Source organism: Amphiura filiformis, chromosome 4 (genome assembly GCF_039555335.1).
Source record: "Amphiura filiformis chromosome 4, Afil_fr2py, whole genome shotgun sequence".
NCBI classification, from domain to species: Eukaryota; Metazoa; Echinodermata; class Ophiuroidea; order Amphilepidida; family Amphiuridae; genus Amphiura; species Amphiura filiformis.
The window spans coordinates 69,365,072-69,508,377 of NC_092631.1; the positions used below are offsets into that span (position 1 = coordinate 69,365,072).

At 36.7% G+C, this 143,306-nt stretch overlaps 2 protein-coding genes across 3 annotated transcripts; one reads left to right on the plus strand and one right to left on the minus strand.

Annotated features, from left to right (window-relative positions):
- The first annotated feature begins 34,770 nt into the window (after positions 1-34,770).
- Positions 34,771-55,546, plus strand: LOC140151300 (protein disulfide-isomerase A4-like). Its single transcript, XM_072173583.1, is given in 11 exon segments — positions 34,771-35,039; positions 40,395-40,518; positions 40,802-41,007; positions 43,050-43,188; positions 45,182-45,390; positions 45,996-46,166; positions 47,759-47,895; positions 48,797-48,953; positions 49,454-49,696; positions 50,929-51,192; positions 51,195-55,546. Coding segments are annotated over 11 exon segments (1,980 nt in total). The 5' UTR covers positions 34,771-34,852; the 3' UTR covers positions 51,338-55,546.
- Positions 55,547-66,170: 10,624 nt separating this feature from the next.
- LOC140151301 (ras-related protein M-Ras-like) lies at positions 66,171-111,321 on the minus strand. 2 transcript variants are annotated; one of them, XM_072173585.1, is made up of 7 exons: positions 111,169-111,321; positions 93,606-93,752; positions 88,038-89,230; positions 75,998-76,151; positions 74,495-74,594; positions 69,952-70,034; positions 66,171-68,365 (listed from the first exon to the last, which is right to left on the minus strand). In XM_072173585.1, the coding sequence occupies exons 3-7, from the start codon at positions 88,234-88,236 to the stop codon at positions 68,269-68,271; spliced, it is 633 nt and encodes a 210-aa protein (XP_072029686.1). In that variant the 5' UTR covers positions 88,237-89,230; positions 93,606-93,752; positions 111,169-111,321; the 3' UTR covers positions 66,171-68,268. The 2 variants fall into 2 exon arrangements, with proteins under 2 accessions (XP_072029686.1, XP_072029687.1); XM_072173586.1 differs by having other exon boundaries at positions 66,171-68,171; positions 111,169-111,320.
- Between the last annotated feature and the right edge of the window lie 31,985 nt (positions 111,322-143,306).

Below are 143,306 nucleotides of genomic sequence, written 5' to 3' on the forward strand. Positions count from 1 at the left end.
ATTAGTGCTATGATAACAAGGCCACATTTTCCCGTGTTTACATCCGACTGCTAACCGCGTTCTGACCTCGTTTGTTCATGCGCCCATAATCGTAAATATCACTCAAATTTTCACATTTTCTTTTCAAATTTGTAGAGATCACATTCACAAGTTCTTGTAAAACACTATTTTCAACACTACAATTGTTAACATTGTACCGATTTTCTAGAATATTTAGGCAAAGTTTGGGACTACAGGCGTGATAAACTTTTACCGGAAACCGCTTCACAGGCGGATTTAGTGGTATACGAACCCTAAAGCGATATTTTATAGAATCATGTTACTGGTGTGCTATCTTCTGAAGATCAAATTAAAATTTCAAATGTTGCTACATTTGGTTTTGGTTTATAATTTTAATTGCATGTGGTTTTTTGTTCTACCTACTGAATACTAGTATAGGCCTATAACTGAAATAAATGCAAGCCTATGTTTTCATTGTCCCCTGCGCGAGATATATATTTTCGAATCGAATTAGGCCTACTGGTGCTATATCTACTGAGAATCAAATTAACATTTCAAATGTTGCGACATTTTGTTTTGGTTTAATTTGGGACTATATAGGCGTTAATTTGGGACTATATGAGATTCTATATGCTAGGCCTATCTTCAGTAGATATAGCGAAAAAATCCTAAAACGCGCACGGTTTCTCTGCGCGAATAAAAATAAATCGGCATTCGGCCTATATGCCGCGCTATTAAATAAGAGGGGGAGAGGTAAAAACAGAGAAACAGGCAGATGCGGAAAGTGATGAGTCTGTAATATCGCTTTAAACTTTCTGATCGGGAATTTAAAAAATCGGCATTTGGCCTATATGCCGCGCTATTAAAAAAAAAAAAGGCGGGGGGGGGGTGAAGAGGTAAAAATAGAGAAACAGGCAGATGATAATCTCTGCTTTATAAGTGCCGTTTTAAATTGTGGTCAGCTTCGTCATTTTTACATTTCTTTATAGCTCTGCAGTTGGCCTAATGCTGATTTTTCTCTGAGCGCGCAACCCTGTCTGTTCAATGCAGTTTTACCGTTTCGCGCCGTACTGAATCATCATCTACAACGCGTGCTAGGCAATGTTTTTTTTAATATTATTATTATTTTTATTTTTTTTTCCTTGCTTTATTCTGAAGATAGTAATTTTGGTCAGCTTCGTCATTTTAACATTTCTTTATAGCTTTGCATTCGGCCTAGTGCCGATTTTTATACTAAAAGAAAATGTGGCGAGACATGCCGTAATTTGCTCGATTCTGGTGTCGGTGTCTATAGAGCTCCTCCATTGATTTACATGATTAAAATAGAAATAGGCCTATCTCAAAAACCGAATACCGTATGACGCTGAAACAAACTTTGAAAGAAAGCTTTTACATTTCTCTATCTGTTTTATGTCATTTTGGTGTTTGTCGGATTCGTGTGATTTTGCTATCAACTGCAGATAGATCAAATTTAAATGCCCGTTGGTTGTCGTTTTTGTCTGCTGAACGAGATAAAGGGTAGGCTACTGTACCACAAAAAGCTTTCCATAGACTTTACGTGTTGAATAGGGGCCGCGTTTTGGCCATAAGTCGAGTTACGTCCAACTTTGAAATATATATTTGATATCATCTTAACTAGAACAAAATTCTGCATAACATTTCTGAAAATGACTACACATTTTAGGTCCGACTAATTTTGAGAAAATTAGTGCTATGATAAAAGGCCACATTTTCCCGTGTTTACATCCGACTGCTAACCGCGTTCTGACCTCGTTTGTTCATGCGCCCATAATCGTAAATATCACTCAAATTTTCACATTTTCTTTTCAAATTTGTAGAGATCACATTCACAAGTTCTTGTAAAACACTATTTTCAACACTACAATTGTTAATATTGTTCAATGTACCGATTTTCTAGAATATTTAGGCAAAGTTTGGGACTACAAGCGTGATAAACTTTTACCGGAAACCGCTTCACAGGCGGATTTAGTGGTATACGAACCCTAAAGCGATATTTTATAGAATCATGTTACTGGTGTGCTATCTTCTGAAGATCAAATTAAAATTTCAAATGTTGCTACATTTGGTTTTGGTTTATAATTTTAATTGCATGTGGTGTTTTGTTCTACCTACTGAATACTAGTATAGGCCTATAACTGAAATAAATGCAAGCCTATGTTTTCATTGTCCCCTGCGAGAGATATATATTTTCGAATCGAATTAGGCCTACTGGTGCTATATCTACTAAGAATCAAATTAAAATTTCAAATGTTGCGACATTTTGTTTTGGTTTAATTTGGGACTATATAGGCGTTAATTTGGGACTATATGAGATTCTATATGCTAGGCCTATCTTCAGTAGATATAGCGAAAAAAATCCTAAAACGCGCACGGTTTCTCTGCGCGAATAAAAATAAATCGGCATTCGGCCTATATGCCGCGCTATTAAATAAAAGGGGGAGAGGTAAAAACAGAGAAACAGGTAGATGCGGAAAGCGATGAGTCTGTAATATCGCTTTAAACTTTCTGATCGGGACTGATGTATTGGAAAGAAAAAACTCGCCGCTACATGATGAAGTAAAAATTTAGAGAAAATAATGTAAAACATTACTTCTAGAGTAGAAAGATGCAATGACTAGGGATGAGATTCTATATGCTATCTTCAGTAGATATAGCGTAAAAATCCTAAAACGCGCCCGATTACTCTGCCCGAATTAAAAAAAATCGGCATTTGGCCTATATGCCGCGCTATTTAAAAAAAAGGCGGGGGGGGGGTGAAGAGGTAAAAATAGAGAAACAGGCAGATGATAATCTCTGCTTTATAAGTGCCGTTTTAAATTGTGGTCAGCTTCGTCATTTTTACATTTCTTTATAGCTCTGCAGTTGGCCTAATGCTGATTTTTCTCTGAGCGCGCAACCTTGTCTGTTCAATGCAGTTTTACCGTTTCGCGCCGTACTGAATCATCATCTACAACGCGTCAGTGCTAGGCAATGTTTGTTTTTTTTTAATATTATTATTATTATTTTTTTTTTTGCTTGCTATCTTCTGAAGATAGCAATTTTGGTCAGCTTCGTTATTTTAACATTTCTTTATAGCTTTGCATTCGGCCTAGTGCCGATTTTTATACTAAAAGAAAATGTGGCGAGACATGCCGTAATTTGCTCGATTCTGGTGCCGGTGTCTATAGAGCTCCTCCATTGATTTACATGATTAAAATAGAAATAGGCCTATCTCAAAAACCGAATACCGTATGACGCTGAAACAAACTTTGAAATAAAGCTTTTACATTTCTCTATCTGTTTTATGTCATTTTGGTGTTTGTCGGATTCGTGTGATTTTGCTATCAACTGCAGATAGATCAAATTTAAATGCCCGTTGGTTGTCGTTTTTGTCTGCTGAACGAGATAAAGGGTAGGCTACTGTACCACACAAAAAAAGCTTTCCATAGACTTTACGTGTTGAATAGGGGCCGCGTTTTGGCCATAAGTCGAGTTACGTCCAACTTTGAAATATATATTTGATATCATCTTAACTAGAACAAAATTCTGCATAACATTTCTGAAAATGACTACACATTTTAGGTCCGACTAATTTTGAGAAAATTAGTGCTATGATAAAAGGCCACATTTTCCCGTGTTTACATCCGACTGCTAACCGCGTTCTGACCTCGTTTGTTCATGCGCCCATAATCGTAAATATCACTCAAATTTTCACATTTTCTTTTCAAATTTGTAGAGATCACATTCACAAGTTCTTGTAAAACACTATTTTCAACACTACTATTGTTAATATTGTACCGATTTTCTAGAATATTTAGGCAAAGTTTGGGACTACAGTCGTGATAAACTTTTACCGGAAACCGCTTCACAGGCGGATTTAGTGGTATACGAACCCTAAAGCGATATTTTATAGAATCATGTTACTGGTGTGCTATCTTCTGAAGATCAAATTAAAATTTCAAATGTTGCTACATTTGGTTTTGGTTTATAATTTTAATTGCATGTGGTTTTTTGTTCTACCTACTGAATACTAGTATAGGCCTATAACTGAAATAAATGCAAGCCTATGTTTTCATTGTCCCCTGCGCGAGATATATATTTTCGAATCGAATTAGGCCTACTGGTGCTATATCTACTGAGAATCAAATTAAAATTTCAAATGTTGCGACATTTTGTTTTGGTTTAATTTGGGACTATATAGGCGTTAATTTGGGACTATATGAGATTCTATATGCTAGGCCTATCTTCAGTAGATATAGCGAAAAAAATCCTAAAACGCGCACGGTTTCTCTGCGCGAATAAAAATAAATCGGCATTCGGCCTATATGCCGCGCTATTAAATAAGAGGGGAGAGGTAAAACAGAGAAACAGGCAGATGCGGAAAGTGAGGAGTCTCTAAGAGCGCTTTAAGCTTTCTGATCGGGAATTTAAAAAATCGGCATTTGGCCTATATGCCGCGCTATTAAAAAAAAGGCGGGGGGGGTGAAGAGGTAAAATAGAGAAACAGGCAGATGATAATCTCTGCTTTATAAGTGCCGTTTTAAATTGTGGTCAGCTTCGTCATTTTTACATTTCTTTATAGCTCTGCAGTTGGCCTAATGCTGATTTTTCTCTGAGCGCGCAACCCTGTCTGTTCAATGCAGTTTTACCGTTTCGCGCCGTACTGAATCATCATCTACAACGCGTGCTAGGCAATGTTTTTTTTTTAAAATTATTATTATTTTTATTTTTTTGCTTGCTATCTTCTGAAGATAGTAATTTTGGTCAGCTTCGTCATTTTAACATTTCTTTATAGCTTTGCATTCGGCCTAGTGCCGATTTTTATACTAAAAGAAAATGTGGCGAGACATGCCGTAATTTGCTCGATTCTGGTGTCGGTGTCTATAGAGCTCCTCCATTGATTTACATGATTAAAATAGAAATAGGCCTATCTCAAAAACCGAATACCGTATGACGCTGAAACAAACTTTGAAAGAAAGCTTTTACATTTCTCTATCTGTTTTATGTCATTTTGGTGTTTGTCGGATTCGTGTGATTTTGCTATCAACTGCAGATAGATCAAATTTAAATGCCCGTTGGTTGTCGTTTTTGTCTGCTGAACGAGATAAAGGGTAGGCTACTGTACCACAAAAAAGCTTTCCATAGACTTTACGTGTTGAATAGGGGCCGCGTTTTGGCCATAAGTCGAGTTACGTCCAACTTTGAAATATATATTTGATATCATCTTAACTAGAACAAAATTCTGCATAACATTTCTGAAAATGACTACACATTTTAGGTCCGACTAATTTTTGAGAAAATTAGTGCTATGATAAAAAGGCCACATTTTCCCGTGTTTACATCCGACTGCTAACCGCGTTCTGACCTCGTTTGTTCATGCGCCCATAATCGTAAATATCACTCAAATTTTCACATTTTCTTTTCAAATTTGTAGAGATCACATTCACAAGTTCTTGTAAAACACTATTTTCAACACTACAATTGTTAATATTGTACCGATTTTCTAGAATATTTAGGCAAAGTTTGGGACTACAGGCGTGATAAACTTTTACCGGAAACCGCTTCACAGGCGGATTTAGTGGTATACGAACCCTAAAGCGATATTTTATAGAATCATGTTACTGGTGTGCTATCTTCTGAAGATCAAATTAAAATTTCAAATGTTGCTACATTTGGTTTTGGTTTATAATTTTAATTGCATGTGGTTTTTTGTTCTACCTACTGAATACTAGTATAGGCCTATAACTGAAATAAATGCAAGCCTATGTTTTCATTGTCCCCTGCGAGAGATATATATTTTCGAATCGAATTAGGCCTACTGGTGCTATATCTACTAAGAATCAAATTAAAATTTCAAATGTTGCGACATTTTGTTTTGGTTTAATTTGGGACTATATAGGCGTTAATTTGGGACTATATGAGATTCTATATGCTAGGCCTATCTTCAGTAGATAAATCGAAAAAAATCCTAAAACGCGCACGGTTTCTCTGCGCGAATAAAAATAAATCGGCATTCGGCCTATATGCCGCGCTATTAAATAAAAGGGGAGAGGTAAAACAGAGAAACAGGTAGATGCGGAAAGCGATGAGTCTGTAATATCGCTTTAAACTTTCTGATCGGGACTGATGTATTGGAAAGAAAAAACTCGCCGCTACATGATGAAGTAAAATTTAGAGAAAATAATGTAAAACATTACTTCTAGAGTAGAAAGATGCAATGACTAGGGATGAGATTCTATATGCTATCTTCAGTAGATATAGCGTAAAAATCCTTAAACGCGCCCGATTACTCTGCCCGAATTAAAAAAAATCGGCATTTGGCCTATATGCCGCGCTATTAAAAAAAAAAAGGCGGGGGGTGAAGAGGTAAAATAGAGAAACAGGCAGATGATAATCTCTGCTTTATAAGTGCCGTTTTAAATTGTGGTCAGCTTCGTCATTTTACATTTCTTTATAGCTCTGCAGTTGGCCTAATGCTGATTTTTCTCTGAGCGCGCAACCTTGTCTGTTCAATGCAGTTTTACCGTTTCGCGCCGTACTGAATCATCATCTACAACGCGTCAGTGCTAGGCAATGTTTGTTTTTTTTTTTAATATTATTATTATTTTTTTTTTTTTTGCTTGCTATCTTCTGAAGATAGTAATTTTGGTCAGCTTCGTCATTTTAACATTTCTTTATAGCTTTGCATTCGGCCTAGTGCCGATTTTTATACTAAAAGAAAATGTGGCGAGACATGCCGTAATTTGCTCGATTCTGGTGCCGGTGTCTATAGAGCTCCTCCATTGATTTACATGATTAAAATAGAAATAGGCCTATCTCAAAAACCGAATACCGTATGACGCTGAAACAAACTTTGAAAGAAAGCTTTTACATTTCTCTATCTGTTTTATGTCATTTTGGTGTTTGTCGGATTCGTGTGATTTTGCTATCAACTGCAGATAGATCAAATTTAAATGCCCGTTGGTTGTCGTTTTTGTCTGCTGAACGAGATAAAGGGTAGGCTACTGTACCACAAAAAAGCTTTCCATAGACTTTACGTGTTGAATAGGGGCCGCGTTTTGGCCATAAGTCGAGTTACGTCCAACTTTGAAATATATATTTGATATCATCTTAACTAGAACAAAATTCTGCATAACATTTCTGAAAATGACTACACATTTTAGGTCCGACTAATTTTGAGAAAATTAGTGCTATGATAAAAGGCCACATTTTCCCGTGTTTACATCCGACTGCTAACCGCGTTCTGACCTCGTTTGTTCATGCGCCCATAATCGTAAATATCACTCAAATTTTCACATTTTCTTTTCAAATTTGTAGAGATCACATTCACAAGTTCTTGTAAAACACTATTTTCAACACTACTATTGTTAATATTGTACCGATTTTCTAGAATATTTAGGCAAAGTTTGGGACTACAGTCGTGATAAACTTTTACCGGAAACCGCTTCACAGGCGGATTTAGTGGTATACGAACCCTAAAGCGATATTTTATAGAATCATGTTACTGGTGTGCTATCTTCTGAAGATCAAATTAAAATTTCAAATGTTGCTACATTTGGTTTTGGTTTATAATTTTAATTGCATGTGGTTTTTTGTTCTACCTACTGAATACTAGTATAGGCCTATAACTGAAATAAATGCAAGCCTATGTTTTCATTGTCCCCTGCGCGAGATATATATTTTCGAATCGAATTAGGCCTACTGGTGCTATATCTACTAAGAATCAAATTAAAATTTCAAATGTTGCGACATTTTGTTTTGGTTTAATTTGGGACTATATAGGCGTTAATTTGGGACTATATGAGATTCTATATGCTAGGCCTATCTTCAGTAGATATAGCGAAAAAAATCCTAAAACGCGTACGGTTTCTCTGGGCGAAATAAAAATAAATCGGCATTCGGCCTATATGCCGCGCTATTAAATAAAAGGGGGAGAGGTAAAAACAGAGAAACAGGCAGATGCGGAAAGTGATGAGTCTGTAATATCGCTTTAAACTTTCTGATCGGGACTGATGTATTGGAAAGAAAAAACTCGCCGCTACATGATGAAGTAAAAATTTAGAGAAAATAATGTAAAACATTACTTCTAGAGTAGAAAGATGCAATGACTAGGGATGAGATTCTATATGCTATCTTCAGTAGATATAGCGTAAAAATCCTAAAACGCGCTGATTACTCTGCCCGAATTTAAAAAATCGGCATTTGGCCCATATGCCGCGCTATTAAAAAAAAAAGGCGGGGGGGGTGAAGAGGTAAAATAGAGAAACAGGCAGATGATAATCTCTGCTTTATAAGTGCCGTTTTAAATTGTGGTCAGCTTCGTCATTTTACATTTCTTTATAGCTCTGCAGTTGGCCTAATGCTGATTTTTCTCTGAGCGCGCAACCCTGTCTGTTCAATGCAGTTTTACCGTTTCGCGCCGTACTGAATCATCATCTACAACGCGTGCTAGGCAATGTTTTTTTTTATTTTTTATTTTTTTTTATATTATTATTATTATTATTATTCTTTTTTTTGCTTGCTATCTTCTGAAGATAGTAATTTTGGTCAGCTTCGTCATTTTAACATTTCTTTATAGCTTTGCATTCGGCCTAGTGCCGATTTTTACACTAAAAGAAAATGTGGCGAGACATGCCGTAATTTGCTCGATTCTGGTGCCGGTGTCTATAGAGCTCCTCCATTGATTTACATGATTAAAATAGAAATAGGCCTATCTCAAAAACCGAATACCGTATGACGCTGAAACAAACTTTGAAATAAAGCTTTTACATTTCTCTATCTGTTTTATGTCATTTTGGTGTTTGTCGGATTCGTGTGATTTTGCTATCAACTGCAGATAGATCAAATTTAAATGCCCGTTGGTTGTCGTTTTTGTCTGCTGAACAAGATAAAGGGTAGGCTACTGTACCACAAAAAAAGCTTTCCATAGACTTTACGTGTTGAATAGGGGCCGCGTTTTGGCCATAAGTCGAGTTACGTCCAACTTTGAAATATATATTTGATATCATCTTAACTAGAACAAAATTCTGCATAACATTTCTGAAAATGACTACACATTTTAGGTCCGACTAAATTTTGAGAAAATTAGTGCTATATAAAAAGGCCACATTTTCCCGTGTATACATCCGACTGCTAACCGCGTTCTGACCTCGTTTGTTCATGCGCACATAATCGTAAATATCACTCAAATTTTCACATTTTCTTTTCAAATTTGTAGAGATCACATTCACAAGTTCTTGCAAAACACTATTTTCAACACTACAATTGTTAATATTGTACCGATTTTCTAGAATATTTAGGCAAAGTTTGGGACTACAGGCGTGATAAACTTTTACCGGAAACCGCTTCACAGGCGGATTTAGTGGTATACGAACCCTAAAGCGATATTTTATAGAATCATGTTACTGGTGTGCTATCTTCTGAAGATCAAATTAAAATTTCAAATGTTGCTACATTTGGTTTTGGTTTATAATTTTAATTGCATGTGGTTTTTTGTTCTACCTACTGAATACTAGTATAGGCCTATAACTGAAATAAATGCAAGCCTATGTTTTCATTGTCCCCTGCGCGAGATATATATTTTCGAATCGAATTAGGCCTACTGGTGCTATATCTACTAAGAATCAAATTAAAATTTCAAATGTTGCGACATTTTGTTTTGGTTTAATTTGGGACTATATAGGCGTTAATTTGGGACTATATGAGATTCTATATGCTAGGCCTATCTTCAGTAGATATAGCGAAAAAAATCCTAAAACGCGTACGGTTTCTCTGGGCGAAATAAAAATAAATCGGCATTCGGCCTATATGCCGCGCTATTAAATAAAAGGGGAGAGGTAAAACAGAGAAACAGGCAGATGCGGAAAGCGATAAGGAAGTCATATTGCTCTAAACTTCGTGATCGGGACTGATGTATTGGAAAGAAAAAACTCGCCGCTACATGATGAAGTAAAAATTTAGAGAAAATAATGTAAAACATTACTTCTAGAGTAGAAAGATGCAATGACTAGGGATGAGATTCTATATGCTATCTTCAGTAGATATAGCGTAAAAATCCTAAAACGCGCCCGATTACTCTGCCCGAATTTAAAAAATCGGCATTTGGCCCATATGCCGCGCTATTAAAAAAAAAAAAAGGCGGGGGGGTGAAGAGGTAAAATAGAGAAACAGGCAGATGATAATCTCTGCTTTATAAGTGCCGTTTTAAATTGTGGTCAGCTTCGTCATTTTTACATTTCTTTATAGCTCTGCAGTTGGCCTAATGCTGATTTTTCTCTGAGCGCGCAACCCTGTCTGTTCAATGCAGTTTTACCGTTTCGCGCCGTACTGAATCATCATCTACAACGCGTGCTAGGCAATGTTTTTTTTATTTTTATTTTTTTAAATATTATTATTATTATTATTATTATTCTTTTTTTGCTTGTTATCTTCTGAAGATAGTAATTTTGGTCAGCTTCGTCATTTTAACATTTCTTTATAGCTTTGCATTCGGCCTAGTGCCGATTTTTACACTAAAAGAAAATGTGGCGAGACATGCCGTAATTTGCTCGATTCTGGTGCCGGTGTCTATAGAGCTCCTCCATTGATTTACATGATTAAAATAGAAATAGGCCTATCTCAAAAACCGAATACCGTATGACGCTGAAACAAACTTTGAAATAAAGCTTTTACATTTCTCTATCTGTTTTATGTCATTTTGGTGTTTGTCGGATTCGTGTGATTTTGCTATCAACTGCAGATAGATCAAATTTAAATGCCCGTTGGTTGTCGTTTTTGTCTGCTGAACAAGATAAAGGGTAGGCTACTGTACCACAAAAAAGCTTTCCATAGACTTTACGTGTTGAATAGGGGCCGCGTTTTGGCCATAAGTCGAGTTACGTCCAACTTTGAAATATATATTTGATATCATCTTAACTAGAACAAAATTCTGCATAACATTTCTGAAAATGACTACACATTTTAGGTCCGACTAAATTTTGAGAAAATTAGTGCTATATAAAAAGGCCACATTTTCCCGTGTTTACATCCGACTGCTAACCGCGTTCTGACCTCGTTTGTTCATGCGCACATAATCGTAAATATCACTCAAATTTTCACATTTTCTTTTCAAATTTGTAGAGATCACATTCACAAGTTCTTGCAAAACACTATTTTCAACACTACAATTGTTAATATTGTACCGATTTTCTAGAATATTTAGGCAAAGTTTGGGACTACAGGCGTGATAAACTTTTACCGGAAACCGCTTCACAGGCGGATTTAGTGGTATACGAACCCTAAAGCGATATTTTATAGAATCATGTTACTGGTGTGCTATCTTCTGAAGATCAAATTAAAATTTCAAATGTTGCTACATTTGGTTTTGGTTTATAATTTTAATTGCATGTGGTTTTTTTTTTTTTTTTTTTAATACTAGTATAGGCCTATAACTGAAATAAATGCAAGCCTATGTTTTCATTGTCCCCTGCGAGAGATATATATTTTCGAATCGAATTAGGCCTACTGGTGCTATATCTACTAAGAATCAAATTAACATTTCAAATGTTGCGACATTTTGTTTTGGTTTAATTTGGGACTATATAGGCGTTAATTTGGGACTATATGAGATTCTATATGCTAGGCTTATCTTCAGTAGATATAGCGAAAAAAATCCTAAAACGCGCACGGTTTCTCTGCGCGAATAAAAATAAATCGGCATTCGGCCTATATGCCGCGCTATTAAATAAAAGGGGGAGAGGTAAAAACAGAGAAACAGGCAGATGCGGAAAGCGATGAGTCTGTAATATCGCTTTAAACTTTCTGATCGGGACTGATGTATTGGAAAGAAAAAACTCGCCGCTACATGATGAAGTAAAAATTTAGAGAAAATAATGTAAAACATTACTTCTAGAGTAGAAAGATGCAATGACTAGGGATGAGATTCTATATGCTATCTTCAGTAGATATAGCGTAAAAATCCTAAAACGCGCCCGATTACTCTGCCCGAATTAAAAAAATCGGCATTTGGCCTATATGCCGCGCTATTAAAAAAAAAAAAAGGGGGGGGGTGAAAGAGGTAAAAATAGAGAAACAGGCAGATGATAATCTCTGCTTTATAAGTGCCGTTTTAAATTTTGGTCAGCTTCGTCATTTTTACATTTCTTTATAGCTCTGCAGTTGGCCTAATGCTGATTTTTCTCTGAGCGCGCAACCTTGTCTGTTCAATGCAGTTTTACCGTTTCGCGCCGTACTGAATCATCATCTACAACGCGTGCTAGGCAATGTTTTTTTTTTTCTTTTTTTCTTTATTTTATTTGCTTGCTATCTTCTGAAGATAGTAATTTTGGTCAGCTTCGTCATTTTAACATTTCTTTATAGCTTTGCATTCGGCCTAGTGCCGATTTTTATACTAAAAGAAAATGTGGCGAGACATGCCGTAATTTGCTCGATTCTGGTGCCGGTGTCTATAGAGCTCCTCCATTGATTTACATGATTAAAATAGAAATAGGCCTATCTCAAAAACCGAATACCGTATGACGCTGAAACAAACTTTGAAATAAAGCTTTTACATTTCTCTATCTGTTTTATGTCATTTTGGTGTTTGTCGGATTCGTGTGATTTTGCTCAACTGCAGATAGATCAAATTTACCGGGCAAATTTAAATGCCCGTTGGTTGTCGTTTTTGTCTGCTGAACGAGATAAAGGGTAGGCTACATACCACAAAAAAGCTTTCCATAGACTTTACGTGTTGAATAGGGGCCGCGTTTTGGCCATAAGTCGAGTTACGTCCAACTTTGAAATATATATTTGATATCATCTTAACTAGAACAAAATTCTGCATAACATTTCTGAAAATGACTACACATTTTAGGTCCGACTAATTTTGAGAAAATTAGTGCTATGATAAAAGGCCACATTTTCCCGTGTTTACATCCGACTGCTAACCGCGTTCTGACCTCGTTTGTTCATGCGCCCATAATCGTAAATATCACTCAAATTTTCACATTTTCTTTTCACATTTGTAGAGATCACATTCACAAGTTCTTGTAAAACACTATTTTCAACACTACTATTGTTAATATTGTACCGATTTTCTAGAATATTTAGGCAAAGTTTGGGACTACAGGCGTGATAAACTTTTACCGGAAACCGCTTCACAGGCGGATTTAGTGGTATACGAACCCTAAAGCGATATTTTATAGAATCATGTTACTGGTGTGCTATCTTCTGAAGATCAAATTAAAATTTCAAATGTTGCTACATTTGGTTTTGGTTTATAATTTTAATTGCATGTGGTTTTTTGTTCTACCTACTGAATACTAGTATAGGCCTATAACTGAAATAAATGCAAGCCTATGTTTTCATTGTCCCCTGCGCGAGATATATATTTTCGAATCGAATTAGGCCTACTGGTGCTATCTTAATACTAATTATGGCGTGTCCGTCCTCTGTCCGCGCGCTATCGCGTGCGCGTGGCTCGCTAACGCGTGCTCGCGGTGCGTATAACGCGAGCGCGCGGTGCGTATCGCGTGTGCGCGGTGCGCTATCGCGTAGTGCTGCGGAGTACCGACGGGCGCAATGCGAGCATCGGAAAGCATTACAGTGACTAACAGGTGCATCTCATCGGACCAATAGGCCTATTTTAAAGACATGATTAACATACCCGTTTGCGTTCACATTTCTCCCGATTGAATTGACGGCCTACATCCAGACACTACTAAAATTTCGGGGTATTTTTGGGTCCTCCGATGTGGTTGCAGGACAGGGTTTGGAAGAGGCGAACGATGGGTTTACAGATTAAATAGGTTCCGAAGTAAGCGTCACAGCTACAAAACAGAGTCGATAGTTGTGTCTTAATCATTGAGAGACATAATCGTATAGTAGTTTGAAAGGTCAGGACAAGTATTATAGGTAACGGGCGTTGGGTAATTAGAGATAGGCCTATCACGAGAACCGCCCAACCCGAGAACCGCGAAATCTAGTATCTACTAAGAATCAAATTAAAATTTCAAATGTTGCGACATTTTGTTTTGGTTTAATTTGGGACTATATAGGCGTTAATTTGGGACTATATGAGATTCTATATGCTAGGCCTATCTTCAGTAGATATAGCGAAAAAAATCCTAAAACGCGTACGGTTTCTCTGGGCGAATAAAAATAAATCGGCATTCGGCCTATATGCCGCGCTATTAAATAAAAGGGGGAGAGGTAAAAACAGAGAAACAGGCAGATGCGGAAAGTGATGAGTCTGTAATATCGCTTTAAACTTTCTGATCGGGACTGATGTATTGGAAAGAAAAAACTCGCCGCTACATGATGAAGTAAAAATTTAGAGAAAATAATGTAAAACATTTCTTCTAGAGTAGAAAGATGCAATGACTAGGGATGAGATTCTATATGCTATCTTCAGTAGATATAGCGTAAAAATCCTAAAACGCGCCCGATTACTCTGCCCGAATTAAAAAAAATCGGCATTTGGCCTATATGCCGCGCTATTAAAAAAAAGGCGGGGCGGGGGGGGGTGAAGAGGTAAAAATAGAGAAACAGGCAGATGATAATCTCTGCTTTATAAGTGCCGTTTTAAATTGTGGTCAGCTTCGTCATTTTTACATTTCTTTATAGCTCTGCAGTTGGCCTAATGCTGATTTTTCTCTGAGCGCGCAACCCTGTCTGTTCAATGCAGTTTTACCGTTTCGCGCCGTACTGAATCATCATCTACAACGCGTGCTAGGCAATGTTGTTTTTTTTTTTTTTTTTTTAATCTTTATTATTATTATTTTTTTTTTTTTTGCTTGCTATCTTCTGAAGATAGTAATTTTGGTCAGCTTCGTCATTTTAACATTTCTTTATAGCTTTGCATTCGGCCTAGTGCCGATTTTTACACTAAAAGAAAATGTGGCGAGACATGCCGTAATTTGCTCGATTCTGGTGCCGGTGTCTATAGAGCTCCTCCATTGATTTACATGATTAAAATAGAAATAGGCCTATCTCAAAACCGAATACCGTATGACTCTGATACAAACTTTGAAATATAGCTTTTACATTTCTCTATCTGTTTTATGTCATTTTGGTGTTTGTCGGATTCGTGTGATTTTGCTATCAACTGCAGATAGATCAAATTTAAATGCCCGTTGGTTGTCGTTTTTGTCTGCTGAACGAGATAAAGGGTAGGCTACATACCACAAAAAAAGCTTTCCATAGACTTTACGTGTTGAATAGGGGCCGCGTTTTGGCCATAAGTCGAGTTACGTCCAACTTTGAAATATATTAGTGATATCATCTTAACTAGAACAAAATTCTGCATAACATTTCTGAAAATGACTACACATTTTAGGTCCGACTAATTTTTGAGAAAATTAGTGCTATGATAAAAAGGCCACATTTTCCCGTGTTTACATCCGACTGCTAACCGCGTTCTGACCTCGTTTGTTCATGCGCCCATAATCGTAAATATCACTCAAATTTTCACATTTTCTTTTCAAATTTGTAGAGATCACATTCACAAGTTCTTGTAAAACACTATTTTCAACACTACAATTGTTAATATTGTACCGATTTTCTAGAATATTTAGGCAAAGTTTGGGACTACAGGCGTGATAAACTTTTACCGGAAACCGCTTCACAGGCGGATTTAGTGGTATACGAACCCTAAAGCGATATTTTATAGAATCATGTTACTGGTGTGCTATCTTCTGAAGATCAAATTAAAATTTCAAATGTTGCTACATTTGGTTTTGGTTTATAATTTTAATTGCATGTGGTTTTTTGTTCTACCTACTGAATACTAGTATAGGCCTATAACTGAAATAAATGCAAGCCTATGTTTTCATTGTCCCCTGCGAGAGATATATATTTTCGAATCGAATTAGGCCTACTGGTGCTATATCTACTAAGAATCAAATTAAAATTTCAAATGTTGCGACATTTTGTTATGGTTTAATTTGGGACTATATAGGCGTTAATTTGGGACTATATGAGATTCTATATGCTAGGCCTATCTTCAGTAGATATAGCGAAAAAAATCCTAAAACGCGCACGGTTTCTCTGCGCGAATAAAAATAAATCGGCATTCGGCCTATATGCCGCGCTATTAAATAAAAGGGGAGAGGTAAAAACAGAGAAACAGGCAGATGCGGAAAGTGATGAGTCTGTAATATCGCTTTAAACTTTCTGATCGGGACTGATGTATTGGAAAGAAAAACTCGCCGCTACATGATGAAGTAAAAATTTAGAGAAAATAATGTAAAACATTACTTCTAGAGTAGAAAGATGCAATGACTAGGGATGAGATTCTATATGCTATCTTCAGTAGATATAGCGTAAAAATCCTAAAACGCGCCCGATTACTCTGCCCGAATTAAAAAAAATCGGCATTTGGCCTATATGCCGCGCTATTAAAAAAAAAAAAAGGCGGGGGGTGAAGAGGTAAAATAGAGAAACAGGCAGATGATAATCTCTGCTTTATAAGTGCCGTTTTAAATTGTGGTCAGCTTCGTCATTTTTACATTTCTTTATAGCTCTGCAGTTGGCCTATTGCTGATTTTTCTCTGAGCGCGCAACCCTGTCTGTTCAATGCAGTTTTACCGTTTCGCGCCGTACTGATTCATCATCTACAGCGCGTGCTAGGCAATGTTTTTTTTTTTTTTTTTTTTTTTTAAATATTATTATTATTATTATTATTTTTTTTGCTTGCTATCTTCTGAAGATAGTAATTTTGGTCAGCTTCGTCATTTTAACATTTCTTTATAGCTTTGCATTCGGCCTAGTGCCGATTTTTATACTAAAAGAAAATGTGGCGAGACATGCCGTAATTTGCTCGATTCTGGTGCCGGTGTCTATAGAGCTCCTCCGTTGATTTACATGATTAAAATAGAAATAGGCCTATCTCAAAACCGAATACCGTATGACGCTGAAACAAACTTTGAAATAAAGCTTTTACATTTCTCTATCTGTTTTATGTCATTTTGGTGTTTGTCGGATTCGTGTGATTTTGCTATCAACTGCAGATAGATCAAATTTAAATGCCCGTTGGTTGTCGTTTTTGTCTGCTGAACGAGATAAAGGGTAGGCTACATACCACAAAAAAGCTTTCCATAGACTTTACGTGTTGAATAGGGGCCGCGTTTTGGCCATAAGTCGAGTTACGTCCAACTTTGAAATATATATTTGATATCATCTTAACTAGAACAAAATTCTGCATAACATTTCTGAAAATGACTACACATTTTAGGTCCGACTAATTTTGAGAAAATTAGTGCTATGATAAAAGGCCACATTTTGCCGTGTTTACATCCGACTGCTAACCGCGTTCTGACCTCGTTTGTTCATGCGCCCATAATCGTAAATATCACTCAAATTTTCACATTTTCTTTTCAAATTTGTAGAGATCACATTCACAAGTTCTTGTAAAACACTATTTTCAACACTACAATTGTTAATATTGTACCGATTTTCTAGAATATTTAGCCAAAGTTTGGGACTACAGGCGTGATAAACTTTTACCGGAAACCGCTTCACAGGCGGATTTAGTGGTATACGAACCCTAAAGCGATATTTTATAGAATCATGTTACTGGTGTGCTATCTTCTGAAGATCAAATTAAAATTTCAAATGTTGCTACATTTGGTTTTGGTTTATAATTTTAATTGCATGTGGTTTTTTGTTCTACCTACTGAATACTAGTATAGGCCTATAACTGAAATAAATGCAAGCCTATGTTTTCATTGTCCCCTGCGAGAGATATATATTTTCGAATCGAATTAGGCCTACTGGTGCTATATCTACTAAGAATCAAATTAAAATTTCAAATGTTGCGACATTTTGTTTTGGTTTAATTTGGGACTATATAGGCGTTAATTTGGGACTATATGAGATTCTATATGCTAGGCCTATCTTCAGTAGATATAGCGAAAAAAATCCTAAAACGCGCACGGTTTCTCTGCGTGAATAAAAATAAATCGGCATTCGGCCTATATGCCGCGCTATTAAATAAAAAGGGGAGAGGTAAAAACAGAGAAACAGGCAGATGCGGAAAGCGATGAGTCTGTAATATCGCTTTAAACTTTCTGATCGGGACTGATGTATTGGAAAGAAAAAACTCGCCGCTACATGATGAAGTAAAATTTAGAGAAAATAATGTAAAACATTACTTCTAGAGTAGAAAGATGCAATGACTAGGGATGAGATTCTATATGCTATCTTCAGTAGATATGGCGTAAAAATCCTAAAACGCGCCCGATTACTCTGCCCGAATTAAAAAAATCGGCATTTGGCCTATATGCCGCGCTATTAAAAAAAAAAAGGTGGGGGGTGAAGAGGTAAAAATAGAGAAACAGGCAGATGATAATCTCTGCTTTATAAGTGCCGTTTTAAATAGTGGTCAGCTTCGTCATTTTTACATTTCTTTATAGCTCTGCAGTTGGCCTAATGCTGATTTTTCTCTGAGCGCGCAACCTTGTCTGTTCAATGCAGTTTTACCGTTTCGCGCCGTACTGAATCATCATCTACAACGCGTGCTAGGCAATGTTTTTTTTTTTTTAATATTATTATTATTATTATTATTTTTTGCTTGCTATCTTCTGAAGATAGTAATTTTGGTCAGCTTCGTCATTTTAACATTTCTTTATAGCTTTGCATTCGGCCTAGTGCCGATTTTTATACTAAAAGAAAATGTGGCGAGACATGCCGTAATTTGCTCGATTCTGGTGCCGGTGTCTATAGAGCTCCTCCATTGATTTACATGATTAAAATAGAAATAGGCCTATCTCAAAAACCGAATACCGTATGACGCTGAAACAAACTTTGAAATAAAGCTTTTACATTTCTCTATCTGTTTTATGTCATTTTGGTGTTTGTCGGATTCGTGTGATTTTGCTCAACTGCAGATAGATCAAATTTACCGGGCAAATTTAAATGCCCGTTGGTTGTCGTTTTTGTCTGCTGAACGAGATAAAGGGTAGGCTACATACCACAAAAAAGCTTTCCATAGACTTTACGTGTTGAATAGGGGCCGCGTTTTGGCCATAAGTCGAGTTACGTCCAACTTTGAAATATATATTTGATATCATCTTAACTAGAACAAAATTCTGCATAACATTTCTGAAAATGACTACACATTTTAGGTCCGACTAATTTTTGAGAAAATTAGTGCTATGATAAAAAGGCCACATTTTCCCGTGTTTACATCCGACTGCTAACCGCGTTCTGACCTCGTTTGTTCATGCGCCCATAATCGTAAATATCACTCAAATTTTCACATTTTCTTTTCACATTTGTAGAGATCACATTCACAAGTTCTTGTAAAACACTATTTTCAACACTACTATTGTTAATATTGTACCGATTTTCTAGAATATTTAGGCAAAGTTTGGGACTACAGGCGTGATAAACTTTTACCGGAAACCGCTTCACAGGCGGATTTAGTGGTATACGAACCCTAAAGCGATATTTTATAGAATCATGTTACTGGTGTGCTATCTTCTGAAGATCAAATTAAAATTTCAAATGTTGCTACATTTGGTTTTGGTTTATAATTTTAATTGCATGTGGTTTTTGTTCTACCTACTGAATACTAGTATAGGCCTATAACTGAAATAAATGCAAGCCTATGTTTTCATTGTCCCCTGCGCGAGATATATATTTTCGAATCGAATTAGGCCTACTGGTGCTATCTTAATACTAATTATGGCGTGTCCGTCCTCTGTCCGCGCGCTATCGCGTGCGCGTGGCTCGCTAACGCGTGCTCGCGGTGCGTATAACGCGAGCGCGCGGTGCGTATCGCGTGTGCGCGGTGCGCTATCGCGTAGTGCTGCGGAGTACCGACGGGCGCAATGCGAGCATCGGAAAGCATTACAGTGACTAACAGGTGCATCTCATCGGACCAATAGGCCTATTTTAAAGACATGATTAACATACCCGTTTGCGTTCACATTTCTCCCGATTGAATTGACGGCCTACATCCAGACACTACTAAAATTTCGGGGTATTTTTGGGTCCTCCGATGTGGTTGCAGGACAGGGTTTGGAAGAGGCGAACGATGGGTTTACAGATTAAATAGGTTCCGAAGTAAGCGTCACAGCTACAAAACAGAGTCGATAGTTGTGTCTTAATCATTGAGAGACATAATCGTATAGTAGTTTGAAAGGTCAGGACAAGTATTATAGGTAACGGGCGTTGGGTAATTAGAGATAGGCCTATCACGAGAACCGCCCAACCCGAGAACCGCGAAATCTAGTATCTACTAAGAATCAAATTAAAATTTCAAATGTTGCGACATTTTGTTTTGGTTTAATTTGGGACTATATAGGCGTTAATTTGGGACTATATGAGATTCTATATGCTAGGCCTATCTTCAGTAGATATAGCGAAAAAAATCCTAAAACGCGTACGGTTTCTCTGGGCGAATAAAAATAAATCGGCATTCGGCCTATATGCCGCGCTATTAAATAAAAGGGGGAGAGGTAAAAACAGAGAAACAGGCAGATGCGGAAAGTGATGAGTCTGTAATATCGCTTTAAACTTTCTGATCGGGACTGATGTATTGGAAAGAAAAAAACTCGCCGCTACATGATGAAGTAAAATTTAGAGAAAATAATGTAAAACATTACTTCTAGAGTAGAAAGATGCAATGACTAGGGATGAGATTCTATATGCTATCTTCAGTAGATATAGCGTAAAAATCCTAAAACGCGCCCGATTACTCTGCCCGAATTAAAAAAATCGGCATTTGGCCTATATGCCGCGCTATTAAAAAAAAAGGCGGGGCGGGGGGGGTGAAGAGGTAAAAATAGAGAAACAGGCAGATGATAATCTCTGCTTTATAAGTGCCGTTTTAAATTGTGGTCAGCTTCGTCATTTTTACATTTCTTTATAGCTCTGCAGTTGGCCTAATGCTGATTTTTCTCTGAGCGCGCAACCCTGTCTGTTCAATGCAGTTTTACCGTTTCGCGCCGTACTGAATCATCATCTACAACGCGTGCTAGGCAATGTTTTTTTTTTTTTTTTTTTTTTAAATATTATTATTATTATTATTTTTTTTTTGCTTGCTATCTTCTGAAGATAGTAATTTTGGTCAGCTTCGTCATTTTAACATTTCTTTATAGCTTTGCATTCGGCCTAGTGCCGATTTTTTACACTAAAAGAAAATGTGGCGAGACATGCCGTAATTTGCTCGATTCTGGTGCCGGTGTCTATAGAGCTCCTCCATTGATTTACATGATTAAAATAGAAATAGGCCTATCTCAAAAACCGAATACCGTATGACGCTGAAACAAACTTTGAAATAAAGCTTTTACATTTCTCTATCTGTTTTATGTCATTTTGGTGTTTGTCGGATTCGTGTGATTTTGCTATCAACTGCAGATAGATCAAATTTAAATGCCCGTTGGTTGTCGTTTTTGTCTGCTGAACGAGATAAAGGGTAGGCTACATACCACAAAAAAAGCTTTCCATAGACTTTACGTGTTGAATAGGGGCCGCGTTTTGGCCATAAGTCGAGTTACGTCCAACTTTGAAATATATATTTGATATCATCTTAACTAGAACAAAATTCTGCATAACATTTCTGAAAATGACTACACATTTTAGGTCCGACTAATTTTTGAGAAAATTAGTGCTATGATAAACAGGCCACATTTTCCCGTGTTTACATCCGACTGCTAACCGCGTTCTGACCTCGTTTGTTCATGCGCCCATAATCGTAAATATCACTCAAATTTTCACATTTTCTTTTCAAATTTGTAGAGATCACATTCACAAGTTCTTGTAAAACACTATTTTCAACACTACAATTGTTAATATTGTACCGATTTTCTAGAATATTTAGGCAAAGTTTGGGACTACAGGCGTGATAAACTTTTACCGGAAACCGCTTCACAGGCGGATTTAGTGGTATACGAACCCTGAAGCGATATTTTATAGAATCATGTTACTGGTGTGCTATCTTCTGAAGATCAAATTAAAATTTCAAATGTTGCTACATTTGGTTTTGGTTTATAATTTTAATTGCATGTGGTTTTTTGTTCTACCTACTGAATACTAGTATAGGCCTATAACTGAAATAAATGCAAGCCTATGTTTTCATTGTCCCCTGCGAGAGATATATATTTTCGAATCGAATTAGGCCTACTGGTGCTATATCTACTAAGAATCAAATTAAAATTTCAAATGTTGCGACATTTTGTTTTGGTTTAATTTGGGACTATATAGGCGTTAATTTGGGACTATATGAGATTCTATATGCTAGGCCTATCTTCAGTAGATATAGCGAAAAAAATCCTAAAACGCGCACGGTTTCTCTGCGCGAATAAAAATAAATCGGCATTCGGCCTATATGCCGCGCTATTAAATAAAAGGGGGAGAGGTAAAAACAGAGAAACAGGCAGATGCGGAAAGTGATGAGTCTGTAATATCGCTTTAAACTTTCTGATCGGGACTGATGTATTGGAAAGAAAAAACTCGCCGCTACATGATGAAGTAAAAATTTAGAGAAAATAATGTAAAACATTACTTCTAGAGTAGAAAGATGCAATGACTAGGGATGAGATTCTATATGCTATCTTCAGTAGATATAGTGTAAAAATCCTAAAACGCGCCCGATTACTCTGCCCGAATTAAAAAAATCGGCATTTGGCCTATATGCCGCGCTATTAAAAAAAAAAAAAAAAGGCGGGGGGGTGAAGAGGTAAAAATAGAGAAACAGGCAGATGATAATCTCTGCTTTATAAGTGCCGTTTTAAATTGTGGTCAGCTTCGTCATTTTTACATTTCTTTATAGCTCTGCAGTTGGCCTAATGCTGATTTTTTTCTGAGCGCGCAACCCTGTCTGTTCAATGCAGTTTTACCGTTTCGCGCCGTACTGAATCATCATCTACAACGCGTGCTAGGCAATGTTTTTTTTTTTTTTTTTAATATTATTATTATTATTATTTTTTTTTGCTTGCTATCTTCTGAAGATAGTAATTTTGGCCAGCTTCGTCATTTTAACATTTCTTTATAGCTTTGCATTCGGCCTAGTGCCGATTTTTATACTAAAAGAAAATGTGGCGAGACATGCTGTAATTTGCTCGATTCTGGTGCCGGTGTCTATAGAGCTCCTCCGTTGATTTACATGATTAAAAGAGAAATAGGCCTATCTCAAAAACCGAATACCGTATGACGCTGAAACAAACTTTGAAATAAAGCTTTTACATTTCTCTATCTGTTTTATGTCATTTTGGTGTTTGTCGGATTCGTGTGATTTTGCTATCAACTGCAGATAGATCAAATTTAAATGCCCGTTGGTTGTCGTTTTTGTCTGCTGAACGAGATAAAGGGTAGGCTACATACCACAAAAAAGCTTTCCATAGACTTTACGTGTTGAATAGGGGCCGCGTTTTGGCCATAAGTCGAGTTACGTCCAACTTTGAAATATATATTTGATATCATCTTAACTAGAACAAAATTCTGCATAACATTTCTGAAAATGACTACACATTTTAGGTCCGACTAATTTTTGAGAAAATTAGTGCTATGATAAAAGGCCACATTTTCCCGTGTTTACATCCGACTGCTAACCGCGTTCTGACCTCGTTTGTTCATGCGCCCATAATCGTAAATATCACTCAAATTTTCACATTTTCTTTTCAAATTTGTAGAGATCACATTCACAAGTTCTTGTAAAACACTATTTTCAACACTACTATTGTTAATATTGTACCGATTTTCTAGAATATTTAGGCAAAGTTTGGGACTAAAGGCGTGATAAACTTTTACCGGAAACCGCTTCACAGGCGGATTTAGTGGTATACGAACCCTAAAGCGATATTTTATAGAATCATGTTACTGGTGTGCTATCTTCTGAAGATCAAATTAAAATTTCAAATGTTGCTACATTTGGTTTTGGTTTATAATTTTAATTGCATGTGGTTTTTTGTTCTACCTACTGAATACTAGTATAGGCATATAACTGAAATAAATGCAAGCCTATGTTTTCATTGTCCCCTGCGCGAGATATATATTTTCGAATCGAATTAGGCCTACTGGTGCTATATCTACTGAGAATCAAATTAAAATTTCAAATGTTGCGACATTTTGTTTTGGTTTAATTTGGGACTATAGGCGTTAATTTGGGACTATATGAGATTCTATATTCTAGGCCTATCTTCAGTAGATATAGCGAAATAAATTCTAAAACTCGCACGGTTTCTCTGCGCGAATAAAAAAAAATCGGCATTCGGCATAGGGTAAATTGGGGTAAATGGAATGGTGGGGTAAATGGAACGCTGAGAATACAATTCCAACAATCAAGAAAAAAATTGGGCAACATCATACCGACTGTTCCATTTACCCCAACGCCATACGTTCTGCTTTCGTTTCATACCCCAAGCGTGGGTTTACTCGGTATTTGAGTGGAAGAAAATCTCAAATGTTGTCACTGACCTTGAAGTGGTGCTACGGTTCAGTGAACATTACTAATTTAAGGGTATTGATTCCTAAATATTTGAATGTTGTGCTGAGAGTTGTCTTACAATATTGGCAATATGTTTGTTTTCTACAATAACATAAATGTTTTAAACAATAAAATAGCATATTTTAATGATGAAATTATGCAAATTAATATGCTAATTAGCTAATTAATTAGTTTGGTGTTCCATTTACCCCACAACAGATCCACTTGGGGTAAATGGAACACGGTTGACTGACTTCAATTATATATAACATGTTAATATTTTTATATTATTATTATTATTTTTTTTTTTTGCTTGCTATCTTCTGAAGATAGTAATTTTGGTCAGCTTCGTCATTTTAACATTTCTTTATAGCTTTGCATTCGGCCAAGTGCCGATTTTTATACTAAAAGAAAATGTGGCGAGACATGCCGTAATTTGCTCGATTCTGGTGCCGGTGTCTATAGAGCTCCTCCATTGATTTACATGATTAAAATAGAAATAGGCCTATCTCAAAAACCGAATACCGTATGACGCTGAAACAAACTTTGAAATAAAGCTTTTACATTTCTCTATCTGTTTTATGTCATTTTGGTGTTTGTCGGATTCGTGTGATTTTGCTATCAACTGCAGATAGATCAAATTTAAATGCCCGTTGGTTGTCGTTTTTGTCTGCTGAACGAGATAAAGGGTAGGCTACATACCACAAAAAAGCTTTCCATAGACTTTACGTGTTGAATAGGGGCCGCGTTTTGGCCATAAGTCGAGTTACGTCCAACTTTGAAATATATATTTGATATCATCTTAACTAGAACAAAATTCTGCATAACATTTCTGAAAATGACTACACATTTTAGGTCCGACTAATTTTTGAGAAAATTAGTGCTATGATAAAAAGGCCACATTTTCCCGTGTTTACATCCGACTGCTAACCGCGTTCTGACCTCGTTTGTTCCCCGGGGTTTGTTCATGCGCCCATAATCGTAAATATCACTCAAATTTTCACATTTTCTTTTCAAATTTGTAGAGATCACATTCACAAGTTCTTGTAAAACACTATTTTCAACACTACAATTGTTAATATTGTACCGATTTTCTAGAATATTTAGGCAAAGTTTGGGACTAAAGGCGTGATAAACTTTTACCGGAAACCGCTTCACAGGCGGATTTAGTGGTATACGAACCCTAAAGCGATATTTTATAGAATCATGTTACTGGTGTGCTATCTTCTGAAGATCAAATTAAAATTTCAAATGTTGCTACATTTGGTTTTGGTTTATAATTTTAATTGCATGTGGTTTTTTGTTCTACCTACTGAATACTAGTATAGGCATATAACTGAAATAAATGCAAGCCTATGTTTTCATTGTCCCCTGCGCGAGATATATATTTTCGAATCGAATTAGGCCTACTGGTGCTATATCTACTGAGAATCAAATTAAAATTTCAAATGTTGCGACATTTTGTTTTGGTTTAATTTGGGACTATATAGGCGTTAATTTGGGACTATATGAGATTCTATATGCTAGGCCTATCTTCAGTAGATATAGCGAAATAAATTCTAAAACGCGCACGGTTTCTCTGCGCGAATAAAAAAAAAAAATCGGCATTCGGCATAGGCCTATATGCCGCGCTATTAAATAAAAGGGGAGAGGTAAAAACAGAGAAACAGGCAGATGCGGAAAGTGATGAGTCTGTAATATCGCTTTAAACTTTCTGATCGGGACTGATGTATTGGAAAAAAAAACTCGCCGCTACATGATGAAGTAAAAATTTAGAGAAAATAATGTAAAACAATACTTCTAGAGCAGAAAGATGCAATGACTAGGGATGAGATTCTAAATGCTATCTTCAGTATAGATATAGCGAAAAAATCCTAAAACGCGCCCGATTACTCTGCCCGAATTAAAAAATCGGCATTTGCCGCGCTATTAAAAAAAAAAGCGGGAGGGGGCGGTGAAGAGGTAAAAATAGAGAAACAGGCAGATGATAATCTCTGCTTTATAAGTGCCGTTTTAAATTTTGGTCAGCTCTGCAGTCGGCCTAATTCCGATTTTTCTCTGAGCGCGCAACCCCGTTCAATGCAGTTTTGCGCCGTATTGAATCATCATCTACAACGCGTGCCAGGCAGCAATGTTGTTGTTTTGTTGTTTTGAGTTTTTTTAAATATTATTATTATTATTATTATTATTATTTTGCTTGCTATCTTCGGAAGATAGCAATTTTGGTCAGCTTCGTCATTTTAACATTTCTTTATAGCTTTGCATTCGGCCTAGTGCCGATTTTTATACTAAAAGAAAATTTGGCGAGACGTTATCTATAGGCCTAGAGCTCCTGCATTGATTTAGATGGGTAGTATTACAGTTGAAATATCTCAAAAACCGAATACCGTATGACGCTGAAACAAACTTTGAAATAAAGCTTTTACATTTCTCTATCTGTTTTATGTCATTTTGGTGTTTGTCGGATTCGTGTAATTTTGCTATCAACTGCAGATATCTCAAATTTAAATGCACTTTGGTTGTCGTTTTTGTCTGCTGAACGAGATAAAGGGTAGGCCTACATACCACAAAAAAGCTTTCCATAGATTTTACGTGCTAAATAGGGGACGCGTTTTGGCCATAACTCGAGTTACGTCCAACATTGAAATATATATTATTTTGATATCATCTTAAGGGATCTGAGAATGGTTTATAAGAGAATCGTTTTCGTTCCTTTCCATATACCCAAATGAAGTTTTATTTTGCAATTTTGCCCTATATTTAGGCCAAAATAATTGGTGTTTTTCCGACATGGGCGGGTTAACCCCGAATTTAAACAAGTTGTTTGTATGAATTTGGGTTTTTGCGTCTCATATTTATAGCATTCCTAGTATACTTGTCAATGCAAAATGTATAAAACAAGATCTTCATCAATGGCGTTGTATTTTTAAAGACAGTTCTTGTTCGTGCTAAAAAGGAAGACGCAGAGGACAATTAGGTCTATTGCTTTATTATTTCTTCTACATGCATGTATTATGATTTTAGGGGGGTGTTACATCATGTGATTAGACAATTTCAGGTCGAGAGTGTAGGCCTATGTTGCCAGGGGGTCCAAAGCGCGCGCCTTTTTTGGTTGCACTATAAATTATGATTCTGTGACTCAATTCAACTGGACTTACTGTTTTTGATGGCTACAATATCACAAAAAAAACCTTTTTGGCATGTCGAAGGGCTGACTTTTTTGCAGGCGCTCTAAATCGAAGGGGTGGGGCAAGCGATAATTTTTGGCAGTCAATAATTCACCCTGGGTATTGTGCAGTAATTATGAGCCTCCCCGGGAGGAGGTAAAGTTTCCAAACAGCATGCCAAAAATGCTTGTATCGGTCTGCCCAAATTGCTTTCCCCCTCTCTGTCTACCAAAAAATCTTAACCTTCGGCGTATCAAAAACTGTGCCCGTAAATGTATGCCAAAAGTCGCTTCTGCCACCTACCGATAGGCCCTACCTTTCGACCTGCATATCAATTTGTAAGCGCTCTTTTTTAAAAGTCATAGTTCATTAAAGTTACAACCGTATGACAAAACAGGCGGAAATAGTAACTTTTTGCACAAGATTTGCAATTTAAAGAGAATTGACCATTGCTCATTCTAGTGACTCTAGTATATGGATAATATAAGTGTGCTTTTTCATTTAATGACATAAAATTTGAAAAATATTGTAAGGAACACTTGAGGTTTTGACTTTTAAAACCTACATTTTGGTCAAAAAATGTGCTTGGATAGGTAGTTTTCAACAGATTTTCCCCGGGGATTTTCCACATTCGCCTTGCTATAATAGACAAGTCAAAATTTGAGAATTTGTGCTTACTGGAGGCATTTTGTGTTAAAAGTGGTTAAACAAGCTTTTTAAGATAATTCGAGGGTGCTGAATTTGAAAATGCTGTTTAACCAGTTCAGTTTTGGAGTCTTAGCCCTCAAAATTCAAAAAACAAAATGGCCACCATTTTCAACATATTTTTGATAATAACTTGAATTTTAAACAGCATAGGAGGTTAAAAATGGTGGCAATATTCATGTTTATGATGCAGAGGAACCCAAATTGATTGTTACTGAAGTTTCAAGTGGTATGGTTTTGCCGCCATGTTGAATTCCAAAATGGCCGCCATTTTCATCAAGTTTATGCATTTCCTGCTATAACTTGATAGTAGGCAACATAGAAGTTTAAAAATGATGGCAGTACCCATGTTTTTAATACCAAGGATTCCAAATTATCTGTTACCTACTATCTGTTGTAACTAGTCACGGTTGCCACCATCTAGAATTCCAAGATGGCCGCCATTTTCATCAAGTTTCTGCATTTCATGTTATAACTTGGATAGTAGGCAACATAGAAGTTTAAAAATGATGGCAGTACCCATCATTTTGATACCATGGATTACAAATTATCTGCTACCTACTACCTGCTGTAACTAGTTAGGGTTGCCACCATTTAGAATTCCAAGATGGCTGCCATTCATTTGGCAATTTCTGGGTGTATTTAAAAAAAAAATTGTCATCGTTTTCATATAAAGGGTACATTACGTTCTGTGGCTAAATGCACTTTTAATTTTAATTTAATATTAAATTAGTTTTCCAAGTGCATTTAAAAAGGTTAAAGATTTCCAAATTACCTATTATACTTTACACCGTACAACTCATGAAACTGTCAACATTGGCACTTAATGTTACTTACGGCTAATTGTTCCCGTTAGGATCTTGTAACTATTTGATTCTTTCTATTTGACCTTTCACTTTGTAGTTCAGTGATTCCTAACTTTAATTGATGCCTTTTAAGGCAAGAGTGCAGAAACAGAAGAGACTTGAAAGTCTCTTCTGTTTCTGCACTCTTGTTGGCTGTTAAATGCACATGTATGCACAACCATCTGTGCATGTTAGCTTAGCTTTCATGCAGCTTTATACATCCATTGGTACATTTGCATGTTGGTGGTAGATTCTCCTGTGGACAACCCTTTGAGAATAGTATCACACGTGCCTTCATCTGGCATGCACCTTGCAAATGAATTGTGCTAAGAGCTGTCAATTGCTTGAAACACCTCTGTCTTTTTGCCGTAGCCAGCAAGCTGTGACACACTGTCACAACCAGTTATGAAATAGAAGCAAAGCTTCCACTTGGCAAGGCAGCAGTTCCTGATGGATTTTGTGGATTGGGATGTATTTGGGCTTCTTACAAATCCTGCCTTCATCCACAGCTGAGTGCATAGCATCTTGTCAAAATAAGCAGCCAGCAAGACAAGTATGTCAGTGTCACGTACTGAAACCACTACAGCTTCAGCATTTGTGTTAATGCAATGAAGTACAAAGTGAGTATCCGCCTCCTCATGGCCTCTAGGGCTGTTTTGCCCATCCCTGAATCTGAAGATCTAACTTCTGTTATATGTGCAAATCCTCCAGCCACTACAAGGGTTGTGGGTGCAATGGATACAGCATTTGTCATAAGCTGTTGAGATAGGAGCAGCAAGATTTGCTTTATTCTCTCCAAGTGAGAGAAAGTTAGTCCAGTTATTCGGTAGAGAACGTTGTGGTTTTCTATTACCCGGCATACTGGTCGATAGCCCGGGTTCGTTTTGTTCTGGTTCCAGTCTTGATGGAATCATGCTGGTATCTGTCAAAGGTTACCTCAATCCTCTGAAACTCAGCCGCCACTGCTTATAAGCATACTCCCATTCATGGCAGCAAGTGAAATTTGAACAGGCATAAGTTCATGCTGCAGAATCTGGTCCAAGTTGTACGTCCTGCCTTAGAGGCTGTCACAAATCGCTGTAGAATGTTTCTATCTGCCTTAAGGGCCGTATTAGTGGTGTTGTTTATGGTGTCAAGTGCGCTGAAGATCAGGAGTGCCAAGCACTTTACATTGGATAACCGACCAATCCCTGCAGAGTCGCATATATCCCAACTTAGACGCGCTAGTTCAAGTGGCAACGATTCAGCAGTCTACAAACATCTTGAGGGCAGCGGCCACAGCTTTGACATTGACAAAGTTGTCATTTTGGACCGTGAATTATGTTGGTTCGAGCAGGGAGTCATAGAAGTGTGGGTACAAGCCGAACAACCGTCCCTCAACAGGAGCGGGGGCTTTAGAGTGAATCTGTCACATGGTTGGGATCAGGTCATCAAGCAACTTCCTCATCGATTGACCTGGGATGACCCTAAATCATCCATGGGGGGATAGGGGGATAAATTCCCCCAATATTTTGCCAGGGGGTGGTCCATACAATCATCCCCCCTCAATGTTGACGCCTGTATATGTGTGTTTCCAGCCAAATTAACATGATATTTGGCCATTTTAGCCTAAAACTGTAAAAAGTGCAAATTTTTGCGTGCATTTGTACCATCATCTTATTCTGTTGCCAAAAGGTGCTGGATTCACTATACTTATAAATTTTTCGACCCCTCCCCCATGTCGTCAAAAAGAAATCTATGCCACTAGCACTGGCCAAATCTTTGGTTGCAATATTCTACAGTACAGGAGATGGTACCCCCTTGCTGAAAACATTGAATCATCCGAAAGCTGAGACGACTTCTCCTCATCGAGGTTGTCACGCTGGATGGTGTAATCTCGTTGTACACATACTAACTTTCCAATTGGGAGTGTTCCATCATCAGCACGTGCCTAATTTACTTGATATGCAAGTTTACTTGATATGCAAGTTTTCATGTTATATAAGAGAGTACCCATCTGCATAATGCAGTGATACTTCTTGTGATACCTACAATCCCACAGCTCCTCTTCCCAGTACCATTCAACCATTCTTGGCTATAATCAGGGGATACTTGGTTGAATTTCCGCCCGGACTCCTTTACAGGCAACGAAATTTCCTGCCTGGAATTCAAGGAGGACTTTTGGTGGACATGGTGGAAGGTAGCTCATTTCTGCCATATAAGTGGTACCCCATTTGGCATAGTGGTATGATCATATACCTAAAAAAGAAAGTTAGCATCCTACTGAAGGCATACAAGTGGAGATCCCAGACACCATCACGGTGTGCTCTGATGAAAGCAAGAGAATGCTCACCATGTCCATATATTGCCAGATGATGTGGACAGATGCGATAAGGCACAGGTGATACTATTTTCAAGGGTTGTCCACAGGAGAATCTACCACCAACATCTGATGCAGTAAGGCTTCATACAAAGTATGCACATTACCAGGCTTGTATTTTGGAAACAAGCAGTCACCATTTCTCCAATTCTCCTCAAAGTAACTGACATGGGATGGACCTACATAGATGTCTGTCTGTCTGTCTGTTTGGTAACTATTTAAGAGGGCCCTGCACCCCCACGCTCCGCGTTTAGCAGGGTCCTCGTCAATCACCTGATTTAACCCTATATTTTCAGGTTGATTCAATGTTACTATTGTTATTATATTAGTTATTTATTACCATGATTTTATTATCATTATTACTATTATTGCTTCTGCTTATCATTATTGAATTACATTTGTACATTGTATTATTAATTGGTGATTGGCAAAATAAAATATGAATGAATGAATGAATAGATAGAACCTGGCTCCACAACTGATGACACTACCTCCAATTCCCAAAGAATGTCGCGAGATAGTTTCATGCATGTATAAATGGCAATTGCAGTTGCAAAAAAGCTAAGAACATTTAACAGCCAACAAGAGTGCAAAAACAGAAGAGGCTAAAACCATTAATCAGAGTTTGGAATCACTGTACTACGAAGTGAAAGGTCAAATAGAAAGAATCAAATAGTTGCAAGATCCTAACGGGAACAATTAGCCGTAAGTAAAATCAAGTGCCAATGTTACCAGTTTTATGAGTTGTACAGTGTAAAGTATAGGCCTAGCTAAAAAGCGGCCATTTTGAAATCTTTAACCTTTTAAAATGCACTTGGAAACTAATTCAATATCACTGTTTTTGTTCTAAAGAAATTAAAAGTGCATTTAGCCAGAGAAAGTAACCTACCCTTATGAAAACGATGACAATTTTGTTTTTCTGAAACACATCCCAGAAATTACCTAATGAATGGCGGCCATCTTGGAATTCTAGATGGTGGCAACCCTAACTAGTTACAACAGATAGTAGGTAACAGATAATTTGGAATCCTTAGTATTAAAAACATGGGTACTGCAGTCATTTATAAACTTCTACGTTGCCTACTATCCAAGTTATAGCAGAAAATGCAGAAACTTGATGAAAATGGCGGCCATTTTGGAATTCAACATGGCAGCAAAACCATACCAGTTAAAACTTCAGTAACAATCAATTTGGGTTCCTCTGTATCATAAACATGGATATTGCCACCATTTTTAACCTCCTATGTTGTTTAAAATTCAAGTTATTATCAAAAATATGTTGAAAATGGCGGCCATTTTGTTTTTTGAATTTTGAGGGCTAAGACTCCAAAACTGAACCGGTTAAACAGCATTTTCGTATTCAGCACCCTCAAATTATCTTAAAAAGCTTGTTTAACCACTTTTAACACGAAATGCCTCCAACCTTTTAATAAAGCACAAATTCTCAAATTTTGACCTGTCTATAACATTGAATTGTGTTATCTGTTGACCTAGCTAGTGACGAAAAGCGTTTTTAGAGGGAAGTGTTAGCTTTCGTTTGATATAAAAAAAATTCTGATTGGATGAAGGGAACACTTGAGGTTTCGACAAAAACCAATCAAGGAGGCCCATTTTTTACCTAGAAGCTTCACAGCTCCTAGGCCTACATTGCTATGCACTCAACCGTGTAGTGTGATCAAAGACTGCGTTGGAGACATTCACTGCTTGGAAGATCTTGGGACGAAAATGTGTGCTCATGTGTATCGAGGTGGAAACTGTGCGCATGATGGTTTATAAGAGAATCGTTTTTATAGAAACCTTTCCATATGCCAAAAATACTTGCCCCCTTAAAATCGTGCCATCCCACCTCCCCTAGGGCTAACTTGATGACTATTGACGGCCCTTTGAATCATATCAAAATGTTTATAGCTGTGAGAGACCCTTTACAACTGCAACAATTTACTATGTAGGCCTAGACCTATTTAGCACACTTTTTGTTCAATTCAGCTTTCAACATGAAAATTCTTGAGTATTTCCTTTTATGCCATTGGTGGTATTTACCAATAAATACCAATATTTACCACCCGTTTAGTTGTGCCACACACACAAAATTACTAACATTCATTCCTAGTAGGCCTACCGGGGTACTTGTCAATGAAAATTTATGAAACATGATCTTCATCCATGGCATTGTCTTTTTTAAAGACATTTTTGTTCAGTCGTGCTAAAAAGGAAGTTGCAGGCCTATTACTTCTATGATGATTTGGGGGGGGGGGGTCATCATGTGATTAGAATTTCAGGTCGAGAGTGTAGGCCTTAGTATCACGGTTGCCAGGGGGTGCAAAGCATTGTTTGGTTGGACTATAAATTATGATTCTGTTCAACTATACTGCATGTTTTGATGGCTACATGCAGTATCACAAACTTGAAAACCCTTTTTTGGCATGTCGAAGCTAGGGTGGGGGGGGTTGGGGCTTTTTTGCATGCGCACTAGGTCGAAGCTTTGGTAGTTAATAAATCACCCGGGGGTATGTGCAATCATGAGTCCTCCCGGGCCGCGGTCGGTAAAATTTCCAAATAGTATACCAAAAATGCTTGTCGGCCTCGGCCTGCCAAAATTGCTTTCCCCCCTCTCGCGGGTCCGATTGAACCCGAAGTTCAGCGTACCAAAAACTGTTCCCATAACTCATAAATGTATGCCAGAAGTCACTTCCCCCACCTTTCGACCTGTCAAAAATGCTTTCCCCCTTTAAAAAAATCCTTGCCCCCCCCCCCTTCCCCCAGGGCTCAACATTCTTGAAGGCCCCTTGAATTGCTGAGCCGACAAACACAATTGAATTTAATATACGTAGAATCAAGTAGGGCCTAATTGATTCTGACATCCATGACAATAGCTCACAATGTACTATATTATTTAATTCTATAAATAGGCATATACGTGTCATTGCGTGCATACTCCGTGGCTTCTGCTTATGTTGCCACCTGTCATCCGGTCATGAGAAAATACTTGTTTGAACCAAATAAAACGATGTGTATTAGACTACAAAAAATAGCAGACGACGTTTTTCAGTGAACGAGACATGGCAAACTCTGATTGGACGGAATCGGGAGCTTTAAATATTAATACGCTATTTTGTCTTCTTTTCTTGCCGTTTTGTGTCTACAAATCAATCGAAATGCAATTATTTGACTGCTTTATTATTTTATTTATACAAATAATTGTGAAATTGCCCCTAAATATCACAAAAATATCAAGCATTTAAAGAACTTTATTATTGTAGTAGCATGAATATGCGGGTGTTGCACGGCACTTGTATACAATTGCTGTCCTGTGGTAAAGCCACATTGACATTAGATATCGGGTAATTCTCTTCCGAATTTGCCTGTCAAGATGCACTCCAAAAGCTTTCTACTATTTGCATTACTACTCGGCGTCACCTTACTTCACACGAATCGAGTGGTGTGTGATGAAGAAGTGACAGAATCTGCAGATGAGGTAGAGGACGATGAAGGTAAAAGTCGGCCTAGAGGCCCTAAAACATGCATTGATGAAAGGGAGGCGTGGATGTGTCCGAAAGGTATACCAGTGTACGTGTGTGTTTTCGATGCACTGGCTGTTAGCTGCAAACAAGCACTGCTTTACACTTGCGACACACCACAGCTTTTGTGATTTTGGTTTTAGAGTAGAGAATAAGTTTTATTCCGTCTGTTATTTATATTATTGCCGTTTTTTTTTCAATTTGCAGTCATTTATGTTTTTATAAAATACTATCACTATTTATGATTTATGTATTATGATGTATACCCTGAGAATAATGATCATGATGCCAGGTCATGATATGTCTCTGTAAAGCATAAGTCTGCTCTTGGATATAGGGGCCTATGATCGGTTATGAGTCATACAACAAGAGCTTTTCTATCATACCGCTGCCACCATGTTTAATCCCACCGCTGCCACCATGTTTCAATTTATTGTTTTCTTCATCATGTTCATATGTGCTGTATCTCAATTTGTAGTATCACACAGTCTTTTCGTGCATAGTTTATCAATGCAAAATCCTGGAACTTTCCTAGGATTGATTGCAGATATCAGAACTGGGGTCGGATGGTTCCCCCTTCCCCGGGCCCCCTTCTCTCTTCGAATAGCAATGACACTTTACTTGCACAGGGATGACTTTGGGATGTCTATTTGCTAAGCAGTGGGAGTGACAAAAAATTCTGCAATTAAATTCTGCAAAGTAATTGAACCCAGGAAATGAACATTGCAGGCTTTCCGACTTCATACTCATAGGAACATTTTGGGAAAGAAAGAGCATTATCACCTACATATGTAAGGCAAGTCCAGGGCTCGAACTCTTGCCGATCGTATATCTCCCGGCCATAAAATGTTGAAGACCTTGATCAAGTCACCTCGGTTGTCTGATCTCCAGAGTATTCAATTCTTCAAGTGAAGTCATTCTCGGACTTTGTTGGACTTCTCACGACTCCCTCACAAGCTTAGAACCAATTTTGAAATCTGCGACTGAATCATTTTCTCAATAGGCCTATGGCTTTAAAAAAATTTGATGTAAAATTAAATCACTCCTGAATATATAATAAATCATTAATTAAATGACATCTAGGCAACCACAATTGTTGATTCTGTTGTCCAGGATGCAATGCGGCCTACCGGGACCTGTAGTGTTTACAACCCAATTTGTTATACATGTATGTATAAATACATAATATGGTGGCAGCAGTGGGATCACATTATTCACGACATAGGGCTAACCAACAGACTGAAGCTTTTTATTCATCTATTATGTCCAATTTGATGTTGACGTCCAGTTTCCGAAATTGGGCGACTTCGGCATACCCGACTGGGCATTTTAATTACCGGTACTGTGAGGCATAAATGGCTTTGGCTTCATATGTAGAATGGCTGCCTTGTGCTGCAGTGGCGTACTTGTAGCATCATAGTGCCCCTCCCCAATCAGGTACGGTGCTCCCCATCATGGTCAGCAGTGCCCCCACCCCATTCTTTCACTTCATTTTGTTTTTCTTTCTCCCTCCCTCCATCAAGCCCCCTCTCACTCTCCAACTCCCCTCCCCTCTCTTCCTCCCGCCCTCCCTCACTCTCTCCCCTCCAGCGCATCTGCATGGTTTACTTTGACATGGATGCAACTTTTTTAAACTGTGATAAACAACAGTGAAACATGATTCAAATGAATCCTGAATTGACTGTCACCTGCTAGGCTGACAATCTTTACCCTAAACCTTTACTCCTTAAACCCACTAGGGGCTCTTACATGGTTCCAGCTATGCTCGCCATTCAAGCTTATTCAGGATATTACGGTACCTTATTGGTTACCGGTACTTATACATCACAGAACATTTAAAATGTGTCTGACTAAATCAAATTATATGCACGTCATAAGTACACATATTATTTTACACAAGTATATTAGGCCAAGTAAAATAAAAAGCATGTTTCATGTCTGGGTTTTTGAAAAAAACGGAGGAAGAGGGGCTTTTTATTTTTTATCGCTAAATCTGTGTAACTGTAAATACCCATAATTAGAGCTGTTTTGGCGCACACAATATTGCCTGGAAAAAGGAGGAGGCCTCTTTTTATTTGTTGTTCTGAGAGATAGGCCCTCTCTAATGATCACAAAACCTTCCAAAATTGTTTCTTGATTATCAGCAAGGCTATAGAAAGCATCTCTACTTCCTAGACATATTTTTAGAAAAGTTATAACTGAATTTCAATTATAAAAAATATTTAAGAGTAAAGACTTGAAAGTTTTATTTAGTGTTTAATTATATGAGCTTATTAAAATATATTTTGCTTAAAAACCATGGAAACAGCATTTTGTTTGCTTTTAAAGTTATTAATTTTCTTTATGTTAGTTATTTGATCATGTACGGTGGGTGTGTATGTGTGTGTGGGGGGGTGTGTGTGTCCACATACAATATCTATGGTAGTAAAATTGTGGAAGTATGCATATTTTACACATATACCAACTGTGGAGCCTTTTAAAAATCGCAACCACAGAACTCCACGGTTGGATATTGCTAAAAAAATGTCTTAGGAGCCTTAGAGGGGTATAACACCCCCAGTTTGTGATACAAACATTTCCTCAGTAGTAAGTGGGATGTGTGTGGAAAAATCCTACTGCAGTGTTAGATGCAAGGCATTAGCCAGAGGGGTAGTCTTTAGGGTGTCCAAAATGGTCAAAAATACCTTAATCTACAAAATCAGGGTGTGCACTACCTATTCACTCCATTATAAAAATCAGAATTTTAGGGTGTCCAAATTGAATACAGGGCATCCAAATGACACCTGGACACCCCTCTGGCTAATGCCTTGGTTAGATGTGGGTGTGTGCTCCATGGTGGAAATAGTAGGGACTTTAGTAAAAAAAAAATAATGGTCAGTGTTTGTTTAGTTGATGTTCATGCTGAACTCTACGGTTATGGTTCGCTATCTCTAAGGTTCGCTATCTCTAAGGTTCGCTATCTCTAAGGTTCGTTATCACTAATTACGAAAAAGGTTCGCTATACCTAAGGTTCGATATCACTAATTTTGAAAAAGGTTTGGTATTTCTAAGGTTCGATATCACTAATTTGAAATAAGGTTCGCTATCTCTAATTTTAAATAAGGTCCGCTATCACTAATTTTAACAATCCCGGTATCCCTTAGGTTCGCTATCTCTAATTTTAGATAAGGTCCGCTATCTATAAGGTTCGCTATCTCTAAGGTTCGCTATCTCTAAGGTTCGCTATTACTAATTTCAAATAAGGTTCGCTATCGCTAATTTATAATTAGGTTCACTATCTCTAATTTTAAATAAGGTTCGATATCTCTAATTTCAAATAAGGTTCGCTATAGCGGTCCTTATTTAAAATTAGAGATAGCGGACCTTATTTGAAATTAGAGATAGCGGACCTTATTTAAAATTAGAGATAGTGGACCTTATTTAAGATTAGTGATAACTTGAACCTTAGGTATAGCTTGAACCTTAATCTAAATTAGTGATAACTTGAACCTTAGAGATAGCGAACCTTAATTAATTAGGGATAGCGTAACCTGAAACAAAATTAGTGATAGCGTAACCTTAGGTATAGCGGACCTTTATTGGAATTAGTGATAACGAACCTTAGAGATAGCGAACCTTCAATAAATTAGTAATAGCGGACCTTATTCAAAATTAGTGATAGCGAACCTTATTTTAAATTAGTGATAGCGAACCTTATTTATAATTAGTGATATCGAACCTTAGAACTAGCGAACCTTATTCTAAATTAGTGATATCGAACCTTAGAAGTAGCGGACCTTTTTTTAGGTATAGCGAACCCTTTTCTCTATTAGAGATAGCGGGATTCTGATCTCCGTAGACTTTACACGTTAGTGATAGCGAACCTTAGAGATAGCGAACCTTAGAGATAGCGGACCTTAGAGATAGCGGGATGTCACCAACTCTACATGGTAATGAGCAAACCACTTAGGGGCTGTGCAATAATCGTGAGCCCCCCCAAATTTCCAAATGCCTCGCCAAAAATTGCTTGCTCCCCCTCTCGACCCCTCCAAAAATCGCTTGCCCCCTCCCCCTCTCGGCCTGCCAAAAAATATTTGCCCCCCCCGCCACTTTACACATGACAAATTTTTGGGATCCCAAATTGCAAACCTTAAATGGGCTAGATACATGTTGCAAGCACAGCGAGCAGGAAAATGTGCATATTTGTGACGTGTCATGTCAAAAGGAGACACTTTTGGGCAGGTTATCAATTTTGAGGTGTTTACATATCTTAAATATAGAGATATTTTGCTCCACAACGCCGTTTTCCCCAATGAAATCGGACATTCCTAAACGAAGATATTGAGTTTGTAAGTTATATGGTATTATAAAATTGGAAATTGAGATATCGGCCTTTAAAAATATTATTGACAATGTTGAGAGTAGGAATTACCTTGAAAAATTTCTCAAAAAATACAAGATGCCAGTTATATTCCAGTCTGAAACTATCAGACAATATTTTCAACATTAATAACATCACAAATTCGCAACAAACCCAAATTGTCAAAAAATCACACCCGGGCAGAATTTTGGTTATTTCTCCATTTACGATCCTGCCCAAAAGTGTCTCCTTTTGACATGACACGTCACATTTAAGCATTTCCAACTTTCCGTGCTGTTTTCCTAAGCCTTTTTAGAGCGCTTTATTTAAAAGGCGCCCCATGAATGTGTGCCAAAAACTGCTTCCCCCCTTCTCGACTTGTCAAAAATTGCTTTCCCCCCAAATATTAACCTCCCCCAGGGCTCATAATTATTTGTGCAGCCCCTTGGGTGTGTGCTGGGTGGTCTACAACTATGTAGTAGATGTTGAAGTATTTGTATTTGTGTACTTGTTTGCAAGTGTTTGTAAGTTTGGAACCAAAACAAGTGCTTTTCCCCATAAACTCAAGCAGGTTTATAGACGGGAAACAGGACTCACACACAACTATTGTGTAGTATGTGTACATGTATATGTTGGAAAACAAACAAGCAAAATGCTACCGGTACTTATACATTGACGATCTGTGGAATCAATTGTTTTTCATAAAAATGGGGCCATGAATGGTATACTGTTTTTGTGATCATTGCTGGTTGCTTTTTCAAACCCTCATGTTTTCTAGATATCAATTGTATGAAAATGGTCATTGTATTTGATTTTCAGTTTTCTGTGAATTGCTGTAATACGTACATTTATTAAAATTGGCATTGTATTAGATTTTCAATTTTCTGTGAATTGCTGTAATTTTTGTTAGTTGAGATGAAATACATCATGGTTAAAACAAGGACCTTGGAAAATACTGGGTGGGAGATGCAGGTATTTATTGTTCTTTGCATTGAAATAACTAGAAAATGTACATTGTATGTAATATTATATTTGTTGTTGGCTTTCTTCCCCAGGAGGTGAAGAAGATGAAGAGGGGTTGGCTGAAGAAGAGAATGGTGTCCTGGTATTGACCAAGGATAATTTTGATGCTATTGTCAACGATGCAGAGATTATCTTGGTAGAATTCTATGCACCATGGTAAGTGTACACACATAAAAAAGGTTTTGAGGTATTTTCTTAAAATATCAAGAGCTATTTCATGAACTGCTGAACAAATACTGGGCTTTTTTGTACTCATTTTAATGAGTTTTTCATGCTGATTTCAATATGGTCATGAGAATGTACAATTCTGATTTTTTTGTTGTAATTTTTAAAGAAAATTTGGAACTTGGTGTATCATGCATTCAACACCCATGTGGAGAGGCTTAATATGTTTAATAATACCATTTGAATTTGTTTCCTTGTAAATATTTTTATAAAGGTGTGGTCACTGCAAGAGCCTTGCCCCTGAATACGAGAAAGCTGCCCAACGAATGAAAGAAAATGAACCACCAGTGCAATTTGCCAAAGTGGATGCTACTGTTGAAAGTGAAGTGGCACAGAGATATGATGTATCTGGCTATCCCACATTGAAGATATTCAGGAAGGGAGAAGCCCATGATTACAAAGGACCCAGGGTGGAAAATGGTGAGTTCACTTTACAAATGAAGTTGAGGGGTGGTGAGGAGAGGCCTGGGTGTACTTAGTGGATATGGGGATGTGCAGCGGCTTTGATTCTATGCATCTCAGGCTTTTTGGTATAACCATTATTTTCATTTATGGTTTAAATATTTTCTCCAAAAATCTGGAAAAAATGTGTGCAAATTCTTCATTGTTTTTTATCAAAATTCCTACTCAATCCAAAATTAAGTACACCCTGGGTTAGGAGGTCATATGTAGGAGATTTGATAAATCAAGGTGTCTTAAAGTTCATTTCATATTGACCTAAGGTGCAGACACATATTAGACTATGCCATAGTCGAGTTTTATTAAAAATATGTTATTATTAGTCATGATGAATCCATTTCGTTGAACTCAAAATTATACTGATGTTTATTAAAATTAAAGTATTCAATAGTAAAATGGTCACGGTCATAAAGAGTTAAAAATATCAGATAATTAGTGACAATAAAAGTAACTGAATGCAACATTATCTTGCATAATTATAATGGCTCACTTTAATAATGAACAATTCTGATTTTGGAATCTACCAGTTTATTGATAGTGAACCCCGAAAATCCGACTATGGACTTTGAATTTTAAGCAGAACTTTACCCGGGACTTTGCTCTCTAAAAACACACAGTCAAGCATACTTGTTTATCAGTCCATTAACCACAAGTACTAAGCATGGTATAGTACAAGACGCGCTAGATGTTTGATGAGAGATTAACTTTCGCATCAACACAAAAGCGCCGCAAATACCACAGATAGTTGTGTACGGTTTAGTTAATGGTAATGGCGCGGGCCCGGAAGATTTAAACAATAGCGAGATATGGGCGACCAATCACAAAGCAGATCCATTTAAAGATGCATTACATCATGGCCAATTTTAGTTAGGCCAGAAATTGGCCTAACTCCCCATAGAGTCCCGTGTTAAAAATCTTAACCGCAAGGCAAAGTCAGTAGTCCACTTGGGAAGCTAACAAACAGAGGGAGTGCGGTGACTGAAAAGATCAGATACAGATGTTAAAATCTATCAGTTGCACACAAATCGATATAAATCAGAGTTTTATGCTTAAATGTAATGGCCAGAGTATGCAAAATGGGCAAGTGGACTACGGAGAAGTCTAGACACATATAAACACCTCAAAAGAAATAAGTCCCCCTCTGAATATGTCGTCATAACATCGTAAGGTTTCGTTTTGTACCAACAAAACTAACTTTGAAATAATTATATGACTGTTTACTAAGTGCTGTGTGAAAATGAGAGATTTCCATGACTTCAGGGCTGAATGAGCCTAAATTGAAGACAAAAAGTGCCCTTTCCAAAAGTCACAAAGTAGGCCTATGCTTGTTATAAACTGCAAGGCGTATTGGGACAAGGAATGGAACTGACCATCTTACAACTCGCTGTGCTGAACTCTGCACCAAGGGGATTTGCATGGCTGAATGATCAAGAATCGATACACATTACAGTAAATGTTCACTTGGTGAGGATTTTAAACTGCACTCAAACACATGGGGTTTTCCATTAGTAACAAGCCATGAATCAACTTTTGTGACAAGCATAGGCCTACTTTGTGACTTTTGAAAAGGGCAGTTTTTGCCTTCAATTTAGGCTCATTCAGCCCTGAAGTCATGGAAATCTCTCATTTTCACACAGCACTTAGTAAACAGTCATATTATTATTTCAAAGTTAGTTTTGTTGGTACAAAATGAAACCTTACGATGTTGTGACGACATATTCAGAGGGGGACTTATTTCTTTTGAGGTGTTTATATATGCTGATGCACTCTGCCTTGCCATCTGATCTGTGGTGATGCCATGTCATACTCAAGTCTTTTATAATGTGGTTTCCACTGTGAAGATAAATAAAAAACAAGTGAATGAATCTGGCTATTTTTAAATATTTTTAACACATCACAGACATCTGAAATTAATAGAATGTCTCATATAAATCCTGTACATTTAATTTGTTAACTATTGTGTTTCATAAATATACTAATTGTTTCATGACAACCCTATACAGGTATTGTGAAGTATATGCAAGAACAGGCTGATCCTAACTGGAAACCACCCCCATCTGATGTGCTGGTACTGACCACTGATAACTTTGATGACATTGTTAACAAAGAGGAGTTGGTTCTAGTTGAGTTCTATGCACCATGGTGAGTAGAGGTAGAGTGGTCGTTTGTGGTGTGTGTGTGTGTGGGGGGTGCACTTGTGCCAGCATTCTTATGGGGTACTGTGTAAGTTGCAGCGATAGCTTGTGGGGTACAAGTTCTTTGTAGGGTATAAATCTTGGATCCCACAAAGAAAAAATAGCTTATACGACCCCATATGGCTTGAAATGCTATTTTTAGAGGTACCTCATAGAGGGGGGATAATGGGTCTGTGTGAAAAAAGTTCCCCACAAACTATTGGTGTACCATTTTTGTACCCCACAAGAATGGTACAAGAATTATACCCCAGAAGACACACACATAATGTTGGACCCCACAAGAATCCTGGTGTGAGGGGGGGGGGGGGGGTGAACAAATCTTTGAAAAGTAACCCTTGTATATTCTATATGCCACAGACCAATATAAATATATTTCATGCAAGGTATTCTGAAATTTAGTGGCAAATTGAGTGCCTGTATCCTTGCAAGTGTATTTTGAGCTGTGAACTCAAAATTTCAATTGGCAGGTTTGCACTTCATACATTTGAGATAAGATATCTTCTTCTACAAATAAACTAATTGATTGGCAGATGATGCATGTAGTTGCTGTGCTCACAAGGAACTTGCACTTTAGTACAGAGTTGCGAAGGCTTATATTACATCCCATGCAAAACTAAATAACTAACTCCAGATTACAGAAAAATAAAGTATTTTAAAAATATTTCAAAATTAAAATTAAAATTAAAAATTTTTGGGACTAAAAAAGTTCTCATCCTTGGAACTAATATAACTCACAATAAAAATCAAATCAATATTTGACCAATTTTGGAAATAAGAACCAAAAGCATTTTAGTACAAAATATAATATCAATATTATATATGCACTCTTAAGGGCTGGGGTATGAACGTTTGGAGAGTATTTATTTTGGGACATTAGAGCACATCAGACATATCGAATTGCATTCTGAATACTGAAGAATGTCATTCTGATATCAAATAATTTTGATTTTTGAAATTGCAATTTAATACACATTTTATGGCAAATCATTAAAATTGATATTTTTGATATTTAACAGTACTTGAAGTAAACTTTATAAATCTGATGATTTATACTTAAAGTGTATGTAGGTGGGATGAAAAGCCGACGATCAATTGAAAATTTTGACCTTTCATATTGAAGATATGGATTTTTTTCCCAAAACACCAAAAAAAAAATTAGGTCTTTTTGGGAAAAAATCCATATCTTCAATATGAAAGGTAAAAATTTTCAATTGACCGGACTTTTCCTCCTGCTACATACACTTTAAGAATATATCATTAGATTTATATAATTTACCGAGGACTGTTATATATAAAAATTTGAAAAATATCAAATTTTTATAATTTGTCATAAAATTTGTATTATATTATGATTTTCAAAAAATGAAAATTATTTGATATCAGAAAGACATGCTTCGTATTCAGAATGCAATTCGATAGGTCTGAGGTGCTCTCATGTCCCACAAAAAAATACTGTCGAAAAGCAATAAACGCTCATTTTAGATCCCTTAACTTTAAGCAAATCACATTTTTTTACAAGACTAAAAGTAATATCTTAATGGCACACTCAATTGAATTTTGTGACTGCATTTTGTAAGAAAGCATGCAAATTGCATGTTGTTGACATTTATTTCCAACATCGGCCAGTGTAATACACATAATCATGCATAACTCACAAACACTAAATCTGAATCAACTGAAATTTTGGGATTTCTTTTGAAAAATGTCATAAAAAGAGCATGCTAGAATCACAAAATACTAAAAGGATTAGGAATGGGTTATGTTTCATTTGCTAAAACAGGATAATAGTTTTTTGTAATCTCCATAAATTAGTGCTGTATTTTTCTGGAAAAAGGTAGTAGAATGGTAATGTCAATGTGTGTAGGCCTAGCAGCTATGCACACATAACATTAGTACAAGTGTATATGGCATTCTAGAAGTTGAAATTGATTGTTCAACAGGTGCGGCCACTGCAAGAAACTTGCACCAGAGTATGAAGAGGCAGCTACTGGCCTAACGCAGATCAGTGATCCACCCATCAAGTTAGCCAAGGTTGATGCTACTGAAGAAAAAGAGCTGGGTGATAGATTTGGTGTTACTGGCTATCCCACATTGAAGATGTTCAGGAAAGGCAAAGCATATGATTACAATGGACCAAGAGAAGCTCAAGGTAATAAAACTTTCTATGAAGGTCTAATGCAGAAATGTCTCACACAGTGCGTTCCTATCGAGCAAAGGCTAATATGAACATCTTTATACAAACTTAAATATTGTTGTAGCTGTACAAACTGGGTGTACAACTTTTGGTATAAAATGGGACAATGTTCAAAATATCTAAGTGTGATAATGTTATCAATTCACAAAAGCATTGTTCAGATTTTGATGTAAAAGAACAATCATATTGTGAAACTATTCTAACATGAATTATATAAATCTAATGAGATGTTTCAAATTATTTGGTGTTTCACTGCTGGTGCAATCCAGTAGTCTCTGACCCTTTGTTAAGCATTCCTTTAGGCTGTGGCATGTGCAGGTTTTGAAAAATTGGGGGCTAAGGTCTTGATTTCTCCCGGCTACTCTTAAATTATCTGATCACTTAGCTCGCCAAAATTGGTAGACCCATACCCCCAACTGGGTATATTTCCCCAAACTGACTGACAAGGGGCTGTGCCTTCAGGAACCTTGGAAAAGGTTAAAATTAACACCAAGATTGTATAGGAGTTGCTGACCATACCTGATGATATTTCTAAACCTGTAATCTTTCCTACCTTGCAGGTATAATCAACTACATGACTCAGCAATCAGGTGACAGCTCCATGCATCTAGACACTCTGAAGAGGATCAAGGAATTCATAGACTACACAGCTGATGTCAGCATTGTTGGTTTCTTTAATAATGAGGAGGATGAACTGTACAGGACATACCAAGATACAGGTAAGCAATTAACATGGGACTATTATTGCACTTGATTTCCATATGTGGAAGATTAAGGCCATGTCTTCCATAACAGGTGTATGGATTTCAAATGAAATAGCACATTGTATGTACACAGGGGTGCAGATTTATGCTGGCTTTATACTTTCCTACCTCTTGCCGCTTTGCTGATCTGATGATGATTTTGCTTCACTGCACAGTTGCACCAGAAGCGCTAACAGTGACCAGCGGCAAGCTGATATATATCAATCATTCCATCGGTTTGCCAAAGTGGCAGATTGCTTGGAATTGAATTCAAGTCAACTCTGGAGCGGTGTTGTTCTGACCTATGAGAACAGGGTACAATTTTTTACCACTGAGCATACAATTTTTGACCACTGAGTACAGTGGTGCTAATTAAGTGGGAACATTGGCTTTCAGAGTCATGCCGCTGCCACTCAGCAGTGTGGTGCTCCGCTTGCAGAAAATGCAAGCGGCATGATGAAGCATCATGCTTGGCAGCAAGTGGCATAAAGTATGAAACCAGCATTGTTCAAAGTAGGGGATGAAAGTTGGAATGCAGAATTTCTCATGCTATGAGCGAAATGTGATGATTGCAGAGCAAGGGAAAATCTTTATGACATGGGGTTCCAGAAGTCATTTACAAAATTTGAAAGGCAAAAATTGAGCCAAAATTGGCTCCATACTGAGACATGAATTGCAGTGTTAATTACCTTGTCACATGCAACATGAAAGTAGGTGTGCAGGGCAGAAGCTCTTGTGTTTAGATCTAATGTTTAGATGCAAAAATGGTGCCTAAATCATTAATTTACCTCAAGGTAAACTACAGCCATTGATATAATCAGGGATGTACCCTAACTTCTTTGGCACTAGCCAGTCAGATATTTCACAAATAAAAGTTACCAGCATGACAGAAATTTGTATGTACCCGACATACTGGAGTCTTCTTGACCAGGCTAATCGATACTATACTGCTTGTTACCTTGAGAATGGTAGTGACGTCAAAATACGTCTATATGTGAGACAGCATTCCGGTTGTGCCCCCTTTACACACAAATGTATAATGCTGTGATTCCGAGAACGGTGCGCCCATTTCAAGGCTATGTAGCCCAAAACTATTAATGACATCACTACCAATATCAAGGTTACAGGCAGTATAGCTCGTCTGGCTTTCAATTTTGCAATTTTACTAGCCCAACAAAACTTAGCAACCAATGGCTCATTGTGCTATTCCAGTTAAAGTCCATACACCCTATGGAATAAATGCTCTTAATCTCCCACTCAGAGGTGTGGATTTTAAATGGACTCACCCAATCAGGTAATTCCGTTTGAAATCCACACTCCATGTGTGGAAGATTAAGGTCATGTCCTCCATAGGTGTATCTTGAATATCAACTGGAATAGCCCATTTGGTTGTGGGGCTAGTGTTGAAGTACTTTCCTGAATATAATCAGGAAGTAGGGTGCATGCTCTTTGCCCCTGGAAGATCTAGGCAGTTATAGAATTTGAGGTGAAATATATTTGTTGATAGTTTATATGAAACGATTCGAAATGTAATGACAGGAACAACTCTTTTCTTTACTTTTGACAGGAAACAGTCTACTGAGATGAATATAGATTTGCTCATAGTTTTGACGCCAAGGCACGTGATATCTACAAAGTGAATGCACCATCTATTGTAGTCTTTGTACCAGAGAGGTTCCATAGCAAATATGAACCAAAGAAACATGTGTTCAGTAAGGTAGGCATTTCATTTGCTCATAGGTTTGACCCCAAGGTATGAGATATCTATAAAGTGAATGCATCATTTTTTGTAGTCTTTGTACCTGGGAGGTTCCATAGTAAATATGAAACAAAGAAACATGTGCTAAGTAAGGTAGGCATTTCAAAACTTACGGTTTGCCAAATTCTGCAATGATTCAACATGGTCACTTAATCAGGTCCCAGCTTAATTGTAAACCTCATACTTTGTAACCAGGCTTGTAACCAGGCTTGTACAGGCTTTGTAACAGAAAAGCTACATTTTTAGAGGCAGCATTGAAGTAGAAATAAAGGGATTCTTTAAAGAGGAACCAACACATCTGGATTTATTCATAACGTGTTACAATAAGCGTTTCATTTTATGGCAAACATAATCATGAATATTGAAGTGTCCAACTCACCAAGGTCCAGAGTTTTTGTAAACTCACCAGAGTTTTGTAATTGCTGGTAATAGATACTGCACAAAAACAAATGTTGGCTACATCTGTGGCCAGAGTTGGCCTGGTCCATTTTGTGAGTTGCCATGGTTGAAATCATGTCTGTGTTTCACACGCACACACCCACCCCCACACACTGGTGTACATCGCCCAGAGTACGCAAAAAATTTGTCACGCTATGTCAACCTGTGTTCATTCAATTGAAATTGTAGTGTGTAGGCTAAAACCATCAGTGAGAATCTCTTAAGATTCACACAAACAAGTTTAGGAGGATATCTGCAAGAATGGAGTCTTGCCGAATTTCTAGGCCTGACTGCTGTTTCAGCTTGTACAACCCAGCTTGGTTTGACATAGCTTACTGCCCATTGCATACACAATACCATAATTATGATCTTTATCTATATTAAATTTGTACCTCTTTTCTCTCCTTTTGAAAACTTCTAGAATGATGCTACTGCAACAGAGCTGACAGCTTTTTATCAGAACAATGATACCCCACTTGTCGGTCAGATGACCCCTGCTAACAAGGATAGAAGATTTCAAGGCAGACCACTGCTTGTCGCATACTATGAAGTGGACTGGGGTTTTGACAATAGAGTTGGTGAGTATTATAGACATCTACAAAATTAGGCAGAATTGGTTTGGGCAGGTACAATGATGCATTGGGCTATTCTAGTTGAAATCCTTACACCTATTGAAGACTTGAACTTAATCTTTCACACAAGGGGTGTAGGTTTCAAATGGAGTCACCATTCAGGTAACCACAGATGTCGACATCTGGATGTATTCAAGCCAACCATTGGAAGGGCTATTCTAGTTGGAATCTGTATACCCCTATGGAAGACAAGACGTTATCTTTCACACAGGAAGTGTGAATTTCATAAATTCTTGGGACAGGAGTCCTTTAAATTGATTCATATGTAGAACTTTTTGAATGGCTGTAATTGCAATTTGACATTTTGATCAAGTATAGTTGTGCCTGTCTCAGGAGCAAACTTGGATGGGCAGTTGTATTTTCCAACAGGAAAAGCCTTGTAAATATTGTTGCTTATTTTTATGCCTACTTCTCATTACCTTACAATTCTACCTTCTATTATATAGCAACTGAGCTCTGGAGACAAAAGATTGTAGAAGTTGCCAAGAACAAAGATAACCAAGACATTCAGTTTGCCGTAGCTAATGAGGAGTCCTTCGCAGATGACTTGAAGACCCTGCAACTTGATGAGAGTGGTGAAGAACTCAATGTCGGTATATGGGATGCCGATGGTAAGAGGTACAGGATGGAACCAGATGAAGATTTTGATTCGGAAGTTCTGCAAGAATTCATTGATGCCTGGAAAAATAGTAAGTGAAGTGCTATGTGTTCTTGCTTCACCATTTCAATAACTGCTAACTTTGGTCCGCTTGTGTCACATATTAAATATAGCCCAAATGTACTTTGCAGCAAGGTATATTTCTGCAACGCCACAGAGAAAACAAGACATTCCTAATTAGCAAGTGGGGTAAGCGGGTAGCAGAGCGGTTCTATCCTCGCTTTGTACCACTGAGGTCCCGAGTTTGAGCCCTGGCCTATCCCAGATGAATTTATATGCATTTTGTTTGCAGTCCATATTGGCTCAAGATTGAATGTTCCCCAGGTTCTCCTGTTTCCTCCTGCATCTAAAGCTGGGCTTTTTTCCCTTTTGTATATTGATCTGCCTTGTCTCACATATTGAATATGATAAATAAAGGTATTGAAAACAGGGCTGGACTTTTACACATGTCCACATGCCAATGGTGTGTACTTTTGCTGTCGGGCATGTAAGTTTTTTAAAGTACACGCCCGACTAGCGTGTGGCATTTTGCCGCTCATAGGATCACTCTATTTGGCAATTTTAGCCTAAAAAGTGCCAATTTTATGCACACTTCACACAAATTTGTTCTACTTATGCACCATAGGGCCCCTTCTCAAATTTAGCTTCAATATGGCAAAAATGTTTCGCGCATTTGTATCAAACTTATTTTGATGCTGAAAGGTGCTGGATTCACTATATAAATACTTCCAAGGATTTTTTCCAACCCCACCCCCATGTCATAAAGAATGTCATTACACACATCTAAATGGTGAACAGTAATATTTAACTCCTATGTGTATTAAACTTCCTAGACTATTGTCCATCATCTTCTTTTTCACATTTATTGTAACATTATTTCCAGAACAATTTGGGCTTGTAAAATTTCTGTAAGGCATGTAACATTTTTGAGTTCCACTCCCGACTGGCTAGTGCCAAAAAAGTTAAGATCCAGCTCTGATTGAAAAATGTGGTGAATGGTCTGATAAATGCCAATAAATTCAGGCACCTAACCCATCCCACTTGACTAAGTATATATAATGCATTATTACAATAGTATTGATAGTTTCATCAACTTTTATAGAAAAATGTGTAGAACTACTAAAATTGATATGCTCTGTTGAGCAGAGATGAATTGTTTTACCAGGAGTATTCATCAGTGTTTCAGATTGCTAAAACTTAACCAATTTGAGCGAGCTTAACTCTCCAATTCATTTTTGATTCTTTTTTTTTCCCTCATATTAGAAAAACTCAAACCAGTCATCAAATCGCAACCACCACCAAAGAAGAACAAGGGTCCAGTTAAAATTGTTGTTGCCAAGACATTTGAAGACATTGTGCTGGATGACTCAAAAGATGTGTTGATTGAGTTCTACGCTCCTTGGTGTGGCCACTGCAAAAAACTAGAGCCTGCATTCAAAAAACTTGGCAAGAAGTACAAGGACAACAAAAATATAGTGATTGCTAAAATAGACGCTACAGCAAATGATCCACATCCAGATTACAAATCTTGAGATTCCCGACTATTTACATTGCAAAAGCTGGGGATAAAAAGAACCCTGTACAATTTGAAGGTGGAGATCGGTCTTTAGAGAAATTGAGTGAGTTTATAGAAGAACATGCAACGACTCTCAAGAAGAAGGATGAGTTATAATGATAGGTTCTTGTAAAGCAATAGGAGTTGATTACTAGTTGCATCTCATTTCCCCTTAAAGGTGTGTGACCAGATCAACTGCCACATCCCCCCATTATTCCTCATCAAAATTAAGATTTTGCTATCAGAAGAAATTTCATTTTTTTCTTGTTGCCTTGGTAAAATTTAAGGTCCGATATATTTTTCATTCAGATGGTCTGAACAGATAATGGGGCATTATTATTACACATTTTTGCTTCTAAGCAATACAACACACAATTTGGAAACAGATTGTTTTAATGGTAGGCCTCAACGTAAGAGAAAAAACACAATATGAAAAAACCTGACCGCCTTTAAGTATGTTTTGCTACATATAAGGCCTTGTAAAAACATCCAATTCATTCAAGATTTTGGTTTACAAAAAGATCCAACTGCATTTGAGCTTGTGCTCCTTGTGTATAAATATAATGGGAACTTTGTGTAATTTTGATATGTTATAAAAGTTGTGCATCTTTCTAATTTACCAAAACAATGTTTGGAGATTTTCAAGTCTGCTTCTGCAGGAAAATACACTTGAGGCAGTCAGTCTTCAAGGTCCAAGATGTAAAATGATTTTGAAAAGTTACTGTTACACTACACACAATTCCAAGGTGTGTCCAGTTGATAGTGAACATTCATCTTGCAATTTTGTCGTCATTTTTACTCCATTTCTGGCTAAACACCTCAGGGGTGATTTTTAGCAACCATGACATGTTTATCTTATGATAAATATGTTGTGATAGTTATCACTGGGCTATTCAAGTTGAAATCCAACCCCTATGGAAGACATAACCTTGATCTTTCACACAGGGGGTGTAGATTTCAAATGGAGTTACCCATTCAAGTAAATTCATTTGAAATTCACACTCCCTGTGTGGAAGATTAAGGTCATGTCTTCCATAGGGGGTGTATGGATTTCAACTGGAATAGCCCATTTTATTGTGGAGAGATGAGTGCAACATCCTAGTTGTCAATTCCTTGCTTTTGATTTTATTATTATCAGTGATTTTCTTTTGAAATAGTTTCATTCCTTTTGGCTTTTTCAACACAAAAGGCTTGCACTGTTATAGATTTAAGACTTGAGAAGTATAGGGCCGCATAGCTCAATGAGCAGTGTAGCCAGCCAGCATTTTTGTCCCCAATTGTCATTTTTTTAGTAATTTTAATGGCACTTACTGTTACTCTATTGTCAATGGGTGACAGGGCAACCATGGGTCTAACTTCCCAAGTCTAAATTCCATGGTTACACACACCCAGGGTTGTAGCTAGAATATTTTAAGTGCTGGGTAGCATTTGATGAAAATCTGGATATTTGGTAATTTGTTGTCAAAATTGACCAAATTCTTGACTAATTCAATAAAATTATGCAAGTGGTGGGCAACTAAAGTTGCAGCTGAGTGGTGGGCTCCAAAACTGAGTGGTGGGCTCTGCCGCCCATCACCGCCCACTGTAGCTACAACCCTGCACACACCATTTTGGCACTGAATATATGTAATTCTTAGTAGTTGTGTACACATTCCAACATTTATATACTTTGATTACTATATCCTAGTTACTGTTTTATGATACCTATGTGGTATATTCTCAACATGAGGCGTGATCAAAGAAAGTGAGCCTTCTTTCTAATACACAGGAGCAATTCATAACCATGCATGTCCATTTAAAGAACACACAGTTTGACACCTGTAGTTCCTATGTCATGTTCCTGTTATGAATTTACGCAAGCTTAATATTAATATGGGGCTTCAATGATGCACACATTGTCACAAAAAACTAAGACAAATATACCAAAATGTTTGTAGGGGGAATTAAAAAGAATGTTGCTTGTGTAGTGTGAACTAAGATTTTTGTAATGTTAATTAAAATAAACTTGCCAATTGCAACTCTTTGATCACGTCACATGTTTGTATCAGTATACCCTGTGTGCGATACAGCAGAAACTAACGTTTTTAAGTATGTATGAGGTGTACATTTTCCTGAACAACAAAGACTTGAAGATATACACCAATTATACTTTCACCTTTTGAAATGATCATGTCATTGTAATTTTTGAAACAAACAGAATAAGAATTTCTGTTGCATATATTAACAGAGAACCTATGAATGGATATAACTGCAATGCTTTAAAGTTTAAAGAAATACCAGGCTATTCCAGTTGAAATCCATACACCTTCTATTGAAGATATGACCTTAATCTCCCACACATGGGGTGTAGATCTCAAATGGAGTCACCCTTGCAGGTAACCCTATTTGCAATTTGCACTCCCTGTGTGGAAGATAGAAGGGCATGTCTTCCATAGAGCATGTATGGATTTCAAATAGAGTAGCCTGTTGCTGGTATGGTATCTAAGGCTGCGATCACATAGGAGTATACGGTATTCGCTATACGAAATACGCTCATTCGATCAGGCTGAGTTCACATAGTATACTCCTAAGTGAACTCAGCTTGATCGAATGAGCATATTTCGTATAGCGAAAACCGTATACTTCTATGTGATCGCAGCCTTATGCAAGATTATTGTGGGCAGGGGATAAAGGTTTTTTGTTATTTATTATTTTGTAGTGTAGGCCTACAGTCTACCCCTCATGTCGGTTGAATTTGCTAGTGATGTCACTGCATATTTTAGATTGAGTAGCCTTGAAAGGCACCTGCCATTCTCGGAATCATAGCACATTACGCTTAAAGGCAGCGCAATTGGAATGCTACCTCAAATACTGAGATGCATTTTAATGTCACTATCAAACTTGAATTGACTGAGGTATAGTGTTTGGTAATGAGTAATTGATTTTTGAACTATATACATTCATAATTGTGGCAGGGGTGAGCCACTGTGGCTGCAGACATGTTAACACTTGATGACCAATACTTTTTTCCAGACACCATGGTACACTTGAGCACAGGAATCAAATGATGCATCTAAAATGCACATTCATTGTGGTTATTCTCTTTGGTAAAGAAATATTTTTATGTTGCACAAATTGCTAAAAACTGCCATACCTTTTTTTGTTGCCATACTTTTTGTCGCGTCACATTGCTATCAATTTGCATTTGAGCCATATAGAGGCTAGAAATCATCAAATTTGTGATGTCTACATATTCTGTATCAATAATATCCACAGCTGCCAAAAACAGTTTTGCCAAATTGTGATATTGCTGTAATTTGCTTAAATTCATGTATCAATCATCATCTTTTTTAGTGAAGGAATTTATCATTTTCCAAAATACATATGTGTGTTAACATAGATTCCATTATGTTATGTTCACATTTATGAAGTAATTTTGATTCTTCAACTCATTTAAAAAAAATCATGAACAGTGATAACTGTTTTTAGATATGTAGTAGCTTACTACCATTATGAATTCATTCAAAGTTATGCTTTTTTTACTCTGTTTCCTTTACATTGTTTTGTTTATCAAAAATAGAAAAGTACTAGGGATTTGGGGATGTGTACATAGGTAGCACAATTAACTATTTACTATGTTTTGCAGATTTATTACACATACAGTCAGATGTTTCCTGAGCTAACTAGACTTTGTTTCCCCTCAAGTTTGGTGACATTAATGCTTTAACATGGTTGCGCTGTAAGCATGCTGACAAACTGTCCTTCTTCGCATATGTATACGCTCTATGGGATTCGATTGGCGCGCTTGATTCGTTACTGGGGCCATCAAAATATACTTCTATTTTTATGTCACTACCAAACTCAAAAGCAAAGCAAAGTATAGGGTGGGTAGTGTATCTCAACTTTTTGGCAACTAAAGTCAGCCAGTTAACCAGTAAAATTACCACAAGAATGTGGTATACTGTCTTGGTTTATGACACCAAATAAATAAATGGCTGCTTTTTCTAGCGAGCGTTTTATCCTGAAACGGTGATCGTGTTTCAAGGTAATGCAACATACAGTGATGTCACTTCCAAACTCGGAGTGACACATGTTATACTCATTTCAGTTAAGGGAAAAAAGAAATGGCTTGCAGAAGAGGTACATTACACGTCTAACAGGGAGCATTTGACTGTATACTTTGGTTTGCATAAGTTTTGATATTAAGAATATCATGGTGTGGGAAATTTGTCACTATATTGTTGGCGTATTTGATTTTCATTAACTGTACTTCCAATTGGAAACTTGTTTGATATTCAACATGATGATGTTGTACTTATTTGTTAAATAAAATTATACAGATTTTCATGATTACTGTCATATGTTATTCACTTGTAAAGTGCATTTCTATTTGTGAAATGATTAATGAAGTTCGCTTCTCATGCAAGAAAAAAGATGATACACAACCGATCGATCATAACCAGTCATTTTAAATTATGGAGCTGGGATCATGGTCAAAAGATCTGTTGGCACTCAAGTTGCATGCAAGGGGAAAACACGTATTGAACCTCAGAGGTGCAACATAACAAACCGTCCAACCCTCCCATTAGAGCTTACAGCAATAGAGAGTTCCCGTGTTTTGGGTTACCCGCCATCTTGGAGGGAAACCTAAACTCTGTTTACAATTTTCAGAATACCAACACTCTCGCAATAATTAGCAAATGTTATTTTGTAGAATGTAGCACCAATAGGGTCATTGACCAAATCAAAGGAATGAGGAATACGGCGGTGCGAATCATGTTATAAACACTATTGTAGTCCGTTCCGCTTGAAAACACGGGAACTCTCTATTCATGTATGGACCCAAAATCAAATCAACGACTATCACCCATTTCTTGCACTAGTCAGGATTGTAAAGGGTTTCCTAAAAATAAGCTTAAAATAACAAAGATGAAAACAATTTGTGGGATGTAGCTTGTTTTGTGTATGCCACCCAGGAAAGTGGAGGGAACATTTTGACTGCTCAGTGCCAGAAGTGGATAAGTGCAATAGCTGCCCTGTGAGTATTTGGCAATTTACACGCAGTATAATGTACTCATATACACATATGGCAGCTTCACATGGCAGTCGATTTATTTGCAGAAATTCTTCATCCAGTAGCATTTGCATGTGCATAAAGTGCACTATTTCCCTCACTTTTCTAGCAACGTGTTAGGAGGCTCATGTTCTGGTATCGGTGATGCAATGCCTGTTGCACATGCTTAAGTTAACAATATTATTGCTTCAGAGAAGAACTGTCCTCTCTTGCTCTGATCAATGTGCATGACCTTCTTAATGAGTGACATAAGGGAGCTTCATAAGCACTGAAAGGAAGTTATTTGCTTCTGAAAATGCTCCCGAGATTACCAATGGTGGATAAACTTGTGTGTCATTAATTGAGCTGTTAACTAAGGCCTTGAATATTGATTGTTCTTTTTTTTCTGTAATTTTCTATGTTGGTTAACTGTTCTACATGTACTTACTTTTGACAATGTCAATAAAACATATTTTCTCATCACATTAAAAATGTGTCTTTGTACTTTATGAAAATTACTTCAGAAACAACACAGCAGTATGCTTAAATTAGTTTGCAACAATATTTTATTACTAGTACAGTGTACATGTAAAATAAAATTCCAACTCACATTATTGACAAGTAAATAGACACTTTTGTACATTTAAAATATGATTTCAAATAAAATAATTTACAATTAAAAAAAAGAAAAGATATCACCTTTAAATATCACCAGTTGTACAGCACATTCAATAATAACATCCAAATAGCTGGGATATTCCAGTTGAAATCCATACACCCCTATGGAAAACATGACCTTAATCCTCTACACAAGGAGTGTGAATTTCAAATGATAATGGGTGACTCTATTTGAAATCTACACCCGTGTGGAAGATTGAGGTAATATCTTCCATAGGGGGTGTATTGATTTCAAATGGAATAGCCCAAAACCTACTTAGCAGAGACCTTGTTTACCTGGTACTGTTAATTTGCTAATGTTAACACTCAATTGTTGAATAACATTTAAGTTGGGTGAGGTCCTGATGGGGATGTGGGAGCATGTGTAATCCACATGAAGCCATTAGAGCCCAGTGCTTGCTTTAAGATTATGGGAATTTTAATTTGGCTATAAAAAGCACCAAATAAGTAGCACCAAAAGATGGGTCTCAAATACTTTGCCAAGAATGGGGAACGGTTTTGTCGGAAAATACTGACAATTTGTTTAGGTGTTTTTTATTGTCTTCTACATAAATTGTGCACACAAATTTATTTGCTAGGTAGAATTAAGAGCTCTTGGTAGAATTACTTTAGGGATGAAATCAAAACTTGACAGGCGGTCAACCACCGGTTCCGTCCGGTTTCTATTGTTTAGAACAATAGCAACTGGACGGAACCGGTCAAGTTTTGATTTAGTTCCCAAAGACTTCAAAGTTGGTTTGGGGACTTGCACTGGCCTCAAATAACTTTTCTATTGGTGAAATGCAGATGTAGGTGCAGTGTGTGAATGAAGTCACATGCTCTATCCCATTTGATATTGATTGAGGGGATTTTCGAGTTGCATGCTCACACAGCTGAATATGAAAAATGCACCTTGCACATGACATCCACCTATGGTGGTTAACTGATGCCTGTATCATACTATGGAGTCACAACAAGCATAGCATTTTTTTTCCAATGGTGTATGCCACTGAAAAAAAATGCTAAGCTCGTTGCAATTGCTTTGTATGGCATGGGCTTTTAAGCTCTTTTGTGCATATGACGTATCTGTATTATACCGTAAATATGGCAGACTACTCAAATGCATTCAACAAAAGCATGTTTGTAATCTACCACGACAGTTTGTCTCACACACATAACAAATGCACTACGATCAAATAGGTTGATGACAACATTTGATTCAACGGACTGCACTGCGCCATGATTACGGTGAAGGACACAGGTTCAAATCCTTTGTTTGGAGCCAATCGATAAAAGCATGCAGGGTCTCTATTGGTGGAAGTACATCATTTCAAAAGTAGGTAAAAAGACCTCAAATCCTTACCTTATGACCTAATTCTAATTAGGATTTAGATTAACAAATATGATGCGATCAAGCAAAATCAGTCGGAACTCGGAAATATTAAATATTCAGTTTCTTATAGGATATTCTTAGTCAGTGGGAGTGGTCTAGTTCGTAGAAACATTTCTGATTGGACAATCGCATGATTTGGTGCCGTCTATCAGGCCGTGAAGACGACCCCCTGCGTCATCATGCGTCTTGATAATGCGTAACACGCGTGTAGAGGTGCGTAAACAAATTTTTAAAGCAAAAACTAAGTTACCGTCATAAAAACTCCCCTCATTATAAAATGAACGAAACTTGTTTACATCTTCACGTATTCTTTTGCTTGTATTGCTGGATTTTGTAGAAAACTCCATTGAAATTGAACAAGCAGTTTCAAAGATATGAGCTATTCAAGAGTTTCCAAAACAACAGCAAACAAAAGGAAATATTTCCTTTGTTTGGCTATATCTCAAAATCAATATTTCCGAGTTCTGACTTATTTTGCTTGATAGCATCACAAATATGGATTCACTTAAAACTGGCTAAGTAGTCAGTACTCTCCAACATCTATTGGATGATTTACAACATTGTGCATACAATACAGTCACATTCAGTTTTCCTCTACCATTTGCACGAGAGGTTTACTTTTATACCATTATAAAACATCAAAATGTTTGCTGTTCCTAAAACAACAAAATAAATAAAAATCACTATTACCAAATCATTTCGTACTGTTACCAGTCTAAGCATAAACTGTCATTTTTTGCGTACAAATTTTAAATATATTATGAAAGAAATATGCAATTAAATTGATTTATATTTTTTTTATACAAAACTACATAATTAAACAGTACCTTTAAACATTGAAAATTCAAGTTAAAGAACAATATACACAAAATTTCAGTGAAAGATATTATCTATTACATTAGACAAAAAACAATTGTGGCTTTTACAAAATCACATTTCCATAAAACATCTGCCAAACTATGAACCATATAAATCATACTATGTGGGCCCTATTACTACTCACTCACCAATAGTTGCAAAATAACTGGGACTAAGAAAACAAGTCCTTATATGAATTCACAGCTGGGGCAGTGCATGCATACATTATTCAGACATCTTACCCATTATGTCACCCCTACAAATAATTACACTTGGTAACTCAGTCGAAACTTGATGGTTATGTCAGAACATCTCATAAAAACTTACGGGATAGTCTTCTCAGTTACTCTGAACACTTTCAAGACTGTGTTAAAAACTCACTTGGATAATGATGCTTATAAGAAGTCTGACGGTATCGGATGTAACACAGCAACATAAGTTGCAAATTAAAATTTTATTTCCAGTATTAGATACATTTTCAAAATGCTTTAAACTACTGGATGAACAATCTACACCAAGATATAATGATTGTGAATACTCTCAATCATCTGGGAATCATACAATGAGAGAATAATTTCAATCTATTCAACCAGATTAATCCAAAACATACCTTGGAGCAACCAACGGGACGTAAGGTGTTTAACATCACAACCCAGCTGAAGGTCAGTGGTACTGACCGCAACGTTGGTTGCTCCAAGGTATGTTGGATTAATCTGGTTGACTAGATCGAAATTATTGTCTCAAGATAATGATATTTATAATTGCTAACTTGTACTTGTTATGTTCCATCAGATTCTCTTCTCTCCTCTCAGCTCCTCGGATTAGAAAACTACTATTATGTTATTATTATTGTTCAAATCACACACAAATCATGGATTGTCTTGTCTTGAAAATAAACCTATTTTTAGTTTGATCATAATTATATCTCAGTTGAGTTTGTAACAGCCTCTACATTATGAAGGCCAATCAAAGTTAATGTCAAGCTTTACGTCACAGTGTTGTCGAGGGATGGGTTGCCATTTCATTATTCATGATCATATGACCATTATTTTTTATACCAAGGCATTTTAATTAAAAATTGCTTTAAACATGCCTATAGTCAGGGGACAGAAACTCAAAATCTAGCATGCTTGGTCTGATAGATAGTGATGCTGGGACCTTGACAGGTACCTACTTCACACAAGTTCATGAAATGCAAGAAAGAGGTCAGTAACAATCATGATATTAAGGGGCTGTCATTTTTTTCTTTGGAGGGGTCATGAATATAATGGGGTCATAATTTGCTAACACGAAATTAGTAAGTTTGTGACTATCCAAATGTTTGGCTGCTACATGCACACTTTTTACATTTACAATCAAAATGTGTGCTCAATATGTCAGTTACATTCAAAAATTTTGCATGCTGTTTGCACATTCCTTACTTTTAAAATCAAACTTTTTGCATGCTCTGTGCATCTTAATTTTGATAAGGGCATGCATAATTCTCAAAGTTTTTGAAATAACAATAATTTGTTTTGTGTCTTTACATTGAAGGGGGTTATAAAAAATTTCCCCAGAGATTGGGGGTGTCATAAAATAAAATTCAGCCTGTGATTGGGGGGTCATCAAAAAATTGACACCAATCACCAACATATTCATGACCACTGTCCGACAAAAAATGGCAGCCCCCTACACTATCTATTTTGGGAACTAGACCCAGTGTAAACTTTTCTCAAATCTTCAAATCAACTGAAACCACTTATTTTGTACACTGAACACTTAATTACTTTAGCAGCCTAAACTAGAACAAAATATATCTGGGTATACATTAAGTCTTCAAATATAATCAAACTCTGGAAATACAAATTTGCAACTTCTTGTCATCCTCAGAAGATTACTGATGTTGACAACAACAAAACAGTGGTTTGATGGAGGCGTTAGTTTAGCCATCTATTTGCCGTAGATGTGATGATGTAACAGGATTAACTACCATAGCAATTAGGTGAATACAATTTTTAAAATATCACACTGCACTAGTGCATTCATGCTGTACCTCTACATTGAACCATAGATGTCCAAGAACAGGGATAATGACCTGGATTGTATATCTACAGAATATTCATATCATGTTGATCACTCGCACCTGTAAGATTAGTATCTTTGAAAAGAGCGGTATTGTATTCAATCTATGATTGCAGTCATACACAGGTGATGAGTCCACTCTGCTTGTAGTGCAGGTCGATATATTCAAAAAATTATATTCACCTATTGCTATGGTAGTTAATCCTCTTACATCATCACTTCTACAGCAAATTGAAGCACTGAGCAATCAGCAATTAACATTAAGAAAGGCAAGGAGAAAAGCTTTAGGGAGCTATTTTGCTTCTAGCTGCACATGCACTGGATTCAAGTGCGGTTGTGTGAGGCCATTTTTTGGCCGAGACTTGTTGATCAAATTTAGTCCAAGCTTGTAACCAATGTAAAATCCATGTTAAATGTAGCCAGCCACGTTGTTTTTTTGTAATACCTGGAAAATACCTTGATTTTTCAAAAGTATTTATATTTTCAATTTTACATCCAAGATTAGTTAAATCTAATTGAAACGTAGTAAGTTAGATCAGTTTGATAGAAATTATAGAAATTTAAAGTCCTAGAGATTAAAAATTTACTAGACTAAACATATAACTGTGTAGATAATGTAGATGATTTTGGGCAGTTTTAGCTTGCTTGCCTTCAAACTGTTTTTTTCTCTGAAAGAATAGAGAGAAAAAAAACCATTGTGCATCATAGATCCACAGGCTTTCACACTTATCTGCTTTCTCTCCAAATCTGCAGTCCAATGAAATGAACATTACACAGCAAACCAGGTTGTACATGTCATTTCCAGTGCTTGGTTTCATTTCAAGAGCAAAAAAAAAAAAAATAGTACAATTAAATGTAAGTACTGTTAACAGGTTAGTTATAAATAAAATGTAAAATTCTTTGTACAAAGTTTGCCGACAAGTTTATAATATACAGTTGCACATAGAGATACAATATTCAATATATATGTGACAATAACAGGCTGTGCCAATAAATACCAGTAATTAAGAACTCTTAAATGGAATATCCCACATTTGTGATGCGATCAGGCAAAATGAGTCGGATGTCGGGAATATACATTGAGATACAGCCAATACTAGTATTCAACTTCCTTTGTATTTTATTGTTCTGAGCATTACTAAAATGGCAATATCTCTGGAACTGTAAGTCTAATTATGATGGGGTTTTTAGCAAACTAAAGCTCAGCATATGGTTTATGTAATACAATTGAAAACTGAATTTTGATTTTGATCGACATCAGACTCATTTTGCTTGATCGCATCACATTTACATTCTTCAAGTTTCACTTTCAATTTTGCACATACCAGGTGATTCCGTAAAAGGACATTTTCACAAAATCAATTTTTTGAGCTTTGTCAAACTGTTTTTTACTCCATATTTTTGCCTTTTTTATTTTAATTTCAAATTCACCATCTTTGGCCTCCATGGATCAGATCATGTCACATATGCACATTGTTATTTTTGTGGCAGCTGCTTAAAATGCCGCAAAAATAAATGTAGCCTGAAAATGTTATCTTTTAAAGTACATTCATTTAAAAATGTAATACCCTCAATGGTGCTCTACTTGATTATTTAAATACTGCATCTTCCTTTCATCTTTAGCCTGTCTGATGCATTAACATACAGGATCTCAACCATTTTAGCTTTCTGTTTTGAATTTGACCCCTTTCTTGTATGTTAGTCAGCTCAGGGGGATTTAACCATTTACATGAACAAATATGGTGTTTTTTTCTAACCAAGTTAGAATGTGTGCAGAAGTGAAATGAATAATTATTCACTAAAGATCATGTACATCTTCAGTAGCCAATAACAAGTTCCTTGAAGGACAATTCTGACGAATTAGTTGACTTGTTTTCTCCGAGTCATTTTCATTGTGTAGACATTTGAATTGGCTGTGTGAGCATGAAACATGTCTATTGTTTAACACTGTGTCACTTGTAGTGAAATACACAGAATAACATATACCCTTAATCATATGACATTTATTGGTACAGCCATTAAAGAAAAAGATATGCATGGTTATTTGACAACAATAAACAGCTCCCTATTGGTACAATATAAAGCAGAAATTTACAAATACATACAATTATTTACAGAAACATACAAATACTACTGCTGTTCAGATCATAAAATGGTAGTCGGGTTAGCTATATCAGCAAATTGCTGGACTCCACAGTGTGTAGTTGGGGTATGTTACGAGCACTACAGAATGGGTCATTCCAGTTGAAACCCATACACTACCTGTGGAAAACATGCCCTTAATCTCTCACACAGTGATTACAAATTTTGAATGTGGTTACCTGAATGGGTGTCTCCATTTGAAAACTACACCCCTGTGTGGGATATTGATGTCATGTCTTCCATAGAGGGTGTATGATTCCAACTGGTATAGCCCATGCTTTCATTCAAAGAAATAAGGTAACTTGAATTCCATCTTGATATGGGCTGCAACAGTTATTCTAGATGTAGGATTACAGGGTGCGAAGTCAGGGGCACTCAATATTGTGGTTTACATCATGTGTGGTCCTTAAGACCCCCTATTTTTATCTGCCACCCCAAGACCTCCTATTTCTTATCCACTGTCCACAAGACCCCATATTTTTCCTGTTTGCCCCTCAAAGACCCAATAAAAAAAAAATTGAAACATAAGACCCAATTTGGCACCAAAAGACCGATTTTTTCTAAATTCTCACTGAAAGAACCCCCAATTGCCAATGAAAACCCCCATGTTGAAAGTTGTGGCCTCTCATGCATTTCACTTACATACTCTTTGGGTTCAATTTCTTATGTTGAATACGGATTTTAGTTCGACTAATACTTGAAATAAGATGTTTCTATGCATCTTTACCATGAATCTGTTGTCAAGCTCAACCCCATAAATAGCAGTAGCAGCACCAGTGGACATCAAACTTGGGAACACCATCTTTGCATGTTACTCAGTCTTTCTCTTGATGATGACTATCGATTAACAGAAAATTAACTTTACACCCATGACCTCCACATAACTAGTTATTGCCCATACCCCTACTGAGTTCACCCAGTACTGAGGGACAAGATGGATATTTCAATACCTAGTATTCTTTTGGAGAAACTGGTCATGTGTCATAACAAAGTTTTTTAATGCAACAAAAAGGTGGATATACTGTGAAAGTGGGAAATGTTAGGCTAAATTACGTGTTTTTTGCCATCTTTGAAGCTTGTTGAAAATTAAAAACATTCTTACTGTTTTGGCATAATATTATGTGTAAGAAATTAGCAACAAAAAATGAAATATTATCAGCCGGAAAATTATTTGCAAACACTTAACCACTTTTAACAGTACACATGCTTACAAGGTTTACATGATATGCTAACATGTTTACATGCACTTAAACCCAATATACCAGATTCCAACAACAACGGGTTACAATATATATTCATTGTGACCAGCACATCTTTGAAATATAGAACCATTAAAATATACACATACATTGTTACATTATATGTACACTTACATACAGAATACAACAATAATCTACACTATAGAAGCAATACACATAATCACCTTATAAATATACAGAGAAAAACAAGATTTTGTAAAAATGTATACAAAAATTTCAGCCATGATTATTTGAATTCTCTAAGTACATTGTATCTACTGTAGCTTTTACATTACATGATTATATTGGTAGCAGTATAATGTATTGTTTTTGTATTTTTCTTCACTTTCTCTGATCACAAGTGACAATGAACAAATAGATTCAGATAACACATTAGTGCTGTCACATGAGAAAACTTTTATTTATCATAAACCTTTCATATATATTACTGATTTTCTTAAGAATTTACCTTCTTGATACTCTGTTTCCCCTCGAGTTTGGTAGTGACATAGCATGTACATATACATGTGTACAAAGGAGTTTTGATAGCACACTTCACATGCAACCACGTGAAAGCACCGATATTACTACCAAACTTTAGGTGAAACAAAAGCGCAAGTAGGCCTGGATATGGATATTAGACCAAGAAAAACATTGTTTGTCTTTGACACCACTGAGAATGGTCTATTCCAGTTGAAATCCATACATACCCAATGGAAGACACGACCTTAATCTTTCACACAGGTAATGGGGTTAACTATACCCCTTGTGTGGGAGATTAAGGTCCTGTCTTCTATAGGGAGTGTATAGATTTCAACTGTAATAGCCCAATGGATGTAAGAGCAGGCAGGTTTTGTTCATTCTACTTTTCATCAGAAGTCCAGCTTCAAACATACAAAGTAAAAAAAATCAAAAACCCTGCTTCTTTTGCAACAATATTTGCGACTCAACATGAGCAAATCAGGCTGATGTCGGCAAATATACCAATTTAGTTTATGGGAACAAATGTGCATATGTGCTCAGATGATCTTTGATACCCAACTCTATCTGATAAAAAGATTTTGTTTTCTGAAAGTAGTAAAGTAATGCATTTTGCTGTCCTTCTTTTTTATCATTGACAAAAAGAAATTTGTAATTGGTCGTAATTTAGAATTTTTGTATTTGCTGTGGCAGAGCATGCGAAATTCTAATTACACAGAACTTTAGAATGGAAAATGATATACCGTATTTCGTCGAATAAACGCCCCCGGGGGCGTAACATTTTCCCAAGGGGGGGGGCGTTTATTAGAGGTCATTTTTAGTACGAAAATTCCGTTAAAATCATTAGGTAAGCTTAAAAGTCACGCTAAATGACGAACTATGACCTTTTGGCACTGACTTTTGGTTCACTTCCGGGTTCGGATGCCTGATTTTCGCCATTTATTGCTGCTACTCGCGACCATGTGAGCAACTTGGTAAGCTTACTACACAAGATAGCATGGAAATATCGAATTTTTGAAACATCTTAGTTGAAAAAAAGTGGTGGGGCGTTTATTTGGGGGGCGACTATTTGACGAAATACGGTAACTCTTCTGTTGGTGTTAAATGATCTAGAATCTAATGGCGCACATGGGCTCCTTAGCCTTATGGTAAATATCAAGTACAAATAGGAATCTCTCTCCTCTGAAAATTCCAACAAGAATTAAGGTACCATGCCCTTATTCGCTGGTGGGATTGTGAAAGCACTTTTAGTTTGTGCCCAAAATTCCAGTTATGTTAAGGGACTCCATATGCGCCATTATGTGAATCTTTGTGGTATGCGTACATATGCAGCAAAAATGGTTTAAACAATACTTATAATATTTATACTGCTCAACAAACTTTTGTTGAAATTTCAAAAAATAATCTATATCTTTAGTGAATTATTACCTATATTAATGAAATTGCTGATTTTGGTCTTTTAGACTTCACAGCATTATGTTCGGGTGGTCAAAGACAACCATTATTTTCTTGGTCCTAACATATGCAAGTGTAAACCACATCAATGAAGATATTGAGGGTTCCTGTGAAAGGCTCATAATACCGAATTGCATTATATATAGACCATTCCTATAATTGGCGCCTTCCTGCCGTTGATGGGGTGAATATCAATATTACATATTATAGGGTAGCAAAATCAAGGTCAAGAGGAGTATCACATGATTATTTTGTTATTTTATAATCATATGATATCATTCTTTCCCCCGCTTTTGTTGTTCTATAGTATGTGCCATCTTGACAATAAAGTATGCCATCCAAAAACTGCACTTTAATCTGTGAGTATGCGCCATTCTCATAATAATCAGTGGGTGTATAACAGACAGGAGTGGTGTACCATATTCAAAAGTTGTACCACCATCTGCTGCTTGCTCACTTGGGCTTTCCCTAGAAACAAGATCCCTTGACTTACTTAAGTCCTTTTATTGTACATAATCACACATTTTGACATATTGATCCTTCATTCACACACAAACAAATAACATTTGAAGAAATCAAAAGAGAAGACAGTCATTAATTACAAGTTTCGTTGTTCTTGTGCTAATTCTACTTATAATAAAAGATACGAAGTTGATCTGTTTGAAATGCCTGATCTTATAGTAGGTCAGTTCATTTGCAAATGTGCCTTAGGTTGTAGAAAAATAATTATTTGGTTGGTGTTGAATGCTGCTCGAAAAGTAGGGTGGCTGGTTGCAAAAACATTTTATTTTAGTGATTTATTTTGCTTGATAAACAATGCATTGCAAAAGACAATGCCTGAAAACATCTGTTAGCTACTGTGTAATCTCCAATAACAGTGTCCCATCACTGTCTGGGACACTGTTATTTGCCATCAATTGATGAAATTGTATTAGAAATTACATCCATGAAAATGGTGACAACAGTTGATCCGGAGGTCAATTTGGCTGCAAAATTGCAGTTTTATATGCATATTTATATGCATTTGGACATTAAAATTTAAAGATTTTTGGAAACACTCCTCTCTACTAATATTATATTGGGACATTATCAGTCAAGTTTATTTCACAGGACAAGAAGATTATGTTTGTTTTTTCATGGGTTCAGATTGGCAGCTTTTTGTTGCTCCCAGATGACTCAAGATATTTTGGGTCGGGGTTCTGAGCTACGGTCTGTCGGGCAAACCTAACCAAATAATTTTTTCCACAACCTTATCTTCTCTTAAGTATTTGTTGATTACAGACCACCTTAAGCAGACTGAGACAATTGTTACAGGCATTGAGTTGTGCTCCCATGGTTGTGCTGAGAAAGCTGCCAGTATAATAGATGTGCACTAAAACAAAACCATTTGAAATGTTACTGGTACTGACTCACACGCCATATGAGATGGATGAAGCCGCAAGTCACTTTCCCATATGGTCTATAATCATGAAATGAACGATGACTGGGTAAGCTTCCATCCTGATGACACATTTTGCCCATGTGCTTGTAGTCTCTCATACAGTCCTGACAGCTTTCTACATGATGTTACACTTCCCTACTTTTTTACTACCCAATCGTCGACTCTTTGCGGCTCTATCATCTACTGGTTGTTTCCTGCAAAAATTGACAGTAGATTTTAAAAAGATTCAATTGTGCCCATCAGAGCTAGTAGTCTCTCATTCAGTCTTCATTGAAGTCCTGACATAAGGATTCAGCTTTCTACATGATGATACACTTGATACAATTGCCCACACTTTTTTACTTCCCAATCTTCTTCTTTTGCTGCTCTGTCATCTACAGGTTGCTTCCTGCAAATAATAATGCAAATAATAATAATGCAAATAACAATTACGCAAATAATAATAATGCAAATAATAAATATGCAAATATAATAATCATGCAAATAATAATAATGCAAATAATAATAATGCAAATAATAATAATGCAAATAATAATAATGCACATAATAATTATGCAAATAATAATTATTCAAATATTAATAATGCAAATAATAAATATGCAAATATAATAATGCAAATAATAAATATGCAAATATAATAATGCAAATAATAATGTGAATAAATAATGCAAATGATAATAATGTGAATAAATAATGCAAATGATAATAATGCAAATAATAATTATGCAAATAATAATATGCAAATAATAATAATGCAAATAATATTAATGCAAATAATTATGCAAATATAATAATTATGCAAATAATAATAATGCAAATAATAATAATGCAATTACCAATAATGCAAATAATAATGCAAATAATAATAATAATGCAAATAATAATAATGCGAATAAATAATACAAATAATAATAATGCAAATAATAATAATGCAAATAATAATAATGCAAATAATAGTAATCCAAATAATAATAATGCAAATAATAATAATAATGCAAATAATAGTAATCCAAATAATAATAATAATCCAAATGATAATAATGCAAATAGTAATAATGCAAATGCAAATAATAATGCTGGGCTGGAAAACCTCATTTATGTAATTCTAAAGGTCAAATGCATAACCTTGTATGGCAAGTCAAAAGGGAGGGCAGGGGGAGATTTTTCACACATATTCATGGGGTACCTTTCAAATATAATGCTTTAAAAAAAGCTTAAGAAAACAGTATGCAATTTTTTTACAAATTGGGTTCCCAAAACTTTGGCATGTGCCAAATGATTATTTGGCAGACCGAGAGAGTGAGATGCAATTTTTGGCAGGTCTAAAGGGGGGAGGAGGAAAGCATTTTATTTTGAAATTTGCTCACCCCTGTGAGACAAATAATTATTGCACAGCCCTGCAGAACAAAGAAAGTTGAGGTCAAATCTGAAGATGTTGCAAGTGCATTGACATGGACACATACATCTAGCCCACAATTTCAAATGCAGTAATTTTAGATGAGATATTTGTTACTAGTTACTACCACGAATTGAACTAGGAACCTCTTGAACCAGAGTCAAGAACCTTATAGTACTACACCCCTGGTCAATTTGTGCCTATTTTGCATTTTCTCAAAATTTATAGCGCATTGGTGACAAGTAAGATATGTATATTATAGGGGCAAGGACTTAGGACTACAACTACTGCACTGGAAATTTTATTTCAGCACAGACAACAGTTGTGGAGATACAGTCAAAAATGAGGGGAAACCAATATTTGATAAATAAATCAATAACTACTTGCCTTGAGTTGCTGAATTTTCAGTGCAGTAGTTGTAGTCCTTGCCCCTATAATATACATATCTTACTTGTCACCAAGTGCTATAATTTTTGAGAAAAATGCAAAAATAGGCACAAAATTGGCCAGGGGTGTAGTACCCCCAAGCTGCTCTCCCTGTCATGTGGGAGCAAGTTACATGACATATATCTACCTACCTTATTACCCTGACTACTTCATGGAAGGCTGCATCTATATTCTGTGGTGGGTCCTTGGCACTTGTTTCAATATAGGGAATTTGCTGCGTTTTAAAGACAAAAGAAATGATGTTGATCAGTAAGTGCATATTTACATGCCAAAATCTGCATATGAATATATCAATAAAAGAATCCATTCAGCGATGCTCAACATACACAATAAAGATGTGCGCATTGATGAAATGTCATTATGGGTAAATACGTAAAGGAATGACAAGAAAAACGGCCGGCCGAGTAAGTCCCTTTGTCAGCATAATAGGTGTACAAGTGTACGGCCACATAAAATTCATTTTTTGGTTCTCGTCTGGAGGACTGTCATGAATTGATGGGGGAGGGGTGTTTTTTAATGTAAAATTAGCATTGTTAGTACTTCTTGGTCTTTTCTAATAGTGCTCGAGAAAAACAAGGAGGTCCCTTTTCTTGTTTTCTTCATATATATGAAATTCTGAGGAATAAACCCCTAGAGCACCACAAAAAGGCTTGAAAGAGATCCTTGTTCTCTGATTAACTTTTCATCTGCATTAAATTTTCCCGACATATAAAGTCTTACATTTTTGAAAATCTAAAAACAAATATATGTCTAATCCCAGAAACTGAGGCAGGAAAAGATGAGAACAAGAAAAATAACCAATGGCCCAAAAAGCTTAGAATCGCTAATATAAAAACAAGTGAAACAGTTACTTTGACATTAGCAAAGCACAAACAATTAATCGGGTACATTCACTGGAATCACAAACATTCACTTTAAATCACAAAAATGTCTACTATAAAGTAAATTAGATAGATCATCTTCTTGTATAAAAGGATGCAGGAAATGATCTCTTTGCAAGTATTTTACCCTTAGTGGCGGCAAAACATCCTGATCTATGGACAGACAGACCTTTCAAGAAAGGTAGGTCAATCAAGACTAAATCTGGGTCAGCATTCATTTGTGCAGCAACATTTTTTGCCAAATTTGTTAAAATCTGGGTTGGTCGGACCAGTTAAATAGGTTTTTTCCCATTCGCCTAAACATGCAAGTTTTGCTTTCAAGGTTATTCACTTCACTCATGCATGGGGCTATTCCAGTTGAAATCCACACAATGACCTTAATCTTCCACAAAGGGAGTGTAGATTTTAAAAATGGGAGTCACACATTCAGGTAAACCCCTTTTGAAATTTGCACTGACTCCTGTGTGGAAGATTAAGGGTATCTGATGTATTGTTGGTGAAGCAGCAACAAAAAATGTAGTTCACAGCATCTTGCGAATGGTAGTGAGCTTTAGTAAAAATTGCACTGCTCAATTCATAGCGAGCGTGTAGAAGAATTCAAATATCACAGATATACTTTTGTAGGTCCTGTGGTTCTTGATTTATGTTGTAAACTAAAGAGGGCCGAAACAACAGCACTTTTGTAAAACATACATAACTCATTAACAACAATAAATTAAGCAGGTTTTCAAAGTATATGATTTGTAGAATGAACTTTTGCAAAACACCAAAGTGTTATTTTTCAGATAATGAAAATCAATTTTTTTGGGGCTGCTTCGACCAACAATACCTTGTATAACCTTAAGGTCACATCTTTCATAGGGGTGCACGGATTTCAACTGGAATAGCACATGACCTCTAACATAAAAGACTGATTTCCATTGTATTACCCTCTTTTACTGAATGCAAGGTGTGATCATTAAGTGACAGATATTTTGAAATTGTTCACATTCTGGTTGTTGTCACAGTCTGAAACACACAAGAATCAGCTACTACACTTGTACAGCATAACATTCTATCCTATTAGATCTGCTTATATCCTTTTGAGAAATTGTTATCATTTACACTATTTTGCAAGACTTATTGCACTGCCCGATTTGGCGCAGTTATGGCGATTGGGGGGCACAAGCCGTTATTAAGCACTTTTTCTATGATGCTACTGCATATTATGCTGAAAAAATAAAAAACTCTTTTCTCTCTTTTATCCATTTGACTAATCCCCCGCAGACAGTAAAAACATTTCACAGAAATCACTTATTTTTAGAAGCAATTTGTTTTCTTCATTGAGTTATTGTTAGAAAATGATATTACACTAGCTATAGCCAACAGCAATGTAATTTACAGACTCTTATAATACAGATTGGTAAATTACATATGGGTATACCAAAACCAACATACTGATATATTTACAATCCTCTATACAGCAATTTGCCAAGTATATAAACTAGGTCTTAAAAATGGTTTGATTGCCCTTTTCCGACCAACCCAAAAAAAAAAAAAAATTTTAAGTGGAAATATAGCTTTCTTGACATTTTGATGGTGTTCTCACACTAAATATTGGTGAAATTTTGATCTTAAAAGGTGTAGACTCAGTTTGTTCACCAATGAGTGCTGTATATGTAAAACAAATGCTTTATTTCTTGGATTGCATGAACATTTAGTCATACAGTTCCAAGGATGAAAATAAGAAATCATGAACCAGGGGCTCCTTTTTACACAAAATGGCCCCTGGTTCACTTCATTCAACATGGAACCAGGGGCCACTTCTAATTAACAAGGGGCCAATATTTGTTCCGAATAAGTTCATCATGGAATTGAATTAATTTTTGAGTGTACATGACCAGGGGCCAGTTTCTGAAGAAAAGTGTCCCCTGGTCAGCTTAAATTTAGATGGGACCAGGGGCCATTTTAGGGTTTCTGAGGCTAAACGGCTCCCATCTCCCACTTATTTTCACCAGAATGTATTGTTCAGTACATTCTGTTAAAGTTGCTCCTGTTAAAGTAAAGACCAAGAACTGTTCGCTGAAAGCCTTACACAACAGCCTGTGCCTGCAAGCGAGCTAGAATTAATAATTGTAAGTGTTTCTCATTGACTAAATGGTCCATGGCAAGCTGTTGATACCACAGAAAAAATATCGACCTACTGACTCAAATCAATTTTGCGCTGAAAGGGCAAACGACCTTTTATTTTTTTTGCCCTAGTCAGGGTAAGACAATTATCATTTTCCAAATCAACTGACAATATTTCACAACCCAAAACTATCTGCAATTGAGATTCTAAAAGGGAGTAAGTCACAAAATCATGAAAATGAAGCTAATGTTGTATACATGTACAAGGGGGTTATCTACACCATGTGTGCAAGTTCCATAGTGAAATAATATAGAGTGTTGAAACTGCATGGATAAAACCACCTTGCATCGAAACTACATGGACATCAACATTTCATTCATTCATTTATTTTTTCACTCATCATATAACAATAAATAGAATACACAATATAAATATTCAAAATACAATAATGTGAGAGTGAAGGAATCATAGGAAAGGCCAAAAATAGGCCTGAAAGTCTGTGATCCCTTGTTTGGTTAATTCATCATTGGACATGGCAGCAGATTGTCAGTTCAATGAATAACTAACATCAAGCTGTCATTTTCTGATATAAATTGAAAAAATATTAATAAACAACCTTCTTTACCATAGTTTATCTTGAAATGCACTCAAATTATGTGACTTAACCCCCTTTTGAAACTATAGCATCCTCAATTTAGTTACAGCCTGCTATGTTGAAGGTTCGCTACGTTGAATATGAAATAAGGTTTGCTATGTTGAAGGTCCGTTATGTTGAATATAAATATGGTTTGCTTTGTTGAAGGTCCGTTATGTTGAATATAAATAAGGTTTGCTTTGTTGAAGGTCCGTTATGTTAAATATAAATAAGGTTTGCTTTGTTGAAGGTCCGTTATGTTGAATATAAATAATGTTTGCTTTGTTGAAGGTTCGCTACGTTGAATATGAAATAAGGTTTGCTTTGTTGAAGGTCCGTTATGTTGAATATTAAATAAGGTTCACCGTGTTAAGGTATGCTATGTCGAATATGTAATAAGGCTCGATATGTCAAATATGAAATATATTTTCTTATGTTGAATCTAACCTTAACCCTAACCCTTAATGAAACCCTAGCTAAACCTATTTCATATTCAACAAACCTAACTTTAACCCTATCCTTTACTCTAATCCTTAACCTAACCCAGCTAAACCTATTTCATATCTGATATAGTGAACATTTCTTCATATTTAACATAGTGAACCTTATTTTATATCCGACATACCGGACCTTTGAGGCTTCGCCATAGCAAACCTTTATAGTCAGTCCTCAATATCTGAAAGGTGGATATATTGTATATGTGGGATGTGGATATATACCTGTGTGTTTGTAAACACCTGCAAACGAAGACACACACATGAGGAATCTCTGTACAACTGTATGTACAGCAACCGTGGATGTCCATGGTTAAGATAGCTAATGAGTGGAGTTGCCAGTATACAGTGGGTAAAACCATGTCCATGGTTAGGCTAAAGTAACTCAAACATATGAACATATGTGCTTTCAGTTGGATAGTAAAACTCTATCATGTTTTTCACGTCCTCGTTTATAGGTGGTTGCATGCAGGTGTGTATATAGGTAGGGGGGTGTGTGTGGGGGGGGGGGTTATGTGTGGGGGAGGGGGTTAAACATCTATGAGGTTAACTTACCCCTAAATCGGCTGCTAATGCTTTTCCGTTCTCTTCATTTACCTTTCTTTGCTGTACAAGATCAACCTTATTAGCTACTAAAATCATTGGATATGAGTCCCTGTAACAAAGCAAAATTATAAACATTCTGATATTGAAGTGTCTAGTGAGGTATCACAATGCACAGACAAAATATTATCCAACAAATGAAGTATATAATTGTGTTATTACATCTCGATTTCTACCACTAATTAACTTTGTTTAATATCAAATTCAACTTTTTGTAGATAGTTAAGAGTTTACAATAACCAACTTCAGCATATCATATCACTGGTGTCCTAACAAAAATAATACCACCATGCAAATTAGTCCTTGGCCTTTATAAAGAAAAGAGCCAACACGCTCAATGGTTTCATATTTCTTTACTACATGTACCATTTAGTTGAACTCATCTGTTTTGTGCCTTGTTATTGTAGATAATGGTGATTGGGCTATTTAAGTTGAAATCCATACACCCCCGTATAGAAGACATGACCTTAATCTCCCACATAGGGGGTGTAGATTTCAAATTTCACCCATTCAGGTAACCCCATCTGAAACTCACACTCCCTGTGTAGAAGATTCAGGTCACTGTCTTCCATAGGGTGTATGGATTTCAACTGGAATAGCCCATTAACTGTGAAGCTAGGTAAGCTTAGACCTATGCTAATAGTCACCTACGATGTAACCAAACCTAGAGCATCATGTATCACTGCTGTAACACTACACTACTAATGTTGGGAACAACTTCCTCTGACGTACGTCAGCTGTTAAGTAGTGTTGTGGTTTATTGAAGGATGTTGTTGTATACTTGATGCTCATCAATAAATTCAATGTGAATGGAGTGGTTTCATCAGTGGTTTACCAGCATTGGGTCTTCTGTAGCTACAGTGGGTGGTGGTGGGCGGCAGAACCCACCACTCACTTTTTGAGCCCACCACACTAGGCAGTATTTTCAGTGCTGCAGCCCACCACTCAAATCAACCTTTGATTTCACTTAATTTATTTAGTCACAAACATTGTAGCCTTAACCTCCATTGAGTTTCTGCACCCAGTTGTATAAATAAACCAGCATAATATAGTGGGGGGGTGTTGCCCAAACGCCATGGAAAATGAGAAGGGCACTCCGGCCTCTGAGCAAAGCTCCCGCATGATTTTACCTTTTACTTTAAAATTGCATAATTTACATTTTCAGACACAGTCATCCTTATGACACAAAATTCTTCAATTAGAGAAAAATAAGCCTAAAATCACTGGAATTAAGATTATAGTTATTTCCACTTCTTGCTATTCTTACTGTACATGTACCTCTTCCCTTAGAATGCCCCAATTCTATGCAACATAATACATGTACTGCATGCAGACTCTCTATCTCAAATTCTGATCTTAAAACCATCGAGTATACATAATGGAGAGCATGCACACAGATCAGTTCAAGCATTACAAGGTGCAATTAACATGGGTCATCAAGGGCTCTTAACTTACCTATCTTTAACTCGAAGTATTTGTGTGTAGAACGATTTCATATTCTCGTAGCTAGCTTTGTCTGTGACTGAGTACACAAGTAGGAAGCCATCTCCCGTTCTCATGTACTGTTCTCTCATTGCACTGAATTCTTCCTGGCCTGCTGTGTCTAGCACTGAAGAAAGAAAATGGTAAAAGAACTCTAATGTTATATATCACTTAGTTATTTTTAAGAGTAAAATGCATCAGTAATATGGAATAAGAAACCTAGAAATGAATGAATGACATTAATGCACAAATAATTGCAGGTTATGACCGCCATGCCTGTAAAAAAATGTACAATTAATCCAGGAAGGATTTCCAGGGTTAAATTTTTAGGAAAATTTTGCTAACTCAAAAAAGGAGAAGAAAAAAAACCTGAAAAAAAAATTGGAAAATATTACTATGTGAAATAAGACATACTGGAAGTGCACTTTTTCTTTATCCTGGAATACTCAATCAGTTGAAAACACAATTAATCATCTGTTCTTCCTTGAGGCCCAGGGGAAAAGTTACAAGCAAAGAAGGATTTAAAAAAATTAATAGTTAAAAGAGTTTTAGCCTTTATTATCTTTTTCACAGATCACATTATTTATGCCAAATTAGTGCATTATCTCATTAGTGAATTGCAATTTTTTCTAACAACTTTGTCAGATTGTAGACTCATTTTGTCAAAAAGTTGTCATACATGTATGCCAGTATGCTACAAGGGCAACAAAGCTATGTGCTCACAACAACAGCATACATAATTTTACGCTGCCATAATAATTGGTTGGGCGAGTCCGTTTGAAATTGCCTATTCAATACTGAAGGACACTGTGATTTTAAAGCAAAGCATTTTGATTTTTACAATTTTCTATTTATACAAAGTGTAGTTTTCTAATGAAAATGAGTTTAAAAAAAATAAAGTTAAAAGGTAACATTCTACAACTCTGGTTATGAATTAGGTCTATAATATCACTCATTTCCAATATTGTCAACAATTTTTACATGTTCCTTTACAACCCAGGATAAAAAGTTTGCACACTGACTGTCCATTTGTGGATCTCTCCTTTCTCCAAATATTAAGTGTTGGACAAAGCCATATTGTCAGCAGGTCTCAAAGACCAACATTACATTGACTGATTGAAGCTGGAGTGGAGAAAAGTGGGATATAGTGCAGAATCTGGCAGCTATCTGTCGGCACACATTAACACTAGAGCTTCCAGTGGAGAATGGCCCTCTCTTGCTCTGATCAGCACACTCACCGTGTTAATGTGTGACATAAGGTAGGGGGCTTTGTGTTCCCCTCATGAGCACCGCTCTGCCCAGAACGGAGCTTTTATCTGCTTTGACGCGTAATCAACCAATCAAGTGACTGGTCTGTTGTTACTATTGAATCAGCCGATCAGATCCCCACTTTACTCTGTGTTTACTTGTGTGTGTGTGTGTGCTCATCACAGACAAGAGAGGGCTGTTCTTCTCTGCTGGGAAGCTCCTGGAAGCTAGTGTAAACCATGATGCTAATATTATCAGCCCTCACATTATTCTGGCATTTTTGTGGCCACAGATACAGTCAATGCATTTAAGACCGCAAGCGATCATGTCACTCGTTTGACATATTGACTGTTAATTGATTGATTTTGTAACATAATTGGTATCATGCTACTAATTGTTTCCAAGAAGTAGTACTTAATTGAGCAAACATGCAGGTATATGAAATGACAAATCATCTTCTATAGTATGTCCTAATCAAACCTAACACTATATTCTAGTCAATTTATTTAAAATGAAATCTCAGATGGACAATTTTAATGAACTATTTTGTTTGTAATGAGTGTGTGGATCAATCAAAAAACTCTCAAATTCAGGATTTAATCAAGTAAATTTAAACACAAAATGCCTAGGCACATTGTGCATAGTTCTGTTATGGGCCTTTAGTATTTTTAAATAATTTAAGTTAAAACTTAAATTGTCTCTTATTCCACAGCTCATATTTACCACTGTTCTGTTGGACAAATCCAGGTGTAAACACCTCGGAAAAGCTGCAAATGCTGGCAGGCAAGATGTAAAACATAGCCAACTCAATTTGCCAACTGGTACAATCCGAAGCAGCTGACCAGTTGGGGCAGTTGATAAAAGTTAAGGGGTACTACACCCCTCGATAAATTTGTGTCTATTTTTGCATTTTTTCTCAAAAACTAATAACACAGTGGTAACAAAAGTTATGTATATTATAGGGGCAAGGAATCCAATTACTACACTGGAATTTCAGTGACCCAAGACAAGTGGTTTGTTATTTATGACCAGGACTGAGGTACCACAAGGATGGACATCGTTTCCTCTTATGTATACGGAACCGCTTGTCTGGAGGCACTGTAATTTCAGTGTAGTAATTGGAGTCCTTGCCCCAATAATATACATAACTTTTGTTACCATTGCAAAAATAGTCACAAATTTACCACAGGGGTGTAGTACCCCCTTAAATGTACACCCATCCCTGCCTATTCTTTATTCAATGATTCCACCTGATATGATATGACAGGTATATACTATTGAAATGTATTACTGGATATTTAAGCAATTGAAACTGGAGTGTTGAACAACATGACCTTTTAATCAAAGAAGAAAATAAACAAATAGAGCAACAAAAACCACAATATGTATAATTAAGGAAGTAATTGGTGCAATGACAGATCCTACAATCATTGAGTGACCGATGTCACAGTAGTTAGCATTTTCATAACACTGTCATAAATAGTGAACCAAAGTGACATTAAAATCATGCCACCTTTAAAGCCTCTTGGATTATATGCATGTTGACATGAAAATCTGTAGATTTTTTTGAATATCTACATGAATACATGGAATCTCTACAATAAATTGAGGCATTATTAGCAAATGTAACAAATAAGTTTCATAAATCCTTTGCGTTAATGGATTGGAATTCTGAAAGCTTCCAAATCTGTTAAACATTTCTGCAATCAATTTAAAATAAAACTCATCTCTAAATATGATTAACCTTTTTCCGCAAGCACTTTCCCTTCCCTTGTCTTTTGGTTATGTTATGTCAAGTTCATTTGTTTCAGTAAGTTTGTTTGATTTTAGGGGAAGGTTAACTTCCAGCATTTTCCTCCATCATGTTTGTATATTTGTATGTCTTCTGTTGTATTGATTTTTATGGAAATAAAATGAATGAATGAATGAATGAATGAATGAATGAACGAACAAATGAATGAATAAATGAATGAATTTAATGAAAAAAGATATTGATCACTGTCTGCAAAAGAATTAAATTGTCTCAATTAAATTGATAATCAATTGTTTTCATCAATTGTTTTTAACAATCGCCTGAACACGAATTGGTAGATATTAGAACAATATTTTGAATAAGTCTCATACTGTTTTTCAAACAATAACCAAACCATATTTAATTTATTTTTCAAAATTATAATTCAAATTCACAAACAAACAAACATTTCACACCTTCCTAATTTCATGGACGTATATAAACCTAATATTCAGCATCTGACATCAATCATTCAATTGGTTTTGATAATATATTTTATTGCCTAGATTTTTTTTCTGTGGTTACTCATGAATTGATGAAATCTGCTCATGAAAACCACCTAGCCATGCAATGCACACACGTTACGTGACATAACTGATGTCATTAGTGGACATACACTTAGTAATCCAGTTGAGGTTAAGTGTTTCAATGATTTAAGACGACATTGATGAAAAGCTTAACAGAATATTTGCAGCTTTGCAAGTGGGGAGAATAATATTGTAAAAAGTATAACATTTTAACAGCTATATAAATTTCTGTTTTGAATAGTAGTCAGTAAACTATGTTACGAGTCGTACTTGACTCAAGGCCAAAATCACCTTTTTCCCGAACTCACACGAATGCACAACACAAATACACTGTTTGTTTAAGCTAACAAAATCTAAGTCTTTAATTGAAAACAGAGTATGATTGGTACATATAATAACAATATCGCATATACAATAAAATCACACAATGACAGTTTTACTATATCAGTACTTAACCAGCTGTCTTCTTGTTGGTGATCCTAGAGTTCTTGCAATGTTCTGGACGACTGATGTAATATATCCTTATTCACTTGTCCTGCGAAAATCAGCGATGTCCATAGTATACTTGCATTTATAAATCCTTGCGTATAAAATCCTCATACGAAAATGATGATGCTTCCTCCAATCTCCTTTGCGCTGCTATCTCCACAAATATATCTCCGTGCGCTGCTTTCTCCACGAATGTATCTCCTTGCGCTGCTTTCTCCAAAAATGGTGTTTCTTTCACCATTCTCTCTTTCTCCAGGGAACAGGTTTCTTTAACACAGCTCCGCTGTTTTTTTTTTTTTCGTGGCCTTCACAAACCCAGCAAACTCCAGCAATTTGACAGAAGAACTTTTAATCCTTTGATGAGGAAGAGCACTTTTGTGTGCTCGCTGTCTTCTTCGTTGCTGTATTAAAATTAGCTCAATTATTGGCTATATAAACTGGTTAAAATGTACTTCTTTTTTTTTTTTTTAAGACCATCACACACATGTGGAGTTTTCAATCTCACATGACATTCTGTCCAGTCCCAACAAAAGCCTTCAACTTTTTATATCAGTACTCATGCAAAAACCCATCATCTATTAATAAACCATTACTTCAATCACATTTTCACAACATTGCTGCAATCTTGGGATTTCCCAAGATTAATTATACACATTCACCTTTCACATTACATCACTTCCTGGGGGGTTTTCCTGACTATGGTGCAATATACTGAACTGGGAATTTCCAAGTTCCAAACATAGATCTGACTTTGTTTACAATAATTTGGGGAATTCCAAAATACAAGGGGTTTCCCATCTCATGAAATACTTTCAGCTTGTAAACAAAGTTAAATAATTAAATTAAATCAAATTACTCAGGGCACATCACACCCCCCCTTAAAAGGAGAAAGTTGAATGTAATGAAAACTTTCTTAAATGCTTTCTTCTTTTACATCAACTTCAACATATTATCAACTTTGAGTATTTAACTCATCATACACAGTGACTACTTGTCACACACAACTTCCCTTTTAAAGGAAATTTTTGTTTATCAGCCCTTTTTATGCAATTCTGGACAGGGCATCAGCCATTACATTGTCTTTTCCTTAATATGTTTGATGTCCAGATTGTACTCTTGCAAGGTCAAACTCCACCTCACCAGTCTTTGGTTTTTGTTCTTCATCCTGTTGATGAAGGTGAGGGATTGTGATCTGTGAAAACAAGCACAGGGTATACTGTGGTACCCAAATACACATCAAAATGTAGCAATGCTAATAGCATTGCTAGACACTCCTTCTCAATTGTGGAGTAATTTCTCTGGTGCTTGTTGAACTTCCTTGAAAAGTAACATATGGGGTGGTCAATTTGATCTTCACCCTCTTGCATCACAACACCTCCACAGCCCATGTCACTGGCATCAACAGTCAACTTGAACTGCTTCTGAAAATCAGGTGCAGTTAGCACTGGTGAACTCATGAGTATTGACTTGACTTTGTGAAAAGCATTTTCACACTGTTCTGACCAAATGAATTTTGCATCTTTCTTCAACAAATCAGTCAAAGGACTTGCTATCTCTGAAAAGTTTGGACAGAACTTTCTATAATAGCCAACCATTCCTAGAAATCTCATGAGTGCCTTCTTGTTTACAGGTGTGGGGTATTGCTCAATTGCTTCAACTTTGGCTTTGATAGGTTTCACCTGACCTTGACCTACAACATATCCTAAGTATGTGACTGTGGCATGGCAAAACTCACTTTTTACCAGATTGACTGTCAACTGTACTTCAGACAGCTTCTCAAACAATTGATGGAGTTGTTCCATGTGTTGTTCCCAAGTTTGACTGTAAACAATCAAATCATCTACATACGCTTCACATCCCTCAATGTCTGCCACAATTTGGTTCACCATTCTCTGAAATGTTGCTGGGGCGTTTTTCAACCCGAATGGCATAACTTTGTATTGGTAAAGACCAAATGGTGTACAAAAAGCAGAAATCTCTTTGGCACGGTCTGTGAGTGGAACCTGCCAGTACCCTTTCAAAAGATCAAATTTGCTAACAAATTTTGCATTCCCAATTTTGTCTATGCAATCATCAATTCTTGGAATTGGGTACGAGTCTGTCTTTGAATGAACATTTGCAGCTCTCATGTCTGCGACCAATCGGTATGAACCATCAGGCTTGGGAACAAGTATACACGGTGAACTCCATTCACTATTACTTGGTTCTATGATATCATTGTCTAGCATATAATTGATCTCATTTTTGAGATGTTCCATTTTCAATGGATTGACTCTGTAAGGATGCTGCTTGATTGGTTTTGTATCACCAACATCTACATCATGAAATGCAGCATTTGTTCTACTTGGCGTATCAGGAAATATATTGTCAAATTTGTGAATCAAATTTGCAATTTGACTTTGTTGATCTTGAGAAAGATGACCTAACTTTGAGTCCAAATTAGTGAGCACATCAGAATTGTTCAATTTTACATTATACTCTTTGTGCTCCAGCTCTTTATCCTGGTCAAATGTGACATCAGAATTGTCATCTTTACTCTTGTCTACATTGGCGATTTTGTCTACATCGGCATGTTTGTCTACATTATCAGCATGTTTTACTGTACACACAGGTTTTGGAATGCCACTGTCACTTCTTTCAACATACTCTTTGAGCATATTTATGTGGCATAACTGCCTGCTCTTGCGTCTACCAGGAGTCTTGATAATATAATCTACTTCACCCACTTTTGACTCTACTTCACATGGGCCATGATATCTGGCTTGTAATGGGTGTCCTGGAATTGGAAACAGTACTAGAACTTTGTCACCTGGTTTGAACACTCTCTCTTTGGCATGTTTATCATACCATTGTTTCATTTTGGCCTGACCCTGTTTCAAGTTTTCTTTGGCAATATCGGTTACTCTGTTAAGCCTATGCTTAAAATTGGAGACATAATCCAATAAATTGATATCTGATTTCTCATTGAGCCACTTTTCTTTCAACAACTTTAAGGGTCCGCGTACTGTGTGTCCAAACACTAACTCAAAAGGACTAAATCCTAAAGTTTCCTGAACAGCTTCCCTAGCAGCAAACAACAACAAGTGCACTCCCTCATCCCAGTCCCTCTGAAATTCCAAACAGTATGTTCTGATCATGTTTTTCAATGTTTGGTGGAACCTTTCTAGTGCACCTTGTGATTCTGGATGGTAAGCACTTGAGGTATACTGTTCTATACCTAATTGATACATGACCTGCTGAAATACTCCAGAAGTAAAGTTTGATCCTTGGTCTGACTGTATGGACTTAGGGAGCCCCACAAATGTGAAGAACTTAGTTAAAGCTTTCACTATAGTCACTGCTTTAATATTTCTCAAGGGTATAGCTTCAGGAAAGCGTGTTGACGCGCACATAATTGTCAGAAGGTATTGATTACCTGACTTAGTCTTTGGTAGGGGGCCTACACAATCAATAATAACCCTACTAAATGGTTCATCAAAGGCTGGAATTGGCTTTAATGGAGCAGGAGGTATTTTCTGATTTGGCTTCCCTACTACTTGGCATATGTGACATGTTTTACAATATTCAGAAACATCTTTTCTGAGAGTGGGCCACCAGAAATGTCTCAGAATTCTGTCATGAGTTTTCTTAACACCCAAATGCCCTGCCATGGGACTATCATGTGCTATGTTAATAACTTCAGTGTGGTAGACTTTTGGTACCACAATTTGGTGCACTACCTTCCACTCTTCATCGGCAGGTACATCAGGGGGCGCCATTTTCTCATTAGCACATCATCTTGTTTGTAAAAACAGACAGAATTTTGTTCTGCTTCTTCTAGGGTCAATGCCCTTTGATTGATCTCTTTGAGTTCTGGGTCATTTTGTTGCTCCAGAATCAGCTTGTCATGACTTATAGGGTCTTTCATGGTTTCCCCAATGTGTTCATGCTCAGAGGCTGTGTCATTTTGAGGGGTATTTTTATCCCCAGGAGAAGGAAGTTTGTCTTCTTTCTCATTCAACTTTGACACAAATGTGTCTTCCAAATTGTAGCCTAAGTCATCAATTTGGTTGTCCTCAATTGTTTCTAATGAGGCTTTCTTACTCATTGCCCGTGTCACTGCACATGCAGGAAATATCTCCTCTTCCTCACTATTATCATCCTTCAAACAGGGCTTATCTGTGACTATTGGGTCAGGAAAAACCTTCCCCCCTGCCAAATCATTTCCTAGCAACATGGACACTCCTTTGACTGGCAATTCATGTCTAACTCCTATGGTTACAGGACCAGAAACTAAGTCAGATGTCAAGTTAATTTTGTGGAGAGGTACATTAAGTATTTCCATCCCAATACCCTGGATCAAAGCATCACCAACTGAACTATCCTCATTAAAGGGCAAAGTTCCTTCCAGAATCATAGACCGTGCACAACACATATCTCGCACAATCTTGATGGGCTTTGGACTACCATTCTCACCAAGTGATACTACTCCCTCTAACACAAATGGTTCAAATTCTTCACACACCTTGTCTGTCTCACCTCCCTTTTGTGGGAATTCTTGTTTCTTGATTTGACTGACTTTTTTCTTTGACTCAAGTGACACTGCACATCCCACAGTATTACTAGCAGTTTGCTGCTGTTTTTGTGCGTCTTGTCTGCCTTTTAAGAAATAACACTGGGTCATCGTATGCCCTGGTCTCTTACAATGAGTACAAGTTACTTTGGCTTTAAATTCAGTCCCAATTTTGCTTTGTTACCTGAACTCCCTGGGGTCCCTCTACCACCAGCACTATGCTGTGAATTAGACTGAGATCTCCTTCTTGTGTACCACCCTGATTTGTTCTAGGTTGATTATGGCTGAACCTGTTTGAATAACTTCTGTTATGACCAAATCTACTCCCATTCAATTTGTGAGTTAAGCCATAGTCGTCCGCCATTGTCGCCGCCTCACTAAGCGTTTTAATTTTGCTAGCGCTTTCATCCAAATGGGTTTTAATGTCAACGTGGACACATTTCTTGAACTCTTCTATAAGAACTAATTGCTTAAGTTGGCGAAATCATCTTTGACTTCTTTTGACCCAAGCCACCTGTCAAACATTTGTTCTTTTACTCTAGCAAATTCTACATGGGTTTGATCTGCTTGCTTTCTTGAATCTCTGAACTTTTGTCTGTATGCTTCAGGCACCAGTTCATATGCCTTGAGAACTGCCTGTTTGACTTCTTCATAATCATTACACTTCTCTATTGGTAGAGCTGTGTAAGTTTCCCTGGCCTTCCCCACAAAACTACTTTGTAACAGTAGGGTCCAATGCTCTGGAGGCCATTTCAAATTTGTAGCTACCTTTTCAAAATGTTGAAAGTACTCGTCAACTTCTTTTTCTTTGAATTTAGGCACAAGCTTTACATACTTTGTAACATCAAAACCTGACTTTGACTTTGAGGAGAAACTTGATGAGTATTTGTCACCTAGCTTAGCCAACTTCTCTTGTTCAAACTCAATTTCTTTTTCTTTCAAATGTGCTTCCAGCGCCATCTTTTCATGGCGCGCTTTGTCTTCCATTGCCATTTTCTGTTTCTCCATATCTAATCTTTCTTGTCTTTCCTGTTTTTCATTCTCTAACTTGATAATTTCCAGTTTTTCTTTTTGATCCATCTCTATTTTCTTTTGGTCCATTTCCATTTTCCTCAATTCTAATTGAATTTCCAACTCTTTCAACTTAAATGCTGAGTCCCCACCAATTTCTACTTCAAGTTTCTCTTCCAAATAGGATTCATCAAAAATATCTTCCCGACCAAAACATCTATCAAGGCATTTTTGATTATTTGCTTTCTTGTAGCTTGCTTTACTTTCAAGTCATAATGTTGGGCAAATGCCAATAAATCAGGCTTCTTCAACTCATCAAACTTCTCCCAATTTATAGTTTCAAGAAACTCTTCTGCTTTGAACTCTGTCATACTGTACTTTCACTTTCAAGACTCAGTAAATGAATGTTAACTTTTTTACAGTGTATTTTCCCGGACGAGCCCCCAATTTTTGTTACGAGTCGTACTTGACTCAAGGCCAAAATCACCTTTTTCCCGAACTCACACGAATGCACAACACAAATACACTGTTTGTTTAAGCTAACAAAATCTAAGTCTTTAATTGAAAACAGAGTATGATTGGTACATATAATAACAATATCGCATATACAATAAAATCACACAATGACAGTTTTACTATATCAGTACTTAACCAGCTGTCTTCTTGTTGGTGATCCTAGAGTTCTTGCAATGTTCTGGACGACTGATGTAATATATCCTTATTCACTTGTCCTGCGAAAATCAGCGATGTCCATAGTATACTTGCATTTATAAATCCTTGCGTATAAAATCCTCATACGAAAATGATGATGCTTCCTCCAATCTCCTTTGCGCTGCTATCTCCACAAATATATCTCCGATGCGCTGCTTTCTCCACTTTAATGTATCTCCTTGCGCTGCTTTCTCCAAAAATGGTGTTTCTTTCACCATTCTCTCTTTCTCCAGGGAACAGGTTTCTTTAACACAGCTCCGCTGTTTTTTTTTGACAGATGCGTGGCCTTCACAAACCCAGCAAACTCCAGCAATTTGACAGAAGAACTTTTAATCCTTTGATGAGGAAGAGCACTTTTGTGTGCTCGCTGTCTTCTTCGTTGCTGTATTAAAATTAGCTCAATTATTGGCTATATAAACTGGTTAAAATGTACTTCTTTTTTGAAGCACGAAGACCATCACACACATGTGGAGTTTTCAATCTCACATGACATTCTGTCCAGTCCCAACAAAAGCCTTCAACTTTTTATATCAGTACTCATGCAAAAACCCATCATCTATTAATAAACCATTACTTCAATCACATTTTCACAACATTGCTGCAATCTTGGGATTTCCCAAGATTAATTATACACATTCACCTTTCACATTACATCACTTCCTGGGGGGTTTTCCTGACTATGGTGCAATATACTGAACTGGGAATTTCCAAGTTCCAAACATAGATCTGACTTTGTTTACAATAATTTGGGGAATTCCAAAATACAAGGGGTTTCCCATCTCATGAAATACTTTCAGCTTGTAAACAAAGTTAAATAATTAAATTAAATCAAATTACTCAGGGCACATCACAACTACTTTTTACAAAAATAATTCTACCTTCATGTCTGTCAGTGAGAATTTGCTTTGGTTGGCAAATTATTATATTGCAGACAAATTTTGTTTACATATTTCATGTATTAACCAAAATCTGACCACTGTTCTTTTTTGCTGTTTCAAAATGCCATCTTCAGTGTATCTGTATCATTGATCCAAAACTGCCATAACTTTATATGCATACATAGGTCATAAAAATATATTTTCAACAAATTCTATGTTTTCATACGTTTGGCTATTTTGTGAAATTAGCAGTATGCCAAAAACCATTCCCTGCTCATCATAATACTAATCACGGCGTGTCCGTCCGTCCGCGCGCTATCGCGTTCGCGCGATTCACGGTCGCGCGGTGCACATTCGGTATAAACGGGATTGTGCACGAAGTAAGCATCACAGCTACAAAACAAACAGAGTTGATTAAGTTGTGTCAAGTTGGGTCTTGATCATTGAGAGACGCATTTCATAATCATAGTATAGTTTAAAAGGTCAGGGCAGGTATGGGTAACGGGTGTTGAGTAATTAGAAATAGGCCTATCATGAGAACCGCCAGACCCGAGAACCGGGAAATCTAGTGTATAATAAGTTAATGGAGTTTTGAAATAACAAGACAAGTTTTATGGAAAGAACTTGACACTTAAAACAATATTACACATCCTGTATCATTTTAAAGAAATTGCAGAGTTAGCCAGTTTAAATCTACATTTTCAAACGAAATACCCACAATGCACCTGTTGTTATAGTGTCCCATATCAATACTACCATTAGATAAATCAAGTTCAACAATCCTCACATTTATTCATACACTTACCATCCAAAATGCACCATTCCCCATCAATTTCCGTATGTTGTATATACGAGTCCTCTATCGTCGGATCGTAATCCGCAACAAACATCTTCTGGAAGAACTGTATGGTGATGGCGCTTTTCCCCACACCGCCATCACCGACCACGACTAGCTTGTAGGTAGTCAGATTGTCCCGTGATATGTCCGGCAAACCGCTGGACATTTTCGCAGCCGCCGAGTGATAAGGTCCTTAGGTAACTACTAGCCTGCTTGCAAACAGTACTTTAATCTGGATTTTGTCCAGTTACTTGATAAAATATTTCTAAATCAACCGATAAAATCAGTCTCCCTGGATTATGATTGTTATCATGTGAAGTCAATAACATCCAATAATTTTAACACACTCCCGTATCCGGTTTTGGTCTCAAGTGATTTTCATAATTCACAAAAACATCTAGTATTGATGACATTCGTAGAAAGGTAATAGTATCAAAACAACCAGATAGTGGTGATGATTCCTGGAGATAGAATTAGTCTTAATCGGGCAATCACCATTGCTGCTTGTTATTCCAAGTGTCAACACCCAGACTCAGATAAACCGGGGCATCCGTGTCGCTGCCGATGATTGAGAATAGTAATTACACATGGCCAATTAAAGATCTTATCTAGTGCTTTAAATGAGGGTTTAATAATATTGCCAGTGTACAGTCACACTGATATTGGAAAATCACGGCAGGTTTAATATCGGCTTGTACTGGTGCACGTATACAGCTTTTATGTCACCCACATTATTATTACTCAGAGTTCATTTACAGCATCTTTTCTTGCTCACTGCCATTTATATTGAGTGAGTGAATCTCTCGATGATTCCACATGCGGGCCTCTGTCTGGTACTAGCGCTGTGCATGCATGCACTTACCTACATGCAAACAATATAGCACAATGCAAGTCATACGCTAGCTGATGAGTCCTGCTACAGAGAGGAGAGGAGAAAAAATCACCAAGCGATCGTTGCTTCAGTAAATCTTCCCCGAGTCTTGCGTGCACATAAACTAGCTGGTTGATCCTTTGTTCCCCCAGGGTTCACTAAAGATGTTGTGGGCAGGTTGGCAAGTGTGTACTAGGGTTGCGATGCAGCTTCTTCTTAAAGCGTTGTTCTCTAGGGTGCAGTTGGATGCCCTGTTGGCATGGTGACTGCCGTCTCAACTGACAAAAATCTGGAAATTTTCAATGAAAAGAGCAAGAGGCAAAATCAATGTATTTAGTGATGAAATGTGATGCTTAGTTTAGAATCTGACAAGATTACAAAGCAGAAATCACTTACTATTTGAAAAATGTGACATATCTTACACTAATATTGAATTATTTAAATAACAAGCTAATATGTGATGCGATCTGCGAAAACCCTTCACATGTGGCATTATGCTATTTTGTTTTTATAAAGAGAATTAAGGCTAAAACCAAATCCTTTTTTTTCAATTCTTATTAGCTCATAACTTTTGATGTTGAAGTCATATGTACAAAATGAAAACAGTTCTGAAAAGCCACATTTGCCATATTTGTTGTTTACAAAATGTCAAAATTAAATATCAAAATTAAATATCAAAAATGTCACCATGTGAAGGGTTTTCACAGCTTGCATCCCATTTGTGACCTGCTGCCTGCTCCCAAGAAATGAGTGTAAAGTCGCAAGTTGGTTGTGTCAAGACATTCCAACTGTTGAGTTGCTGTTCTTTGTTTGAAGACAACTGTATTGTCATTGGTACATCCTTGTGAATGGGGACATAATTAAATACAGAGTACAGCATATTATGTCCCCATTCACAAAGGACATACTAGTGCCAATACAGGTGTCTTCAAAAACAGAACAACAACTTGGAATGTCTCGGAACTCCCAACTTGCGACTTAACACTCATTTCGTGGGAGCAAGTCACATATATGTTAATTACTAATGCAAACTGTTAAAGATGGATGTATTCTGTGGGACTTAAATGGGAATTTGCAATCTATAGCTTTATCCCCCACTTCTCTCAAAACAAGCCGAGATTTTTGTACCACCCTGCACCGTGAACCTCAGGCTACATGTTTTTGTGCTAAAAATTTCGAATAGATGGTTTCATACAGTATGTGCTTAGAGAAGATATTGTCAAATTTGTAAATTCATGTTTTGTTTTACAAAGTTGTGCTATAACATGTGGAGCAATGAAATGGTACTACATGTAGGTACCCAGGAAGACAGAAAGTTAGATGGAGAGAGGAAATTACAAAAGTTCTTGATGTAAACTGGATGAGAAATAAATCAGAGTGGCGTCACTTTGGAGAGGCCTTAACCCTGCAGTGGGTCGAGGAGGAGGAGGAGGAGGAGGAGGAGGAGGAGGAGGACGACGACGACGACGACGACGACGACAACAACAACGACGATGAGGACGATGTGGAGCAATGTATCATGCAAAATTAAACACAAAAAATGAAATTTTGGGAGTAAACATTGTTGTGGATATCTACTCAAACATACCATAAAAAGAGGATGCTAGAATCACAAAAATACTCTTTTAATCGGTGGTAATCTATCATTTAAACTATCAATCTGCAAAGGACAGGTGTCAATTTATTGGAAAATGATCAAAGTCAGAATTGTCAATAAAAATGTCATATTTTCTCATGCGTTTCATTGCTGTGACTGATTTTCAAAATTAATTTTCAACAAAATTTGTTATGATATGAAATGATGTATGGCATCATCCTGAGCAAAATGTTATAAATTAATACAATCAATGAATGCCCTAAAATGTGCAATATTGAAATAATTTCTGTATTATCATTAATCAAAGTTTGAAAGATGATTCCATAGATCTGCTTTTTGCCATTTTACAGGAAATTGATTTTTATGTTTTAATTTGTTCAGCTATTTATTGTATTTTAAATTAATGTTTTTTAAATTCTATGTTTTATTATTCAATTAATTGCTTGTAAGATTCAGTAAAATAGTTCAAAATATCTGCAATACCTATATTTCTATAAGTCAATTATAACTCAATTTCACTCAAAATGTCACTACAAAGTTCTTGTACTAACTCATCAATTTGTTGATATTGTTGTTCTTGCTGGTCTTGTTCTTTTTTGAAATTATAAAATCCCCAAGTCCCACAATATTAAGTGAGGGTGTTTTTTTCAGTCAGTTTGAACTCAAATGTCATCCAGGAATGTCATTGTACATACAGAATCTCCCATTTTAGGGTACATGTACATGTAGGCCTACACAAATATCAAAGTTCATTCAATACTGAACCCATAAGTACACAATATACTACCTGTTGGAATGTTTTAAAAGAATTCTGCAATGACATTATCCATGCTGACTGATTCTGAATATTGTGAAAAAAATATTCTTTCATTTATCATAATAAATTTTTATGGGTCTTCACAGGATTAATAACCGATTTCAAGCAACTTTGTTACACACTTTAACTGTACAGCAGCAGCGATAACAACTTTGCAACAATACTACAGTATTACTGTAAACAAACAAACAAAATAGCAAACAATTAAATATTTTTAAAAAAAAGTGTATTTTATTTCATTCCAAATCACTGACCAACACACCTAACAACAAAAGGTCCAATAAAATTGTTTGCTTGTCCTTTCCTTTGCTTATACTCTCTGTGAAAGACAGATTCAGTCCGGATTGTTGGTTTTTAAATATTTCTTAAAACGTTCATAGCCAAAACAAGTTTATATGGCCAAAATAACTAAAATAAAAAAAGCCGAAATAGATGTGATATGAGCTATTTCTTTTCTGTATCACTTCATTCATATTTTAAAACCATAGTTTAGAAGAAGTGTGAAAAATTATCCAAAACTTTTCAGGTCTGATGTCAACAATTCCGAAAAAAAGCCCCCTTTTTTCAGTAATTTCCAAAATTAGGCTACCAGTATATACACACTGTACAGTAAACACTTTTTTTTCAGATTCTCAAGATTAGGAGTATTATATTCCAATAATTTTATGCTAATCAATATCCTGCGGATGTTTATATTTGCACTACATGAGAGTGACACATTTTCATTTTCTAATGAATTAATATTCAATGCATCAATAAGAATTGACATTCAATGCATCAATAACAATTCGATGCTCTATTTCTGATGGGAGAGTTTGCTAGATCTTTATTTCTCCTATCACATCACATGACAGGAAATGCCGTATCTATGACCAAATAATTGTATAGATTAGAGTATGCAAGTCAGTAGCAAACCATGGATAACCCATTTTCCTGTCACAAATTACTGTGGAGCATGAAATATTAGCGTGCATGAAACTTTTACGAGTTATCCTATAATATTCATTTTATCCTATTGGTCTTTTACAAACTCTTCTCAATTTCTCAAAAATAACATGTCACAAACGAGGAGGCCTACATATTTGTTACATAACTCCCTGGTAACTGGATCACACACATTTTAGAATTGATAATACATGCCATACATAGACTTTGTGTTGCGATCATATCATGGTGTAGAACTTAAAAGCGTGATCCAGTTGACATAGTGATAATCAGATAACATGTTACACTTGGCTGGCGAATAGGGAAGGATCTTAAAAATAAAATTATCAGCAAAAAACTGCAGATGATACAATAAAATGTCTTTCAAGTTTTGAACACTTTGCATTTGTTCCTGAATTAAATATTATCACTAACTAAAACAAGGCGGTTCTCGAACCACGAGTCTCGCCTGCTTTCGCAACCGCCTGCTTTTGTGATTACTTTTGGTAGAGGTAAATGAATTTGGCGGTTATCGGCTAGGCACGATTATCTGGCTGATGGTGACTGTGCCCACCAAGTTTCATGCCCATGCAACAGTTTTTACTAATTTGACCCCTGGTGACCCTGAAATGACCTTCAAAAACTTTGGCTCTAAATGTTGACTGTATCCACTAAGTTTCATACCCACACAACAGTTTTTACTAATTTGACCTCAGATGACCCCTGGTGACCTCGAAATGACCTTCCAAAAATTTGGCTTTAAATGTTGACTGTACCCACCAAGTTTCATGCACATCCGATAGTTTTTACTAATTTGACCTCAGATGACCCCTGGTGACCCCGAAATGACCTTCCAAAAATTTGGCTTTCAATGTTGACTGTACCCACCAAGTTTCATGCCCATCCGACAGTTTTACTAATTTGACCTCAGATGACCCCTGGTGACCTTGAAATGACCTTCAAAAAATTTGGCTTTCAATGTTGACTGTACCTACCAAGTTTCATGCCCATACGACAGTTTTTACTAATTTGACCTCAGATGACCTCTAGAGGTCCTCAGTGACCTTGACCCACTAACCAATACAAACCGGTTTTGTCTCGGGTCAAGATGCACCCACCCACCAAGTTTGAGACACGTGCGACACCTAGTCTCCGAGAAAATAGGCGAAAACCAAAACTTTAATCAAATTTGTCACTACGCACCCCACACATACATACGGAAAAGTGATTATATAGTCTCCTGCCTTATCAGGCGAGACAAAAAGAAGCTACAGCAGTTTTTAAATTCACAAACACTGGACCAGTAGCTTCAAAGAAAATACATACCTTCTGTTGATGTCTACTTTACAATGTATTTATTCCCATCATGTCTAGGCTCAGGTGGCAGAATTGTACACTTGTAAGTCTTTGTCAGTATTGGGTATATTGTGTCAAATATTATCAACAACTGTATGATGCTCAGATGAGATGACACTGTAAGTAAAATACAATAATGGATAATTAGTTATTCATAATATATGCAAATTAGACTAAGGGTAGATAAAATGCAGGTTAATATATGGGCTAGGAATCTTTTTGGATGCTACCGGTAAATTCCAGTTGAAAATTCTGTAAGAATAAAGTAAATAAATATGGTTTTCTCATGAAATGTTGTCAACATTAATATTTATGAGTCTCACTTTTCAGCCATTCAGCAAATTAATGTTGCAAGTATGTGTGTAAAAGGCTAAGTCAGTTTTGATCCAATTATCATAAATTCACACAAGAGTTCAAGGAATTATAGGAGTGATCAGCAGCAAACCATGCTTATAATTTTATAGCAGTTTAATTACCGTTTTTACAATAATACATTATAGACAAAAACATATTTAAACAAATCATTAGTATGCAATTTTAAATAGTGAGTTTTCAGAGATGTTTTCATTTGGTTGAAATCGGAGGTCAAAGGCCATGGATGGTTCAAATGTTTTAACATTTGAACCATCCATCCATCGGACAAAGTTTAAAAACTTTGTCCGATTGGGCTTTTAAACTAGATGGGTGGAATCCTTGCAATGGTCATCATTTGGTCAAAGTTTAAACTTCGCCCGATTGGACTTTAAACTTGTGAAAGTAATTCTCCATGAGGGGAGCATGATCAAAAACCGAGGTCATAGGTCATATGGGGTCAAATGTTAAAATATGCCCGATTGGGGGTAATCTTGGTTAAATAATATAATAAATTTAAATTAAATACCAAATGTTCCCTGGCAAGAATGTATACATGCTGTCAGGCTGTCATGGGCATCATGCTAAAAACAATAAAATAATACAAAAAACTTTGAAATATGAGTTTGATTTATATCATTGGTGAATATTGTAACATTTTCTTAAGTTCACTCACCCAGAACAAAATATGGTACCGGCGTACCGGTAAGTACTACCATACTCCCATAATCTCAAAGCTTATTATTTCACAAGAATAATTTTGATGCCTCCATAATATAGTTCATCTAGCCAAGTGGAATCAAGCAAAGTAAATGGAAATTTATCCTTAGATTCAGCTCAACGACACACTCATGCGATATATCACTGTATGCTGGGTACATGCTGTGTTTTAAACCCGGCCATCAATACCGCTAGGCATTGATCGCAACACGGATGTTGTAAATACTGTAATCCTTTTATAACCGGATACATATAAGGCAAAACGGACACAGTTGTTAAATGCAGAAATTCATCCATAAACATATAGCATAGGCTTTTGTATGCTTGATTTTAAATGTGATTTATTGCTTACATGTAGGTCCTTCATTTTTCATCATTTAAAAGCCTGACGAGTCAGAATGAGGTTTTTTTAAATAAATCTAAAATTGCTAGAATCAACCGTGTATAGTAGGCCGATTTCTGAGAAAAATTGTTCTGTGCACTCATTTTGTGCACTTAGTAGTGACAAAATACCCAATGCAAAAGTTGTCACTTTGAATGAAGTTTAGAGGACACCACGCTGCTGGACTTGAAACATTTGCACATGAAGTTGAAAGTTCCAAGAATGGTCATTCAGAGTTTTTCTCAGAATCAGCCTAATGTATAGAGTAGAATAATAGTGATTCTTTAAAAAAAATAAGACATTAATATGAGTCCTCAATAAAATTGTTATAAAAAAACAAAATGTGAAAACCATGACCTACCCTCTCTGAGCTGTTATATAGATATGCCAGTCAGAATATCAGCTCTTGAATGGCAGCGGTCACTAAATATTTCGCGATCAGAGGGGAGGGGCAGTCTCAGGACCTGTGGTAATCAGACGATTTGTGCATGGATTTGTGCCATAGTCACTGGACTGGACTTGTCATATCACACAGGCTCTAATTAATAGCTACTTAAAAATAGAAATACTAGAATTATCAATATCCAGTAAATGAATAAAATCTGTAGACATCAAAGTGCTAATATGGTTTTTCCAGAAATTAATGTTACTGGCCGGTCACTGACTACTGATGACAAAACTAATGATTTCCCTTAACGAACCGACATTACCACACTGGTCTTTCTGTCCATTGATGATATCAGACAACCACTTTTCAACATAAATACAGGTCCTGGGTAAACACATGTTTTAAGTGGTCTCAAGATGAAGTAGATAGCAAGAACCAATCAGCGCAAATGTTAGAAAAATGTGAACCATGCATTGGTTGTGTATATAATATATGCACGGGCACACACTCCGCCTACTACATGTGCAGTGCTTTCGGACACATTCATTTTTCTTGTGGGTTGATGCATTTATATTTGCTTGTATTTTCCAACACTTTTAGTTATGATTTTGTTATAAAAATAGCAAAACTCATGGAATTGTTTTCTTGTGTATGAAATGTTGATGTACTCCCCCCCTTCGACAAGCATGCATGAAACGCATCAACATCTCAGTATGCATGCATTATTTTGTAGTTGCTATGGGGTGCTAACGGCAACGCGGGGGGTCGCCGGGGTGCTAACGAACGCGTCGCCAGCACAAGCATCCTATGCGATCAATAACACGTATAGGGCGCATTCAAGTGCGCCGTAAGTGACCCGTAGTTCCTGGATACGCGATGACAGGGTCAATGGCCGCTTCCACGCAGTAACATACTTCTGAACTTGCTGTTAGGGTCCTGCTGGAATGCCCTCCCCAAACACATTGCAAATACCAAACTATAGGCCAGCTTCAAAAAGAAGATTAGCCACTACCTCGATGCCAACCCATCAGCAGTTTCTACAAGACATAAGTTTCCACTGCTAATGTTGAGATATGCCTTTGTCATTACAAAAAATCCCCCTTATGCCTTCAATATTAACTGCTGCCACTACCACCATCACCACCACCATCATTCATCATCATCATCATCATCAGTGCAATTAGTACCTCCAATTTTCAAACTGACAACTTTCAGAAATTACCTTGAATAAAATTAATGTGTTCAAGAATTAATCTGTCAGAATTAAGAGCTTTGACAAATCACACTAACAACCCAAGAACGCTCCACTGTTACTTAGCCATCATATTGCATCTTCCCTCATCCATATTAGCCAATTAAATTCACATCCATGTGAAAACACTCTCAGACAATTGGTTTTTAAAATCTGTTTGTCAGCAACATTTTGAGATTGGACAAAACTGAGGTGATGTATCCTTCGTGTAAGAAAGCACAAAACAAATCCTAACTCTAATTCTAACCCTAAACCTAACCTTTATCCTAACCTTTACCCTAACCCTTTCCCTAACCCTAAATCGTAACCCTAACCCTATTATTATTTTGTGCTCTCTTACAGAAAGGATAAATCAACCCTAAATCCTAACCCTATTATCATTTCTTGCTCTCTTACGTACAGGAAGGATAAACCAAAACTGAGCCCCTGTTTCTACAGAAATTTGCTTAAATTGTGGATTGATTTTCCTGTGCAGTTGTAAGCGTATTTATTTGTTCCTATTGTTTCATAAAGTTTCACAAAATGTGAAAATTACAGTTTTCTTGGTGCCTGGATGCACTTGTCTTGATCAAAATAATGCAGACATCTAAAAAAAGAAACAAAACAATATTGAAATGCACTGATGATGACAACAGTAATTACATGACCTTAAAAAGCATCAGGGAAGATGAGAAAATCTCATCTTCCCTAGCAACGAAACTGATTGAGTAGGCTCATACAGAAATAGAATCAGTACACTATCACAAATCCAGAATTTAAAACAGTCAAATTTGAACTGGCTTCAAATGATACCTCACTTCATTTTTTTGTTTTATTTTTCATCCCCAAAGCTATCATTTTTTGCACACACAAATTGCAAAATTTGTCCCAAATTTTGTTTCATACCATTCAGCTGGACTAAATCGGTTTTTTTTTACTGTGCAGTGCGGACTATGGATGCATGATTTTTTGCATGGATTTGTGTTACGCATACATGTATGCATACAATTTCAGCAGTGACTCAAATCAACTTGTCTTTAGACATGGTCAGTCACCTTACTCTGAGGAAACACAATATAGACAGGAAATCCAAACACACACAACCAGTCCATGGTTTAGACCACTGTTACCTCATTTTCCAGAGATATGGGAAAATTTATGAAAAATGTGGCATATTGCCTTATCATGTGATATCTAAGGGATTGAGGTTTGCTCATCTGAAAATAACAACAACAAAAAAACAAACAAACAAAACAACAACAAACATGTTCTTTTGTTTTTTAGCTGTATGCAAGTAAAAATGACCGTATTCATTGGGCACTTACTTTTATATTGTTTACAAAAATAATTGTATATATATCAAAAATGGCCCAAAATATGGATTTTATGTGTAGATGATTACAATCATGCAAAATAGTAGAAATTTAAGAAATATTGAGGGCGTCACTATGGAGCAAATCACACAGGTCTGAATTTATCACAATAGACTAAAGAGAATGCTACAGCAATATTTAAAGTAAAATTTGCATCATTTTCTGCTGTTCTTACATTTAAATTTGCCATCACTGAAATTTTCAGAAAGCAGGACTGTCCCTCTTTTTCACTTTGGTAAACTCCAAATGAAGGACAGTCGCTCAAAATGAGGGACAGTTGGCAGGTCTGCTATTGGTAACAGTATTGAAAGCCACTATTACCATATCCCTGGTAGAAAGAAGACTGACTGGTTGATTTGAATGGGCCATATGTAATTTCCAGGTGGTCATACATTACATGTAAAAGTAATGCACTTTCAACTTGGTCAAAAGCCTTCGAAGAAAAAACAAAACAATGTCCATAAACAGAAGCAAAGAAATAAAGCAATTAGTATTACTGGGGGTGGTTATGCATGCCTGAGTAATTATGGTTTAAACCAATTGAATGCTCAAGCATGGAGTTCAAAGTTAAAATGCCTCATATTAATGTGACAAAATCAAAATTGGTTAATGATTTGATTGATTGATTTTTGTTTCATGTATCCTTTGCCCTAAATTAATTCTAACATACATGTATAATATGAATAGTACAGATCACATGATAACAGGGGTAGCGCTAGAACTAAACACTCCAGTGTCCGCAGGGACCCCTGAACTTGCAGAAAAGTAAAAAGTAGGGGGCCCGGAGTAGAGTTTGCAGAGTCCCCGTTGCACAAATGCAGCATACATATAGTATGTCTGCAATAGCGCTAGATTGAAAAACTGGGGGTCTGCAGGGACCCCTGAACTTGCAGATAATTTAAAAACAGGGGGTCCGAACTCTATTTTGGTGGGTCCGGGACCCCAAAAAGCAACGTAGCGCTACACCTGCATGATAACATCATTCCAAGGAAAGCAAAACATACGTAGGGTAAAAGTGGACATTCTTGATGGCGTGGGTAAATTTAGTCTTTGTCAAAGACCCTTGCAATCCATGACCGAGAAGTGGGGAGGGGCTTTGAGCCGGAGCTCCTACAGTAAAAAGCACTCACAAATGTTGGACGGATTTTGCCTCAAGGTCAGGTCATTCTGGTTTCCTTGAGTGGTACTCGGTAGTTTGAGTTTCTCTCCACGATATAGGTATACATGTACAGTAGTCTGTAACACAGACTAGATACAAAAATATGTGTTGATTGGGGCCCACAGCATGTTTCTACTAAAGAATTGGTGAGTATTAAGCCCAGAAGAAATGGTACGATGGTAATAGTATTACCCGGTAATACCAAATTTTATTCAATTGTTAATTTTTCCATTTAATTATTCTGTTTCTTTTACACATTTGTCCTGTCCAAAGTTATGACCCTTCAAACAAGAGGGGACTTTGTTTGTTGTTGTTTTTTTGTTGATATGTGTTTAACTTAGGGATTTCAAAGTATACTTTTAATAACTTTAGAAATGGGAAAGGAATTTCATTTCAAATCATTGACTTTGAAACAAACAATAGACATCACAAAGATTACACCTATTCGCACAGACCTTTTCGCACAGCCCGATTTGGTGCAGTTTATGGCATAAATATGAAGTCAGGATTTGATCAGCTAATTGAATCACATCGTCATCACATTAGCTCCTCATTCGCCAATCAATCTGCATAGCATTGTGTGACACAGGCATGACCAAGTTCTTTTTATGCGATCGGTCGGCCAGTGCGAAAGATATTTGCAAAATAATAACAACTTAAATCTACCCTCAACAAATAGGTTTATGATATTAGACAACTCTCCTACAGTGTACAGACGATTTACCTGTTGGATTGAATACCTGAACTAATTGGATGCATCCAAGCAAAGAACAAATAAGACTATGTCTCTATACCTATGTAGGCAAGCGTATTATGTTTACTGCTGGTTTCTATAACATTGTATTAAACAAACAGAACAAAGCAACTAGAAATAGGGAATATTTTATACGAAGAGAAAGAAAGAAGGGCAAGATGAAGGAGAGGAAGAAAGGAGTGAGAAAGAAGGAAGGAAGGAAGGAAGGAAGGAAGGAAGGAAGGAAGGAAGGAAGGAAGGAAGGAAGGAATGAAGGAAGGAAATAAATAAATAAATAAATAAATAAATAAATAAATAAATAAATAAATAAATAAATAAATAAATAAATAAATAAATAAAGAAAAGAAAGAAAGAAAGAAAGAAAGAAAGAAAGAAAGAAATAAATAAATAAATAAATAAATAAATAAATAAATAAATAAATAAAGAAATAAAGAAATAAAGAAAGAAAGAAAGAAAGAAAGAAAGAAAGAAAGAAAGAAAGAAAGAAAGAAAGAAAAAAGAAGGGCAGAAAAGACATTTTCCAATGTACATTGTATTCACTACTACATATTCACTACTACATATTTGATGACCTGCAAGATGCAAATATTTTTGTACATGATTCCCGCAATGTGATAACCTTTTCAAACTTAGATTAAAATTATCCACATTCCAGTATTATACCTCACGCAGCAAACAATAATATTTCAAATCAAAATCAGTTTCCTGAAGTGCTAGAAAGAAAGCTAGAAAGAAAGAAAGAAAGAAAGAAAGAAAGAAAGAAAGAAAGAAAGAAAGAAAGAAAGAAAGAAAGAAAGAAAGAAAGAAAGAAAGAAAGAAAGAAAGAAAGAAAGAAAGAAAGAAAGAAAGAAAGAAAGAAAGAAAGAAAGAAAGAAAGAAAGAAAGAAAAAGAAAGAAAGAAAGAAAAGAAAAGAAAAGAAAAGAAAGAAAAAGAAGGAAAGAAAAGATATTTTCCAATGTACATTGTATTCACTACATATTTGATGACCTGCAAGATGCAAATATTTTTGTACATGATTCCGGCAATGTGATAACCTTTTCAAACTTAGATTAAAATTATCCACATTCCAGTATTATACCTCACGCAGCAAACAATAATATTTCAAATCAAAATCAGTTTCTTGAAGTGCTAGCACATATTATTACATACTATACAAGGCTAATGGTGGAGTCCAGGTTCAGTCAGGGCCCCAACTTTTACAATGCCAAAATCTTCCATGCCTCGCTAACTCCATACAAATTAGTCTCCACATTTTCTGATTTCCAGCTTTAATGCACAGTTGCATGCATTTTAGCCAAAGGGAATTCCACCTGAGTTAACATGACAAAATCCAAACACTGTATGGAATGAATAGCCAGCTTTATTACCCAGCCACTCATAAATGAACAAGAGAAGTGAATAATATCTACTCTTGAAATTGTATTGCAGTACCAAGTCTTGCTGAAATTCAATTTTTTGTTATTTTTGTGGTATGCACTTGAAAATCGTTCTTTTCATATGAAGTTATCCAGAAACTCTGACCCTTAGATAACCCACGACTACTTTGAAATATCACAATTTTGTGTTGGGATAATATTTTTAAAATGAAACAAATTGCATTACACTCCTCATCATTCTATACTCATCATTTGAATCAATTTATTAATGTTTTAATAGACAGCTGTAATGGTCATTTGGATTGGTCATTAGCTCAATCCTTACAGAAAACAATATATTAAGTTCTTGCTTTTTTTAGGCAAATTTTATAATCTTTCAAAATTAATTTGGTTTATAATTGTCAAGCATGACAAGCGTGATTTGTTGGCATAAATTGTACTGTAGTTTATATATTTACACATGTCCCAACTTAACCTAATTTTGTTGTCTTAAAGGGGCATTTCGTGATCCACAGCCTCATCCCCCCACTTTTCCCAAAAAAAAGTTGAGATTTTTACACCACTGGATACCTCTGGCTACATAATGTTTATGTACCAAATATTTCTTGCAGATTAATTCGTTTAGCAAAAATATCACAAATTTGAATTTCGTTCTGGTGCACCAGAACGAAATTACAACACATTGTCTATGGAGCAGTGTAATATAATATAATCATGCATAACTCGCAAACGCAAAATCAGAATCAACTGAAATTTTGGAAATAAGCTTTTTTCGTGGATATCTACTGAAAAATGTCATAAAAAGAGGATGCTAGGATCACGAAATCCTCCTTTAATTTTCCATTAATTAAAAATACCCCATAGAACACCATATTGTAGATAATCTAAAAGAGAAAAAAAAGAATTTTCTTTTACAATCATATTACCGGTACTTGACAAGTTGAAATTTATTTTTGTCATTTTACCTGACAAAAATTGAGTTAGCTTAAAATTCCCCTGGACAAGGAACTTACTGCTAATTGTCTTGTTGAAACCTGTACTAAACTCGGGGAACTGATCCTGGCTGATTGGATGTCTTAGGAATACTAAATTCTGAGTTTTGACCCCCTAAAATGGGCTTAAAATTCCAACAAACTCATTGTCTTTATTTGATTTATATGAACTACAAAAATGAAATTGTGTTTACATAGTGGCTGAGAGGAAAACATTTTTGTTCTGAATTCATGATAAATTGGGCTATTTTGGGGGACGCACAGGATTTAAAGCCTGATAAGGGAGATCAATCTGGAAATCTAAGTACCCCAAACAACCAATCCTTTTTACACTATCTATATGATGTACATACAACACAAAAATGCTATTTAGCAGTACCTACATGTACATGCAATCACCTTTGCTTGCCACTAGAGGTTGGAACTAAAATAGCTTTGTGTTCCGATACATGACAAAATGACCCAATTTTGAGCGAGATGATGCAAGATTCTACATGTTGTACATGTAGAAAAGTAATAATATTTAGTCCCACAGATAAAGAATATTTATCTAGAAAAAAATACCACCTTTCCCACACCCCCTTGACTTGAAAATGGTTACTTTTTGGTCCAAAAAATGGGCCAAATATTGGGGAGCCCTGTCTGACAAAAACAGGGAAACAAAAAAAGTTTAAAATGTGTATCTTGCCCTCAGCAACCAAAGAGTGCAACTATACATCAAATATATATTAAAATTTAATATTGATCTTTATTTAATTACCCCTGGGTCTCTGAAAATGACATCTCAAACTTTGACTTTTCAGGAGGCCATGTTATTATTTATTTATTTATTTTTTCGGCTTTGGAGTGTTCCTGGACCTACATGTAGAACTAAATGCTAGGATCATTCATGGTTGATTAAAAAAAAAGAAAAATTATAGGCCTATGTGTTTAGAATAAATTTGTACTCATGTTATACTCTAATAATGATTTCAAAATGCATTGAATTTGCATGCATTTTGAAATCATTAATAGAGTATGACATGAGTACAAATGTATTCTAAACACATAGGCCTACAATTTTTTTTTAATCAACCATGATTGAATGATCCTACAATCAAGGAAAAAAGTCCTTGGAACGCTTGGCACACTCTGTCGAAATTCCGTGCAGAATTTCTTATGTTCATGGAAATGACCTATATTGTGTTTGGGAAGAAACATGACATCTACAACAATGATTTACCCTTCCCTCTCCCCATCAAGCAATGTTGGAACACATTGGGGAACCGCTGAAGACATTGGCAGTTCTCAACATTGCACGGGGAGAGGGGTGACAGTTTTCCGTTATTTACATAAGCGTTCCAAGACTTTTTCCTTGATTGTCTCTACCGAATGCAAAATATTTCATCTAAATTTCGTTTTTGTCTCATAACTCAAAAGCGGAATGTCGTAGGGGCGTCAGATTGCACACGATTTGAGAGTGAATCATATGCTTTGTAATCATAATAAAATTGTTAATAAAGAATTTGGTTTATTTAGGGAGTGGTCATTGGAAACCCCCCCTATGCTAAATTACTCACGTTTCTTAATCATGGCTCTAAAATGCTCTAAAATGTCGTTTTTGTCCATAACTCAAAAACAGAATGTTGTATGAGTTTCATATTGCACCAGATTTGAGAGTAGATAATATCCTTTTGAATCATAATAAAATTTTTGATAAAATTGTTGGGTTATTCAGGAGTGGTCACTGAAAACACCTCCTATGCTAAATTACACAAGTTTAAGTAATTATGCCCTCTACTGTAGTCAAATTTCGTTTTTGTCTCAGTAACTCAAAAAACACTACAAATACATTTATTTACAATATCACAATGTTTTGCAGCATGTTTCCAAAATATTTTCAATGTTATTAAAACTTCAAACATTTTGTACCCTTTATGATATAACCCAACATGTAAATGTTTTGTCTAAAACTTGTGTTTGCTGAGTATAGGCATATATAAATGTTTTCTGGAAAACTTGTGTATGCTGAGTATAGGCATATCCGAGCGAATCACAAAGATCATGATGTAACAATTTCAAACAACTCATTTCTGAATATTATTTCTATTAAGACACGCTTTTGCGATGAGAAAAACAAGAAAAAAAAACACAATTGAATATACTTTTTAAAAAAAGACCACCACTGGGACTCGAACCATTCACATCGGTCAATAGTCAAAAGGTTATCAGTCTGAGGACTAATCCGCCACGCCACGCTGCCATTTCGCAATCGAAGTAACAAGTTTTGTTCTTTTATAGTAATCAGGTATCGGGAAAGTGTAAACTTGTATAGAGTGCTTGCACGAAAGGTCATGAGTTCAAATCATCCTCCAGACACGCTCCATAAGATATGCTAATGCATGGAGTACAAAGAATTACTTTGATCAAAACCAGAAAAAACAGGTGATTGGTATTGTACTCCGTGCATTTGCATGTCCTCTGGAGCGTGTCTTTAGGATGGTTTGAACTTTGTGATCTTCCATGCAAGCACCCTATAGTAGAAGCCTTAAAATGTATCAGTTTACCATAATGACAAAATGGTCCAAAATCGATATTTTATGTTTTTAGGCCACATCTCAAGAAGCGTCACGTTCGTTTACATTTGCTATACCAATTGAAAATGTTTTATTGCAACAGGAATGATATAAAATTTGTTAACAGTTAAGTTTACCAATTTGAATTGAAATAAATACGCATAAACAACTCATTTCTGAATATTATAATGAAACATTGATTTCATATATGAAATTTGTTAACACTTTACCATTTTGAATTGAAAGAAATACACATATATATTTATTTCAATTCAAAATGGTAAAGTGTTAACAAATTTCATATAAGAGATCAAGGTGTCATTCCTTTTGCATTAAAACATTCTCAATTGGTATAGCAAATTTAAACTAACGTGGCGTCATGAGATGCAGCCTCAAAAACATAAAAATTTTGGACATTTTGTCATTATGGTAAACTGATACACTTTTGCCATTTCTACTATACAAGTTTACACTTTCCCGATACCTGACTACTATAAAAGAACAAAACTTGTTACTTCGCTTGTGCAATGGCAGCGCGATGAGCGGATTAGTCCTCCGACTGTTAACCTTTTGGCTATTGACTGATGTGCATGGTTGAGTCCCAATGGTGGTCTATATTTTTCTTTAAGTGTATTAAATTGTTGTTGTTTTTTTTTCTTTTATTTTTTTCTCATAAAAGCGTATTTTGTTATAAATACTATTCAGAAAAGCGTTGTTTCAAATTGTTACATCATAATCTTTCTGATTCGCTCGGATGTGCCTATACTCAGTAAACACAAGTTTTAGAGAAAACATAAATTTTACACGTTAGGTTATATCATAAAGGGTACATAACGTTTTAATAACATTAAAAAACCCATTTTGGAAACATGCTGCAAAACATTGTGATATTGTACGAAAAATGCATTTGTAGTGTTTTTGAGTTTTGAGACAAAACGAAAATTGACTCAGTATCATACAGAAGAGGGCCATAATTACAAAACTTGTGTCATTTAGCATAGGAGGTGTTGTCAGTGACCAATCCCTAAATAACTCAACATTTTTATCAACAATTTTATTATGATTCAAAAGGATATTATCTACTCTCTAATCGTGTGCAATATGAAGCTCATACAACATTCTGTTTTTGAGTTATGGACAAAATCGACATTTTAGAGCAGTTTAGAGCCATAATTATGAAAAGTGTGTAATTTAGCATATGGGGTGTTTTCAGTGACCACTCCTAAATAAACCAAATTCTTTATCAACAATTTTATTATGATTGCAAAGCATATAATCCCCTCTCAAATCGTGGTACAATATGAAGCTCATACAACATTCTGTTTTTGAGTTATGGACAAAAACGACTTTTTAGAGCAGTTTAGAGCCATAATTATGAAACGTGTGTAATTTAGCATATGGGGTGTTTTCGGTGACCACTCCCTAAGTAAACCAAATTCGTTATCAACAATTTTATTATGATTGCAAAGTATATAACCCACTCTCAAATCGTGTGAAATTTGAAGCTCATACGACATTCCGTTTTTGAGTTATGACTGAGACAAAAACAAAATTTAGATGAAATATTTTGCATTCGGTAGAGACAATCAAGGAAAAAAGTCCTTGGAACGCTTGGCACACTCTGTCGAAATTCCGTGCAGAATTTCTTATGTTCATGGAAATGACCTATATTGTGTTTGGGAAGAAACATGACATCTACAACAATGATTTACCCTTCCCTCTCCCCATCAAGCAATGTTGGAACACATTGGGGAACCGCTGAAGACATTGGCAGTTCTCAACATTGCACGGGGGAGAGGGGGTGACAGTTTTCCGTTATTTACACGCAAGCGTTCCAAGACTTTTTTCCTTGATTGTAGCATTTAGCTCTAGGTCCAGGGACACTCCAAAGCTGAAAAAATAAATAACTTAAAAAAAATTCGAGTATAGTCCCACCCCCCAATTTTGACAAATGTGACCGTACAGATACGAATGAGCCGTAAATGTCCTCAATTGTATTCTGAGTTACAGTGTAAAATGGGCATGAAGGTCATATTCATAGGTATTTCAATTTGGTGCTACGTGTATCTCATTAAATGAGGTACACGTAGCACCCAATTGAGGTACCTATGAATACGACCTTCATGCCCATTTTACACTGTAACTCAGAATACAATTGAGGACATTTACGGCTCATTCGTGCTGTACGGTCACAAATGTTCACCCAAAAATGGGGTGGGACTATACTCGAGTCAGTATCATGGTATATACAAGTTACAACTGATAAAGAAGAGAAAAATAAGTTTCAGTAAAATCTTTTCAAAAGTCTGGCTATTTTTTTGAGAAATTGGCAAAGTGCATATGTACAAGTGAAAAATTTTTTTTTTGGACAAATTAAAACTTACCATCCTATATCATTTTCAAGGAATTCTGTGCATGACACCATCTAGTCGATGAAGCCACCTTAATGCAATCGCGACTCCGGATGTCACTAATTCAACAAGGCGTCTTTATATGCATGTGTGAACACAAGTTTCGAAGCGAAGCAAAGATTTTTAAACTTACATTGGAATTTGACTGTACAATGTTAATTAGTGTAAAACTTGTGTAATTGTGTCAGAATCAGACAATTTGATACCCCTTTGGAGGCTAGAGGTGAATTTGATATCCCAAGCGGGACTAGAGGAGACTTTTGGAATATGATAGAGACGGTCATTTTTTGAATTTGATACCCCTAAACATTGTGGAGTCTCGTAACAAGTGTAATTAATGGTACAATGGATGTAATAGCAGTAATAACAGCATTGTGTGCTAAGGCGACGAAAAAAGAAAACCCTGTTCTACGGGCCCGACCGACCCAGATTTTGAACAAATTTGGGAAAAAATTTCCTGTACAAATATATGCCGATCCAAATTTCAGAAATTTCAGGAACAAATTTTTTTTTTGTATTTTCTCAAATTGCAAATTATTTACAGATTTTGGTGATTTTTTGGGTCATATAAAAAAAAAATGGCCGTCTGTCCGCCTGTAGAACAGAGTTTCTTTTTTTCGTCAGCCTAACAGTGATTGATTTGTTGATGATATAAAAGACATAAAACATGATTAAGTTAAAAAATTTGTCTCCAGTTTTATTTTTCATAATTTAATTTTGTAATTATTATTTATGTTAAATGAGGGTAATTTTTCGGTAAGATACCTATTTGAGGTTTGGAAAATAGACATTTCAAAATGATTTTTCTATTTATTTATTTACAGATTAAGAAAGAAAGATCTTTATATTAGCATCTTTATCATTTTTTGTGGCTTTGTCTGCAGTTGATGTCATCTCCATCACGGTCATCATCTGTCACAATTGCACCGAAGTTCAACTATATAGCAAAAATGTGTTGCACATTTAACATTTGTTTTTTACCTAAAGTTCGGGGATTCAAATTCGAGGAGAACCAGAGAACCGGTTCTCCTGAAGGTTCTCGCTGGATTAAAACTAGGAGAACCAAAATTGGTTCTCGTAAGCTTCCAAGTCTCTGTCTCAGATCGCATGTTGTGTTATATTTTACCCTTCTGCAACAGAAATGTGATTTAATAATCTCATTAATCCAAAAATGTAATTCCGAAATGTTGGGAAAAAGGCAATGTTTCTCCATTTCTACCATGAATACAATTTTTGAATATATCGCCCTTCACTATAACGTTCACGCGAACCGTAGGTTCTTGCAAAAACCCTTTGCGAGAACCTAAACAGATTCCCGCAGTTGATTGCGAATTTGAACCCCTGTAAAGAGGAAAGGAGTATAACCAAGATTATGCAATTCCATACCAGTTTTAAGGTCAAACCAGGGCATTACAATATGAGTGAAGCAGATAGATGATGTCAATGAATAGAGATGCTACTGTATCTTCTCCGTCATGTGACGGAAATGATTCTCTCATTACTAAAATCATTTTCGCACATCACATCCATCAACAAATTGTGACGGACGTGATGTGATGGTATATTACAAAATAAACAAACTTTAATGACACATAATGTACACATGGTCAATAAAGGATTAATTTTAGTGATAACATTTTAGTGATCAGAAGCGTTTGGAGATGACGATTAATAAAGATACGGTAGGCCTACCCACCAGTATGAGTGAAGAAATGATTAGTTTTGATGAATTTATTGCGTCAACACAAGGGGAAACTATCTAAATGAATTGACTGCAGATTGGCTCCTGCTCTCTGTGTCAACAAAATTGGGCTTCTTCTCAGAGCACTTTCAATTTTTGTGACGGTAAATGATGCAAATTTCGAGACACAAAATTTACATAAAGGTGACGTGACTTCTCTCTAGTCCGAAGGGTCGCTAGTCTGAAGGTTCTCTGGTCTGAAAACCAAATTAAGTTCGCTAATCTGAAGGTTCTCTAGTCCGAATATAGAATATGGGTTAGAGTTATGGTTAGGATTTAGGGTTAGCGAGCCTTATTCTATATTCGGACTATAGAACCTTATTTATTATTCGGACTAGCGAACCCTCGGACTAGAGAACCCGATATTTGGATAGCAAACCTTTTTCAGAATTCGGACTAGCAAATTTATGGTTGCATGATTACCGGTACCAGTTCGGACTAAGGAGAATTCGGACTAGGGAACCTTTGGACTAGAGAGTTGTCACCAAGGGTGAAATTATTTTTACTCCTTGCTACAATGTATGTAAGATGTGTTAGGCCCCAAAAAAACATGTTTGTTTTGTAGCAGGTCTAAAAATTCAAATGCGAAATGCATTTTTTTCTAAATCCATGTCTTAAAATGAAAAAACAAAACAAAAAAACCTTTCTCCGACACACACAAAATCATATTCAAGAATAATCCCCCTATCGCAATCATCGGTCCGTGAGTGACCAAGCCATTCCTGGTATGGGGCAGTCTTCAGTGAAGGGATCTTTTCTGAGCCACCAAACCTTTAAATTTAGCAGATAGGCGAGGTCTGCTTGTTTTCTGAAGACAAGGGGCAGTCTTCAGTTTTCAGAACCACCAAACCTTTAAATTGAGCAGATAGGCGAGATCGGCTTGTTCTCTGTTGACAAGGGGCAGTCTTCAGTGAATTCTGAATTCATCCTTTATCATACAGAGTGTCTATCACTAGGATCAGTATCACACTACGGTGGGAATTTATTGTGTACATTTCGGCATTAGCCAGTGCAGTCCACACAAATTCACAATGGACCCTGAACAAAACTAGCTGGTTGACGGTTCGCCGTGTCAAGTTGTCTCGAACCCACCATAGACATAGCCTGCTGCACGTAGAAACTAAATGGGACCATCATCACGATATCTTCTGCTACCGTACGTGTTTGAACTGCCTGCTCAGGGTCTTAGGCAGGATTTGAAGGTTTGGGTGTGTAAATTTTTGAATGTGTTCCTAACGTTTTCCTACACCTTTTTTAGGGCGTAATATAGAAATGGTGCCCAAAATATCTGTGACAAAATTGCTTGCCCCCCCCCCCCCCTTGCGACCTGCCAAAAATCGCTTGACCCCCCCCTTTTGACCTGCCAAAAAATGCATGCCCCCCCCCCTTTGCCAATTTGGCCTGCCAAAAAATCTTTGCCCTATCCCTATAATTCACCAGACAGGGCTGGGGATACACCGTTTGCACCACCCCTGTACCGTAAACAATAAAACAAGCATGATAAAAGAAAGTTAAAAGCGCTTAATATTCACTCACTTGCTCACTCGACACTCAAAAATGATGATGACTGACCTAACAACTTATTTCCACCGTAAGTTGGCGATAAAGTAATATTCAGATTTCCTTTGACAAATTAAGCGTAGGCCTACTGCTAGCCGTCTAGCGCGTATTATTTTGCACAAGGTCCAATGCACGCACTTGAGTGACGTCGCGCGCGTATATGCGATGGTTATGCTGTCAAAGGAAATCTGAATATTACTTTAGTTTAGAGTACGACTTTTACTAGTTGAAGTTGCCAACTCAACCAGATCCAGATCCAGACTGACTGCAGTGAGTGAGTGCAGGGATGTGAGCATGGTGAGAGTAGAGTGCACTCAGTGCAGATATGTAGACTATACTTCAACATGGCATGATGATGGTGCAAAGTCTTCACTTCAGCTGTCATCATATCATGCCATGGCTATCATCATCATGAATGATCATGATAATCAATAAATCATGATCATTTCATATAGTCCCATTTTTAGATCGCTTCCAAAACCTACATAAACTACCCACTTCGAGAATTCAACAACTTCCTCCGTTACATAGTAACTTACCATTATTCGTATCCGCAAGAAAACTAAAGCTTTGGCTTTCCTGTAGTCAAAATTTCCATTTTTTAGTCCAGTGTATCAGTATGCTTGTATTTATACACAGTCCAGCATAGCAGCAACTGGATGAGCTGACTGACAAATTGACATCTCAGATCGATCACATCGCTATTTATAGGATGAAAATAAAGCGATGACCTCATTCAGACCTCACTATATTGAATATGTTTAAGGAAGCGGGCGCTGTGGCGCGATGGCGGTATCTCAGACGGCATGCACCAGGGCCGCACTCCAGGGCCGCACTATATTGAGGTGATAAATCAAGCTTTAATCACCTGAAGGGTCTGAACATAATAGGCCCTACCTAGTCAAATTAAAAAAACACCCACCAATGAATAATCAATAAATGCAACAGCATCCATTTCGCGCGCATTAGTCCATCTCCCCAAAAGCTGGCACAAAAACATTTTAAAAACGGTCTCACAGGCTTGCAAAAGCATTTAAAGTCATATGTAGGCCTACAATCTTATAATATGAAATTGGTTCATTTTTTTCAAACCTGATTTTTTGGCATAGGCCTAGGCCTATGCCCTATTTGTAATGTTTACAGATGTCCCAACTTGAATGGAATTAGCCAAATTTGTTGTGTTTGTAGGTCAGCAGAGCACAGTTCGACATATAGGCCCTAGGGCCTAATGTCATAATTCAATTATAGGCCTATATAACATTATGTCCTCCTATAGAACTGCGTGGTAAACGGCAAAATAACCAGCAGGGTTTCTTTCACTTTACCTTGTTATTTGCCAGTGTTGTAGTCGAGGACCTCATGTCCGAGGCCAAGGCCAAGGCCAAGGACTTGGTGTCCGAGGCCAAGGCCAAGGCCAAGGACTTGGTGTCCGAGGCCAAGGACAACCCTCCGAGGCCAAGGACTTTTGTCTCCGAGGCCAAGGCCAAGGACCAAGGACTTTCATAATAATGAACCATACTAAACCACGCCCGATCGGGGGGGGGGGGGGGTCATATTGTCGTCAATATAAGGTAATTTTATGTGCACATTAAATAACTCTGCACGGCAATGCTGGTTTCATACTTTCCTGCCGCTTGCCGCTTTGCTGCTCTGAAGATGATTTTGCTTCACTGCGCAGTCGCAACAGAAACGCTAGCGGTGACCAGCGGCAAGCCGATATATCGATCACTTTGCCGCCGGTCACCGCTAGCGTTTTAGGCGCGACTGCGCAGTGCCGAAGGAAAATCATCTTCAGAGCGGCAGGAAAGTATGAAACCAGCATAAGCCTATTTATAGAACATAAACATGCCTAAAATAGGCTCTTTATCCTAGTTTCAACCAACAAAACATAAGAATGTTGTATTTTCAAACTTGTTCATTATATCGGTTTGTTTCTTATGCTTATCTAGACCAGATGCATCCATATAAGTAGTGAGGATTACAATATAACACACTTGTGTTTGATCCGCATATCTACCATTTTGATGTCAAAAAGCTAGACAGTTATGCGAACAATGCGGTATATATGTGCGACAATGCAGCCTAAAATGGGCATCTATCTTGAGATCAAACGCAGCAAAATGTAGCTGATGAGATTAACCAAAATATATCAAATTAATTTGATCACAGTTAATCGAAACGGGTCAAACATTAGCTTCCAATGAGTTTCTTAAAATATCTAAAATATTTATTTGTGTCTATTCGATATTCCTATTCTAGGCATCATATTGGCTGAGTGGAAAAATAATAAACCACATAATTTGGCATCTAAAAAGCAAAGATGATAGTTTGATTTACTTTTTTGTATTTCAATCAGGTACAATAAAAAGCTATCCTTGTCATGTTTCTCTAAAAAGTTCCAATTGATAAACAGCAGATTACGTATAACTCTATCACTCTTTAAACATTTGCCTGCATTTTTGATGATTTTGCCTGTCCTTGTTGTGTCCTTGTTGTCGAGGACCAAGGACTTTGAGGTCCAAGGCCAAGGCCAAGGCCAAGGACTACACATCCGAGGCCAAGGACTACATGTCCGAGGACCAAGGACTTCAAAACCTGTCCTCGAGGAGTCCTCGAGGCCAAGGACAGTACTCGAGGACTACAACACTGTTATTTGCTGATTACAATCACTGTTGAACTACCTCTGATAACAGTTACTAGTTAGGGTAAATTGGGGTAAATGGAACGGTGGGGTAAATGGAACGCTGAGAATACAATTCCCACAATCAAGAAAAAAAATTGGGCAACATCATACCGAGTGTTCCATTTACCCCCCAACGCCATACGTTCTGCTTTCCTTGCAAGTAATGCCCCTTGTTCCAACTTACCCATCCCACTGTTCCATTTAGGCTACCCCAATTTGTTGGGGTAACTGGAACACCAAGAATGATGCATGTATTTGGACCGATACAAGAAACAAAGCCATAAAATGGGAGTTTACCTGTTAAAACAAGTTGTAAAAACATATTATCTACTTATTGAAACAAACAAAAATCATATATGGATACCCTCCTGACCACAGAAAGTGATTTATTGCTTAAGCGTTCCATTTACCCCCACTGTTTACCCTACAGTTGAACTACCTCTGGTCACAGTTATTGTTGAACTATCTGAGATGGAGTAACTACATACATGGCTATCTTTGATCATGTTGATCACAGTTACTGCTGAAATACGTCTGATTACAGTCACTGTTGAACTACCTCTGATCTCATTTACTGTTGAACTCTGATAACGGTTACAGTTAAACTACACCTGATCACAGTTATTATTGAACTATCTTTGATCACATTTACTGTTCAATTACCTCTGATTTACAATAACTGTTGAGCTACAGTAATTGATTACAATCACTGTTGAAATACCTTTGATCCCACTTACATTAGGCCTACCGGTGAACTACCTCTGATCATAATTACTGTTCAACAGGTAGTTCAAAAGTAACTATGATCATTTACCGGTATTTATTTGCGCTTTCATTATACAGGGTACCGGTAGCTCCTTCACTGACAAGGTACTGCTATTCTAGGGGGCCCTGTAAAGAGGTAATTCAACAGTAATTAATCATGTGTAGTTACCAGTTACTGTTGAGCTACCTTTGCACATTATTACTGTTAAACTACCTCTGATTACAGTTACTATTGAGTCTGTTAAACTACCTCTGATCACAGTTACTGCTTAACAATCATAGATCAAAGAAACTGTTGAACTACCTCTGATCACAGTTACTGCTAAACTGTTTTAGATCACAGTAACTGTTGAACTACCTCTGATCACAGTTACTGTTGAACTACCTCTGATTGTATTTACTGTTGAGTCTGTTGACCTACCTCTGATTACAGTATCTGTTGAACTACCGCTAATTACAGTCACTGTTGAACTACCTCTGATCACAGTTACTGTTGAACTACCTCTGATCACACTGTTGAACTACCGCTGATTACAGTCACTGTTGAAACACCTCTGATCACAGTTAGGCCCCTACTGTTGAACAATCTTTGATCACAGTTACTGTTGAACTATCTTAGATCACAGTCACTGTTGAACTACCTCTGATCACAGTTACTGTTGAACTACCTCTGATCACAGTTACTGTTGAACTACCTCTGATTTATAGTAAATGTTGAACTACCGCTAAAGTCACTGTTGAAATACCTCTGATCACAGTTACATTACTGTTGAACTATCTCTGATCATAGTTGGTGATGAACTACCTTTGATTACAGTTACTGTTGAGGTACTTCTGATCACAATTATTCCTGAGCAACCTCTGATGACAGTCATTGTTGAACTACCTCTGATCATATTTACTGTTGAGTGTTAAATTACCTCTGATCACAGTTACTGCTAAATAAACTATCTAAGATCACATTAACTGTTGAACTACCCCTGATCACAGTTACTGTTGAACTACATCTGATTACATTCACTGTTGACATAACTCCAATTACATTTACTGTTGAGTCTGATGAACTACCTCTGATCACAGTTACTGTTAAACTACCTCAAATCCCAATAACTGTTGAATTGCCTCTAATCCCAGTAACTATTGAACGTATCTTTGATCACAGTTACTGTTGAACTACCTCTGATCAGAGTAACTATTGTTGAGCTACTTCTAATCACATTTACTGTTGAACCACCTCTGATCACAGTTACTGTTAAACTACATCTGATTACAGTCACTGTTGAAATAACTCCGATTAATTATTACTGTTGATTCTGGTGAACTATCTTTGATTACAGTTACTTTTGAACTACCGTACCTCTGATAACATGTACCTTTGAGCTACATCTGATTACAGTTACTGTATGTTTAACTACCTTTGATCACAGTTACTGTTGAACTACCGCTGATTACAGTCACTGTTGAACTACCTCTGATTACAGTTACTGTTGAGCTATCTTAGATCACAGTCACTGTTAAACTACATCTGATAACAGTCACTGTTGAAATAACTCCGATCATGATGCAATCATGTCTACAGTATAATTCACCACGACCTTTGCAGGACTTAAACCCCATTCAAGCTATCATGAAAGTTCATGTGTGTTCTTGGTAATCAAATAAATGAAGAATTGAACATTTGTTCACAACACATACAGTTGCTCACCTGAAATTTTCGGTTGTTAAGACTACAACCTTCTTCAGCAGACTGATCCAGTTCGTTGATCGATTTGAAGCCTCTGTACTTCGAAAGAGGAGTCAAAGAGGCCATTCACATCCGGGTCAACCAACCTTCTTTGAATAAGGACGGGGGGCGCTACAACTTAGCAAGAGTCTACGGTCCAGTTCTGACGTCACAAGTCAAGAGTCGTCAAATCGATCAACGAACTGGATCAGTCTGCTGAAGAAGGTTGTAGTCTTTACAACCGACAATTTCAGGTGAGCAACTTTATGTGTTGTGAGCAAAAGTTCAATTCTTCATTTATTTTACCCATTAAAAGCTATTAAACCAAGATAACACTCATTGAAAACAGCTCAACTATGTTAAATCAGATCTTCTCTGGTTAAATCCACACTACACATGTTTCTGTTTTACCTGTGCAATGAGCAATTATAGTTTCAGTTGGGTGAACGATTATAAAGCAAACGCACGGTAACAATACTGTATGGGCCTTTGTTTACGAAATGAGACAATCGTCTGCATATTGTTAACCAGCATTCTTGAAAATGAGAAATATAATGGTTGCAGACTTAACACGGTTTGGAAATAATTTCTTCGTATTTTTTGGTGTTATCTGTCGTTTACATATCCTTCCTAAAACACCAAAGTGCGAGTATTTCCAAACACCTAAATTAGCTAAAAATTTAGTACATGTTACAAAACTAACTATATTTTCTAGAATTTCAGAGAGTACTTTAAATATTGGCCGGTCATTTTTCACACAGTGACGTTAACTAGGCAATGCCCATATACCTATAACATGCACTGTTTGTAGAGGTCACGCTTTAATGGTGAGAGTATTGTGTATTATGTACAGGAAAATGGACAGTAACTGCAGTATGTTAATTATATTTACTGTTGATTCTGGTGAACTATCTCTGATTACAGTTACTTTTGAACTACCTCTGATAACATGTACTGTTGAGCTACATCTGATATTACAGTTACTGTATGTTTAACTACCTTTGATCACAGTTACTCTTGAACTTCCGCTGATTACAGTCACTGTTGAACTACCTCTGATTACAGTTACTGTTGAGCTACCGTTGATTCCAGTCACTGTTGAACTATCTCTGATCACAGTTACTGTTGAACTACCTCTGCATGATTACTGTGATTGTTGAACTACCCCTGATTACATTTACTGTTGAGTCTGGTGAACGACCTCTGATTACAGTTACTGTTGAACTACATCTTATATCATGTACTGTTGAACTACATCTGATTAAAGTAAGTGTTGAGCTACCTTTGATCACAGTTACTGTTAAACTACCTCTGATCACAGTTACTGCTTAACTATCTTAGATCACAGAAACTGTTGAACTAACTGATTACAGTTACTGTTGAGCTACCGTTGATTCCAGTCACTGTTGAACTATCTCTGATCACAGTTACTTGTTGAATTACCCTGATAACCCTGATTACTCTAATCACAGATACTGTTGATCGTAGATTCTGATCGTAGGTACTGATGAACTACCTTTGATCACGGTCACTGTTGAACTAATCAACATAGTATACCGATATACCAAGAGGTAGGCCCTAAGTGATATGATGTTGACAATGTGACCTTTGATCTGATTACAGTTACTATTGAATTACCCCTGATCACAGTTACTGTTGAGCTACCTCTGATCACAGTTACTGTTGAACTACCCCTGAGCACAGTTACTGTTGAAATACCGCTGATTATTCACTGTTGAACTACCTCTGATTACAGTTACAGTTGAACTACTTCTGATCAGTTATTTTTAACTATCTTTAATCACAGTTATTGTTGAACTACCTCTGATTTACAGTAACTGCTGAGCTACCGCTGATACAGTCACTGTTGAAATACCTTTGATCACAGTTACATTACTGTTGAACTACCTCTGATCATAGGCACTGTTGAACTACCTCTGATTACAGTTACTGTTGAGGTACCTCTGATCACAGTTACTACTGAGCTACCTCTAATGACAGTCACTGTTGAACTATCTCTGATTACATTTTATAGGCCTACTGTTTCAGTCTGTTAAACTACCTTTGATCACAGTTGCTGCTTAACTATCTTATATCACAGAAACTGTTGAACTACCTCTGATCACAGGTCAGAGGTTTTTTGAGAAAATTAGTATATTAGTTTGTTATGTTCTACTCTATATATTCACCAAAAACCATGCCTCAAAGTGGCTTAATTAGTAAGATATTAATTAATTTAATTTTGACGTATTTACAAAACCTTGAAATGTCTGTATCACATAACGACGTATTTGCCGATCACCTATACTGCGCAAGCCCAGTACGTCGTATCTGCAATTTGAAGGATTTGCCGTTTCACATACTGACGTATTTGCGCGACGTATTTGCGCGACTTTGTCATTACACGATAAAATCGCTGTTTTGTCCTTTTCACATACTGACGTATTTGCGTAACTGTTTCACATACTGACGTATTTGCGCGACGTATTTGTCATTTGAACAGCGAAATTGTCATTAGTGCTTTTCACATACTGACGTATTTTATTTAATATTGTTTGTTTGCAGAATAAGTTATACTCTGATAGTAATCAGTGAATTATATTGAAAATATAGTATATACGCATTACTGCTAACCTGATTTTAATCGACAATAATGTTTTAATCAAGATTATGAAGCAAATGAAAATCTCTAAATTTTCAAGTTCGATTTTCTCGAAATGCGTATTTTGCAAATACGTCAGTATGTGATGCGGCCGTTACTGTTGAACTACCTCTGATCACAGTTACTGATGAGCTACCTCTAATCTTCGTTACTATTGAACTACCTCTGATTATAGTCACTGTTAAACTACCTCTGATTAAATTTACTGTAGAGTCTGGTGAACGACCTCTATGACAGTTAGTGTTGAAATACCTCTGATTACAGTCACTGTTGAACTACCTCTGATAACAGTTACAGTTGAACTACCTTTGATCACAGTTATTGTTGAACTATCTTTGATCAGTTATTGTTGAACTATAGCTCTGATTACATTTACTCTTGAACTCTGTTAAACTACCTCTGATCACAGTTGCTGCTTAACTATCATAGATCACAAAAACTGTTGGACTACCTCTGATCACAGTTACTGATAAACTATCTCTGATCACAGTTACTGTTGAACTACCTCTGATTACAGTGACTGTTGAACTACCTCTGATTACAGTGACTGTTGAGTCTGGTGAATGACCTCTGATTACAGTTACTGTTGAATTACCTCTTATACCATGTACTGTTGAACTACATCTGATTAAAGTAACTGTTGAGCTACCTTTGATCACAGTTACTGTTAAACTACCTCTGATCACAGTTACTGTTGAGTATGTTAAACTACCTCTGATCACAATTACTGCTTAACTATCTTAGATCACAGGAACTGTTGTACTACCTCTGATCACAGTTACTGCTAAACTATCTTAGATCACAGTAACTGTTGAACTACATCTGATCACAGTTACTGTTTAGCTATCTCTGATCACAGTAACTGTTGAACTACCTCTGATTACAGTGACTGTTGAACTACCTCTGATTACATTTAGGCTACGCAAGTGCTGAGTCTGGTGAACGACCTCTGATTACAGATACTGTTGAACGACCTCTTATACCATATACTGTTGAACTACATCTGATTAAAGTAAGTGTCGAGCTACCTTTGATCACAGTTACTGTTAAACTACCTCTGATCACAGTTACTGTTGAGTACGTTAAACTACCTGTGATCACAGTTATTGCTGAACTATCTTAGATCACAGAAACTGTTGAACTACCTCTGATCACAGTTACTGTTGAGCTATCTCTGATCACAGTTACTGTTGAACTACCTCTGATTACAGTGACTGTTGAACTACCTCTGATTACATTTACTGTTGAGTCTGGTGAACGACCTCTGATTACAGTTACTGTTGAATTACCTCTTATACCATGTACTGTTGAACTACATCTGATTAAAGTAAGTGTTGAGCTACCTTTGATCACAGTTACTGTTAAACTACCTCTGATCACAGTTACTGTTGAGTATGTTAAACTACCTCTGATCACAATTACTGCTTAACTATCTTAGATCACAGGAACTGTTGTACTACCTCTGATCACAGTTACTGCTAAACTATCTTAGATCACAGTAACTGTTGAACTACATCTGATCACAGTTACTGTTTAGCTATCTCTGATCACAGTAACTGTTGAACTACCTCTGATTACAGTGACTGTTGAACTACCTCTGATTACATTTACTGTTGAGTCTGGTGAACGACCTCTGATTACAGTTACTGTTGAACTACCTCTTATACCATGTACTGTTGAACTACATCTGATTAAAGTAACTGTTGAGCTACCTTTGATCACAGTTACTGTTAAACTACCTCTGATCACAGTTACTGTTGAGTATGTTAAACTACCTCTGATCACAGTTACTGCTTAACTATCTTAGAGCACAGAAACTGTTGTACTACCTCTGATCACAGTTACTGTTTAGCTATCTCTGATCACAGTTACGGTTGAACTACCTCTGATTACAGTGACTGTTGAACTACCTCTGATTACATTTACTGTTGAGTCTGGTGAACGACCTCTGATTACAGTTACTGTTGAACGACCTCTTATACCATGTACTGTTGAACTACATCTACTTAAAGTAAGTGTTGAGCTACCTTTGATCACAGTTACTGTTAAACTACCTCTGATCACAGTTACTGTTGAGTATGTTAAACTACCTCTGATCACAGTTACTGCTAAACTATCTTAGATCACAATAACCATGATAACTGTTGAGCTATCTCTGATCACAGTTACGGTTGAACTACCTCTGATTACAGTGACTGTTGAACTACCTCTGATTACATTTACTGTTGAGTCTGGTGAACGACCTCTGATTACAGTTACTGTTGAACTACCTCTTATACCATGTACTGTTGAACTACATCTGATTAAAGTAACTGTTGAGCTACCTTTGATCACAGTTACTGTTAAACTACCTCTGATCACAGTTACTGTTGAGTATGTTAAACTACCTCTGATCACAGTTACTGCTTAACTATCTTAGAGCACAGAAACTGTTGTACTACCTCTGATCACAGTTACTGTTTAGCTATCTCTGATCACAGTTACGGTTGAACTACCTCTGATTACAGTGACTGTTGAACTACCTCTGATTACATTTACTGTTGAGTCTGGTGAACGACCTCTGATTACAGTTACTGTTGAACGACCTCTTATACCATGTACTGTTGAACTACATCTACTTAAAGTAAGTGTTGAGCTACCTTTGATCACAGTTACTGTTAAACTACCTCTGATCACAGTTACTGTTGAGTATGTTAAACTACCTCTGATCACAGTTACTGCTTAACTATCTTAGATCACATAAACTGTTGAACTACCTCTGATCACAGTTACTGTTGAGCTATCTCTGATTACAGTTCGTCGCCCGCAAGACATAGTGGCGTATCACGAAAATGGCCATTTTGAGATAACTGCATCTGAAGTTTTTTGCAACTTTTAACCGTTTGTCATACATTGCATAGATTAAAATATCCTCTTTTCTTGAATGGATATGAAAATATAAATATTTAAGTTACATTTAATGTATAAAATACATTGTTGTCATTCACCAATTAATTGTAATTAGTCATTAAACTTATACGCCAGTATGTCAAATTTTTTGAAAAATTATTCTCCATTTAAAATTGACATACAACACGTGATACGCCAGTATGTCGAGTAATAGTTGAATTCATATCCACATTTGCCACACAGCCGCAATATACCAAAAATAGTGGCGTACATGTCACATATTTGCGACATAGTGGCGTATGTCACTGATACGCCACTATGTCGTTCAAAACAAGGGAAATGTTGTACACAATAATTCCATTGAGTGAGATACGCCAAACCTAATTAGTGATAATACTTTATTAATTAATGACATGCATGTCTTGAAAGTTTGTCAGAATGTAGAGCTTTATACATAGATTATGAAACTGATCTTATCTCATTTGGTCAAAAATGGCTGATACGCCACTATGTCTTGGGAGCGACGAGTTACTGTTGAACTACCTCTGATTACAGTGACTGTTGAACTACCTCTGATTACATTTACTGTTGAGTCTGGTGAACGACCTCTGATTACAGTTACTGTTGAACGACCTCTTATACCATGTACTGTTGAACTACATCTGATTAAAGTAAGTGTTGAGCTACCTTTGATCACAGTTACTGTTAAACTACCTCTGATCACAGTTACTGTTGAGTATGTTAAACTACCTCTGATCACAGTTACTGCTTAACTATCTTAGATCACAGAAACTGTTGAACTACCTCTGATTACATTTACTGTTGAGTCTGGTGAACGACCTCTGATTACAGTTACTGTTGAACTACCTCTTATACCATGTACTGTTGAACTACATCTCATTAAAGCAACTGTTGAGCTACCTTTGATCACAGTTACTGTTAAACTATCTCTGATTAAAGTTTGTGTTGAGTCTGGTAAACTACCTCTGATTACAGTTACTGTTGAACTACCTCTGATTACATGTACTGCTGAACTACCTCTGATCACAATTACTGTTGAGCTACTGGTACCTTTGATCACAGTCACTGTTGAACTACCTCTGATTACAGTTACTGTTGAACTACCTCTGATTACAGTGACTGTTGAACTACCTCTGATTACATTTACTGTTGAGTCTGGTGAACGACCTCTGATTACAGTTACTGTTGAACTACCTCTTATACCTCTGATCACAGTTACTGCTTAACTATCTTAGATCACAGAAACTGTTGAACTACCTCTGATCACAGTTACTGTTGAGCTCTCTCTGATCACAGTTAATGTTGAACTACCTCTGATTACAGTGACTGTTGAACTACCTCTGGTTACATTTACTGTTGAGTCTGGTGAACGACCTCTGATTACAGTTACTGTTGAACTACCTCTTATACCATGTACTGTTGAACTACATCTGATTAAAGTAACTGTTGAGCTACCTTTGATCACAGTTACTGTTAAACTACCTCTGATCACAGTTACTGTTGAGTATGTTAAACTACCTCTGATCACAGTTACTGCTTAACTATCTTAGATCACAGAAACTGGTGAACGACCTCTGATTACAGTTACTGTTAAACTACCTCTTATACCATGTACTGTTGAACTACATCTCATTAAAGCAACTGTTGAGCTACCTTTGATCACAGTTACTGTTAAACTATCTCTGATTAAAGTTTGTGTTGAGTCTGGTAAACTACCTCTGATTACAGTTACTGTTGAACTACCTCTGATTACATGTACTGCTGAACTACCTCTGATCACAATTACTGTTGAGCTACTGGTACCTTTGATCACAGTCACTGTTGAACTACCTCTGATTACAGTTACTGTTGAACTACCTCTGATTACAGTGACTGTTGAACTACCTCTGATTACATTTACTGTTGAGTCTGGTGAACGACCTCTGATTACAGTTACTGTTGAACTACCTCTTATACCTCTGATCACAGTTACTGCTTAACTATCTTAGATCACAGAAACTGTTGAACTACCTCTGATCACAGTTACTGTTGAGCTCTCTCTGATCACAGTTAATGTTGAACTACCTCTGATTACAGTGACTGTTGAACTACCTCTGGTTACATTTACTGTTGAGTCTGGTGAACGACCTCTGATTACAGTTACTGTTGAACTACCTCTTATACCATGTACTGTTGAACTACATCTGATTAAAGTAACTGTTGAGCTACCTTTGATCACAGTTACTGTTAAACTACCTCTGATCACAGTTACTGTTGAGTATGTTAAACTACCTCTGATCACAGTTACTGCTTAACTATCTTAGATCACAGAAACTGTTGTACTACCTCTGATCACAGTTACTGTTTAGCTATCTCTGATCACAGTTACGGTTGAACTACCTCTGATTACAGTGACTGTTGAACTACCTCTGATTACATTTACTGTTGAGTCTGGTGAACGACCTCTGATTACAGTTACTGTTGAACGACCTCTTATACCATGTACTGTTGAATTACATCTGATTAAAGTAAGTGTTGAGCTACCGTTGATCACAGTTACTGTTAAACTACCTATGATCACAGTTACTGCTTAACTATCTTAGATCACAGAAACTGTTGAACTACCTCTGATCACAGTTACTGTTGAACTACCTCTGATTACAGTGACTTTTGAACTACCTCTGATTACATTTACTGTTGAGTCTGGTGAACGATCTCTGATTACAGTTACTGTTGAACTGCCTCTTATACCATGTACTGTTGAACTACATCTTATTAAAGCAACTGTTGAGCTACCTTTGATCACAGTTACTGTTAAACTATCTCTGATTAAAGTTAGTGTTGAGTCTGGTAAACTACCTCTGATTACAGTTACTATTGAACTCTGATTACATGTACTGCTGAACTACCTCTGATCACAATTACTGTTGAGCTACCTTTGATCACAGTCACTGTTGAACTACCTCTGATTATATATATTTACCTTTTAGTCTGGTAAACCACCTCTGATTACAGTTACTGTTAAACTACTTCTGATTGCAGTTACTGTTAAACTACCTCTGATCACAGTTACTGTTGAGTATGTTAAACTACCTCTGATCACAGTTACTGCTTAACTATCTTAGAGCACAGAAACTGTTGTACTACCTCTGATCACAGTTACTGTTTAGCTATCTCTGATCACAGTTACGGTTGAACTACCTCTGATTACAGTGACTGTTGAACTACCTCTGATTACATTTACTGTTGAGTCTGGTGAACGACCTCTGATTACAGTTACTGTTGAACGACCTCTTATACCATGTACTGTTGAACTACATCTACTTAAAGTAAGTGTTGAGCTACCTTTGATCACAGTTACTGTTAAACTACCTCTGATCACAGTTACTGTTGAGTATGTTAAACTACCTCTGATCACAGTTACTGCTTAACTATCTTAGATCACATAAACTGTTGAACTACCTCTGATCACAGTTACTGTTGAGCTATCTCTGATTACAGTTCGTCGCCCGCAAGACATAGTGGCGTATCACGAAAATGGCCATTTTGAGATAACTGCATCTGAAGTTTTTTGCAACTTTTAACCGTTTGTCATACATTGCCTCGATTAAAATGTTCCCTTTTCTTGAATGGATATGAAAATATAAATATTTAAGTTACATTTAATGTATAAAATACTTTGTTGTCATTCACCAATTAATTGTAATTAGTCATTAAACTTATACGCCAGTATGTCAAATTTTTTGAAAAATTATTCTCCATTTAAAATTGACATACAACACGTGATACGCCAGTATGTCGAGTAATAGTTGAATTCATATCCACATTTGCCACACAGCCGCAATATACCAAAAAATAGTGGCGTACATGTCACATATTTGCGACATAGTGGCGTATGTCACTGATACGCCACTATGTCGTTCAAAACAAGGGAAATGTTGTACACAATAATTCCATTGAGTGAGATACGCCAAACCTAATTAGTGATAATACTTTATTAATTAATGACATGCATGTCTTGAAAGTTTGTCAGAATGTAGAGCTTTATACATAGATTATGAAACTGATCTTATCTCATTTGGTCAAAAATGGCTGATACGCCACTATGTCTTGGGAGCGACGAGTTACTGTTGAACTACCTCTGATTACAGTGACTGTTGAACTACCTCTGATTACATTTACTGTTGAGTCTGGTGAACGACCTCTGATTACAGTTACTGTTGAACGACCTCTTATACCATGTACTGTTGAACTACATCTGATTAAAGTAAGTGTTGAGCTACCTTTGATCACAGTTACTGTTAAACTACCTCTGATCACAGTTACTGTTGAGTATGTTAAACTACCTCTGATCACAGTTACTGCTTAACTATCTTAGATCACAGAAACTGTTGAACTACCTCTGATTACATTTACTGTTGAGTCTGGTGAACGACCTCTGATTACAGTTACTGTTGAACTACATCTCATTAAAGCAACTGTTGAGCTACCTTTGATCACAGTTACTGTTAAACTATCTCTGATTAAAGTTTGTGTTGAGTCTGGTAAACTACCTCTGATTACAGTTACTGTTGAACTACCTCTGATTACATGTACTGCTGAACTACCTCTGATCACAATTACTGTTGAGCTACTGGTACCTTTGATCACAGTCACTGTTGAACTACCTCTGATTACAGTTACTGTTGAACTACCTCTGATTACAGTGACTGTTGAACTACCTCTGATTACATTTACTGTTGAGTCTGGTGAACGACCTCTGATTACAGTTACTGTTGAACTACCTCTTATACCTCTGATCACAGTTACTGCTTAACTATCTTAGATCACAGAAACTGTTGAACTACCTCTGATCACAGTTACTGTTGAGCTCTCTCTGATCACAGTTAATGTTGAACTACCTCTGATTACAGTGACTGTTGAACTACCTCTGGTTACATTTACTGTTGAGTCTGGTGAACGACCTCTGATTACAGTTACTGTTGAACTACCTCTTATACCATGTACTGTTGAACTACATCTGATTAAAGTAACTGTTGAGCTACCTTTGATCACAGTTACTGTTAAACTACCTCTGATCACAGTTACTGTTGAGTATGTTAAACTACCTCTGATCACAGTTACTGCTTAACTATCTTAGATCACAGAAACTGGTGAACGACCTCTGATTACAGTTACTGTTAAACTACCTCTTATACCATGTACTGTTGAACTACATCTCATTAAAGCAACTGTTGAGCTACCTTTGATCACAGTTACTGTTAAACTATCTCTGATTAAAGTTTGTGTTGAGTCTGGTAAACTACCTCTGATTACAGTTACTGTTGAACTACCTCTGATTACATGTACTGCTGAACTACCTCTGATCACAATTACTGTTGAGCTACTGGTACCTTTGATCACAGTCACTGTTGAACTACCTCTGATTACAGTTACTGTTGAACTACCTCTGATTACAGTGACTGTTGAACTACCTCTGATTACATTTACTGTTGAGTCTGGTGAACGACCTCTGATTACAGTTACTGTTGAACTACCTCTTATACCTCTGATCACAGTTACTGCTTAACTATCTTAGATCACAGAAACTGTTGAACTACCTCTGATCACAGTTACTGTTGAGCTCTCTCTGATCACAGTTAATGTTGAACTACCTCTGATTACAGTGACTGTTGAACTACCTCTGGTTACATTTACTGTTGAGTCTGGTGAACGACCTCTGATTACAGTTACTGTTGAACTACCTCTTATACCATGTACTGTTGAACTACATCTGATTAAAGTAACTGTTGAGCTACCTTTGATCACAGTTACTGTTAAACTACCTCTGATCACAGTTACTGTTGAGTATGTTAAACTACCTCTGATCACAGTTACTGCTTAACTATCTTAGATCACAGAAACTGTTGTACTACCTCTGATCACAGTTACTGTTTAGCTATCTCTGATCACAGTTACGGTTGAACTACCTCTGATTACAGTGACTGTTGAACTACCTCTGATTACATTTACTGTTGAGTCTGGTGAACGACCTCTGATTACAGTTACTGTTGAACGACCTCTTATACCATGTACTGTTGAATTACATCTGATTAAAGTAAGTGTTGAGCTACCGTTGATCACAGTTACTGTTAAACTACCTATGATCACAGTTACTGCTTAACTATCTTAGATCACAGAAACTGTTGAACTACCTCTGATCACAGTTACTGTTGAACTACCTCTGATTACAGTGACTTTTGAACTACCTCTGATTACATTTACTGTTGAGTCTGGTGAACGATCTCTGATTACAGTTACTGTTGAACTGCCTCTTATACCATGTACTGTTGAACTACATCTTATTAAAGCAACTGTTGAGCTACCTTTGATCACAGTTACTGTTAAACTATCTCTGATTAAAGTTAGTGTTGAGTCTGGTAAACTACCTCTGATTACAGTTACTATTGAACTCTGATTACATGTACTGCTGAACTACCTCTGATCACAATTACTGTTGAGCTACCTTTGATCACAGTCACTGTTGAACTACCTCTGATTATATATATTTACCTTTTAGTCTGGTAAACCACCTCTGATTACAGTTACTGTTAAACTACTTCTGATTGCAGTTACTGTTAAACTACCTCTGATCACAGTTACTGTTGAGTATGTTAAACTACCTCTGATCACAGTTACTGCTTAACTATCTTAGAGCACAGAAACTGTTGTACTACCTCTGATCACAGTTACTGTTTAGCTATCTCTGATCACAGTTACGGTTGAACTACCTCTGATTACAGTGACTGTTGAACTACCTCTGATTACATTTACTGTTGAGTCTGGTGAACGACCTCTGATTACAGTTACTGTTGAACGACCTCTTATACCATGTACTGTTGAACTACATCTACTTAAAGTAAGTGTTGAGCTACCTTTGATCACAGTTACTGTTAAACTACCTCTGATCACAGTTACTGTTGAGTATGTTAAACTACCTCTGATCACAGTTACTGCTTAACTATCTTAGATCACATAAACTGTTGAACTACCTCTGATCACAGTTACTGTTGAGCTATCTCTGATTACAGTTCGTCGCCCGCAAGACATAGTGGCGTATCACGAAAATGGCCATTTTGAGATAACTGCATCTGAAGTTTTTTGCAACTTTTAACCGTTTGTCATACATTGCCTCGATTAAAATGTTCCCTTTTCTTGAATGGATATGAAAATATAAATATTTAAGTTACATTTAATGTATAAAATACATTGTTGTCATTCACCAATTAATTGTAATTAGTCATTAAACTTATACGCCAGTATGTCAAATTTTTTGAAAAATTATTCTCCATTTAAAATTGACATACAACACGTGATACGCCAGTATGTCGAGTAATAGTTGAATTCATATCCACATTTGCCACACAGCCGCAATATACCAAAAATAGTGGCGTACATGTCACATATTTGCGACATAGTGGCGTATGTCACTGATACGCCACTATGTCGTTCAAAACAAGGGAAATGTTGTACACAATAATTCCATTGAGTGAGATACGCCAAACCTAATTAGTGATAATACTTTATTAATTAATGACATGCATGTCTTGAAAGTTTGTCAGAATGTAGAGCTTTATACATAGATTATGAAACTGATCTTATCTCATTTGGTCAAAAATGGCTGATACGCCACTATGTCTTGGGAGCGACGAGTTACTGTTGAACTACCTCTGATTACAGTGACTGTTGAACTACCTCTGATTACATTTACTGTTGAGTCTGGTGAACGACCTCTGATTACAGTTACTGTTGAACGACCTCTTATACCATGTACTGTTGAACTACATCTGATTAAAGTAAGTGTTGAGCTACCTTTGATCACAGTTACTGTTAAACTACCTCTGATCACAGTTACTGTTGAGTATGTTAAACTACCTCTGATCACAGTTACTGCTTAACTATCTTAGATCACAGAAACTGTTGAACTACCTCTGATTACATTTACTGTTGAGTCTGGTGAACGACCTCTGATTACAGTTACTGTTGAACTACCTCTTATACCATGTACTGTTGAACTACATCTCATTAAAGCAACTGTTGAGCTACCTTTGATCACAGTTACTGTTAAACTATCTCTGATTAAAGTTTGTGTTGAGTCTGGTAAACTACCTCTGATTACAGTTACTGTTGAACTACCTCTGATTACATGTACTGCTGAACTACCTCTGATCACAATTACTGTTGAGCTACTGGTACCTTTGATCACAGTCACTGTTGAACTACCTCTGATTACAGTTACTGTTGAACTACCTCTGATTACAGTGACTGTTGAACTACCTCTGATTACATTTACTGTTGAGTCTGGTGAACGACCTCTGATTACAGTTACTGTTGAACTACCTCTTATACCTCTGATCACAGTTACTGCTTAACTATCTTAGATCACAGAAACTGTTGAACTACCTCTGATCACAGTTACTGTTGAGCTCTCTCTGATCACAGTTAATGTTGAACTACCTCTGATTACAGTGACTGTTGAACTACCTCTGGTTACATTTACTGTTGAGTCTGGTGAACGACCTCTGATTACAGTTACTGTTGAACTACCTCTTATACCATGTACTGTTGAACTACATCTGATTAAAGTAACTGTTGAGCTACCTTTGATCACAGTTACTGTTAAACTACCTCTGATCACAGTTACTGTTGAGTATGTTAAACTACCTCTGATCACAGTTACTGCTTAACTATCTTAGATCACAGAAACTGGTGAACGACCTCTGATTACAGTTACTGTTAAACTACCTCTTATACCATGTACTGTTGAACTACATCTCATTAAAGCAACTGTTGAGCTACCTTTGATCACAGTTACTGTTAAACTATCTCTGATTAAAGTTTGTGTTGAGTCTGGTAAACTACCTCTGATTACAGTTACTGTTGAACTACCTCTGATTACATGTACTGCTGAACTACCTCTGATCACAATTACTGTTGAGCTACTGGTACCTTTGATCACAGTCACTGTTGAACTACCTCTGATTACAGTTACTGTTGAACTACCTCTGATTACAGTGACTGTTGAACTACCTCTGATTACATTTACTGTTGAGTCTGGTGAACGACCTCTGATTACAGTTACTGTTGAACTACCTCTTATACCTCTGATCACAGTTACTGCTTAACTATCTTAGATCACAGAAACTGTTGAACTACCTCTGATCACAGTTACTCTTGAGCTCTCTCTGATCACAGTTAATGTTGAACTACCTCTGATTACAGTGACTGTTGAACTACCTCTGGTTACATTTACTGTTGAGTCTGGTGAACGACCTCTGATTACAGTTACTGTTGAACTACCTCTTATACCATGTACTGTTGAACTACATCTGATTAAAGTAACTGTTGAGCTACCTTTGATCACAGTTACTGTTAAACTACCTCTGATCACAGTTACTGTTGAGTATGTTAAACTACCTCTGATCACAGTTACTGCTTAACTATCTTAGATCACAGAAACTGTTGTACTACCTCTGATCACAGTTACTGTTTAGCTATCTCTGATCACAGTTACGGTTGAACTACCTCTGATTACAGTGACTGTTGAACTACCTCTGATTACATTTACTGTTGAGTCTGGTGAACGACCTCTGATTACAGTTACTGTTGAACGACCTCTTATACCATGTACTGTTGAATTACATCTGATTAAAGTAAGTGTTGAGCTACCGTTGATCACAGTTACTGTTAAACTACCTATGATCACAGTTACTGCTTAACTATCTTAGATCACAGAAACTGTTGAACTACCTCTGATCACAGTTACTGTTGAACTACCTCTGATTACAGTGACTTTTGAACTACCTCTGATTACATTTACTGTTGAGTCTGGTGAACGATCTCTGATTACAGTTACTGTTGAACTGCCTCTTATACCATGTACTGTTGAACTACATCTTATTAAAGCAACTGTTGAGCTACCTTTGATCACAGTTACTGTTAAACTATCTCTGATTAAAGTTAGTGTTGAGTCTGGTAAACTACCTCTGATTACAGTTACTATTGAACTCTGATTACATGTACTGCTGAACTACCTCTGATCACAATTACTGTTGAGCTACCTTTGATCACAGTCACTGTTGAACTACCTCTGATTATATATATTTACCTTTTAGTCTGGTAAACCACCTCTGATTACAGTTACTGTTAAACTACTTCTGATTGCAGTTACTGTTAAACTACCTCTGATCACAGTTACTGTTGAGTATGTTAAACTACCTCTGATCACAGTTACTGCTTAACTATCTTAGAGCACAGAAACTGTTGTACTACCTCTGATCACAGTTACTGTTTAGCTATCTCTGATCACAGTTACGGTTGAACTACCTCTGATTACAGTGACTGTTGAACTACCTCTGATTACATTTACTGTTGAGTCTGGTGAACGACCTCTGATTACAGTTACTGTTGAACGACCTCTTATACCATGTACTGTTGAACTACATCTACTTAAAGTAAGTGTTGAGCTACCTTTGATCACAGTTACTGTTAAACTACCTCTGATCACAGTTACTGTTGAGTATGTTAAACTACCTCTGATCACAGTTACTGCTTAACTATCTTAGATCACATAAACTGTTGAACTACCTCTGATCACAGTTACTGTTGAGCTATCTCTGATTACAGTTCGTCGCCCGCAAGACATAGTGGCGTATCACGAAAATGGCCATTTTGAGATAACTGCATCTGAAGTTTTTTGCAACTTTTAACCGTTTGTCATACATTGCCTCGATTAAAATGTTCCTTTTCTTGAATGGATATGAAAATATAAATATTTAAGTTACATTTAATGTATAAAATACATTGTTGTCATTCACCAATTAATTGTAATTAGTCATTAAACTTATACGCCAGTATGTCAAATTTTTTGAAAAATTATTCTCCATTTAAAATTGACATACAACACGTGATACGCCAGTATGTCGAGTAATAGTTGAATTCATATCCACATTTGCCACACAGCCGCAATATACCAAAAATAGTGGCGTACATGTCACATATTTGCGACATAGTGGCGTATGTCACTGATACGCCACTATGTCGTTCAAAACAAGGGAAATGTTGTACACAATAATTCCATTGAGTGAGATACGCCAAACCTAATTAGTGATAATACTTTATTAATTAATGACATGCATGTCTTGAAAGTTTGTCAGAATGTAGAGCTTTATACATAGATTATGAAACTGATCTTATCTCATTTGGTCAAAAATGGCTGATACGCCACTATGTCTTGGGAGCGACGAGTTACTGTTGAACTACCTCTGATTACAGTGACTGTTGAACTACCTCTGATTACATTTACTGTTGAGTCTGGTGAACGACCTCTGATTACAGTTACTGTTGAACGACCTCTTATACCATGTACTGTTGAACTACATCTGATTAAAGTAAGTGTTGAGCTACCTTTGATCACAGTTACTGTTAAACTACCTCTGATCACAGTTACTGTTGAGTATGTTAAACTACCTCTGATCACAGTTACTGCTTAACTATCTTAGATCACAGAAACTGTTGAACTACCTCTGATTACATTTACTGTTGAGTCTGGTGAACGACCTCTGATTACAGTTACTGTTGAACTACCTCTTATACCATGTACTGTTGAACTACATCTCATTAAAGCAACTGTTGAGCTACCTTTGATCACAGTTACTGTTAAACTATCTCTGATTAAAGTTTGTGTTGAGTCTGGTAAACTACCTCTGATTACAGTTACTGTTGAACTACCTCTGATTACATGTACTGCTGAACTACCTCTGATCACAATTACTGTTGAGCTACTGGTACCTTTGATCACAGTCACTGTTGAACTACCTCTGATTACAGTTACTGTTGAACTACCTCTGATTACAGTGACTGTTGAACTACCTCTGATTACATTTACTGTTGAGTCTGGTGAACGACCTCTGATTACAGTTACTGTTGAACTACCTCTTATACCTCTGATCACAGTTACTGCTTAACTATCTTAGATCACAGAAACTGTTGAACTACCTCTGATCACAGTTACTGTTGAGCTCTCTCTGATCACAGTTAATGTTGAACTACCTCTGATTACAGTGACTGTTGAACTACCTCTGGTTACATTTACTGTTGAGTCTGGTGAACGACCTCTGATTACAGTTACTGTTGAACTACCTCTTATACCATGTACTGTTGAACTACATCTGATTAAAGTAACTGTTGAGCTACCTTTGATCACAGTTACTGTTAAACTACCTCTGATCACAGTTACTGTTGAGTATGTTAAACTACCTCTGATCACAGTTACTGCTTAACTATCTTAGATCACAGAAACTGGTGAACGACCTCTGATTACAGTTACTGTTAAACTACCTCTTATACCATGTACTGTTGAACTACATCTCATTAAAGCAACTGTTGAGCTACCTTTGATCACAGTTACTGTTAAACTATCTCTGATTAAAGTTTGTGTTGAGTCTGGTAAACTACCTCTGATTACAGTTACTGTTGAACTACCTCTGATTACATGTACTGCTGAACTACCTCTGATCACAATTACTGTTGAGCTACTGGTACCTTTGATCACAGTCACTGTTGAACTACCTCTGATTACAGTTACTGTTGAACTACCTCTGATTACAGTGACTGTTGAACTACCTCTGATTACATTTACTGTTGAGTCTGGTGAACGACCTCTGATTACAGTTACTGTTGAACTACCTCTTATACCTCTGATCACAGTTACTGCTTAACTATCTTAGATCACAGAAACGGTTGAACTACCTCTGATCACAGTTACTCTTGAGCTCTCTCTGATCACAGTTAATGTTGAACTACCTCTGATTACAGTGACTGTTGAACTACCTCTGGTTACATTTACTGTTGAGTCTGGTGAACGACCTCTGATTACAGTTACTGTTGAACTACCTCTTATACCATGTACTGTTGAACTACATCTGATTAAAGTAACTGTTGAGCTACCTTTGATCACAGTTACTGTTAAACTACCTCTGATCACAGTTACTGTTGAGTATGTTAAACTACCTCTGATCACAGTTACTGCTTAACTATCTTAGATCACAGAAACTGTTGTACTACCTCTGATCACAGTTACTGTTTAGCTATCTCTGATCACAGTTACGGTTGAACTACCTCTGATTACAGTGACTGTTGAACTACCTCTGATTACATTTACTGTTGAGTCTGGTGAACGACCTCTGATTACAGTTACTGTTGAACTACCTCTTATACCTCTGATCACAGTTACTGCTTAACTATCTTAGATCACAGAAACTGTTGAACTACCTCTGATCACAGTTACTCTTGAGCTCTCTCTGATCACAGTTAATGTTGAACTACCTCTGATTACAGTGACTGTTGAACTACCTCTGGTTACATTTACTGTTGAGTCTGGTGAACGACCTCTGATTACAGTTACTGTTGAACTACCTCTTATACCATGTACTGTTGAACTACATCTGATTAAAGTAACTGTTGAGCTACCTTTGATCACAGTTACTGTTAAACTACCTCTGATCACAGTTACTGTTGAGTATGTTAAACTACCTCTGATCACAGTTACTGCTTAACTATCTTAGATCACAGAAACTGTTGTACTACCTCTGATCACAGTTACTGTTTAGCTATCTCTGATCACAGTTACGGTTGAACTACCTCTGATTACAGTGACTGTTGAACTACCTCTGATTACATTTACTGTTGAGTCTGGTGAACGACCTCTGATTACAGTTACTGTTGAACGACCTCTTATACCATGTACTGTTGAATTACATCTGATTAAAGTAAGTGTTGAGCTACCGTTGATCACAGTTACTGTTAAACTACCTATGATCACAGTTACTGCTTAACTATCTTAGATCACAGAAACTGTTGAACTACCTCTGATCACAGTTACTGTTGAACTACCTCTGATTACAGTGACTTTTGAACTACCTCTGATTACATTTACTGTTGAGTCTGGTGAACGATCTCTGATTACAGTTACTGTTGAACTGCCTCTTATACCATGTACTGTTGAACTACATCTTATTAAAGCAACTGTTGAGCTACCTTTGATCACAGTTACTGTTAAACTATCTCTGATTAAAGTTAGTGTTGAGTCTGGTAAACTACCTCTGATTACAGTTACTATTGAACTCTGATTACATGTACTGCTGAACTACCTCTGATCACAATTACTGTTGAGCTACCTTTGATCACAGTCACTGTTGAACTACCTCTGATTATATATATTTACCTTTTAGTCTGGTAAACCACCTCTGATTACAGTTACTGTTAAACTACTTCTGATTGCAGTTACTGTTGAACTACCTCTGATCACAATTACTGTTGAACTACCTGTGAGCACAGTTACTGTTGAACTACCTCTGATGACAGTTACAGTTGAACTACCGCTGATCACAGTTACAGTTGAACTACCTCTGATCACAGTATTACTGTTAACTACGTCTGATTACAGTCACTATTCAACTACATCTGATGACAGTAACTGTTGAATTACCCCTGATCAGAGTTACTGCCGAGCTTCCTCTGATTAGTCCCTGGTGAACTACCTCTGTTGTATTTACTGTTGGGTCTGTTGAACTACCGCTGATTACAGTCACTGTTAAAACACTTCTGATCACTGTAACTGTTGAACTACCTCTGATAATAGTTAGTGTTGAAATACCGCTTATTACAGTCACTGTTGAACTACCTCTGATAATAGTTACAGTTGAACTACCGCTGATTACAGTCACTGTTGAACTACCTCTGATAATAGTTACAGTTGAACTACATCTGACCACAGTTACTGTTGAACTATCTTTGATCGCAGTTACTGTTGAACTACGGCTGATTACCGTCAATGTTGAACTACCTCTGATCTCATTTACTGTTGAACTATCTCTGATAACAGCTAGTTACAGTTAAACTACCCCTAATCACAGTTATTGTTGAACTATCTTTGATCATAGTTACTGTTGAATTACCTCTGATTTACAATAACTGTTGAGATACAGTAATAATATTGATTACAATCACTGTTGAAATACCTTTGATCACACTTACATTACTGTTGAACTACCTCTGATCATAGTTACTGTTCAACAGTTACTGTGATCTAAGATAGTTTAGCAGTAAAAAACATCTTAATATGCAAAGTTACTATTAATTCTTATTGTATCTGGTTTATATGACCACATTGGATATTTATATTATATATTACTTATTTGTGTTGTGCATTTTGTTATTTACTATTGTTTACTGTTATTTAAAAAAAAATGTATTTAGGTTAATTCATATCAAGATATGGCAGCTTACTGTTGCTTCTTCATGGAAATGACAATCTGCTGCCATGTCAAATGATGCATTATCCAATCAAGGGATCATAGATTCTCACACTCTCACTTGTATTATGATTTTGTATGTATTTTATGTTTTTTGCTATTTGATGAGTGAAAAAAAACCGAAATGAATGAAATCAACGAATAGTTTTTGTGATCTAATATAGCAGCAACTGTGATCAGAGGTAGTTTAACAGACTCGACAGTAAATGTAATTAGAAGTAGTTCAACAGTGACTGTCATTGGTGGTAGCTCAGCAGTAACTGTGATCAGAGGTACCTCAACAGTAACTGTAATCAGAGGTAGTTCAAAAGTAACTATGATCAGAGGTAGTTCAACAGTAATGTAATTTACCAGTTACTGTTGAGCTACCGTTGATCACAATTACTGTTAAACTACCTCTGATCACAGTTACTGCTAAACTACAGGGTGTCCCAAAAAATGAGGCCCCTCATTGCACCCTCTTTTTCTCCTATTTCAGAAAAGTTGATCAAGTATATGTTGGTCATAGTGCAGTTACGTCCACGGCAAATTCACCGTGACCTTTCCAGCCATAAACCCACTTTACTTATTGAAGATTAAAGGCCCATTCAGTGATTTGCTCATCCGGACAGCTCCGGACGATCGTAAAAATCATCAAAATTCAGATTTTGGTACCTTTGTAATTGGCATAGATGTGCTAACATAGCCTGCTAGTGGTTCGGTCGAAAGCCGTGTATTTTAGACAAAATAAAGCATTTGCATGATTCTGGACTTTTGATACTGACAGTACAAAAAGTCCGACTCGAGATCGAAAGAAGCTCACTCTCCACGTACCAACACGTGTTGCGTATTGTTTCTACTACTTATTACATCAGTAGCTACTATTTTAAACAAAATACACAATTTTAACTGTTTTTCATATTTGAATTTACCGTTAGTTTGCCTCGGTGACCTTTAATTGCTTATTTTGTTTTCTACTACAAAAATTAAGCGTCTGTTTTAAATCAATTTAGTCTCTACTTCCCCGTGTTAGAAACACTGGACTAGGAAGTTTTTCCAGTCGATTGGTGGCGCACTGTACGAAAATCTCGATTTTCTCGAGTCGATCTGAGTTGAAGTAGAAAACCTTTCTAAAACTTCTGTTTTTGACTAATTTGTCGATGTATTCAGGGAAAAGTGGTTAAATGAAATTCTGTAGACTTATTCTTTATTTCTAAGCAACTCTGACAAATTTCCATTTTTTTAATGTTCCTGTGAAATCACTGAAAGGGCCTTTAAACCGATATATGCAGTACTAAATCATTATATCTATTGTCCAATGCAAATTTATTACCACATGATAATATTAATCCAATGAGCGACCAAATTGTCCGCTACGGACGACTAATACAATCGATAATGACGCTATTGACATGTACGAGCGGAGCTCCACTGACCGAGTTTTGGGGGGTATTTTTCACTGGTTTGCAGCTGTTTGCTGTCATTTACTCATCAAGGCGGACCACCGTTATTATAAGGACTATGCTACTTATTTAAAGATTGACATGTAGAAAATAAGCCATACTTGATTGACAGAAAGTACTGAATTTGTACCTATTACGGTTTTATGACACCAATCTTCCAAATACGACCAAACCATGGCTGCCCGGTGAAGCAAAATGTGCATTGGAATAACACGGCGAGTTTGGATAGATGGTAGGATTTCTTTTTCATAAAAATGTATGTTCCCCCGTTATTAAAGCTTGTACCGGGTTGAAAATTCAGATATTTGGAAAAGAATAAGTAATTGAAACATAGAGCAAGTACTAAAATCATAGCTTTTATACTTTTTGATATATGACGCTAACTAGTTCATCCCCTATAGCTACAAAACAGCGCTACCAGTAGGGTTCAATTGCCTATTGTGAGTGTGTTGTGTGCATACATGTAGTTAAAAATAACTGCATGATGTGTGTAAAGAAGCCTTTACCCGTTAGCTTTAATAAACCGAAACAATTATTTAAATCGGCTCATAATTTTTGAAGATATGCCATTTTAAAGAAATGTACCCGTTTTTCACACTGTCCACAGATGAGGTTTGGCTACATCAAAGATTATTTAAAAAAAAGGGTTAATGCCATGGAAAGATAAGGCCTCGGAACACATTCACTGGTGTGATAAACGTAATTTAATTGGTATATTTAACAGAATTAGCGAGCCTCCGAGATCTTCGCAACCGTATTACTGGTGCATTCGCAAGTACCCGGCCCACAAGGATGGTACGCAACGCAATTCATGCAATGAAGGCTATGGCTGAAACCTGTATTCGTCAAGGAGGCAACCAGGTAGAGGGCAGAGCAGCACAGTAAACTCACTTCAAAAGAACCAAAGACAAACTAAACAGCCCTTTTCAGGGCTACCTTTTATTCCAAAAAGAGAAATGGCTTATGTTGTCAATAAAAAGAAAGCAAGAAAAAATTAAGTAAGAAAGTAAGAAACATAATAAAACAAAAAGGCATAAAATAACCGAGAAAACATAAGTAATTGCAAGTATAGCAAAAGAGGTCCCATCCCATATCGCCCAAATTAATGACACTTAACAAAATCTATAACCCATAAGCCCACCGGTAAAGCCCATTCCCTAAAAAAAAGTTGTTATTTTATAAAGTTATCATCGAGGAATGTTTTATATTCATGCATGGTATATGCACTTTTCAATCTTTGAAGTAGTAGCGAAACCTCCTCCGTGGACAGAGTGAAAAACGGATACATTTCTTTAAAAGGGCATATCTTCAAAAGTTATGAGCCGATTGAAATATTTGTTTCGGTTTATTAAAGCTGACGGGTGAAGGCTTCTTTACATACCATTTTTCTGAAATAGGAGAAATAGAGGGCGCAATGATTGTAGAGATTGTAGGTCGATCGATGTTTGAGAGATATGTCATTTCTGTTTGTCGCCCGTTCTTGTTCCATCACTCTCGGACGCGATGTACACTTTTTCTGTAACAGTTCTACCTTTGTTTGATGGTTATATAATTGTTTTTTAGTTTGTTAAGCGCCTTGAAACCGTCTGGGTTAAGGGCGATATATAAGAGCCTGTTATTATTATTATTATTATCATTATTTAATGAGGGGCCTCTTTTATTTTAGGTCTCCCTGTATCTTAGATCACAGTAATCGTTGAACTACCTATGATCACAGTCATGTACTGTTGAACTACCTCTGATTACAGCTACTGTTGAGCTACCTTTCGTCACAGTTACTGTTGAACTACCGCTGAGCACAATTACTGTTGAACTACCTCTGATTACAGTTGAACTACCCCTGATCACAGTTACTGATGAACTACCGCTGATTACAGTCACTGTTGAACTACCTCTGATCACAGTTACTGTCATATCTTAGATCACAGTCACTGTTGAACTACCTTTGATCACAGTTACTGTTGAACTAACTCTAATCACACTTATTGTTGAGCTACTTCTGATCACAGTTACTGTTAAACTACATCTGATTACAGTCACTGTTGAAATAACTCCGATTAATTATATTTACTGTTGATTCTGGTGAACTATCTCTGATCACAGTTACTGTTAAACTACCCCGATCATTACGCGTACGATCACAAATACGGTTGAACTACCTATGATTACATTTACTGTTGATCTAACCTTAATCACAGTTACTGTTGAACTACCTCTGCTTAGAGTTACCGTTGAGCTACCTCTGATCACAACTACTGTTGAACTACATCTGATTTCGGTAACTGTTGAATTACCCCTGATCACAGTTACTGCTGCGCTTCCTCCGATTAGTCCCTGGTGAATACCTCTGATCACAGTTACTGCTGAACTATCTTAGATCACATTAACTGTTGAACTACCTCTGATCGCAGTTACTGTTGAGCTATCTCTGATCACAGTAACTGTTGAACTACCTCTGATTACAGTCACTGTTGAACTACCTCTGAATATATTTACTTTTGAGTATGGTAAAGTACCTCTGATCACAATTACTGTTGAGATATACCTGTGAGCACAGTTACTGTTGAACTACCTCTGATTGCAGTTACAGTTGAACTACCCCTGATCACAGTTACTGATGAACTACCTCTGATCACAGTTACTGTTAAACTACGTCTGATTACAGTCACTGTTGAACTACATCTGATCTCATTTACTGTTGAACTACATCTGATGACAGTAATTGTTGAATTACCCCTAATCACAGTTACTGCCGAGCTTCCTCTGATTAGCCCCTGTTGAACTACCTCTGTTGTATTTACTGTTGACCTACCGCTAATTACAGTTAGTGTTGAAATACCGCCGATTACAGTGACGGCAGAGTGCTACACTATCGTAAGTGCAATAGAATGTTATAGCTGCCATTTGCAACATTTCAATAAATGTACTTATTTTTAACCAATAACACTAGAAAAACACCCAACTACATGTAAAGTTGAATATCTTGGGGTTAGCTTAGTGGCCATCAGGCAAGTAAAACAGAACATCAACACTTTACAATGAGCATGATGAGGGGATTGTGCTGCAAACAATAGGTGTTTTACAAAAGGCAGCTATTACATTCTACTACACTTACGATAGTGTAGCACTCTGCCGATTACTGTTGAACTACGTCTCATTACAGTCAATGTTGAACTACCTCTGATTTCATTTACTGGTGAACTACCCCTGATAACAGTTACGGTTAAACTACCCCTAATCACAGTTATTGTTGAACTATCTTTGATCATAGTTACTGTTGAATTACCTCTGATTTACAATAACTGTTGAGCTACAGTAATTGATTACAATCACTGTTCAAATATCTTTGATCACACTTACATTACTGTTGAACTACCTCTGATCATAATTACTGTTCAACAGTTACTGTCATCTAAGACAGTTTAGCAGTAACTGTAATCAGAGGTAGTTTAACAGACTCAACAGTAAATGTAATCAGAAGTAGTTCAACAGTGACTATCATTACAGATAGCACAGCAGTAAATGTGATCAGAGGTACCTCAACAGTAACTGTAATCAGAGGTAGTTCAAAAGTAACTATGATCAGAGGTAGTTCAACAGTAATGTAGTTTACCAGTTACTGTTGAGCTACCTTTGATCACAATTACTGTTAAACTACCTCTGATCACAGTTACTGTTGAGTCTGTTAAACTACCTTTGATCACAGTTACTGCTTAACTATCATACATCACAGTAACTGTTGAACTACCTCTGATCACAGTTACTGTTGAGCTACCTCTGATCACAGTTACTGTTGAACTACCTCTGATTGCAGTTACAGTTGAACTACCCCTGATCACAGTTACTGATGAACTACCTCTGATCACAGTTACTGTTAAACTACGTCTGATTACAGTCACTGTTGAACTACATCTGATCTCATTTACTGTTGAACTACATCTGATGACAGTAACTGTTGAATTACCCCTAATCACAGTTACTGCCGAGCTTCTTCTGATTAGCCCCTGTTGAACTACCTCTGTTGTATTTACTGTTGACCTACCGCTGATTACAGTTAGTGTTGAAATACCGCCGATTACAGTGACGGCAGAGTGCTACACTATCGTGCTGGCTACGCTACTGCATGTACAACCACTAGCCCCACACATTTTAGAAAACAATTCGCAATTCCTAAGTAGGCCTAAGTTATATTAATAAAAGTCACATCTTTCTGACGAAACAAGGATGAATATGCCTACGACTTATGGGCGACACAGATTTGGCATTTTGAACACTTTTCGGGTATGATGTAGGGAATTTTCAGTTTTTCTTGAAACGGAGTTCCATGCATAAGCCAACGGTAGGCCTAATCATTTTTCAGGGGGGCTGCATGATCAGGGCCTGTAAATTCCAAAGTCATAGGCCTAGTGTTATTTTATCACACCCAAAAGTTTTGGATGTCAACCCGGGGATGTCAAAAGTCCGTTTGAGTTAAAAATTCAATTGTTGAAAGGCCACAATTTTTTTAATCTTAACAAATGAATTTAGGGCCTATAGCCAGCTAGCCTAGGACCTACATTTAATCTAAAGTCCTGAAGTTTTCAGTCATCTGGAATGTTTGAGCGTTATCGACAGTATTTTTTGTGGGACATGAGAGCACATCAGACATAGCCTATCGAATTGCATTCTGAATATACGAAGAATGTCTTCAACAAATAATTTTCATTTTTTGAAATTCACGATACATTAAATATAAATTTTATGACAACTTTATATTAAAATGTGATATTTTTCACATTTTTGATAGGTATATAACAGTCCTCGAAGTAAATTTTATAAATCTAATGATATATTCTTAAAGTGTATATGTAGATGGGAGGAAAAGCCGACGATCAATTGAAAATTTTGACCTTTCATATTGAAGATATGGATTTTTATCAAAAAAAGACCTAATTTTTTTTTGGTGTTTTAGGAAAAAAAGTCCATAGGCCTATCTTCTATACGAAAGGTCACAATTTTCAATTGATCGTCGGCTTTTTATCCAACCTACATAGGCCTACACTTTAAGTAGGCCTATAAATCATCAGATTTATAAAGTTTAGGCCTACTTCGAGTAGGGCCTGCTGTTAGGCCTAAATATCAAAAATATAAATTTTTAATCATTTGCAATAAAATGTGTAG

Coding starts and splice junctions, on each gene's coding strand:
- LOC140151301 (XM_072173585.1), bottom strand. CDS start 88,236: ATGTCCAGCGGTTTGCCGGACATATCACGGGACAATCTGACTACCTAC. Junction 74,595..75,997: donor ATACTTCGAGTTAAAGATAG/GTAAGTTAAGAG, acceptor GCTTTGTTACAG/GGACTCATATCCAATGATTT. Junction 68,366..69,951: donor GAAGTAGTCAGGGTAATAAG/GTAGGTAGATAT, acceptor TATTATTTGCAG/GAAGCAACCTGTAGATGACA.